The following is a 143,705-nucleotide window of genomic DNA, read 5'->3' as shown; positions in this document are numbered from 1 at the left end:
GCCCCTATTTCAATAGTTCCTTTCTCCCTATTGCAATAGTTTCTCTAATAGTCTTTTCATACGTACATCTGGATTTGTTTTCATTTGATACTTTCCTCACTTGTAAAGGAAAAAAATCTCATGACACCTCATATAGCCACAGGGTTAATGCTGGACCAAAGAGGGCAGAGAAATTTACTTGAAGTAATAGGAAATCAGTCTCTGATTCAGAACGTCTTGTGTGCACATCCAATATAAAATTAATAAAGGTGAATATTACAAGCCCAACACTTTAGAAACAACTCGGGGATCAAAGGGAAATCATAATGGATAAAAGTCAGAACTTAATGAAAATAAACTGCTGGCATTGCGCTAAGACAGCATAGCAGAAAATGCAAGTATTCTCTTGTTTATATTAGAAAAAATGAAGTTTAAATTTTCAACTGAAAGAAGGAAGGAAGGAAATAAAGCTAACAAAAATTAAGAAGAAAAGAATTAGGAAAGCCTGAAGTTGGGGATTCAAAATGAATAATAAAATTGACCACTTAGACAAGCTTGATCAAGCATAAAAGAAAGATGGCATAAATAAACAATATGAAGAATTAAAATGTCATATGCATTGATTTTAAAATAAAACTTTTTGCCAATATTTGAAAATTTTGATCAAAAGGATATAGGTATTTCTAGAAATAGCAAATAGGATCAAGAATAGAATATAGCTGAAACCAGTTTGGCTCAGTGGATAGAGCGTCGGTCTGCGGACTGAAAGGTCCCAGGTTCGATTCCGGTCAAGGGCATGTACTTTGGTTGTGGGCACATCCCCAGGGGGGTGGGGGGGGGTGTGCAGGAGGCAGCTGGTCGCTGTTTCTCATGGATGTTTCTGGCTCTCTATCCCTCTCCCTTCCTTTCTGTTAAAAATCAATAAAATATATTAAAAAAAAGAAAGAAAATAATATATATAAATCATGATCCTTCTTTAACCTTTAAAGAAATTCAATCAATAGTGAAAATTCTTCCCAAATAAAGTGCCAAGCCTAGATCAGTTTAGTAGTTTTACTGAATTTTCAGAAAAAAATCCAATTTTACACAAAATTGATAAAACTCATCAAAATCTGACATTGCAAAAATTAAGATTACAAATTAGGTGCATAGATTTAACATAATTTTAAATTTCCAAATAGGATTTTTATGGAAATTGGCAAGTTGTTTCTAAAATTTATACAGAAATACTAAGTTTCAATAGAAACCAAGATACTCCTGAGGGAAGAATGATAGAGCTTGCCTTTAATAGTAATTATGATAGCACATATCAGTGCAGGAATAAACAAATAGTCTAGTAGAAGAGAACAGAAATCATAGTGATATAAAAACCTGATTTGTGACAGTTGCTGTTGCAAATCATTGAGGATGGAATAGAATAGAATCGGTGCTGGGACATTGGTTATATGCGTGCCATTATTAAAGTTAATGCCTGTGGGGTTTCTGTTGGGGGTGAGGAAAATGTTCTGGAATTAGATAGGGGTGAACAACTGTGAATATACTGAAACACTGAATTGTGTGCTTTAAAAGGATGAATTTTATGGTATGTGAATTGTATCTCAATAAAGCCATTACACACACACACACAAAATCCATGCCAGGTAGATTAAAAATACATGTTAAGGGCAAATGTCAAAAAAAAAAAATTTTTTTAAGACAGGAAAACATGACTTTGGGGTAGGAAAAGATTTTTTAATTTTTAATTTTATTTTTGTATTTTAAAAATCTATTGGGGTGACACTTGTTAAAATTATACAGGTTTCAGATGCACAATCTACAACATATCATCTGTACACTGTATTGAGTGTTCACTATTCCAAGTCAAGTCTCTGTCCATTAAATAGATGCAAAAAGTTCATATCATAAAGGAAAATACGTTGCAATAAACAATATTTGTGAGACATGGTTTCAAAATTTTACACATACTAATTTAGAAAAAGTTAATAGGCTCAACTGTATTACAATTTAGCCCTGGCTGGTTTAGCTCAGTGGATAGAGCGGCAGCCTGCAGTGCAGACTGAAGGGTTCTGAGTTTGATTCTGATCAAGGGCACATGCTCAGGTTTCGGGCTTGATCCCCTGTAGGGGGTGTGCAGGAGGCCACAATCAATGATTACCTCTTATCATTGAAGTTTCTCTCCGTACCTCTCTGACATCAATAAAAATATATATTTAATTTTTTTTTTAATGTAGATCTCTGTTCATCAAAGTACTCCAAAGAGTGGAAATGCAAGCTCCACCTGGGAGCAGGTATTTGCAATACTTGTAATTGGACAAAGGGCTACTATCTGGAAATGTAAAACCCTCCGATGAATCAAAAGGAAAAAAAATAATCCATTAGAAAAATCATATGAGGAGGGTGTTGAGTGGCTGGGAGAGGGCAGAGGGATTGAGGAAGAAAAGAAGAAAAACACTCATGGACATGGACAACAGTGAAGTGATTGTGGTGGAGAAGGAGCAGGTGGGTGGAGGTGAAGGGGATAGTGGGAATAAATGGTAATGATGGGACTTGACTGGGGTGGTGAACACACAACACAGTGTACAATGTTTGGGATTGTGCACTTGAAAACTAACTTTTTAACCAGTGGCACCTTGATAAACTCAATAAAAAAGAAAAACAAGCCAGGACCTGTTTGGCTCAGTGGATAGAGCATCGGCCTGCGGACTGAAAGGTCCCAGGTTCTATTCCGGTCAAGGGCATGTACCTTGGTTGCGGGCACATCCCCAATAGGGGGTGTGCCAGAGGCAGCTGATCAATGATTCTCATCGATGTTTATAACTCTCTATCTCTCTTCCTCTCTGTGAAAAACCAATAAAAATATATTTTTAAAAAATACCAAAAAAAAAAAAAACAATTATGAAATTTAAAAAGAAAAGAAAAATCACAAAATAATTATTCCATGGGAGAGGAATTGCCAGTAAAGATGCAAAAATGCTCAACCTCTTTGGAAATCAGGAATATTTGACTGGCCTTCCACATCTTCAGGAAGGATCACTCTTTAAGACAGGAGGACAAAGCATACTTTTTAAAAAAACATTAACATACTAGCCTGATAGATACATTTTATACATTTGGCTATGTGGTCTCTGGGCTTCCTTATATTCTTGACCAGGGCTGCATGTGTTTAGGGCAGGCCTATAAATACATGTTTATATAACATGTATTTATATAAACAGGGATATTTCAAATACAACTTTCAGGGTAGTTATTTCCTCTGGAGGGGAGAAAGGGATGCCATCAGGGAAGAGCAATGCGGGCCTTTTAAGGTAGAATAATAATATTTTTCTTAAACTGCGAGGAGGCATTTAATAAAACTTAATATTTAATGCAAACTATATTTAAAATCATGGTTCCTATAAGGCAGCACATTTTTAAGCAGCATAATATAATGTTTTTTAAAATATATTTTTTATTGATTTTTTGCAGAGAGGAAGGGAGAACGATAGAGAGCTAGAAACATCAATGAGAGAGAAACATCGATCAGCTGCCTCCTGCATGCCCCCTACTGGGGATGTGCCCACAACCAAGGTACACGCCCTTGACCAGAATCGAACCTGGGACCCTTCAGTCCACAGGCCGATGCTCTATCCACTGAGACACACAGGTCAGGGCAGCATAATATAATGTTTTATCTGTTTGAATTCAGCAGAACTGGCTTGCTAGTACCCATTGTAGATATTGCTGGAAGATCTTCCTCCACAGGACTGACCCACGCACTCTGTCTCTTGTAGTCCTTCTGAACAGTTCAACAGTAACTAGAACTTCAAAAGATGACCTGCTTGCTCCTGTGTCCCTGCTTCTCCTCCTTGCCCCTGCCTACTTAGAGTTATATTTCCCCCGCTCTGGTTGCCCAAGAAAGGCCTCAGATAGTGGTGGGAAAACTCCCTTAAGGTACTGATGCTGCAGGTTGTGGCTTCGGAGTACAAACAGATATCAGTGTTTTACCACAAGAGGGCAGTTTGACCCTGAACTTTGGTTCTATTTAAGAAGTGGTTGGGTTCTCGCTTAGGCAGCACATATACTAAAATTGGAATGACACCGAGAAGATTAGCATGGCCCCTGCGTAAGGATGACACGCAAATTTGTGAAGCGTTCCATATTTTTTTTTTTAAAGAAGTGGTTGGATAGGGTGTTTTGTGACTCCAAAGGTACCTGGGGATTAGCTAGCTTGGTAGCAGCAGCCGAGAGTTAAGATTCCCCTGGAGTTCACTTAAAGCTAGTATTATGATTCTGATTTGAACTATAGTATCGTCCTGGGGCCAATAACTCAAATGTGATGATCAAATGTTTATTTGCGTCTGAAAACAGAAGCACAGTGACGCAACCCCATTGGTAGAAGATGTTTAGGTTCATCATAGGGAAGCTAAGTACTGGGTAAGCCACAAGGAAGTGAGTGAGTTCTTTCTCTGGATGGTAAGTTATCTTTTATGTGCACATTCATACACATCGTCGGTGTGTGTGAGCAGGATGGGCCACACAACAGAACTCCACTCCTTCCTAGCTGGAGGGCAGCCTTGTATGACAGGCAGTATAGTTAGTGATGAATAGTGTAGGCTCCTGTGCTACCCTGCCTGAGGACTACCCCTTATTAATTGTGTGGATATTTAGATTGCTGTAAATATTTATCCAACAAAAATGAAACTGCTGGGAACATTTATATACAAGGGTTTATATGAACATAGACTTTTATTTCTCTCTTTTTTAAAAAAATATATTTTATTGATTTTTTACAGAGAGAAAGGGGGAGAGGGATAGAGAGCTAGAAACATCGACCAGCTGCCTCTTGCACACCCCCTTCTGGGGATGTGCCCGCAACCAAGGTACATGCCCTTGACCGGAATCGAACCTGGGACCTTTCAGTCTGCAGACCAACGCTCTATCTACTGAGCCAAACCGGTTTCGGCGATTTTTATTTTTCTTGAGTAACTATCTAGGGAGTAGAATGGCTGGGTCTTATGATAGGTGTATATTTAACTTTTTAAAATCTGCAAAGCTGTTCTCTAAGAAATTGTGTGGAAATAAGACACAAAATAAAACAAACACATTTGTCATTTCAAGGGAAAGGGAACACTTAACAATGACTGAGAAAATATGTATCTATTGGGTCGGCAAGTAAGTAATTGCGGATTTTTAAAAGAAAATCAAAGACAATTTTTTCATGGAACTAAATAACTTTATTCTGTAATGTATTGCCCATTTTGATCAATGACCTTTTGCCATCTTTCAGGCAGCATCATAATCCCACGTTCAAAAAACTTCTGATTTTTATTAGCAAAAAACTGCATCAGGTACGATTTGACATCATCATCATTATTGAAATTTTTACCATTCAAGGAGTTTTGTAAAGATCGAAACAAAAAGTAATCAGATGGTGCAAGGTCAGGACTATATGGTGGATGTGGCAAAACATCCCAACCAAGCTCCATTAATTTTTGCCGAGTGACCAAAGATGTGTGTGGCCTTGCATTGTCATGATGGAATACAACACCTTTTCGATTTGTCAATTCGGGCCGCTTTTCTTCAACTGCATTGTTTAATTTCGTTAGTTGTTCAATGTAGACATCAGAATTGATCGTTCGGTTGGGTGGTAAGAGTTCAAAGTAGACAATTCCTTTGTAATCCCACCAAACTGATAACAAAACCTTCTTTTGATGAATATCAGCTTTTGATGTTGTTTGAGTTGGTTCACCTGGCCTGCTCCACGATCTTTTCCGCTTGATATTGTTGTAAACAACCCATTTTTCATCGCCAGTTATCAGTCGTTTTAAAAATGGATCATTTTCATTACGTTTCTTTAGCAAATCGCAGCTGCTAATGCGTTGCGTTAACTGTGATTCTTTCAGTTCGTGAGGAACCCATGTATCGAGTTTTTGAACATAGCCAAGTTGTTTTAAGTGATTTTCAATGCATGTATGTGATACATGAAGCTTCTCTGCAATCTCACATGTTGTACTGTGACAGTCTGAATTGATTATTGCTTTGATTAGGGCGTCATCAACTTCAACTGGACGACCAGAGTGTTTTTCATCTTTGAGTGAAAAATCACCAGAACGAAATTTGGCAAACCAATTTTGACACTGCCGTTCTTTTAAGGCTTCGTCACCATAAACAGCACATAACTTTTTATGAGCTTGCGATGCGTTTTCCCTTTGCGGAAATAAAAAAGCAAAATATGATGAAAATGTTCCTTTTGATTTTCCATTTTTCAACGAACGCCAAACGAAAACTACAAAACAGATCAAAAAACTTTTTTTACTGATTAACAGCTGAATAGCCAACTATCAAATAACAAAATGTGTTTTACATTTTACTACGTCTGCAAACCTAAAAATTCAACTGAAGCCATATATGTGTGAAACCCGCAATTACTTAGCTGCCGACCCAATATTTTGAAAGAAACACCTTTAATGTAAGGCATTTTGACAATAGATGTTTGGAAATACTAGTATTTCTATCCTTACAGGATTTTGTTGCCAAAAATTATGTATGTCAGCTTTAAAAGTCTTCCATCAAAACACTTATTATATTTCTAAAAACTATCTGTTCTATTTTTAAATCTTCTGAAAAGTTACTTTTGAACTCATTTGTTTAAAAGATGAAAATGCAAGAACAATTGTTGACATTTGGGGAAATGGACATTTGCTTCTTTACATTTAAAGATTTTTTAATAATTGGTGGATGTACTGAAAAATTAGTACTCTGATTTTGTATGCTGCTAACTCTTCAGTTAAATCCATACTTCTTTCACTTTTGAAAAGCACTGTGAGCATTTGATGAACTTCCTTCCATGTGACTTCAAGCTACCAGGACACAAGCCTGGGAGTGTCCCACGTCCTACATGGTTCAGGGTTCAGGGTCAGGGTTCAGGTTCAAGCACTGGAGGAGGCCGAGTGCAAATGAAAGAGACAAGACAAGAAATAATAATTTTAAAATTGGGGGCCAGGTGTAAGCCCAAGGAAGGACTCCCTTTTGCTCTGGCCTTGCCATCTCTTTTATTCAGGTTTGGGATATACCCATAGCCCTTATGCAGGCAATTCAAGTAAGAGCTCGGTGATAGCCTATCAGCAAGGATTTACATGAGACTAAAAGGTGGAAGTGGCTACAGCTCCCTTTGTCTCAACCAGACAGTGGGTGTATGGCTCTGACTCTTGCCAGAGCCTCAAAGTTGACCAGCCTTCTGGACTCCTGTCCACATCTCTCTGATAGTGAAGGCAATGGGCAGCTCCAACACAGGCTCCCCAATAGCCTTAATCTTCTCCTCAGCGCTCCTGCTGCAGAATTGGCCTTCCTGAAGCAGGCTGCTTTGGGAGTTCTTTGCAGTAGCCCCATTGCACCATGTCAATGATAGGAGCAGCACCAGTCTGGTTTTTGGGTTCTGGTTTTGGCAGCATTTACCTGTGTCTGCTCACTGACTAAGGTCCACAGTGAAGCTCTGGTTCCTCTTGAAGAGATAATCCTCATACCAGCATTCCCAAAGAAACATGGGTGAGATTTGTCGAAGTTAATTCTGTGATGATGTGTATGTGCCACCAGCATTGCCTCCGCCTCCCAGTGCCCCCTGTGCTGCTGATGCGGCTGTGGCTGTGGCTCAGGGGCCGCAAAGTTTCCGGGTCTTCCTCAGTCTGGATGGCACGTTGGCGGCCAAGACAAAAGAGCTAATTTTTTGCAGGATTTTCTTTTTTAGATGTGAGAACCATTAATACCAAATATTGAAATAAACTAAACTTGTAACCAGAACTTCATAACACTTGACTCCATGGTACCAAAACAAATTTTATAAAAACAAACACACTCAATTACATTTCTGTCACTAACATTTTTTTTTTCCTGTGAAGACAGAGAAATGTTTAATTGATAGTAAAATTAAATATTATATTAAGAATATTGTTTAATTTCTATCTCATCTTTTCAAAATTCCTGTCTTTGTAGGCATGACTTGTAGTGTGTCAAATATATAGCACTACGTATGTAGTTTTCAATCCTGATCTGAGAAATGAGGCTATTTTTTCCATTGAATTTTTTAGAGAGAATACAAAGGGGGAGGAGGAGAGGGAGAGAGAGACAGAGAGGAAAAAAAGAGAAACATCAATTGGTTGCCTTCCACACTCACCCTGACCCAGACAGGACAGGGACCAAACCTGCAACCCAGGTACATGTCCTTGGTTGGAATTAAGCACATGACCTTCGGTGCGCAGTCTGATGCTCTAACCACTGAGCAAGCATGTGGCCCAGGGCTCATATTTTATCTTGGCAAGAAAAATTTTGACGACATACATGACCCATATAAGTCACATAACCCTGCTGACGGTTAAAGTGAAGCATGTTCTTATAGTTATCCAGACTATTTACAATTATATTTATTTTACAATGATCATTCAATTATCCAGACTATTTACAATGATCATATTTATTTTACAATGACATACAATTATCCAGACTATTTACAATGATCATATTTATTTTTCAGACTCAGGATTGGCTAATATTGGAAGATTTTTTTTTCTTCTTAAATTACAAATATTTTTCTGCCAGAGTTTAAACTTTCAGAACATCCTGGTCATATTTATGATCTTGACATTATTGTTCTCAACTCACATTAAGGAAATAAAAACAAGTCTTTTCCGAAGGGAAAAATCCAATAAAGATTGAATATGGACTGTAATATTAAAAGGGTTAAGTTCCATCCTGGCATACCATGTGCTCTCTCGGACAGTGGACAGCAGCTCATTCTAAATGCTTCAGCAAAGAACACAAAACAGTACAGTAAATCCCCATCCTGTAAGCTCGGAGAGGTGCTGGAAGAGATTTCTCCCTCACCCTGGCTGAGGTTCTCTTTATTTACCAGAGGGATTAAACTTAATTCCCTTCATCTGTACTAATTCTTTCTAACAATGGTTGATGTGTAGGAATTCACAAAGGCTTTGCCATTTTTGAGATGCAAATTCAATGTCAGCCTTTTTTCTTTTTTTTCAGTTTGGTTAAATGAAAACAAAGGAATAGTTGCCAACTAAAGCATGCTAGGCAGAATCCAGGACTTATATGGTGACTCAGGATTGAATGTGACTCCCATGATTTTGCTGGAAATTAGATGCAGCCACTGAGGATACCAGGAGCATTGGGTTTAGGCTCAGGAGGCACAAGCTGAGCTTAGGAAAGGCAGACACTTAGTATATAGTCTCCTGATTATAGCCACAGGACTCATTATGTAGTCTCCTGAATATCGCTGTAAGAACTTCTTGGTTGAAAGAGTATTGATGCATCAGCTTTGAACAACTCTCTACTATTTGAAGGACATGACAAAATGGTTTAGACTTTAGAGCACAGGCTCTGGATTTGAATCCTGGCTATCCCCCTTACAAGCCATGTGACTAAGTCACATCACCACTCCATCGCTCAGATACTGTATTTGTAAGATAATAATAATGCCCTACTGATAGGATTATGTGGTTGATAGGAATAATAAATGTAAAGTATTTAGTCTGATATAAAATGGCCAATAAATGTTATCTAATTGGTTTCCTTTTTCTCCTTGGGCCTCACAACATCCCTGTGATTATTGTGGGGATAGATATCGCTAACTCTGAGGGTAAACTGAGACTCAGAAGTTAATTGTTCACCCTATTTGATTCAATAGGCCCTTTGATTCCAAACTCAGGGCATTCCCCCATACTCCATCCTAATATATACATTGTATTCATTTTTTACAAGCATAGGAATCATACTTACATTGTCTTAGGCCTCATTTAATAAGATCAAAGGATTTATAGAGTTCAGATAAGTAAATAAACTTGAACTTTGAACTGTGAACAAAGCTTATATTATTTAATTATTGGGTTTATTCAATTTTCTGTTGAGTGTATTTTATTTCCTTGACATGATATTAAAATATATTTTTCTTCAGTAGATATCACATTTATGGACCACATTTTTTTTACACTTAGGAACATTGGCTCACACTTGACATGGTAGTTTCTCAAAGTTTTAGAGGGCAGAGACTAGCTTTACATTGCAGAGAATCTAGCATAGTGGCCTGAAGAACTGAGCATACTATAGGAGTTCATTTATTTATTTATTCACCCAGCAAATATTTATTGCACCCCCACTGTAGGCACTTACTTCCATGGGATACAGCAATGGATACGCCAGACCAGGTCTTTGCTCTTATAGAGATTACATTATGGAAAAGGAGATGAGCAATTGACAAATAAATACATTAAAAACGTAATTTAGATAGCATAAGTGAGAACTGAGAAGACAATACAGACTGATGGGGAGAGACAGTGAGGAGAGGTGGGAAATCTCAGGTAAGTTGTCTGGGAAGACCTGTCTGTGGTATTTGAGCTGAGACTTTGATCATTGGAGAGAACCAGCTGAGCCAAGAGCCAAGGCTCAGGCAGTGGAAACAGAAAGTTCAAAAAATTCAAGGGGGGAACAAGCTTGGCATGTTATAGGAATAAAAAGGACTCGTTATAAGTAATGAAACCCAAAATTCTCATAAGGTCCTTTTTGTCCATTTAAGAAAAATACAAGCTTTGGCTCACCAATTGCATTAGTCACCTTTATTTACCTTTTAGAAATAAGGATAGGAGTGGCTGAGGTACACCTTTCCTTTGAAGTACTTTGAAGGAAAAAACTGGTTTCAGCTTGTTGACCCTTTTTGCAGTGCTAAAATATGCATAATCTTTCTGCAGCAGATATTTAAGAACCAAAACTTGTTTACTTAGGAGCATTAGTTCATCTGTGAAATATTAGTTTCTTGTAAACTTCACCTAGAACCTATACTAATTCTGTGTCCTTATTTGTAAATCTGATCTTTAAGCACACATGATTGTCAATTACCAAGAAAATATAAAATCCCATCCTCTCTCTACTTTTAATTTCTTCCCATTTTCTCTAACTCAATGAATTATTCACAACTTGCTCTTTTCCTTCTTTTCCTTTCTTACATACACACACACACACACACACACACACACACACACACAATACCACACTCAGATTGAGAGCATTTTTTCAAACATTTATATGAAGTGTCCAACATAGGCAAATCTATAGAAACAGAAAGTAGATTAGTGGTTGCCCAGGGCTGGGATATGAGGGATTAGAGGGTGATGGCTAAAGGGTGTGGGTTTTCTTTTTCAGGAAATGACTCCACACTCTTTTCTACAGTGGCTGCACCAGCCTGCATTCCCAGCAGCAATGTACTGGTGCTCCTTTTTCTTCACATCCTCACCAGCACTAGTTTGTTGATTTATTGGCAGGTGTGAGGTGGTACCTCATTGTCGTTTTAATTTGCATCTCTCTGATGATTAGTGATATCAGCCTATAATTTTCTTTGTAGTGTCTTTATCTGGTTTTGGAATTAGGATAATGCTCGCCTTGTAAAATATCTTCTTAGAAGTGTTCTTTCCTATTGGAGTTTTTTGAAATAGCTTGAGGAGGATAAGTGTTAGTTCTTTGAATGTTTGGTTAAACTCCCCTGTGAAGCCAACAGACCAGGCCTTTTGTTTGCTGGGGGGTATTTTGATTACTGCTTCAATTTCATCAGTTGTTATTGGCCTATTCAGATTTTCTGATTCAGTTTTGGAAAATTATATATTTCCAGGAAAATATCCATTTCATCCAGGTTGTCCAGTTTGTTGGCATATAGTTGTTCTTGGAAATCCTAGCACTTCAATAATTACATTAAATTGGGCTAAAGACTCTCTTTGAAAAGTATATAAGGAAAGGCAAAGGGCCAAGAATAAAGAAGGAAATCACGGAGAGGAAAAAACTGGACTAATTTAAATGATCATATGTCAGAACTGAACTTGAAAGCTACAATAACTAAGACAGTGTAAATATTAGTGCAAGAATAGAAAAATAGGATGCTGATCTATGTATATAAAGTCACATGATTTACAAAGAGATCACTGCAGTTCAACAGGAAAAAAGGATGCTTGTTTCAATAAATGGTGTCAAGTCCAATGAGTTCCCATATGAAAAAAATTAACCCTCATCCCTACCTAATTAATTCATTTGAGATTATCAAAGACCTGAATCTTTGGTCAAATAAGATTACTCAAGAAAACAGAAAAATACTCACTAACTTTAATGGAGTATTGGCAGAGTGGCATGAGGAAAGTTTCTGGGATGCTGGAAATGCTATATAATAAAAGACTACTATGCAAATTGAGGAACAACCAGCTGAACGACCAGTCAATATGACGTGTACTGACCACCAGGGAGCAGACGCTCAACACAGGAGCTGCCCACAGCCCGCAGGCCCCAGGCCAGCAAAGGTGGGTGCCAGTGGGGGCCTCCTGATCACCCCACTGGTCGTTCTGCTGATTGTCCCACAGAGAGAGGTAACTTGTGGGGAGGACTGGCAGGCGGGGTGGGGGGTGGGGGAGGGACGGGACTGGCGAGTGGGCGGTGTTAAGCTGGCCAAGGCATATGCCAGAGGGGGCCCCCAATCGCCTAGTTTGGAAAAGGTGCCTCATTGGGTGGTGACCCACTTCGGAGGAAGGGTCTGGGACCTGATGCTGTTGAGGGAAACTGCAAGGACTGGGGAAACTGCCAACGGGGACCTGCTGTTCCGGTGTAGAAATGTTAAACGGCTGTCACTGGCAAGAACTACAGCGGAACCGAAGCTCAGAAGTAGCCAGTCCCTGTTTGCATGCATCTGAGCATAACTAATGGACACAGACAGTAGCAGGGTGAGGGTATGTGCTGGGGCTGGGGGCGGCTGGAGAGAGGTCAATGGGGGAAAAGGAGACTCATGTAATATGTTAAACAATAAACAATATAGATAGATAGATAGATAGATAGATAGATAGATAGATAGATAGATAGATAGATAGATAAAGTAGCCAGTCCCTTCTTCCTCCTCCAGCCAGCCCTTCAGCCTCTCTCTAGCGCCCCCTATTGTCACAGTTTAACAAGAAGTCCACACAGCCTGCTTTCCAGTGGTTCTGTAGACCCTCACTAACCCGTCTGCCGGCCTGGTCGCCCCACGCCGCCTGTTTGTTCAGCTGAACAAAGCTGCCTCCTGCATGCTTCTCACTGGGGATGGAGTCTGCAACTCAGGCATGTGTCCTTGGCTGGAATCGAACCCGGGACCCTTCAGTCCGCAGGTTAACGCTCTATCCACTGAGCCAAAGCAGCTTGGGCATCGGCATGCCTTTTTAATGATCAGCTCCAAAAATGTAGGGCTTATGTCTGCTTATGCTCTCCATAGCATCCCCAGAACCTAACCCACTGACTGGAACATAGTGAGCACTCAAAGTATTGGTTGAATAAATAAATAGTGAATGAAAAATTTTACGTGGAAGTAATTAGAATAGATTCATAGGAGTAGGGAGGGAGCAGTAGAAAGAAATTTGGAGTTAACTTTTTAGGTACTATGAAAGAATAGCTTTAACATCTTTCTTGTAGATTTAGCAGCAGGAGAGAAAATACCAATAAGTTAAAGGAAAACGGCATATAAGAGAGAATAGAAAATCTCAACTTCCCAGAAATATCTCATAAATTCTTTATATAGATATGAAGAGTTTAATACTCTATTCTGAGCTCAATTAGTGTTTTTCTAAAATATCATTGTCTTTTTATTTTTAAGAAAATATGTTTTATTAATTTTCTACAGCGAGGAAGGGAGAGGGATAGGGAATTAGAAAACATTGATCAGCTGCCTCCTGCACACCCACTACTGGGGATGTGCCCGCAACCAAGGTACATGCCCTTGACCGGAATTGAACCTGGGACCTTTCAATCTGTAGGCCAACATTCTATCCACTGAGCCAAACCGGTTAGGGCTCATTGTCTTTTTAAATGGCATTAAAGGGCTGTCTGATTTCTTAAATAAATATTTTCCTAACTTAGTATCACTGGTTAAGAAACTGTCTTTGTTTTGTAACAAGAAAGCCTCATTGAACCTTTCAGTAAATAGAGAAATTTGATTATAGGAAAAAGAGGCCTTGCCTTAATTTTTCTTTTTTCTTTTTAAAAACCTCTTTGTAGTTTTCTGGGCTTTCTCTACTGATTCTGGGTTGGTAGATTTTCTAAGTAACATTTTTGACATCTTTTATGTCTTTTACTCAATACTAAATGAAAAAAAAAATGTATACTCTTTCCCCCTGCCATCTTATAGCTTTTGGGGGAAATGCTGGAAGATTTTTTTCACTGAGTAAAACTGGGAATGGGATAAGTCTTACTCAATATTTTTGAAATTAAAGAAACCTTGAAGTTTTTAGATCAGGAACAGAATGCCAGGCATCCATTATTTTGTTAGGAGCAACAATGCAAAGCTTTATCTAAAGAAATCTGTATCACCAACTCTTCAAATCTTCCATGAATTTATAATGAAGCATTCCAAAACATAAATATTATGCAGAATTTGATTTTTTTTCCTGCTTCCTTTCACCATATTACTGTGAAATAAATATAATTTACTTAATAAAAGAGATGTGCTCTCTTAAATGCCCCAAAAGTTTGCTATCTGGGCTTTAAAATAATTTATTCTAAGAAATCCTATTCTAATACAGATCTCATAAAGAAATGACAGTATAATACCACTTGTTTCCATCAAAGTTAGTGAATATGAAGATTAATTAAAAAATAGCTTATCCTACAAACTAAATTGAAACAGACTCATAGATACAGAGAACAAACTGAGGTTGCTAGAGGGAAGGGGAGTTTGAAGAATTGGGTGAAAAAGGTGAAGGGATTAAGAAATACAGATTGGTAGTTACAAAATAGTCTTGTAAGTACAGCATAGGGAATATAGTTATTAATCTATACATATAAAAGCCTAAGCAACCGTCCAACCATCTGACTGTCTAACCGGTAGCTATGATGTACAATGACCACCAGGGGGCAGACATCCAATGCAGGAGCTGCCGAGCTGCGGTGACTTGTAGGAGATGTTGGAAAGCCGGTTTCAGCCTGATCCCCACAGGCCAGGCCGAGGGACCCCACCAGGGCATGAATCCATGCACCCGGCCTTTGGTATTGTAATAACTAGGTGTGGTGCCAGGTGGATACTGGTAATATCAGGAGGGACACTTCATAAAGTATATGATAGTGTAACCACTATATGAACACCTGAAACTAATACAAAATGATATTGAATGTAAATTGCAATCGGAGGAGAGGGGTTGGGGGGACCAGTCTACCTTAAAAGCAACCTTAAAACAGGCAACTAAAATCAGCAAAAGACCTGGCTCCCTGTGACAGGAAACAAGTTTAGGAGCAACTAAAGAGCTTCAAGAACAGAACTCTTTGGAAGTCTCTGGGATTGCATGGAAGGCAAAGTTAGCAAAAAAATGGTTCTGAGAAAGAACAAAGTCCCCTTCTGATCCTCACCGAGGCTGCTCTTCTGTGGGGAAGTTTGCTATAGCTTTTTTTTTTTTTTTTTTACCTGTTTTATTTATAGGGCCTAGAGTTCTCAATGCTGTTTAAAATTATCAGCACAAAATGTAAAGTATAAAGTTAATAAAGCCAGACCATGGTGAATCAAGAGAAAGAGGAATTTAACCAGGCAATGGAATAGGTGAGGGAGCACAAACAAAATAAATGACCAACAGGAGTAAAGCATCTCATAGTTTACATATCATATCATATTCCAAGTTATATCATATTGTATCATATTTTAGAGCTCGTTCAGACCACTGATACTAAATCAGAGGCAACTACAGGAACATTACATTTGCCAAACTGAACACATTATTTTGCTATATTTCATTGGAAGTTTTGTTTAGGGGGAAGACTTGGTTTCCACAACACCCAATCACATTCCCTTTGGATCACTCAGGAGGATGGTTCTAGAACTTCACTTTGCCGCTGAGCATACCGAGGGGGGTTTGACTCTCCATTGCACACTGAGAAGGAGCCAGAAAGGGGTTCCTCTCCCACAGAAACTTATCTCCACTGGCAATTTCTCTCTATTCTATTGTAGCTTAGAGCTGTCCTCACTGACCATACAGTTCAGCAAGCTTAATGTAAAGAACCAAGTGATGACAGTCTCAGCTGAGAAACCTCTAAATTAGGGGTGTCGAACTCAATCAGAGAAGGGGCCAAAATCTAAAATCCAGCCTAAATCGCGGGCCGAATGGTTTACTGAACAGTCATAAACTGACAATGTCATAAACTGACAGCGGAGTGCAGTGATGACAGCGCGGTGCGGGCCACATTGCAAGGCCTGGCGGGCTGGATTTGGCCCGCGGGCCTTGTGTTCGACACATGTGCTCTAAATGATCAGATTTAATGATCAATGTAACATACATGGGTGGCGTAGTTTCACTTCTGCCCGCCCAAAGGCATAGTTTGATTACATGGTAAACATGACTATGAGACAAGCTTGGATAACCTGTGAAGGTGTCATTGCTTCGTGTCACTATTTGGGGATTGTCTCTTTAACACTAAGACAGTTGAAGCAGCATATTCTGACCATTGACCTAGATTTATTCCACAAGTAGTCTCAAAAACTGACAGAAAACCCATTGTGAGAACTGGCAAACTGGAACCCACACATGGGAAGAAGTCATGAAGGGCTTCAAACAGATATTTTCAAAGATGCTTTTATTGCTGTTACTTTGTAAAATGAAAAAAAGTAAATTTATCGTTCCACTCATTCATTCATTCAATCAATTATTCAGCCAACATTTTATTAAGTGGTACTAGGTACCAGCAACAGACAGATGTAAGGCAGATCCCAGCCCTGTGGCTTTTGGGGAAAGCAGATGCTATCAGAGGCATGCCCTTCCTTTTGTGGTCAACTTTGCCAAGCTGATCTATCTTGGGTTTTTTCAGTGATCAACTGAACCAAGCTTGGGTTTTTCTTCCTGTTAGCTGGTCATAGGAAACTACCATGAGGTCATAGGTGTGAACTGAGGAAAATATGCCAGTCAGTGTAATAGCAGGAAGATCCCAGGGTCTTGAGTCATCTTTCCTGCAGCTCCTTTTTGCCTTCTGCACCTGCTCAAGCACATGCTCCAGTGTGCTTACAGTAGATTCTCTCTTACAGTAGATTGTTGCTGGGCCCACCTATCCTTATCACTTGGGGATCTGAGAGCATTCAGCTCTTGCTGAGCAGTTTTGGACACAGGATCACATGATGTCCGTGATGAAGTACTTAGGCTATATCAGGGCCTGCCAGGAGCTGGATTTGCAACGAAGTATAGTTTTCTGCAGCAGTTGTCACAGCCTTGTTTTAGGTCTGCATTGCAATCCTCCCTTTGGGACTTGCCAAAGAACCCACATGGCATCTTTTCTTCTGCAGGTACCCCTGCTACAATGGGATCTACTGGGTTGTAGGACCCGAGCAACAAGGCTGCTTTTAGATGTTGCTAAAATTCAATAAATTATGAAAAAGGTAATAAATACTAAAAATGATTGTTTTTTAATTATTTTACTATATTTTGTTGTTATCTATATATCTTGAGATTATGTGTGTCTGCTGTATCTGTATGGTGGAAATACCGTATAACAATGTGCATATAGAAGAGTGCATTTCTTCCCAACTCTGTATTCAGTGGCGTCACATTAGTATCTTGAAACTGCTATAGGAATATTTCCACCAAAGATATCAGCAATGATACAAATCAGGACTTAACTTTTTGTTTCATTAATTGTCTAGACTTAAGAAAATTATGTGCCCAACTAGGGTGGTTCCATGGTTGAGTGTTGACCTATGAACCAGGAGATCATGGTTTGATTCCTGGCCTGGATCTCCAGTGGGGAGGCATGCAGGAGGCAGCCAATCAATAATTCTCTCTCATCATTGATGTTTCTCTCTCTCTCTCTCTCTCTCTGTCTCTCTCTCTCTCTCTCTCCCTTTCTTTCTGAAAGAAAAAAAGATATATATTTGGAGAAAAATAATGGTAAAAATGTTAATATTTGTTAAACCTAAAAGTTTATCATTGTGAATATAACAACAACAAAAAAAATGAGGAAATGCTCTTCCAGTATTTAAAATCACTATCCAGTTCAATATACTTTGAGTGGCCAGATTATTATGATCTTTGAATGCATAATAATCTGGCCACTCAGTGTATATCCTATATAATAAAAGGTTAACATGCAAATTGTCCCCTTGACCAGGAGTTCAACCAGCAGGCAGGCTGGCCAACCACCCATGTCCCCTTCCCCTGGCCAGACTGGCCGGACCCCACCCATGCACGAATTCATGCACTGGGCCTCTAATATATATACTGATTGGTCAGATTATTATGTGTTCAGAGATCATAATAATCTGGCCACTCAATGTAGAAGTTACTCACATTGTTGATGAACCAGTGAAGCTCCTCAATATATCTTCAGTGTTTTATTTTCATCTTACTTGTCAATAAACAGTCCTGGAACTACAATTTGGGGAGCTGATCCTTGAACTTTGACCAGCACACCACAGTACACACACACACACACACACACACACACACACACACACACACACAGTTCAGATATCATCAATATCACCAGTAGAGCTTTCTCAATTTTTTTTAGGTTTGCCGTGTATGTACTTTACTGATGGATATTTAAACAGCAGTCTTTTGCTGCTACAAAACAATGCTACAATGAGTCACCTATGAATCATGTGTAAATGTATTTGTAATTTCAATAGTTATTGCCTAATTGCTGCCTAAGAAAAGTTCCACCAATTGATACTCCTACTAGCAATATGTAAAAATGTCTGTTTTCTCACACCCTTAGCAGTATAGTGTTATCAAATGCTTTGTTTTGACATACCATCATTGTTAATGACTGTTAAGATCTTTAAATGCAATTTTAGCCAATAGAATGTATTATTACATTTAATAATAATTATTATAATTTATTTTAAATGATAACCTCTAAGTGACTGTTTTGAGCAACAGTTACAGTTATTCTTGGAGATACAATGTAGGAAGCCACCTTTCTCAGGAGCAGACTGATCATGCCAGGAGCATAAAAACTAGCAACTGAAAAGAAATATTTGTAGATAGCCTACCATGGAAGCAGGAGGTCACAGAATTGTTTATAAGATTTCTGCTGAGAATGGAATTAGATAGGTAACTAATTTTGGCTCTTCCACTTCCAAAGCAATATGGGCGTATTTTTTCCAATAGATACTGGAAAAAGTGAAAGAGAAATGTTGGTTTACAAAAGCTTTGTCCATGTAAATTCAGTGATTGTGCCACAGTGCTTGACAATCGTGAACTAGAGTCCCCTGGGCTCCATGCTACAGAGCTCCCTGGGAAGGTGGAGAGACTCAGGTAATGGTCAAATGGTCTGCTAAGGTGCAGTCAGACCTGCTGTGAAGGCCTTAAGGGATTTTGAACACAGCCTCCACTTATCCACACATGGGTATACTAGTAAGCTGAAATTTGAGCAGGAAACTGTGTATTCTTGCAATTTAACTTCTTTGGCATTCCTCCCTTCTCCATTCCTCAGTCCTTAAGACTGGGCTAGAAGAAAGTGCAAGAAGATTAAGACTGAACTGCTCACATTTCCTTATCCACATTGCTTATGGGTTGTCATCATTCCCTTCATGAACAGGTACCAGTAACTGACATTAAAAATATCCTACGTGCTCTAAATTCACAAGCGTCACACTTAGTCTTTGATTTCTTGCTCGCTGCTCACTAACTCTGTGACATTAGGAAGTTACTTGACCTTTTTGAACTTCAGTTCCTCATCTATAAAATGGAGATAATAATAGTTCTAACCTCATAGGGTGATTTTAGGGAAATCACATAATTCATATAAGTTATACAACCAGCGTTTGGCATATACATGCTTAATGTATGTTGTCCATTATTTTTTTATAGAAATACATATTGTAAATTGTATGCACCCTTATTGAGCAGTGGCCATTCAGTTATTTATAATAGATTTTCTGTTGCCTTTAGGGAATCTGAGCCAAAGAACACCACTATATATTCCAGATGAGACAGCATTGGTGAAGTAGATCTTGACTGAATAGAGCAGGTGAAAGAAGAAAAACAGTGCTCTTCACAGCCATTATAATGAGCCTTATTTCTGTCTGGGTTGGCAACATGATACATTTGAGTTGATCCAGGCTTAGTTTTAAGTAACCTTTTTTTGCCCCTGAACAAAATTAGAGCTCATAGGTATTTATTATAACATATAACCAGGCCTTATTTAATCTCCTAGGAGAATAAATTTACTAAATGACCCACTGGTGTCCTAGAAGAGCTTACTCAACTTAATTCAGTAGGTTCGTTACTTGCATAGAGTAGAATTGGCATTTTGGTTCTTTCTGGTGATTCTGCATTGAAATCTAGCTGACCTGAGAGTTGACTGTGCATATAAAACATGGGACACTTATCTTTTGACCACAGTTTAATTATATAGAAGAGTGGAAGTTTTGCCTTGAAAGCCTATTATGGCCTAAAATACATTAAATACATGGCAGAGATTCTCTCTCTCTCTCTCTCTCTCTCTCTCTCTCTCTCTCTCTCTCTCTCTCAACTGAACCTGATTATCAGACCATCTTTGAAAAACAGATTTAGTTTAAATGGAGAACTATTTATTGAGAATGTAATTATCTGCAAGGCACTATGCTGGATGGTGTGAATAATGAGGCAAAGAATGTTCTGTCACTGCTCTTTGGAACTCATCATCTAAGGGAACAGACGATCAGTAATAAAATGTGGTAACTTCTATAGTATTATAGTATACCAACTATCAATATGTTATAGAAATTCTTAGGAAGCCACTAATTCTCCCAGGGTGGCAGGGATGAAGGTGCTAAGAAAGACTTTGCAGAAGAGACTCCCTCCCCACCCCCCCACCCCAGAAGTGAGATTTGAATTAGATTTTAAAGGATCTCCAAGATTTTTAGAGGCAGAGAGTAGAGAAATAAAGAAATAGCATGCATAGAGGAAGAGAAGCTCAGTGTGGGGAGATGAAGCTGAAAAGATTTGGGAGCTCCAGGGTATGAAAGGTTAACAGTCTTCCTAGAATGTGAAAGCAGCAGTGAAAATGATTCTTAGTTGGGGCTGTGACCTGAACACATTTGGTTTTGAGACGGCCATTGCAGAAGCAGTGACTGAGAGTGAGGAGCTAGGGGATGAGCTTGCCAAGGAGGGCTGTGGCCTGGAGGAAGCTAGAACGAGAGTTCTGGAGAACACCTAAGGGTTAGGTGTGGAAGAGAAACAAGTGGAGGAGGCTGGTAAGAAGTGATCCTCAGAATTAAGAGAATCATGAGACAAGTATAAGGAAGCCCAGAAAGAGTGGGGAAAGGATGAGGCATTCATCAGCAGTGTCAACCGCTGCACACAGTTCCAGTGGGAAGGAAATGAAAAAGAACCCATTGGATTGGGCAACTAGACTATTTTTAGTGACTCTTTGAGGCCAGTTTCAATAGAATAAGCAGAGTGAGAGCCAGAGACTGTGTCAGACATGGAGAAATGTTTATAATGTATAGGAAATTTAAAGATAGACAGGAGTTGATGTTGCCTCCCTCAAGGAGGGTAGTTTTTAAGAGCAGCTGCTGGAAACTGTGAGAATTAGGAGATAAAAAAAATGTAATGCCAAAAACCAGACAGATGAGAAACATTTGCAGAATGATGTCATCCTGCCTTCTTGGATGATATCACTTTGTTCCTCAGATGTTTTACCCAGACTGCATGAGTCAACATCTATATTTGGGCATAAGGAGAATTACCTTTTGTGGTATGTGCCAATTCAGAAGTCTGTCTTTGCTAGTCTGGTTTAGCTCTGCCAAATTATTTTAGGCTTATGACCTCACCCCCAGCCCATGGTAGTTAATGTGTTTAATATCTCACCGCTTGAATTTCAGCACACTCACTTTAATGCAATGTAATCTTAATTGGGTTTCCCCCTTTCACATTGGGAAAACATTAGGCTTATATATTTATAAGGACATGCACAGACGATATAAAAAAGCCCAAAGTGGAAATGTCAAAAGCAACCATAAATAGATCCAAGAGATTATGTAGATTCCTGAGCATGACTAAATTAATGGTAACAACTTCTATGAATCAAGTGCCTAGTGTTTTCCAATTTTCAAATATTATTTATATTTCTCACTGTAGCCCAAAAATGTAGCTATGGTGTCTATATGGAAAAAAAAAGAAAGTAATTTGCTTATGTTCACTCAGGCAGCAAATGGAAGAGTAGGGACTCAAAAACCACACTTGCCCTCAAAGCCTGTGGTCTTTAACCACATTATGCTGTCATCTCCAAAATATCTGGGGCCATAATTGTAAAAGAAAGGTGAACCAAGTCATATTAGGTATATTCACAAGGCATGGCCTAGACTTTCATTTCTAGAAGCTCTTAAAGATAGATATAAATGACTCATCTAATTTATATTTAGAGTTACATATTAAACATTGCATGTGGTCGACTAAACTTAATAGTAAGTGATTCTTTACCTTTTATGGGTGCTCATAGGAAAAGGTCAAAAAGGAAAGAAGAAAGGAGCATTACATAGCAGGAACAATGTCTGAAGGGAAATTGAAACTTAAAAGAAGAGCTTGAGGTAGGTTCTTATAAGATATTGAGAAAGCATAACTTTTCTGAAATTTTGAACTGTAATGATTATTTCTTTTTAATATATATATATATATATATATATATATATATATATATATATATTATTGATTTTTCACAGAGAGGAAGGAAGAGGGATAGAGAGCTAGCAACATCGATGAGAGAGAAACATTGACCAGCTGCCTCTTGCACACCCGCTACCGGGGATGTGCTCACAACCAAGGTATATGCCCTTGACCGGAATTGAACCCAGGACCATTCAGTCCGCAGGCCGACGCTCTATCCACTGAGCCAAGCCGGTTTCGGCTGATTGTTTTTTTGGCTAAATTATAATGAGAGCACTTATCAGAATTCTATATCTTTTATACTAAATTCATTTGATCAGCAAGCAAATATGCAATACTTATTTAGGAAAGAAAAGGTAGATATTCAGTAACTGTGAATTAGTGAATGTTTTGCTGTGTGTTTTTGTGTAGTGGTATAGGATTTAAACAGAAGTTAAGGAGAGGGACAGTGAGACACTGACTTGGTTTTTTCATGCTGGAATGCCAAATAACCAATTGTCTGATATTTGATATTATTATGGGGCTATTTCCAAATGAAGTACACCAATCAAATAAATTATTTGGGAAGGTCATAGGGATATCAGTACCTTGTAGAATTGTTGTGTCTAAAGATTCCATGGAACAGGGAAAGGAAAAGTGATGGAGAGGGCGCAAGGAGAATGCTGCTCCTGAATGCCAGTACCTAGCACAGTGGCATGTGGAAGGCAATCCACAAACATTTGTTGCACTATCAATCACTCTATACTCAGTGTAAGCCATGTGTCTTCAACTCAACTCTCTGGAATCGCATTTTACTTTATATCCAAATAATACCCTTCAAATTCTCATCCTCCTTGATGACAAGGAAATTCTCAAGAGCAGGAGCCAGTCTCCTTTTGCTCAGCATTTTATCCCCAACACTAACAAGGTACTTGGCATATGACAGGTGTTCGATGAATGTTGTCAGGTGAGTGAATGAACCCTGCAGCATTAAAGATTCTGTCTCCAGGCATTTCTGAGGACACCCAGGTAGTCCTGGTTTTCACTGTCATCTCAAATCAAGACTGGTGATCAATCTTTGCTGGGTAGCCATTGCTTCTCTCAGCTGCTATGATCTCCTCTTTAGTTCCTGGATGGCAGCAACTTGCTGGGGTATATTTCCTCCCACTGATGAGAGTTCCAGTTGACTCTGTCTTTTATGGGTTGACTAGTACCCTCTCCAAAATTTATGTGTACCCAGACATTTTTTGGAATAGGGTTTTTACAGATGCAATCAAGTTAAGATGAGGTCATATTTGATTAGGGTAGGTCCTAAATCCAATGACAAGTGTCTTCATAAAAACGAGGGAAATTTGGACACAGAGACAGAGGAAATACAGGGGAGAAGACATACGAAGACTGAGACAGGGATTCAAGTTATGTCGCCACAAGTCCAGGCACACCCACAATCACTGGCAACCCCCAAAGCTATGAAGTGGCAAAGAAGAATCCTTCTCTAGTACAGAGGGAACGTGACCCTGCCAGCACCTTAATTTTGAACATTTAGCCTCTAGAACTGTGAGAGAATAAGTTTCTGTTTCAAGCCACCCAGTTTGAGATAATTTGCTATGGCGTCTGCCTGCTTCCTAATATCCGGGGTACTGATATCTCTCTTGGCTCCAATCAAAAGGAATGGGGGGAAACATCAGTTCACATCCAAAGGATCTATCTCAGCCAGAACCGGTTTGGCTCAATGGATAGAGCGTCGGCTTGGGGACTGAAGGGTCCCGGGTTCGATTCCGGTCAAGGACATGTACCTTGGTTGCGGGCACATCCCCGGTAGGAGGTGTGCAGGAGGCAGATGATCGATGACTCTCTCTCATCGATGTTTCTAACTCTCTATCTCTCTCCCTTCCTCTCTGTACAAAATCAATAAAATATATATTTAAAAACAAAACAAAACAAAAAACAAAGGATCTATCTCAGATTATTTCCCATCCCTCCTCCCATCGAAGAAGGCTTTAGCATATTACATAGAAACGTCCTACTTGTTTTCTCAACCCCTCCTTGTCAGACCAGTAGAGGAGTGGCATCAAGACTACAGTATCCCCCAGGCATTCTTTAGGATATTACAGGGTTATATATTCTTCATAGCAATACCTGAAATTACCTTGTTCACTCATTTTTTTATTCACTGAATCATTCCTTCTTTAAAAATTTAAGGTCCATGAGAGCTTGCCTTGTTTCTTTGGTTCATGGCTAGTAAATCTGAAGTTCCCAGGACAATGTCTGAAACATAGCAAGTGTTCAAAATTTTTAATTGACTAAATGAATGAATAACATTGTCAAAACAGCATAGTAATGTCAGTTTCCAGTATAGAGAGGAGATCTTCACTCTGGAAAGAAACTCTACAGACATCTCTCCTAGAAAGGGAACACAGTACTGGTAGTGGGGAGTATTTGTTTAATAGGCTATGAAACGAGGACTCAGAAAGATGTCTTTCTACCAACACATGGTGAATAAAGTTGATTTAAAAAATATATATATTTTATTGATTTTTTTACAGAGAGGAAGGGTGAAAGATAGTTAGAAACATCAATGAGAGAAACATTGATCAGCTGCCTCCTGCACATCCCCTACTGGGGATGTGCCTGCAACCAAGGTACATGCCCTTGACCGGAATTGAACCCGGGAACTTTCAGTCCACAGGCAGACACTCTATCCACCGAGCTAAACCGGTTTTTAAGGATCTCCTTCCTTCCACCTGGCTAGTGGCTCAGATAATTCATAGTTTTAATTTAAACAAGATAATACTCAGGACAGGTGTAAGTTTGGTGCAATGTAAATTGTTAGAGCCCTTCTGTATCAGAACCTTTAAAATTACAATTCTTTAAAGTAACAATTCTAAGAATTAAGCTAGTGAAATAATTACAAAACTTCACAAACATTTAGGTACAATATTCTATTGAATCTTGGAGAAACAATCAAAATATCTACATATATGAAATCATACACCTATGATGAGGACTGTGGCGGGGTGGGGAGGGAATAAGGGCAGAGGATGGGGTGGGAACTGGGTAGAGGGGAGCTATGGGGGGGAAAAAGAGGAACAACTGTAATAATCTGAATAACGATTTATTAAATTAAAAAATATCTACTAATGTAGACTCATTAATAAGTTATGGTAAATCTATATGCCATAGCCAATGAACTCATATTTTTCAACAATATTTAATAACTTGTAATAATGTTTATGATATAATAGAAATTCAGGCTGTGTTTTTTCAGTGTGATCTGAATTTTGTAAAAAGGAAGCACACACACACATTAATATGGTATATATTTAAAATTTTCTGGAAATAAAATACATTTAATAATACAGTAAGATTCTATTGTTATATCTAGGTAGTTATATTATGGGTCATTTGTATTTTCTTGTTCAGTTTTCTGTATTCCTAAATTTTCTTACAATGACATGCATGAATTTTAATAGTAAAAAAAATGTTAATAATAAAAACGATACTGTATCTGGTGTCTCATTTGTAAATTCTGATGACTATAGGCCCAAACTTATTGAAATCTGACTTATTATCACTCAAACAATAGTCTTTGAAGCCTTTTAAAGATCCTCAAAGATCTGAGAGGCTATAGTGTCATTCTGTGATTAATGCTTTCCTTGAGAGCAATTCAAGCCATACTCCAAACTTGATTTCAATCCTGGTCTCTGTCCAAGCATTTGGCAAACAGCCTTTATAGGGGCCAACTTTAGGAAATTTAGATTGTCCTGATTAAAAATGGTAAGGCATTGGTATTTCAATTAGTTATATATACCATGGTCAATTAAAATGAAATCATTATTACATATGTTTGCAGTTACCTCAAAACCAAAGATAAATCAGGTGTGGCGGTAACTTATTATTGAAAACTAGGGGCCTGGTGCACAAAATTCATGCATGGGTAGGGTCCCTAGGCCTTGCCAGTGATCAGGGCCGATTGGGGCCTTCCGGATGCCAACCCGGGCCTTCCTTTGTTCAATGCCGCACCCTAGTGGTCCATGCACATCATAGCAAGTGGTCAAACTTCTGGTCGGTCGAACTCCTGAGGGGACAATTTGCATATTACCCTTTTATTAGTATTATATAGGATGCTGACATTTTTTACTTCTATGGTGCTCATGAGGCTGGATATCTGTGAAAAATGGCGTGAATTTCCTTAGAATCACAGCCACTCCCTATGTCTGATTATTTTCCTTAATCCTTTAAATTTGGGTAGACATTTTTTACTTAGAATTTTATTTCATTTAGAAATATAAAGTGAGAAACTATGTGTTATATATATATATATATATATATGGATAAGCATGTGTTTCTTGTTTATGAGCCACATTATCCAAGACAAAGCAAGGGAACAACTTTACTGGAGCCCTGTACATACAAGGCACTGTGCCAGGTGCTGAACCAAGGTGCCATTCCTTGGCCCCCAAGGTCTGGGATCCCATCTCACCTGGTGGAAGTGTCAGCCTACAACCTGGAAAGAAGTCTGGTCAGACAAACAGAGATTGCTTTAATTCAACACACCTTTTAATAGTCTGGAATCAGGTCCTGATCTTCTACAAGCCTGGTCCTCCATGGGTTGTGTTGGAAATGACAGTCATCCCCAGCTTGAGGCCACTTTGCAGCATTTTTCTCACAGACTATCCTACCCTTGATGATACTCAGGAACGTTCAACACCTCCCGATTCTAGATCTCTCTCAGGTCTTTGTCCGTTAGCTGCTATGCTTGCCACTTTACCCTGTTCGTATTAGTTTCCTGTTGCAACTGTAACAAACTGCCATAAACTTGACCATTTCAAAACAATCCAGATTTATTCTCTTATCATTCTGGAGGCCTGAAGCAAGGTGTCAGCAGGACTGCTTTTTTTCTGGAAACTGTAGGGAAAAATCTTGCCTGGAGCTTCTAGGGATGTATTTTTTAGCTCACAAACCTTTCTTCAAACTTCAATCTCTACTTCCATCTTTACATTATCTTCTCTGTTATAAGAATCCTTGTGATTGTATCGGGCCCAGAGGGCTAATCCAAGACCATCTTCCAATCTTAATATCCCCAATGAAGTCACATCTGCAAAATCCCTTTTGCCATCAAATGTAACAGTCACAGGTTCCAGAGATGAGGATGCGGACATCCTAATGTCCACTAGAGTGGGGCAGAGGCGGGCCATGTAGCCAACCATTCCTCTTTATGTTCGCCAGCTGCTACTGCCCTAAAGTTCCCTAAGTCAACATGCCGGTGCTTCTCAAGCCTGCTTTGTAATAGACTCCATATTTGAGGTGGAATTTTTATCCTACAGTAATAGAGCATGAGAGCTGGAAGCAGACCACTTAGCAGGCTCTAGAGTCAGACTGACTTGATTTCAATCCTGGTCTCTGTCCTTTAACCACAAATCATATGACCCTGGGGAAGTTACTTGATCTTTCTAAATCTAGATTCCTCTGCAAAATGACATCTGTCACCCTAGAGTTCTTGTGACAGCTAAATGAGACAATGCTTGTGAAGTGATGAGTACAGGGCCTGGCATGTAGAAAAAGAATAAGTATTAGCAGTCTACTTCCTTACTGTACAGATAAAAACAAGAGGCTTAGAAATGTTAAGTAAATTATCTTTGCCCCTCATCCTTGACATCAGAATCTATTGATGGGGGAACAAGTGAGACACTGGAGCTATTTAAGTCTTGTTAAGAAACCTCCTTACCCTCCCTGCCCAAATGCTGTCACTGACACTTGGCTAGTATAGTCCTCCACACCAGTCCAGAAGGGCCTCTGAGACTTCAGTCCTCTTCTTTGGCAAAGTGGCTCCTATCTTCTTTGGCTACTCAAATGTCTCGGGAAGTGCTTGCTGCAGTCACAGTTAATGTACCACTACAAATTCTCATTGTTTCTGCACAATGGATTTGGATGTCTAATTTGTATTTCAAAATCAACATGTCCAAGACCAAACTTTTCATATACCCACCCCCACCCCAACAGCTCCTTGCTGAGTGACACTTATCTCAGTGAATGGTGACACCATTCTCCCAAGTTGTTCAAACAACTTTAGTGATTCCTCTTTTTCTAGCACCTGTGTTCAACCTGACAATAAGACTTACAATTTATTCCTTCAAATCCAGCTTCTTCTCACTGCATCTACTGACACTGTCTAAGGCTCCCGTAGCTCACATCTGGAGTATTGCCTCCAAGAATCTCTCCTAGCTTCTTTCTTACCCTCACGATCCTTCTACAGATGATTCAGATAATGCCACTTTCCTCCTCAGTGACTTATAAGTAATCTAAACAAAACCATCACCTGCAAGACTCTGTGATCTGGCCCCTGCCTACTTCTGTGATTTCATTTCCTACCATATCCCCTTACACCTCTCGAGCCACACTCGCCTTCTTGCTTTCTTGTGAACACCCCAGTGTGACTCTGCCTCTATACCGTTGTATATGCTATTTCCTTCGCCTAGAATACTCTTCCCACTAGATAACCTGTGATTTGTGTCCTCACCCCTTGCAGATCTTTGTCAAGTATCAGTTCCTCATAGAGGCCTTTCCTTCCCACCCCACATAAAAAAGGCATTCTCGTCACTTTATTTTCTTTGGAGTGCTTATTTTTGCATACCATTGTATTGTATGCTGTGTTGTTTACTGGCTTATTATCTCTTATTCCACTGGGATAGAAGTTCCATGTTCACCATTGTACTTTAAACACCTAAAACAGCATTTGGTTCATAGTTGGCACTTGATACATGCTTTTTAATTTAAAAATAAAAAGCTTGGGGGGGGGGCAATGGTAAGATATGTACTCATATAATACCTTAATTTAAAAAATGGAGAAAAAATAAAAATAATAAAAAAATAAAAATAAAAAGCTTCTTATGTTTTTCCCATTAGTTTAAAAGTGCACATATACACAGAGTCTTCCTTTCTCCCTACCATCCTCCGTATTTTGGTTGTGTATTGGGTTTGGCTCCAGAGACATTGTAGAGTGTAAGACTTCTCAGCTTGGTTAGGATGCTCTGGCAACAAAGGAAGAAGCCCTGAAAAGTCAGCAACCACAACAGAACGTTAATGTAGGGGGCACGGAAGTCAGGAGGTCGGAACAAGGTGGCTGCTGTGCTGGCCTGTGGTGGGCATGTGGCAGGCAGGCTCCCTGTCTCTAAGATGGCTGTCCTGGGGTTTTGGTTAAGTCGTGTTCTACTTGGTTTATAAGTATTAATTATCTTTTTTTTTAAATATATATATATATATATATATATATATATATATATATATATATTTTATTGATTTTTTACAGAGAGGAACAGAGAGGGATAGAGAGTTAGAAACATCAATGAGAGAGAAACATCGATCAGCTGCCTCTTGCACACCCCCCCACTGGGAATGTGCCCACAACCAAGGTACATGCCCTTGACCGGAATCGAACCTGGGGCCCTTCAGTTCGCAGGCCGATGCTCTATCCACTGAGCCAAACCGGTGTCGGCTAAGTATTAATTATCTTAATCTTCCTAATAGTCTTATGAGATAGATACTATTATTATCTTTTCTTAGAGATAAGGGAACAGCTTCCCTCCTAACAGCATGAACTGGAAGCTTCCATCGTTACACAATCACCTTCTCTGTAAGTATACAGAACAATGTACAGCAGGTCCTTGTGAAAGATCTGTCTGGTCTCAGCCTAAGAATGCTTTCCTAGGGGGAGATATTTAGGAGATTGTGAACTCTGCTACTTCTATGCTTATAAGTTTCCCCCAATAAACTGTATTTTGCATTTGTGTTGTGTAGCCCTAAGGGGCATGTGTTCATACTTCCTTTGTACAATAATTAGATTTTTCTGTATTGAGTTAGCTTTGTCATTCAAAGAGAAATTTTGTCCCTTACCCAACAGAGTATCATGAGGGTAATTACTGTATCGATGAAGTTCTCAAAATGTATTTCAACCCACTGGTACTTTGTCTCTCTTCTCTATGCCAGAGCCTCTAACCAGCATTATTTTTCCTGGAAGAGTAACTGGTAACAGAGCCCAGAGCTTGACTCTAAGACCACCTGTCTCACTGAGTGGACCTTGCTGGAAGTTCTAACTGCTTTGCTTCCCATCTGGGGGCCAGGGAACACTAACTTTACCAGAAGAAGATGCTATGAGGAAAAGTCAAAATCCCATCCTTTCTAAGAGACCAATACATCTGAATGAGGTACTGATATTCTTGTCCTTTCCATGTATGTTAGAGTTTCCCCTTCTGGAAATTTCTTCTGCTAGTTTCATGCCATTTTTTTGGTTTTTCCCCTCCCATCTTAGAATTTTACTTGAAATCCTTTATTCCTATTTGATGTAAAAATATGGGGCAAAGAATTCCACATTCCAGATATGCTCCGGTCATTTGTTTGCTTCATGGGCCAGTGTATTCTTTTTTTTAGATGCCAAGTCTTTTTAGAGGTGATGATGTCATTCCTTGGTTTTTCAGTAGACAGCTTACGTTCTTTGGTATTTTTTAGAATCACTTACCATATCCTGATGGGTGGGACTTAGTCCTGTTGGAATTCTATTTATAGTCTTTTTCCCATTAGTTTAAAAATACACATATACACAGAGAGTCTTTCTTTCTCTCTACCATCCACCCTCTTGCGGTTGTATATTAGTGTTGGTTCAAGAGACCCGAGTGTAAGACCTCTCAGCTTGGCTAGGATGCACAGGCAATAGAGAAAAAAGCTCTAAAAGATCAGCAACCACAACAGAACTTTATTGTACGGGGCATGGAAGTCAGGACATCAGAACAAGGTGGCTGCTGTGCTGGCTTGTGGTGGGCATGTGGTGGGCAGGTTCCCTGTCTCTAAGATGGCTGTCCTGGGGTTCTGGTTTGTCACAGCTGCCGCAGGCAGGTAGGAGAGTGGAAGTCAGAAGGGGAGGTGGGAGCAGTGACTTGGAAGTGGGGCAATTAGCAACCCAAATCCAGTCCTGACACAAATGGTAATTGGATGTTTTACTTTTCTTCTTTTCCTTTCTCTATTCCTCACTTTTCCTCTACCTGAAACTCACTCTGCTTCAGTAGCTTTCTTCTTTGGTGTTGAGCAGTGTTTCCCAAAGTGTGGAAGGGTACCCCCAGGGTTATGGGAAGAGTTTAATGGGGATACACACTGCACTGGAATTTGGTGGGGATATGCACTGCACCGTGCTTAGCTGCACCTAATTCTATGTTCTCATGAGTACGAGGGGTTCTCAGCATTACAAAAATTATAGAAGGGGTACACATATGTCAAAAGTTTGGGAAACACTTGTGTAGAGGACAATGCTAGCATGAAAATAGACTACTCAAAGAGTAAGATTAATAATTGCAGCAGAATATCTGGTGTTGGTCAAGGGTAAAAGTGCCAGCATGGCAGAGCTGTCCCCTTGAGCTTGCTCTTCAAGGAAGGTCATGACCCTGCTCTGCTTCCCTTCTCCCCTATGCGAGTTCTGACCGTTGTAAGAAAATAAGAAGTAGAGGGTGAGAAATACTGTTGGGATACAAGCAAGGTTAGTCACAGGACCAATCTCTGCTTTCTCAAGCCTCTTCCATGGGGAGGCCCTGCTTCTTTCTTTCTTCGTACCATGTGTCTACTATATCCCAAGTAGAGTCCTAGGGATAAGGTGGTAGTCAATATAAAAGCAGTCCTTTGTACCAGCAAGCAAAATATGTCATTGAAGTAATTGCAAGTATGATAAGTATTAACCCCAAAGCATATGAAGGACACCATGGAAACACACAATGAGGGAGCCAAGCTGATTCCCTTTACCTACAGGCTTAGCCCTGCTTAGGATATAATCACTTTCCCATCAGTTATGAATCCTTAGAATTAGACTTGCTAAGAATGCATGGATTCCTGAGGTACTCATGCAGATCTATGAGATTACAGCCTTCCCCAGTCATCGACCATGTTAGTATAGTAAGTTTGGGCTTTACTCTTAGTTGCATTGTCATGCATTCTAGTTCTTTGCTGGTATTTGGACCTTTTCACCCTGATTAGTTTTTCCCCAGTCCCTCCCCTATAAGACCAAATCCTTTCTCTTGTTAGCTTCAGTCATTGACTGAATTCTGCTAGGACTGGACTGCTCTCTATCCACCTAACTTTAAGTCTAGCCTGCCGCGGGGACTCCCACTGTCATGCCCCACCCTTCAGATTAGACCAATCCACATTGGGCCTGGACCATGGATAGTTTCCAGAGCTAAGTAGGTTATCCCCTCTGTCCTTATTCTCCTGATTCCTGTTTTCTCCCAGTCTCTCTTTTATTTTGCTGTGATCAAGTAGACTGTGTGACTAAGTCCGAGTTGTGACATTATTAACCAAACTGCCCTGGAATTATTGACAATTGAATACTTATTGATTTCTTCTTTCTCCTTTGCACACAGTTTAAGTACTGACAATTTAGTCAACAAAAAATTTCTGAAAGCTCGCATGTGCCAGCCACTATTCTGAGCACCGAGGAAATACCAGGTGACAAAGCAAGATCCCCGTCATAAACAATTCCATGCTGTGTGTGCTCCCTGCAAATATGAATCTTTAAAATCAAACTCACTCTGATATGCGATCAATTGGGTCCTCCACTCAAGACACAATGAACTTCCAAACACCCAGATCTCCCCAGATGAAGGAGCTCAGGTATTGCTTTAATTCTATGCCTTTCACTCTCTCCACTGAGCATGAATCCCCATATGGCTGGATCGTTTCCAAGCCACCCTGCTGGAAGCATGACATCAGTTTCACAAATTGCATCACCAAGTTTATAAACTACAACTGATAAATGAGTTTGAGGCTTGGAAATCAAATAATTGCTCTTTGAGGCTTGCAGGCTAGACAACACAAGTTGCTCATTGTTGACACAAAGATTCCAAGCTAATGTTTCTCACTTCAGAGACTTTAACCATACTATTTATGGCAACACAAATTTGACTTTTGCTCTGATTAAAACCTATTGTAATAATAACATGAATCACTGTTGGATGAATAGTCCCTTATGTCTCCTCCTAATAGAAATAAAAGCTTGGTGGTAAACCCACATACACACACCACCACCACCACCACCACCACCACACATTTTATGTGGGGTGGCTATAGCCATGAACTATGTATAATTGTTATGCAGTTTCACTCTTTTCTTCTGTGTTTTGCCTTTCTTTTCAGTTTCAGAGTTCTCCTATTGACTATCATAATTATGGAGCAAAGAGAACTATTACCTATCTATCAAGAGCAATTACAATTGAGCCGAATTTTGAAATTATGCCCTAGGACTAATTACTTTCTTTTTTCTTTTTTTAAAAAATATTCTATTAACGGACAGAAAACTCTGGGGAGGGAGTGCATATATGGGGGGGGGCAATGGTATATGTACAAAGATAATAATTTAATAAAAAATTAAAAATAAAATTATATATATATATATATATATATATATATATATATATATATATATTATTGATTTTTTACAGAGAGGAAGAGAGAGGGATAGAGAGTTGGAAACATCGATGAGAAAGAATCATCGGTCAGCTGCCTCTTGCACACCCGCTACTGGGGATGTGCCCGCAACCAAGGTACATGCCCTTGACCAGAATCAAACCTGGGACCTTTTAGTCCGCAGGCCAACGCTCTATCCACTGAGCCAAACCGGTTTCAGCACTGATTACTTTTTTAAGACAAATATCACCACACACTGTAGCTGAGGAGCAGACAAGCTAGTCAAAATCGTTTCCCTGGCTCTTCCAGCAAGCACAGGATGTGCCAATGATATGAGACAGAGTCCAGCAGACATCAGCTGGGTGGAGTGGGTAACTGGCCTTGTGGAGTAACGTGAGAGATTCCCAAAAAAGGTTCTGGATTGAGAAAGCCCTTCCTCTTTGCTACAGACAGGGGTTGTTTTTATTGGAATTACTGTTAGATAAGCCTCACCACTCTGACTCTCCCTCCATCTGCCAACATCTCATCTCAACAAAGGTTAAGGGAAGTTTACTTGGCCAAACTGACAGAATTGAGTGTCTGCATTAAGCAAATGCATATTTAGGTCGAGCTCAGCAGAGAAATCTGGGCTTTTTCTGTAGATCTAGGAGACCTCCACCATGGCATGATAATTAGAAGTGTGGAAGTGGATGAGACAACTGATGGAGAATATTGGAGAGCTGATGACAGCAGTGTTTAAGAGACAAATACAGACACTGAGGGGAAGTAGCCAGAAAGAAAGAGAAAACCTAAAAGAATTAGATATCATGGAAGCTCAAGGGTGAAACTAATCTGCAGAGTCAAATGTTGCTGAGAAGGCAAGATCCAATTGCCTGGCATGGACTTCAAAGAACCAATAGTTGAAGCCATGCTTCTGCATCTGTATAGATTTACATTATTCTTTTTAAGGGCTGTATAGTATTTCATGGATGCTGTCCCACATGTATGCAACCACTCACTACCTGGGGACACTGTCTCCTATTTTTCCAAAATTATGAACAAGTGTGAATACATCCTTTCAAATTTGTGTAGTATCTCCTTGAAGTAAAGTTCTACAAATAGAATTGTTGCCACAAAGAGTATGTACATCTTATGTCTTAGTAGTTCTTGTCAGATCACCCTCTGGAAAAGTTGCATTATTTTACAGTGCCCTCAGGAAGAACACAAAGTAGACAGTTCTCCCAAACTTGTCAATGTGTGAGTTTGAGCAATTTAAAAAAATCTTTGCCAATCTGATAGGTGAAAATCATCTGATTGTTTTAGTTTGCCTCTTTTAATATTAGTGTAGTTGAACATTGTTTTTTTCATGTATTTATTGACCATTTACCTCTTAAATACTTGTCACTTTTGCCCATTTTCTATTGGAGTTTTAATTTTTCTTAATTTGTACCAACTCTATTAATATTATATTACTGTTGTTAATATTTTCTTCAGTTTGTCTTTGTCTTTCAATCTTATATGTGATTATTTTTCTGCCACACAGAAGTCTTCAATTGTTTTTACTCATATTTATTTATTTATTTTTCCTTTTTCTTTTACTTTTATGTGTGAAAGTATTCGCATTTAAGTCTTTGGCCTGCCTACATTTACTTAGATGAAGTGAATCAAGGATATAATATTTTCCCTCTAGTTGCTAGTCAATTTTAACAACATTTTTTGATCCAATCTGTTCTTTTCTCCAGTGATTTGTATGCCACTTTTTGTCACATACACAACTAATACCAGGTTCATTTCCATTTTCCTGCCATCTGCAAACCTGGAGCTCCATTGTGGTGTCAGAGTGTGAGACCCCACCCAAATGCTACCCAGCCACGGGAATTGGTGAGCAGTGCCTCAGATGGAGTCCAGGAAGCAGGGGGAGAGGGTTTCAGCAGCTCTTGGGGAATAAGAATCTGACTCATACAGTGACTGGAACATTATGGGCGGCTCCTTGGAAGCACAAAAATAAACGGGGATCTGACAGCACAGTGGCAGGCTGCCTGGGCCTCCATTCCCTGGACTGCAGCCCTGGGATGATGGTTTCCTATTCTGGCCACTGCTGTAGGCGCTGGCATGATGCCCACTCACAGGAGAACTGTACCTGATCTCAGGGTTCGGGGTGATCAGCACCTCCAGGATAAATGCCGATCTCAACGGGTATGAGAAAGCACACCCAGATTCTGTTGTCCCCGCCCCAGATGCTGACCCCCACCAGTTTCCCTCTCTGTAGTCCTGCTTTAAGGTTCCATTGCTTTTGGGGGGCCCTCACCCCAAATGTACGGATTCCTCCCTCTTTTTGAGCCAAGGTGGATATGGCTTCTTTTCTAAGAGTGGCTACCCTATGAGTTTGAATACAATCTTATAAAAATGGCATTCCTATGTCCTCATGTTATTTTTTTTCTTCTTCTTCTTTTTTCATCCTCACCCAAGGATATTTTTCCATTGGTTTTTAGAGAAAGTAGAAGAGAGAGGGAAAGAGAGAGAGAAATATTGATTTCTGCACATGTCCAGACCAGGTCCAGACCATTAACCGGAACAGAACCCAGGACCCTTCTGTCTGCAGGCCAATGCTTTATCCACTGAATCACACCAGCTGGGGTGGAACAACCCTGCTTTTAACTGGGGGAGACAAGCATGGATCCTCATCACTCTGGCTTCTTGAATCGTTCCAGGAGCCTCAGAAGCTGGGTCTGCTTCTGCTGTTGCTCAGCCCTGGGGTTTGCCTTTAGTCTTTCTACTCCCAGAGATGCCCCCAAGGTTCCGATCCCTGCAGAGTGGGTTGAGTCTTTTCAATTCAGCCATTGTTGTTTCCATTCCTGCTATTGTCTTCTGTCATGAAGCCCATTCTATTATCCAAGTCTCACTTTCACTGATGTTGGAAGTTCTTGCTTTTGGAGAAGGGATAGCCTGCCTACTGGTAGATACCTGTGCAGTTGGGACCCTGTCTGGCTGAGATGTAAATTTGGGCTGAAATTCAAAGCTCACCGCAGGAGTCCTGGCATGGTGCTAGGGAAGTGGCCGGGTGCTGGTCTGCCTTGAGGAAGGCTTGCCTTTCTAAGTTGCACAAAGGCATTGTAGGGGCTGGCTGAAGCCTTGGCTGTGACAGGAATTGGGGAAACCATGAGTTAGCTCAGAGTATGGCCTTTTGCATTAGGAAAAGAGAGAGACTCCTCACAATATTTACCGGAATGGTCCATTACAGGTGCTTCTTGTCAGTTACTCTCAACGTGCTCCAATGGGAAGCCGATTGTCACGGACTATACTTCAAACGGATGTGAACATTTCACCTCTTCTTTCTTTTAGCTGAGGGGCACCTTTGCTACTTTGATGAAAGTCTGTTCTCTGGGGTGAAGGGTGTGGCTGTTCATTAGCCTTTTCTTTTTCCGTCTTTTTTTCTTTTCTTTTTTTTTCCCTTATCCTTACCCAAGGATATTTTTCCATTGATTTTTAGAGAGGGTGGGAGTCTCCCACCCTCTTTCTAGAAGCTTAGACATTTGTTGGTAAGTAGGACAGCCCATGGTCCTCAAAGGAGCAAAGAACATCTGTGGAATTGTCAACCCATTACCCTTCCAACTCCCTTATCCTAGGAACTGTCTCTCCTCCATCCTCCCCCTTTCTTTCCCTCCCTCTCTATCACCATGGCTATATCAGGAGTGCCATTTTCTTATATGACACATTCCCATTAGGCTTGATCCATCCTAGGCCCAAAGTCTGTCCCTGGAATTTTTTAAATTAAAATTGAGAGTGATTGCTTCTCTCTAGGAATAAAGCTGTAAGATTTTAAAAAATAAAATGAAGGACTTGTATATGGTTAGGTATCCTCCTGGTAGAGACGGTTGAGCCATACCCAACAAGGGTGGCATGTAGAGAAACAGAGATTCCAAATGCAGAAGAAGAAAGTTCTGGCAGCTTTCCAGCCCCTGGTTCCCATTGTTTTAGAGGCTCAGCTGCATTCCAACTTTCCCTTCATTTGGTTATACACATCCTTCATCGGTTTTGTGACCCAGACATCCCTGCCCCATCCCCTTCTTTGGGCTAATTCAAGCTGTTTCTATTACCTTGCAACCAAGAGCTTTATGTATACAAAGGCAAATAAAGTATTTTAGGAATGCTTTGCTTTTCCAGTTAAACTTCCCTGGGCCTGGACTATAAATATTATTTCACATAGATGAAAACCAGAGGTCTATTGAATCATCTGTTTCTTGGATGGCTAAATGGGATTCATTTCCCACTGAAGGGTAACAGTGAAGTGCATAGTTAAAGAAACAAAGTCTAGAAGGGGTTTCCGTTCACAATAATGCTAATTTCCTGAGAAAATTGCTTGACCCCAGATAAGGCATTTATGAGAATGGCTTTGTTTTAAATGACAGAGCTCTATTGTATAGTGGACATTCCTGAGATGACTTACTTTCTATAACATATATGAGCAAATTAAACAGGGATATAAACAGAATAAAGAGGATTTAGAATGCGTATGCGTGAAACACAGTTTGAAGAATCTCTGCCAGGGTTTCATAAGATCAATGTTATTGTAAACTTATTTCTCACATTTGTATTAATGACATTCATTCATTCACACCTGCTTTGGGAAAACTTTGTGGAGGCTACAGGGTTGGACAAAAGAGGTTCTTACTACAGGATTCATAATCTTGATCTGGAAGTACACTCATGAAAGTGAATTAATGCAAGGCCAATTGACATGGATGCATTAACTGAAACAATGAAGTATTCTGGAAGCATTGAGGAAGGAGAGACGAACTCCAGCATTGGTGAACACAAATGGCAGATTTATATTCTCCAAGCTCACAAAAAATTATCTCTAAGTCTAAAATGTCAGCTTACTACTTTTCAATGATAACTATTGATCTTAAGTTTGCAGACACTTCTTGGGTTGTATATGAGTTTACTACACCTGATCCTTTACTGACACCTGATACTTCCCAAACTGAGATTCTATTTTATGATGACTATTTCTCAAAATATTCACAATTCCAATATTTGCAAATTTTATAAGGTGAGAGGCAAAGCAATGAGTGGTTTAATGGATTACGTCCAAGGAGAAAATCTCTTTTCCTACTCAAAATGAGCAAGGGTTGGCAAGCCTTTTTTGTAAAGGGCCAGATAATAAACATTTTCTGCTTCGCAGGCTATGAGAACTCTGTTGCAACTACTCAACACTGCCATTTTAGAGAGAGAGATAGAGCAGCTATAGGCAATATATATAACCGACCAACATGACCGCGTCCCAGTAAAACTTTACTTCCAAAAACATTTGAACTTTTCAGGCAAGGCCACCATGATGGATTAGCTGAAAGGAATGATGAAGAGAATAGTAGTATGCATACCACATATTTGCCAGCCCTGCTGTAGACCAAGAGGCCCTATCCTGAGTTGTGTGTGTAGAATGGGGTGGGGGCAAGATGCTGCAGGAGGGCCTCAAGGAGCAACAGTAGCATACCCCGCGGGTCTCAGAACCTTCATGTGAATCATGGGTACCTCGCCCAGTACCATAAGAGCCTTTCCCGTTTGAGAGCCTGTTGTCAGTTGAGATCATTTTGAAATATAGTTTAGCAAGATCGATTCAAATAACAAAGATTGATCTTCCCCTCTTAGCAGTTTTATTCCAAGTGGGCCTAAATGCATTTTGTAGCCTAGCATAACCAGAAAGAAAAGATTCTGTATTGATTTTCTCTCAATATCACCTACTTCTCATAAGTTTTCTGGCACCAAATAACCTGAAATCTCAAATATTAAAGCAAAGGAGTGCAATGTGAGACAAGTTTCATCATTGGGTGAGGCCATAATCCATAGGAGGCAGGAGAGCTCTGAATTCTCTAGGCAGGATTCCCTGCTGTGTTGAGTGTTAAATTCTTTGGTTAATCTCTTCCCGCTCCCCGCTACCTCCCCCCCCGCCCCCCCCGCCCCCCCCGGCCCCCCCCTTGCCCCCCCCGCCCCCCCCCCCCCACCAACACACACCTCACCCTCAACCCTTCCCTCTGAAATACGTCAGTCTGCTGCATGGATCTATTTTGTTCATTAGATTCCATATAAGTAAGATCACGTGATACTTGTCTTTCTCTGACTGGCTTATTTCATTTAGCATAATAATCTCTGGGTTCCTTCATGCTACCTCAGGGGGTAAGAAATCATTTTTTTTTTTAAATTTTTTTTTTTACAGCTGCATAGTATTGTATTACATTGTGTAAATGTACCACGACTTTTTTATCCACTCATCTATGGATGGGCACTTGGGCTGTTTCCAGGTCTTAGCTATTGAAAATTATACTGCTATGAACATAGGGATGCATATATTCTCCCTGATTGGTGTTTCAGGCTTCTTAGAATATATTCTTAGATGTGTGATCACCAGGTCAAAGGGCAATTCCAGTTTAAATTTTTTGAGGAAACTACACTTTTTTTTTTTTTTGCAGGGTTTTCTCTTCTCCACACCCTCACCAGCATTTGTAGTTTGTTGATTTATTAGTGATAGCCATTCTGGCAAGTGTGAATTCATTGTGGTTTTAATTTGCATATCTCTGATAATTAGTGATGTTGGACATTTTTCATATGTCTCTTGGCCATTTGTACATTCCCTTTGGAGAAGAGTCTATTCAGGTTCTCTGCCCAATATTTTTTTTTTTTTTCTAAAATCATACCCGATATTCTGAGTCTGTAGGTTGCTTCTTTAAATGTCCCTGATTTTACCGAAACCTGTTTGGCTCAGTGGTAGAGCGTCGGTCTGCGGACTGAAGGGTCCCTGGTTCGATTCCGGTCAAGGGCATGTACCTTGGTTGCGGGCACATCCCCGGTAGGGGGTGTGCAAGAGGCAGCTGGTCGATGTTTCTCTCTCATCGACATTTCTAGCTCTCTATCTCTCTCCGTTCCTCTCTGTAAAAAATCAATAAAATATATTAAAAAAAAATAAATGTCCCTGATTTTATTTTAATTATTTGATTTTTTTTAGAGACATAGGAAGGGAGAGAGAGAGATAGAAGAATCTATTAGAGAGAAATATCGATTAGCTACTGCTTCACATAGTTGCCTAAAGATCCTCCAGAGAGTGATTACTTTACTTTCTCTTGCACCATCCACAGCTCACTCCAAAGCCTTTTATGGACAGACACTACCCTGGAACTATTTGGGGAAGAGCATTCTGGAAAATATAAATCTTGGTTTCTCCTCTCCATTACAGAAGTGCAATGCAATGATATTGACACTAGACAACCCTAAGTTGGTCACTAAGCTTTTTTGTTTTATTTTTTTAATTATATATATTTAATTATATCTCCTATGTTTTAATGCCTATGTATCAAAACTGGGCCATGCATACATTGTTGTTGGCAACAATAGTCTAGCCACACTGAAAAACTGTCAGTTCTTTGAAAAATGAAATATGCAACTACCATATCACCCAGTACTTCTGAGCATTTACCCCAGAGAAATAAAAATATATATTAATAGAAAACCCACGCACAAATATTCATAATAGCTTTATGTATTTTTAATAAACTGTGGTATATCTATACAATGAAATACTAGTAAGCTGTAAAAAAGAAAGAAATATTGCTCTGGCCAGTGTGATCCAGTTGTTAGTGTGTTAGCCTGCTCACTGAAGAGTTGCAAGTTTGATTCCCGGTTAATGGCATATACCTGGGTTGCAGGTTCAATCCCTGGCTCCAATCTGGCACATGCAAAAGGCAACCAATAGATCTCCCCCTCCCCACTTCTCTCTTCTCTCCCTTCCACTGTCTTAAAAAAAAAAAAAAAATCAATGGAAAAAATATTCTTGGGTGAGGATTAACAAAAACAAACAAACAAACAAAAAAGATACATGCAATAATTTGGATGGATCTTCAAGAATTATATTGAGTAGAAAAGGCCAACCTTAAAAGGTTACATACTGTACAATTCCATTTAAATACCACTAGAGGCCCGGTGCACCTTTTAACTGAAAGATCTGATTTGAAACAGATTTTTGTGATGGAGGCTTCTATTGATCTGCCTAAATCAAATAAGACCCTCTGTCTATTTGTCTACCATGACCCTAAAGCTGTAGAAATATTTCTTTATATTCCATCTAGATCTTTTCTGTTGCACTTTATGCCTATACTAGAGGCCCGGTGCATGAAATTCATGCACTTGAGGCGGGGGTTGTCCCTCAGCCCAGCCCTGGTATCTGGGATATATTTACCTTCTACAATTGAAACTTTGTAGCCTGGAGCGAAGTCAAGCCTCCTGCTCACTCCTGCTGGCGCCATTTCTTTCTTTCTTTCTTTCTTTCTTTCTTTCTTTCTTTCTTTCTTCCTTCCTTCCTTCCTTCCTTCCTTCCTTCCTTCCTTCCTTCCTTTCTTTCTTTCTTTTTAAAAAAAATATATTTTATTGATTTTTTACAGAGAGGAAGGGAGAGAGATAGAGAGCTAGAAACTTCGATGAGAGAGAAACATTGACCAGCTGCCTCTTGCACACCCCCTACCGGGGATGTGCCGCAACCAATGTACATGCCCCTAACCGGAATCGAAACCTGGGACCTTTCAGTCCGCAGACCGACGCTCTACCGCTGAGCCAAACCGGTTTCGGCCCGGCTGGCACCATTTCTGTTTGGATTTGTTTATCTTCTATAATTGAAACTTTGTAGCCTTGAGTGGAAGCTTAGGCCAGCTAGGGCAGGCAGAAAACTTGACTTCCTCCTGCTCTCTGTGGCTGTAGCCATCTTGGTTGGGTTTGTTTGCATCCTCACTCTGATTGGCTGGTGGGCATGGCTTGCGGAGTGGAGTGGTGTTAATTTCCATATTACTCTTTTATTAGGTAGGATTATTAAAAGATAAAAAATATGGAGAGAACAGATTAGTGGTTACTAGGAATTAGGGCAGAGTTAAGAAAGGTTAGGTAGGGTTAGACATGAAGGTGTGTGAGGCCATAATAGAGATGCATGGGGGATCCTTGTGATGGAACTGCTCTGTATTTTAACTGTAGTGGTGGTTACACATCTATCCATGTGATAAAATTGCAAATAACATACACACACAAGTAAATGTAAAACTGGTGATATCTGAATAAGGTCAATGGATTGTATCAATATCAATTTTCTGGCTGTGATATTGTGCTGTAATTATGCAAGATATTACTATTGGGGGAAACTAAATGAAGACTATATGGAATCACTCTATATTATTTCTTACAACTGTAGGTGAATGTTCAATGACATAAAAAAATTTAAGTAACTCTAGGACATAGAACCCTGAGTACTGGATTTGAAATAAAGATCTAACACTGAGCAGAATGTGGGGTTAAATAAATGCCAAGGTTTCTTCCAACTCTTAAGATTCTTGTTTTTCTTTTAGTCTCTCCTCTTTTTTCTTTCTTCCTCCCTCACATTTCCTCCTACTTTTTACATATCAAGATAAGCCTCAGACTTCCCATTGGAATCTATTGCCATTACTTTATTGATAAAAACCAAAAGCTCCTCAGTTTGGCGCCAAGACACTCTAAAAATCTAATCTCTGCCCACTTCTCTGGTCTGGAAGTCCAACAATTCTCCTTCTCAGTCCAGAAAAGCAAACTCTGGCTACTATGCTGTCTTCTACTTTCAAACCCCATCCCCAGGGCTCTTTTTGATTTGCCTTTCTCCAGAAGACTCCATACTGGTCCTTGGTTTTACTTGTCCCACTTTCAACTATCCACTCTCAGTGTTGAATTAGCCAGCCAGCTACACAAGTATGAGTGTGAGTAGCATACAGCATACCTGAAAAAAGTTAGGAATTTGGTGCTGGTAAACCTAGATTTTTAAAGGCATCTTTTCATAGAAGTAAAAAAATTGAAATTAGTCCAAATCTTACTTGAGTGCATGTAATAAATCTATTAGTTTGAATTAGAAATGTAGGAGGAAATTTTATTTATTATTAATGCTCTTTCACTGACTTCTAAGGTAAATGGATCCGAATTAACTAGTAGATGAGTCTAACTGGAAGACAGGAAGTAGTAACAAAGGGTTGTTGTGCAAGTTTGGAACAGAGGCTGGGGCAGAGCTAAAGTGTTTGGCCTAAGAGAACTTGGGAGGCAGGCAGGGAGAGATCCAAGAAGGCAGGGGTGATTATTAGGAAGGCTTAACGGTGGAGGGAGAAAGGGCGGTTTTAAGGCCAAACACGGAGATTTGAAAAAAGAGATATAATGAACTTGCCGTTTCTTCCTCCCTCCCTCCCTCCCTCCCTCCCTCCCTCCCTCTCTTTCTTTCTTCTTTCCTCCCTCCCTCCCTCCCTACCTCCCTTCCTTTCTTCTTCCCTCCCTCCCTCCTTCCCTCACTTCCTTCCTTTCTTTTTTTCTCCCTCCCTCTCTCCCTCTCTCCCTCCCTTCCTTCCTTTCTTCCTCCTTCCCTCCCTTCCTTTCTTCCTTCCTTTTTTCCTCCCTCCCTCTCTCCCTTCCTCCCTCCTTTCCTTCCTTTCATCCCTTCCTTCCTTCCTTCCTTCCTTCCTTCCTTCCTTCCTTCCTTCCTTCCTTCCTTCCTTCCTTCCTTCGTGTGTGTGTGTGTGTGTGTGTGTGTGTGTGTGTGTGAAAGCTGTGTACTATTACCCAGTGGGACTTTCAGGAAAAAATGCATGTGAATCACTAACATTATTGTTAAATAGAGTTTTGTTTTCGGGAAACTTAAGAGCATGAGTATACACCTGGCAAAAGGTTTAGGACATGAAGAAAAAAAGCATGTGATTTCAATGGGTTCAATTCCTAGTCAGGGCACATACCTGGGTAGCAGGTTCAATTCCCAGTTGGGACCAGTTCCAGAGGTAACCCATCTCTCTCTCTCTCTCTCTCTCTCTCTCCCCTCTCTCCCTCTCTCTTTCTCTCCCCTCTTTCTAAAAAGCTATAAAACATATCCTCAGGTGAGGATTTTTTAAAATCTTAAAAAAAAAGAAATAGATTAAAAAATATTGAGTTGTCTATTATAACATGTATTGGGGATTGGTAAATGGTGAAACAGTAACTGCTGTTTTTTATTTTAAACCTTTTTTCACTATTTGATTGATTTAACCACCTGTGTATTGTTTTGATGAAGATTTAAATTAATGTATTAAACAATATATATTTTTTTTAAGTCAGGTATTGCCCATACCACCTCTTTCACACCTTTCATCTATTTTGAATAAGTTTTAACTATCATATGCTGGTTTGTTCCCCTTGACATAGACAATATATGATATTGGCAGGTATCTTGACCATGCACCCCAGGGCCAGGATCAGAGATGGAGCCTGTAACCTAGGTACATCTTGCCAGTTGCAGATGTTTAACTGCTGGAAATCTGGTAGGGGATATTTTAAGACCTGTCTGGGGGAGCTGTGTAGCCGAGCAGCCCATCTGTCAGCAGCTAATTTTCATTTCTGCTACTACCTGAGGACTCGTGCTCTTCTGTTCTGACTCTGGCCCTTCAGCATGGGTATGTCTCTTAGCTCCGAAGTCCAGTATCTTTTCAGTTCTGGGGAGTTTGGCTTGACAAAGTCTATATCCTTTCATCTATATGAAAGTCTATATCCTTTCTTGCTCAGTCCAAGCTACGTTTGCTTTCTCATCTTTCCGGAACCCTGTTCTCCTTTCCAAATTTTCTTTCAAACTGTACTTTTTCTTTGTTCTTTTTAAACATGCTTTATTAATTTGGCCGACAGCATTTATGAAGCCATTATGCTTGTTCAAATCCTAACCCACAACATTCTAGGAGACATAGAAGAATACCTGCTTCCACCTTGCAGAGGAAACAAACTTTCTCAAGTTCCAGTTTGGATTGCTGTGAGAGGATTCGGGTGCCAGCAGCCCTCTTCTCTTCCAGGAACACATACGAAAAGATTACTAGGCAAGGGAAAATGATACGTACCACTCCCTTAACCCATCCTCCCTAACACAAGGCTGTGATAAACTGAAATGTTAGAGACTGAATTTTGAGTCTGTCTGTACTGGAGTTTCCTACTTTGTACAATGGTTAGTAAATCTTGGTACATATATATTCAGGCAGGCTGATGTGAAGTTATAGGTGGGACCTTCCAAACAGACCCTGCAATTGCTTATCCAAATAGTAGACAAAAGGCCGGATCATAAGCATTTATTTATTTATTTATTTATCCTCATCTAAGGATGTTTTTCCATTGATTTGTAGAGCGAGTGGAAGGGAGGGGAGAAATAGAGAGACAGAGAAACATCTCTGTGAGAGAGATTCATCGATTAGTTGCCTCCTTGCATGCACCCCAGGGCCAGGGTCAGGGATTGAGCCTTCAACCTAGGTATATTCCCTTGACCAGAATTGAACCCGGGATCCTTTAGTCTGCTGAGCCAAACCAGCTGGGGCCACAAGCCCCTTTTTAAAACGTGGACTTCAGCCCTAGTTGATTTGGCTCAGAGGATAGAGAAAAAGTTTGTGGACTGAAGGGCCCCGGGTTTGATTCTGGTCAAGGGCACATATTAAGGTTGCAGGCTCCTCCTCCCTGGCTCGGGCCCTGCTCAGGGTGTGTGCAGGAGGCAACCAATTTCTTTCACATTGATATTTGTCTCTGTCTTTCCCTCTCTCTTCCACTCTCTCTCAAAAAAAAAAAAAAAAAAAAAAGGGGGGGGGGAAATATCCTCAGGTGAAGATTTAAAAACACACAAACAAACAAACAAACAAAAACAAACAAAAAAACGTGGACTACAGGCACTGTCCACATGTGCTTGTCACTCCAATAGGAATTGATAGTCTGTTGGACCGGGGCTCAGAAGTGAATGAGAGAACAAGACCATCATGAATACTGGCTTTTAGCCTCAACAGAGATCTAGCTCACCAATGAAACTGGTCCAACAGACTTCCCAAACTCTGCCCAGGCATCTCAGTCATTCCAATGAGGAGGAACAAAGAAAGGAGTGAAGCTAGAGAGGACAGAAGTGCAGTTCTTCTTGGGGCTACGGCAAACAAATGAGAAAAAGTGAAAATAAGTCCCTTCCTCTTCAACAGCATTCCTTACCCATGTGTCTTCTTTTCTTAAAAATAATTAGAAGCACAAAGATACAAGAGTAGTTCAATGTTCAACTAGATCATAATTAAACACATTTCTTGTTGTTCATTAACATGCAAAAATACTAATGAAACTTATTTGTTACCTATAAATATGGCCACCTATAAAATGTAAACATCAGGAAGAACTGACCTCAGGAGATTTTGGGGCACATTATTCTGGGTCCCATAGTCACATCACATAAAATCATTGAGTTGTTTCATGGATGAATGAGTTTAAATATGGACAGTATATGGAACAGTACCTGGCATGCAGACAGCCTTGGTGCTGGTGGTTGTTATTATTACTATTACATTTATATTTATGTATCACATTACAATAATTATCTCATTTGATTTTCACAACATCTTGTGAAGAAAGTAAGGCAAGTCATATTTTTAAAACTACCTTTACAGATGAAGTTATCTATATATTTAAAAGCCTAAACAACCATTAAGATGGCACGACAAGAATGACCAAAGCCAAAACCGGTTTGGCTCAGTGGATAAAGCATTGGCCTGTGGACTGAAAGGTCCCGGGTTCGATTCCAGTCAAGGGCATGTACCTTGGTTGTGGGCACATTCCCAGTAGGGGGTGTGCAGGAGGCAGCTGATTGATGACTCTCTCTCATCGATGTTTCTAACTCTCTATCCCTCTACCTTCCTGTCTGTAAAAAAATCAATTATATATATATATATTATTGATTTTGAATGACCAGAATGACCGGTCACTATGATGCACACTGACCACCAGGAAGCAGACGCTCAATGCAGGAGCTGCCCCCTGGTGGTCAGTGAGCTCGCACAGTAGGAGCACTGCTCAGCCAGAAGCCGGGCTCATAGCTGGCGAGTGCAGCAGCCATGGCAGGAGCCTCTCCTACCTCCGTGGCAGCACTAAGGAGTGAGTGGTTAGGAGCACCGAGCACAGAGCCTGGCTTGGACTCCTCCTTGGACATCTGCCGCTCTGCACAGATGCTATATCCTTTGGGGGATGTTGGACTGCCGGTCTAAGCCTGAACCCCGAAACTGACAGTCCGACATCCCCCCAGCGGTTCAGATTGCGAGAGAGTGCAGTCCAGGCTGAGGGACCCCAGCCAGTGCATGAATCCATGCACTGGGCCTCTAGTTTAGTATATTAGGTCTATAATCCAGATTTTCTGGTTGTTAGTTAATATCCTGTGTCCCATAATGGAAGGGTCTCAAGGAACAGAAATGTCACCTTAAGTAGAGAGCACCCTGTAGTGCATCTTTCCGGGCATCAAGCTGCCTCTTCTGTCGAGTACCGGTAATTAAAAAAGAAATTGGGGAAGTATGTGCCAAGTATGACAGTGGTTGAGAGTAGACCCAGGAACCAGGAGGTCATGGTTTGATTCTTTCAGGGCCATGCCCAGATTTCGGACTCAGTCCCCCAATAGGGGTAGCGCAGGAGGCAGCTGATCAATAATTTCTTCATCATTGATGTTTCTATCTTTTTCTCCCTCTCCCTTCCTCTCTGAAATCAACAAAAATATATTTAAAATAAGGAAATGAGGTAAGCTTGAAGGTAAAATGATGGACTCAGGTAGAAATAAGTGAACATTGAATGCTGCATTTGTCCTCCATTCTAATTTTGTACTTCTCTAAAAGTCCCTGACATAATTATGGTTTTCCCATTGGGCTTATAAAGATTTGGCTTATTGATATTTTTGGTTGATAAACTGGGAAGATACAAGATCTCTTTCCTGAGATCAGGTAATGCAGAGGTTCTTGGACGATGCAAAGTCTCATTAAAAAAGAAAGCTCTCCGGGGAAATCTAAAACAAGTGGAGTAAGCAATTTAAGAGGCATAGGTTTGCTCATTTAGGATGTTTATTGCTCTCTGTTTTGCTGAAGTAGTTTCCTCTAATCTGAATATTTCTAATGCTATCAAGAAAAATGCCCTGTCTCTTGTAGCAGGAAATATATTTTGCTTTCTCCATATATGTTCAAGGGTAATTATGAATATTAGAAAAGGTACCATGAGTTTCTCCCTGTGCAGATATCTGGGCCTGTGCTTTGAGCATTGATCTGGTTGGTTGATTAATTCTGAAAAAAACAAAAAAACAAAAACACAACTTACTGGTGTGCATACAAATAAGGCCTCAAAATATGGAAATGTGACATAATGGAAAACACTTTGGGGTCTTAGCTAATCTTAGGGAACTGGTGAATAATTTATTCTCTTAATTAGTTTTCTTAAAGTCTAACCAAAGACTGCTTTTACCAGTAATTAGGATCTCTATTTCAGCTCCTTTCGGAGAGAGAAATAACATGATGAGTTTAAGCTGGTAGTGCGGAATGAAAAGCTTTTCAATAATGTTTTTAAATTTAACAATATACTGTATATTTACTGTAGAAAATAGGGAAAAGTACCAGAATGATTAAAATTACTTCTAATTTTGCCAATTAAAGTAATCAACATTAAATATTTTTTCAATCTTTCATAACACTGATACATTATTTTATACAGATGAAGTGTGTCGATGCATAAAAATGTATATAAATTGGAACCATGCTTTGCACACTGTTGTTGTGCTCAACAACATACCGTGAACATTTTTTCAAGTCATTAAGTTTTCTTCTACAACACACTCAGACTGCATGGTATCCCATTGAATGCGTGTATCATAATTTATTTAATTAATCCTTCTTATTCAACATTTCAATTTCTTATGGTTTTGCATTATCTCTCTCTATATATAAAAGCCAAGCGACCAATGACTGGTCACTATGACACACCCTGCAGTGGCCAACTGGCCTGATCGGGCCCTGATCGCCCCTCCCCCCTAATTAGCCCAACCCCCAACTGGTCCCCCTAACCCTGATCAGGGGCAGAGCCCCCTTGGCCAACTTCCTACATCCTCTTCCCCCCACTGGCCCAGCCCCGATCGGCCAACCCTGATCAGCCCTTTTGGGGCGGGCCAGCCAGACCCCACCTGTGCATGAATTTGTGCACCAGGCCTAAAGTAATAAATAATTCTGTGGTGAAGAACCTTGTAACTCTCAATACCCCTGATAGTTTCCTAAAGGTAAATACATAGAAAAGGGTAAACATTGAATATAAATATCCCTTATTTTTGCCTGCCCAAAATTCCTTTCCTTTATCAGATGGCAGAACTGATCTCTGATGTCACATATCCATTCCCTTTCAGGAATTACTTCTCCCCCATCTGGTGGAACTTTTTGTCACATGGCTGGGACTAATCGGGATTAAAGCAGTGACTGGTCCAGGAGGGGGCATGTGATCCACTCAGGGCCAATAAGAGGGAATTTTTCTAAGTCTGAAATAGTACTTGGAATAAAACATCTCTTTACCTCTGAAATGCTAGGTGCCAAGGACCATTTAAAATTGAAACTGACAGAGCCATCTTTGCTACAGTGGTGCCAACACAGAAGAAAGTAGAGTTGAGAGATTGAGAGAGGAGGGGGATTTCTGATGACACCATTTGAGTTCCTGGTTTCAGCTGTGTCAGAAGCAAGAAGTTCCCCTAGACTTTTCCAATTACTCGATCTAATAAATTCCCCTGTTTGCTTAAAATAATTAAAAAAAAAACATATTTCATTGATTTTTTTTATAGAGAGGAGGGAGAGAGATAGAGAGTTAGAAACATCAATGAAAGAGAAACATCAATCAGCAGCCTCCTGCACACCCCCGACTGGGGATGTGCCTGCAACCAAGGTACATGCCCTTGACCGGAATCGAACCCAGGATTCTTCAGTCCACAGGCCGATGCTCTATCCACTGAGCCAAACTGGTTTCGGCTGCTTAAAATAATTTGAGTTAGTTTTCTGCCTTTAGGCAACTGAAACTCTTAACTAACATTTATATATATATTGATTTCAGAGAGGAAAGAAGAGGGAGTCAGAAACATCAATTATAAGAGAGAATCATAGACTGGTTGCCTCCTGCACACCCCCTACTGGGGATTGAGCCCACAACCCAGGCATGTGCCCTTGACCAGAATGGAACTTGGGACTCTTCACTCCGCAGGCCAACACTATCCACTAAGCCAAACCAGCTAGGGCAACATTGATATTTTTAAGATTTTGATGCATATTTCCAGATTACCTCCCAAGACAAATATATTGCCGAATTTATTTGTGAAAATTTAAATTTAATTATAGTTGACATTGTTGTACTTAGTCAGTGTAGAATTATAGTATTAATCAATCTTTCCTCTTCTTTCCATATCCCCTCCCCCTCCTGACTAAAGGAGAGAATCACAGTCAAATCATCCCACTCTGTGTGTGTAAGGGTGAAGGTTGTGATGAATATAGATCAAGCTAGGGTTATAGTATGCCTATATGTCAGGGTGAGTAAAAGCCCTTGTTACAAGGAAGGGAAAATAGGTGAATGTGCTCCTTAGCCAATTGTATTGTGAGTCTGTAAGACAGTGGTCGGCAAACTATGGCTTACGAGCCACATGCGACTCTTTGGCTCCTTGAGTTTTTAGCAAAGGCTAGCTTAGGAGTACCCTAATTAAGTTAATAACAATGTATACTACCTATATAGTTTAAGTTTAAAAATTTTGGCTCTGAAAATAAATTTCAATCTTTGTACTGATGATATTTGGCTCTGTTGACTAATGAGTTTGCCCACCACTGCTTTAAGACTTTTACTTCCTTCCCACTCTCAAAAGTGAAAGTTAAGAGAAGTCTTAAGAGAAGACAGTTCCAAGAAAGGACTTAAATTATTCAGGAGTAATTTGTCAACTTCAAGTCAGTGAACCAAGGAAGAATATTTTGGAAAGAAACTATGGGACTGGACTAGGAGGAACAAAGTTTTGGAGTCAGAAGAAAGAGGCAGGCCAGTGGGCAGCTGTGGGAGGAGGTGGATGGGGTGGGGTGATTTTAAAAGGATGCTAAAAGAACACTGGCAGAAACAAGTCCACGCTAACATTTCACTGGGATGAATTGGCACGCAGTGTCCTTTAACTGTGGTTTTTCTGTCGACTCCTTATGTAGCTAAGGAAATGAAAATGGGTTCCAGTCTCACTGAGGTAGACACCGCCCTCAAAAGGAAAGACAAACAATACTCATTATTAGCAGCAGCCCACCTACTTTGTACACTAGTGATCAGCTGAAACTCCTGAGTCAATGAATGTGTGGCCTTGGCTGGTTTCTCGAGAGCAAGTGGTTTGTTTTACTCATCCTTTCGTACACCTCTGGTTCATAAAATTACAAACAAACAAAGCTGAATAGAGAAGAGAGTTTTAGGAAATGGGAACCAATCATTAATTTTCTTTTAAAGAAGATTTCTTGTCCTTTGCTAGTGGAAGCGAATTAGTAAGTAAATCTGTTTCTTAATACACATTTTATTGATTTAAAAATAATTTATCCATATAACAGAAATCCTTATTCATTGCTGATGGGAATGCAAAATGTTACAGCCCATTTGAAAGACATTTTGGCTGTTTCTTATAACACTGAAAGTATTCTTACCATATTATGCTTCTCTCAAAGTGAAACCTAAAAGCCTAAATAAACGTACATCTATACAGTGGAATACTCTGCTGCAGTAAAAAAGGAGTTCTTACCATTTGCAACAGCATGGCTGGAACTGGAGAGCATTATGCTAAGTGAAATAAGCCAGTCAGAGCAAAGTAAATATCTCATGATCTCATTCATTTATGGAATATAATGAACATAAAGGATGAACAAAAATAAATCCAGAGAAAGAGAAACATCAATCAGACCATTAAACCTCAGAGGGAAGGTAGGGAAGGGTAGAGGCAAGGAGGAGAGATCAACCGAAGGACTTGTATGCATGCATATAAGCCTAACCAATGGACACAGACAACAGGGGATTGAGGGCATAAGGGGGAAGGGGTAGAGGGTGTAATGGGGAAATAAAGACACATATGTAACACTGTAATCAATAAAGAAAATTTTAAAAATAAAAAACATTAAAAAGCCATAAGCACCTAAAAAACCCAACTTACTTTAAATGGCCACATTTCAGATTATATCAACTCCTCAAAGAGATTGTCTATGGGTCAGAAAATTCTCATCTTGAAAAGGGGCAAGTCCTAACTCATACAGATGTTCTTTCCACTCAAATGCAGACACTGTTTTTGTGGAAATAGTAGAAGAGTTGAGCCAGCCAGAGGCCCAGGAGACTGAGGAGACTGAAAGGTCTCCCAATGCAACCACTCCCAAAGGCGCGTCCAATTTCTATGAGCTGTTTCCTGCCTGAGCAAACAGTCCCTCCCAAGCCTTTGATGCTGAACTGGTTCAGAGACTACCCTTTGGGATCAGGTCCACTAAAGCAGCCAGGGAGCCTCAGACAAAAATAAGTGTGAAGAACATGGTCCCTGGGATTTGACACTATGGCAGCCCCAGAAACAACATGGGTTCTCAGTCTGGTCATTAATAAGGTGAGTCTGTGCCAAACTTGGAACTCATGCCTTGGTCTGTCTGGCTTATGTCAATGTGACAGACAGGACTGGAAACTGGAGCCAAGACTCTATGGGTGGAAGTTTGGTTCTTGACCAAATTGGGAGGCTGTTTGTCTTGGAGTTCTCCTAGTTAGTTCCCTTTTTAATATCCTCTCACCTCCTTTTTTGAAGCTTTTCACTCTCCTAGCAAATTGGCACCTCTCCTCATCTCAGCTGCCTTCTGTGATGCCTCTGCACTTAGCCAAGGATCAAGGTCAAAAGGATTTGATTAATTCAAACAAATTTGGAGCAAATGAGAATTTAAGATGTCATTCCTCTCAAATGAATTGTTACTTCGTAGGAGACTCTGAAAGATTGTAGTCTTCTATAAAATCTCTAATAATGGAATTTCATATCTACAGGGGACAGAGATTTGGATGAAGCACTTTTCAATGCCTTCATATCATACCATGTTTGATAATACAAGGAAGTACTCATTTAATGCCAGCCAGGGGCAAACACTCTTTTACCTACATTAACCAATGCCAACTCAGTCACTCCTTACAGCCATATGAGGTAGATGCTTTTATTATCCCCAACTTTATAGGGAAGAAAACTGAAGAACAGAGAGGTTAAATAACTCTCCCAAAGGTTGTGTAATTAATAAAGGACAAATTTGGAATTCACATTCATTCAGTCTGCTTCTAGAAGCCATGCTCATAACCACTGTGCTGTTTCGCTTACTCTGTTTAACACTTACCCCAATCCCATTCTAAAAGTTGAAAGTCCATAAAATTACTTATATTTTTATGTTGAGTTAAAATTTTTCCACAGGGAGTCCCATGATGTGCTAGGATTACATTTATTTTCTCGTGCCACCTATTTTCCCTGTGGTTACAGATTGCCTTTCAATTTTTTTTTTCTTTCATTCTTTGCCTCAATCCTTAATATTTTCCATTCTTCCAACCCCATCTTCTAGCACACAAAGCCTTCCTGTTACTCCATTGCCCTACTCTCTTCATTCTCTCTGTCAAAGCCCTCCAATGACTTGTCTTTTCAGTGAACACTAAAGCCCTCGTGATCTGGCTCCTGCATGTTTCTCTGACATCATCTCCTACCACTCTTGGCTCACTCCCACTCTTCCAACCCACAAAGCTCATGTCTACCTCTGGGCCCTTGTACCGCTCCTTCTTCTTCCTGAAACACTCTTCCCCTGGAGTTTCATAAGACCCATTTCCTCTTTTCATTCGAGCTTCACCTCAAGTTCACCCCTTGGAGAGTCTTCCTGTCAACCCTGCCTGAACCAACACACCTCTCCTATCCCTGCTATATTTTCCTTCATAGCATTTATCAGTTCCTACAGTTAGTTAGTGTACATATTTATTACTTCTTTTCTATCTCCCTCATTGGAATGTAGCCATTATTATGACTTTCTTATTTATGGCTGAATCCCTAGAAGAGTACCTAGCACACACACATCAAAAGTATAAATCTTGGAAGATAAAGCAAGGAAATTTGGCAAATCAGAGGATAAAAAGACATTAAGGTAAAAATAAACAAACAAAAAACTAGGAGGGCCCTGCTGGTGAGCCCCAGTTGAATGAGCATCATCCCATGTATTAGGAGATTGTTGGTTTGATTTCCAGTCAGAGAACAGGCCCCGGTTGTGGGCTTGATCCCTCGTAGGGGGTGTGCAGAAGGCAGCCAACTGATGTTTCTATCTTATAGATATTTCTACCTTTCTCTTCCTCTCCCTTCCTCTCTCTGAAAGCAATAAAAACATTTTTTTTTAAAAAAAAACCTAGGAAGGAAACTTAAGAAATAAGGAATTATTCCATAAAGTCCAAACTGGCTAAAAAGCATTTGAGAAAGAACAGCAACATGATTGAAAAACTAAATGGAGAAATATACTATCTCCATAGTGCAAAAACCACTGATTGCAAAACAGGATGTGTGTATGTGTGTGTGTGTGTGGCGGGGGTGGGAATCCAGGAACATCAATGGAATGTATAAAGATAAAATCCTAAAATCTTCTAGAAAGAAAATTCACATATACAACATATACACAATAGGTGCACAATAAATATTTGCAGAATAAATGAAGGAGTTTCTCTCTTAAACCTGCTAAGTAGATGCCATCTTGTACTGTTTTCCTCATTCTCCTTCAATGGGCTTATTGATTTCTTTATCTATTTTGCTGGAAACTATATTCAAGTAACTTCCTAATAAAGAACACACTGGGAGTAAAATTTCCAAACTTACATATCTGAAAATGTCTGTGTTTTGCTTTCAACCTAATTGACTGGACATAGAATTCTAGGTTGAAACTCATTTTCTCTCGAGATTTTTACAGCACTACCCCTGTGATAAGTCTGAAGCATGCCTGCCTTTCATTCCTTTGTTCATGACCTGTGTATGTGTGTGTGTGTGTGTGTGTGTGTATATAATTATAGCTATTCATAATGGTTGTTTCATTCATTTTGGTGACCTTTAACCTCATCTTTACATATAAAATATAAATATTTTAAAAATCTATTACAGTACTAATTTATGGTGGGATGATGAATGACATAACTGTAGGAAGCCATTCGTTTACTTCTTGCTTCTATTTTTGCCAAAGTCTGTTTTTCCTCATACCATCTCTGAGAGGAGTATGGATGTGATTCTTGACATTTTACATTTCTCCTAGTGAACCTTCCTATTATGAAGCTTCAAGCCCCTAGAACTTTAATGACTCTGTTTCTCAGTGTTATACATTTTAAGATTGGTCTCACAAAAGGTTAGGAACCACATGTAATTCTGTTCTGTTTTGTTTTGTTTTGTTTTGTTTTCCACTATTTACATATTCACATCTTCAAAACAAAGTCAAGTTAAAATATTTGGTGGGGAATGCAAAAGTGTCACTCTTTTTTTTTTTTTTAATATATTTTATTGATTTTTGTACAGAGATGAAGGGAGAGAGATAGAGAGTTAGAAACATCGATGAGAGAGAGTCATCGATCAGCTGCCTCTTGCAGCACACCCCCTACTGGGGATATGCCCGCAACCAAAGTACATGCCCTTGACCAGAATCGAACCCAGGTCCCTTCAGTCCCCAAGCTGACACTCTATCCATTGAGCCAAACCGGTTTCGACCAAAAGTGTCACTCTTATTACAGAGCAAAGTGAGAACTTAAGTGGACAAGCCCACAGGCCAGTCTACAATTTATTGATTAACTAGCAAGACTTTAATATTGAGTTTTCATTCATTTACCTTGAAAGAAAAGTTGGAAGGTATACTTAGAATGACCAATTGTTCTGGTTTTCTACTATTGAGGGAGTTTCCAGGACACAGGATTTTTAGTGCCCAAACTAAGAAATTCCTGGTCAAACTGGGATGAGTTTTATGCCTTGAGTGTGTGTGTGTGTGTGTGTGTGTGTGTGTGTGTGTGTTTGTGTGTGTGTGAAGGGGCATAGGTCTATGTGGTAGACATTATTTTCTATATCCCATATTACTTAAATAGATGTAGTATATATGCAAATATCTATCCATCTATTATTTTTCTCCTTTTAATTTTAACTTAAGTATACACTGAGTGGCCAGATTATTATGATCTCTGAACACATAATAATCTGGCCACTCAGTGTATGTATATCCTATATAATAAAACGCTAATATGCAAATTGTCCCCTCAATCAGGAGTTCAACCAGCAGGCAAGCCATCCAACCGTCCATGTCTCTCTCCTTCCGCCCCACGCCAGGCTGGCTGGACCCCACATATGCACGAATTCATGCACCAGGCCTCTAATATATATATACTCAGTGGCCAGGTTATTATGCTTTCAGAGATTATAATAATCTGGCCACTCAGTGTATGTAGTATATATGTGTGTGTATATATGCATATATCTACCTCTCATTTATCTATCTCCTTTTACTTTTTCTTTAGTTGAGTCATCTTTAAAATGAGAAGGATAGTATGCACTGTGCTGACAGTAGTGTTCAATTGCTTAATTAATGCCTATAAATTGTTTTGGGTTCCTTTGATGAAAGCACTTAGTAACTGTAAATGTTTATAATAATATTATTATTTTATTCAGAGGAACTCAGCAGGATTCAAATACTGCTTGAACATAAAGGGATTACTTTACTATTATTTAGATATATAATTCCCATGGAGGCTCACTAACTGTATTTACATAATTTGGAACTAGTTCCCAACAAGTTGTTCTTTATAAACCATCAAAGGAAAGATAAATGATACAGGGCCTTTGGACCTAAAGAACAAAATACACAGTCAGGAAGGAGGTGGTTGCACAAATCTGAAATAAAATGAAGCCATTTTGAAATGGCTTTTGTAAAAAATTATACGAAGGGGCTCCTATAAAGAAAAAAAAAGGCTCTATTCTCTTTGTATGCATTCTAGGTAAACATATTTCTGTGAGATGTAATTAGTCCTAGTTACTGAAAATGTCATGTTCTCTAGTGACAGATATGCTAGTTTTCCTGGAGCTAATTTGGGAATATTTGAGATAAAAATAAGTGGTACTATTCAAATGGAACATTTTATCACTTTATGCTTACATATTCCTGTGGGTATTTCTTAGGAACAAGGATATTCTATTACATAACCACAGGATAATGATCAACATTGGAAAATGTACATTAATATTTTCTAATTTACAGATCTTAATCATATTTTTTGCCAATTATCTTTGTAATGCTTTTTATGGCAAATTGTAATTTAACAATTGTGGTTTATACTCTGGTGTCTCTTCAGATGGCATAATTTTTTTGCCTTTTAAAAATTGTGGTTAAAGATCTAATTGGGGACTAAATGTTGCATTTAGCTGTTTATCTTTTTAACCTTATGAAATCTGAAATAATTTCTCAGCCTATTTTTCATGACATTTACATTTTAGAGTATAGACCAGTTATTTTTTTCTTTATTTTTTTTGTTGCCACTATTACAGATGCTCCCATTCCACACCCCTCCCCCCCCCCCCCGTCCACCCTCCCCCTAGGTCCTTTTCCCCCTTCCCTCTAGCCATCTCCACACTGTTGTTTGTGCCCATGAGTTATACATATATGTTATTTTAAAAAATATACTTTTATTGATTTCAGAGAGGAAGGGAGAGAGACATACAATAGAAATATTCTATATAATAAAAGCGTAATATGCAAATTGACCAAATGGTGGAAGGATAGGTCACTATGACACACACTGCCCACCAGGGGGCAGACGTTCTACACAGGAGCTGCCCCCTGGTGGTCAGTGCACTCCCACAGGGGGAGCTTTGCTCAGCCAGAAGCCGGGCTGATGGCTGGTGAGCATAGTGGCAGTGGCAGGAGCGTCTCCCACGTCCGTGGCAGTCAGACATCTCCTGAGGGCTCCAGGATTGTGAAAGAGCTAGGCTAGGTTGAGGGATCCCCCCCCCCCCCCCAACCCTCCCACCCCCGCCCTGAGTGTACGAATATCATGCACAATCCGGCATGTGCCCCAATTGGGAATGGAACCGCAACCTCCTGATTCATAACTCAACACTCAACCACTAAGCCATGCTGGTCAGGCACATATATGTTCTTTGGGTAATCCCTTCACCTCCTTTCATTCAATCCTTGACTCCCCCTTCCCTTATAGGCCAGTTTTTTTTATATAATATCCCTCACTTTTTGTTTGTCTGATGTTTCTTCATGTTTAGATTGAGGGCAAGTGGGGTAATATAGAAGTGATGTGATCTAAGTATATCATATCAAGAGGCAGTACAGACATTTTTAAAGAGCAATGTTTAGTGGTACATGAATATAACAAACATAGGCTGTGGACAAAGCCTTCAGTGGGCTGGTAGCAGATGCTATGGGACACCATCCAAGTTCACTTCTGGAAGCACTGGATTCTGACAACCCACAGCTGAGTCCCTCTCCAGTTATTCCCTCAGCCTAATGAACTGTCTCTCCCCTTTTCAACAGTTTGTTGAAGTTGGGGTGCAAAGGCCTGGTTTCTTACCTCAGATGGGACAACTCTGAAGGGTCATCCCAACTCCAGAGCTCCCTGCAGGATAGGCTGAGGCCTCTTTAGACCTACATCTGAGCTCAACATCTCCCTCTGCCTAATCCTGCTGCCTTTTCTCCCTCACCTGAGTTGTTCCAGAGATCACGCCACAATAAATCTTCTGCTCATTATTATGAGAGCTTTGAAATCTTTTCCCCAGGAAATCTGAACTACAACTGGGCCATTTTACATATGTGAGTGAGTCTTTAATAATTATTTCAAGTATTAAAATAGGTCTATTTAAAACATATCGACAGTATTAAAGTAGTATGCAAATTAATCCTCTTACACAAATTTTACTGTAGCATAATTCTACCATAAGAACTGTGTAGACCGAGACCAATAATACAAAGATACCAATAAGAGACTGTCTAGATTGCTTAGGATAGTCAGAGCTTGATCTTAGCTTTGCATGTCCAGAAATTTAACTTTGTCAGGGGTGATCAAACTCAGAGAAACTAATATAGGGTGAGGGTAATCTAACTCAGAAAAGAAGATGTCTCCATTTATAGTGAGGAATGTAATTGTCAAACAAAAAATGTTTATTGGCTCATTGACATACTCTTACGCCATAAGAAAATCTACATGGGAAGCCAAATCAGAAATTTACTTGATGCATACAATGATTTATACAATTTTAATTTCTCTGATTTATCACGATCTGATCATCGTTGCAATATTTAGCCCTACTGAGACATACTTACAAGTAGATCTGATATTCATTTCTGCTTACCAAGGTACTCTAGCCCTAGACAGTTTACAATACACAAGTTAATACTTAAAAATATAACACAGCCTCTTTAAGGTCCACTGATATCCATTCTGATTCCCCACACCAGTTCTCCACATTACTAGTAGAGGTAGATTATTTTTTAAATGTCACCCCTCTGTCTAAAACCCTTCTATAGCTTCTTATTGCTACTAAATGAACATAAATTTTCTTCACCTTTTGCACAAGGCCACATGTGGCCTAATCAGGAAAAAAAAAAAAAATCAATTCTTTGAAAGCCCTGTGTGGGTTACTTCCTCCAGGAAAGCGAGTCAGCATAAAATGCATTAGGCCAACCCTATAAAAACAACCTGACTCACAGCGAGGTTGGGAAGGGTAGCAGATGAGAGGCAGATTCAGCCATTTCATCCCCACAGTCCTTATCTCTAGATTTATGAAACCATCCAGCAAAAAGAAAATTGCCTTGCTTGTCCCGGAGGCTACCCGAATTCTCTATGTTCAAATAAGCCACAGGTTCTGTGACTTACTTCCCTACAGAGTCTTGACCTGAACCTTAGCCCCAAAGCTGAAAGGCAGAAGAGGAACTTAGATTGTGTGCCTATGAAGCAGCTGTCACTTTACAGACCTTCTCGAACTTAGTTTTTACAGCTCTATCAGAGGCAGGGAGAGGGTCCTCCTTATCCTGTATTCATTCCCTGAGTCCCCATTATTATAAGATTATTCAAGGAGGTAAAAGTCATCAAAACATGAATATAATTACTAACCAATTGATCTATTACAAAATGAGTCCCTATACAAACTTCCCTTTCTGCTTAACGCTAGGGTTTATCTGTAATATCATGCCTGAGGTCCCAGTCTCTATTTGGCAAGATTAAAAACATAAGGCCTAGTCTAAAGGAGCATGTATGGAAATGGGAATTTTCTTGTATGGCTTGCTTGTAACTGCGGAGATTAGTGAACCTCTGGATGGTAGTTTGGCAATAGGTTTGGAAATGTAAAATATGCATTCCCTTTGACCCACTTCTAGGAATTTGCCCTAAAGTTGACATTGTCTAGTAGGAAGCAGTAACTGAGAAGGAAGTTCAGTTGTTTTAACTATGTTAACATCGTGAAAACTGTTGCAAACAATGGTTTGACATAGAAAATATAAACATGAAAGTATTTTAGAAAACATTTTTTCAAGAGCAATACTCTATATGGCTATGACGTGATGTCATACATAAACTGAGGGATGTGAGTCCAAATCATCTAAATGTGTCAGAAAAATTAGGCTAAAAAAAAAAATCTCTAATGTGATTTAGCCTTTGCCCAGACTAAGTACTGCATGGCAGCAATTGTAACCTAAATATTTTTTTCAGTTTTTAAAAGTTATGGTAAAATACAGGTCTCATTATTTTTTCCTACACTTGGTATAAAATACTGACCCTCCTTCAGATATTTTTTTTTTCTTTCTGGTAAAAATTATCCTCTGATAATGAGGACTTGCTAAATTTCCTCCATGTGGATGAGTAAATTGAGGTTTAGAGAGTTTAACAAATGTGGCCCAAGACAAAGGATTCAGTCCTTAGTCCAAATGAAGATCTGCTAGGTTCCCCTACATCTTACTTCCCCTTTAATAAGCATGGTGAGAACATCTAGTAGTACTTGGGGCTGCTATGCAGGTTAGAGACATTCCTCGCCTGGCCTATTCCTCCAGTCCCAGGAATTTCACTGAAAAATAAAAGAAAAATAAAGAAATTGATAATTGAAGGAGCAGAGCCGGCACATAGAATCACTGAATAGGATGGCCATAAGAAAAGGAAAGAAATTCCCTCCCACCGAGTTGGAAGGGGTAAAGTAAATCCCCTCTAAACTTTTTTAGTTTACAGAGTTTCTAAAACCTGCAACCATCTGTAAAGAACTAATTCTAACAACTCAAATAGACTCTAAAGTAAAGTCATAATCATATAAGGAAATCAACTTGTTTTTACATGTCCTATATTAAATTAAATAATAAATTGTAGAAGGAGAACCAAATAAGGTACAGGAGCTCTCGTTCAGATCCAAAAGAATAACTACACGCACACATACACACACACACACACACACACACACACACACACACACGCCTTGGAGTTAAAAATAGGAGTGTATCATTAAAATTCCTTTTAAAACTGGAAAGTAATTGTTTTTCAAAGGTATAATAATTTTAAGTGTTAGAATCACAAGATATGAATAGATACTCTACCACAAAACAACTATAATAATATCCTAGAATGTATCAAAACTATTTTTAACGTTTCTTGGGCTGCCTGCACTAAATATCAGAGATATTTTTGTAGTTGAATTCCACTATTGTGATGAAAACAGTATTTTGGGGTCTGCTTTCGCTTACTTGAGAAAACGAGAGAAAGGCAGTGAGATTTAAGGAAAAAGCACTTTTTAGCTTCAAAGAGGAAAAGTCTTTTTTTTTAAAACTTGAGTGTAATGTTAGTGAATTTTTAATGTCAAAGAACATCATTTTGGGAAGACTGAAGATACCAAAAAGACATTTTTTAAGATTTGATATTTAAAAATTTACATCAATATCATATATCAGCACAAAATATTTCAGTGTTTTGCATTTTTCTTTTGTAAAGAGTTTAACTACCAGAAACCAAGATGGTGGCATAGGTAAACACCTGAACTTGCCACCTCGGACAACCACTTCAAAACTACAACTAAAAGACAAAACAGACATCATCCATAACCACAGGAAGGCTGGTTAAGTGGAAATTCTGCAACTACCATGTTTCCCCGAAAATAAAACATCCTCCGAAAATAAGACCTAGTACATGGAAAGATAAGACATCCCCTGAAAATAAGACCTAGCGCAACTTTGGGAGAAAAAATTAATATAAGACACTGTCTTATTTTCGGAGTAACAGGGTAGAAGGGAAGAGAAAAGCACACTGAGACTCAGAGAAGCTGCAGAAGTAAAGTGCGGAGATACGAAGACATGCATGTGGAGAGGGCTGGCAACTGAGAATGCGGCTGGTTTTTTCAAGCCAGACGGAGACACTAGCTCCTGACTGCTCTGAACTCCAGTTCCAGGTGAGACTCTGGAGACCCAGACTCATATGGGAGAAACTGGACTGTCTGGCAGCGGGCAGAACTTGAGGGTGGCTTTCTCTCAGAGGTGCTTGCAGTGACTATCAAGGGACCCTGAGACCTGAGGGCCTCTTAGGGCAGGGCTGACGGGAAGCCATTACTGTTTGCTCCACCCTGAGACTCTGTCCCATCCAAGTTGTGTGCAGAGGCCATATGAATGGCCTGGTCCTTTGAATTCTAAACTTACCTATCAAACTGTAGCAGAATCAGAAAGACCCAGAACATACAAAAAGAAGGCCCAAGGTCCCAAAGCAGGTTGCATTGCTTCACAGCTGGGCTTCATCTGAGCACCTCCAAAACATAAACAAAGAAGAGGAATCTGCAGATCTCTCCATAGCTCCTACTGGGTGGCCTCAGGCAGAAGCTAAATTAGCACCTCCTTGGAGATCCAAGAGCCAGTACCCACGTGCCAGAGTAGGTCCATCCAGATTATAACTCCTCAGATCCATAAGTGACACTCTCAGGGGGGCAGATTCAGTGAGCACCAAAGCCCTACTGAAGCAAGTCTTGCCTCATAAGGGTGTCTCCAGCACAGAAGGTCTCCCATCATAGACACAGCTAATCCTCATAGCCAATTGGTCTGGAGGTCAATTACTCTCGGTGATACCAACAACAATCAAGGCTTAACAACAACAAGACTGTGCACACAGCCCACAAAGGGATGCACCAAGAGTGTCCACCTCAGGTAAATGGGGAGGCTGAACCACTGGGCTCTATAGGACACCTAACACACAAAGCCACTCTATCAACACAGGGAAGCAACCAAAATTCGGAGACAAAGAGAGCATAAATGACATAAATGGAGGAAAGCAAACTACTGGATATAGAGTTCAAAACCACGGTTATAAGGTTTTTCAAGAATTTTCTAGGAAAGGCCAATAAATTTAGTGAGACCCTCAAGGATATGAAAAAGGACCAACTAGAAATTAAGCATACACTAACTGAAATAAAGAATAATATACAGAGATTCAACAGCACACTACAGGATCACAAGAATCAAGTCAAAGATTTGAAATACAAAAAAAAATAATAATAAAATAAAAATAAAATGCCTAACTAGAAAAGCAAAAATAAAAAAGAATCCAAAAATATGAAGATAATCTAAGGAGCCTCTGGGATAACTTCAAGCATACCAACATCCAAATTATTGGGGTGCCAGAAGAAGAGAGAGAGCAAGATATTGAAAACCTATTTGAAGAAATAATGACAGAAAACTTCCCCCACCTGGTGAAAGAAATAGACTTATAAGTCCAGGAAACACAGAGAACCCCAAACAAAAGGAATCCAAAGAGGACCACACCAAGACACATCATAATTAAAATGCCAAGAGCAAAAGACAAAGAGAGAATATTAAAAGCAGCAAGAGAAAAACAGTTAGTTACCTACAAGAGAGCACCTGTATGATTGTCAGCTGATTTCTCAAGAGAAACTATGCAGGCCAGATGGAAGTGGCAAGAAATATTCAAAGTGATGAACAGCAAGAACTTACAACCAAGATTACTCTACCCAGCAAAGCTACCATTCAGAATTGAAGGGCAGATAAAGAGCTTCACAGATAACAAAAAGCTAAAGGAGTTCATCACCACCAAACCAGTATTACATGAAATGCTGAAAGATACCCTTTAAGAAGAGGAAAAAGAAGAAAAAGCTAAAGATAAAAATTATGAACAACAAATACATATCTATCAACAAGTGAATCTAAAAGACAAGTGAATTAAAAATCTGAGGAACAGAATAAACTGGTGAATATAATGGAATCAGGGGCATAGAATGGTAGTGGATTGATAATTATCAGGGAGAAAGGGATGTGGGGGGTGCAGGAAGAGACTGAACAAAAATCATACACCTATGGATGAGGACAGTGGGGGGGGGGGGTGGTAAGGGCAGAGGATAGGGTGGGAACCGGGTATAGGGGAGCTATTGGGGGGGGGGAGCTATGGGGGTTGGTATCACCGAGAGTAATTGACCTCCAGACCAATTGACTATGAGGATTAGCTGTGTCTATGATGGGAGACCTTCTGTGCTGGAGACACTCTTATGAGGCAAGACTTGCTTCAGTACGGCTTTGGTGCTCACTGAATCTGCCCCCCTGAGTGTGTCACTTATGGATCTGAGGAGTTATAATCTGGATGGACCTACTCTGGCACGTGGGTAATATATTTTATATTATATATAAAATATAATATATTTTATATTATATATAAAATATAATATATTTTATATTATATATAAAATATAATATATTTTGTATTATATATAAAATATAATATATTTTATATTATATTTAAAATACAATATATATATATATTTTTAAAATATATTTTATTGATTTTGTACAGAGAGGAAGGGAGAGAGATAGAGAGCCAGAAACATCGATGAGAGAGAGTCATCGATCAGCTGCCTCTTGCACACCCCCCACTGGGGATATGCCCACAACCAAGGTACATGCCCTTGACTGGAATCGAACACGGGTCCCTTCAGTCCCCAAGCCGACGCTCTATCCATTGAGCCAAACCAGTTTGGCCAAAATATATATATTTTAATAAATGCAGTTATATATATCTTCATTAAAAAAAATTGTGTATATATACACACACACACACACACACACACACACACATATATATATATATATATATATATATATATATATATATACACTAAATAAGGGTCTCTGGAAAATGTACCCCACTGGGAAGACTGAGTGTCAGGAATGCTAGGCAATGCTCTTTTATCCACGGTACCTAAGAAGCTAAAGCAGAATTCTTTGAAATCTTAGTGGACACTTAAATTGGCTCAATTCTACAGAATAATAAAGCAAGATTTAAAACTTAAAAAAATAGAGTTTAATTACCAATTTTTCTTTAACAGGTGGAGAAAGGGAATAGTAATATCTAGCATTTGGAAAGTGTTTTTCATGTGAACAATATGTAGCCATCATTAGTACTATTGCCAAATAGTTATGGTTTTCTCTCCTTCCTGGGATGGCAGAAAATGGTATTCCCTGATTCCCTTTCATTTGTATGAGGCCATGCAAACACTTCTGGCAAACGGATTGTGAGCAAAAGTTTCTACCTGTGACCCTTGAATCTTGTCTTTTCCTCCAGGTATGAAGATTGGCAATGTTCACGATGAGGGATGCCTGGAACTATGAGTGATTCTAAGAACAAAGCCTTTGCTGACCTGCAAAGGCCATAAAGCACAAGCAAGTAAATCCTCACTAATTTAAGCTACTAAAATTCAGTGATTATCTGTTACTGTAGCATCACTTAGTCTCATCTTACTTATGCACTATATTTCCTATTTCACAGATGGAATTACATTCTGTCTACTACTATATCTGTTAGTATCAGCAATTTGTAAAAATGAATAGAGAGTAGATAAGAATCAAAACAAGAAAAATCTGACAGGGACTTTTTCTCTCTTCATGAATGTGAATTTCACACACACAAAAAAATGTTCCTTAGATGCAGAGAAGGCATTCAATTTGTAGTTGACAAAAAAAAAAAGGGGGGGGGGGTTGCATTCAGAAACATATTTTTGTCATATTACTAATTACTAGTATTAGTGGTAAAAAATAATAGCTACCTTGAATTTAGTGTGAATATATTCTGAGTACCCTATTAGGTGCTTATTTTATATTACCTCATTTTATTTCACTTAATCCTCTTAGTGATCCTAAGAGGTAGCTATTATTTAAACAGCGCTATCTTCAAACCAGCATTTTCCCCATTACTACAATGGTGTTTTATGATTTGCAAAGTACAAAATCATATTCATCTTTGCAGCAACTATTGGGTTAATATTCTTCCATTTTACAGAAGAGAAAATAGGTCTTCAGAGAAGTTTTTAAAATCTGTATAAGGTTATACAGGTGGTAATAGAACCAGGTCCTTGGAAAACAAATCTCATGTGGTTCTGTGTTACACTTGGCAGAGTAGTAAACATAATGCAAAGAGATAGACATATTTTTCACTTTCCTTAATGTTTTTCTTCAGGCTTCTGATTTACATAGGCGATTTTTCACTTTTGGAGAGAAATAGCCTAAATCTTGGAATGCTTTAACTCTAGGTGATGAACAGTTAGCAGTTTGGTCAAGCCAGTTAAAAATTAAAGCAGGGATCAATTAGAAGTCATTGTTTCCAGGTTTATAAATTGCTTTGCAAAGGCAGTCTGGTGAGAGTTCTGAATGGATTGTCATGTGTTCAATTAAGTGGTCTAATGAAAGGCCCCTGAAGCTTGCCGAACAGAGCTTTATTTTCAAACAAACAAACTCAATTGCATTTAGCCTGGTTGGACTAGATCCCATTTGAAAATCATGGCTATGAAGAGAGGAGCCAGGAGTCAAGCACCCTTAGTGACAATCGGAAAAGGCCCATTAATTGTTGTTGTTTTTTTTTTTAATTCCATCAACATTCTATTTTTTCCATAGTGAAAAAAAAAAATGAGTGGAATTATGTTTTGAGAGTCTCCAAGGAAAACTGAAAATTCATATTCTCTCTCTCTTTCTTTCTTCTTCTTCTTCTTCAAAATCTATTGGCATAACAATGTACATCATAATCTTTTTGTTTTCATAATCACATTAGAGAAAACTTTTATTTTAGTGTTTTACTTTTCATTCTTCAAATATACATACAAACATGTATGCCATATTATGAATATATATATTGGGTCGGCAACTAAGTAATTGCGGGTTTCACACATATATGGCTTCAGTTGAATTTTTAGGTTTGCAGACGTAGTACAAATATAAAACACATTTTGTATTTGATAGTTGGCTATTCAGCTGTTAATCAGTAAAAAAAGTTTTTTGATCTGTTTTGTAGTTTTTGTTTGGCGTTCATTGAAAAATGGAAAATCAAAAGGAACATTTTCGTCATATTTTGCTTTTTTATTTCCGCAAGGGAAAAACGCATCACAATCTCATAAAAAGTTATGTGCTGTTTATGGTGATGAAGCCTTAAAAGAACGGCAGTGTCAAAATTGGTTTGCCAAATTTTGTTCTGGTGATTTTTCACTCAAAGATGAAAGACGCTCTGGTCGTCCAGTTGAAGTTGATGACGCCCTAATCAAAGCAATAATCAATTCGGACTGTCACAGTACAACACGTGAGATTGCAGAGAAGCTTCATGTATCACATACATGCATTGAAAATCACTTAAAACAACTTGGCTATGTTCAAAAACTCGATACATGGGTTCCTCACGAACTGAAAGAATCACAGTTAACGCAACACATTAGCAGCTGCGATTTGCTAAAGAAACGTAATGAAAATGATCCATTTTTAAAACGACTGATAACTGGCGATGAAAAATGCGTTGTTTACAACAATATCAAGCGGAAAAGATCGTGGAGCAGGCCAGGTGAACCAACTCAAACAACATCAAAAGCTGATATTCATCAAAAGAAGGTTTTGTTATCAGTTTGGTGGGATTACAAAGGAATTGTCTACTTTGAACTCTTACCACCCAACCGAACGATCAATTCTGATGTCTACATTGAACAACTAACGAAATTAAACAATGCAGTTGAAGAAAAGCGGCCCGAATTGACAAATCGAAAAGGTGTTGTATTCCATCATGACAATGCAAGGCCACACACATCTTTGGTCACTCGGCAAAAATTAACGGAGCTTGGTTGGGATGTTTTGCCACATCCACCATATAGTCCTGACCTTGCACCATCTGATTACTTTTTGTTTCGATCTTTACAAAACTCCTTGAATGGTAAAAATTTCAATAATGATGATGATGTCAAATCGTACCTGATTCAGTTTTTTGCTAATAAAAAACAGAAGTTTTTTGAACGTGGGATTATGATGCTGCCTGAAAGATGGCAAAAGGTCATTGATCAAAATGGGCAATACATTAAAGAATAAAGTTATTTAGTTCCATGAAAAAATTGTCTTTGATTTTCTTTAAAAAATCCGCAATTACTTAGCTGCCGACCCAATATATATATATACACACACACACACACACACACATACTATTTTGAAGTAATTTTTATACAAAGCATCTTACACTGTTAGTAACCTGCTTTACAAGAACTCCCAAAACTAACAGTATATTCTGAACATCTGCCCATGTCATTAACCATTTATTTACATATGATTTTCAACATATTACATTGTATGGATTCATGATTTATTATATTAATCCCTCTGTTTATACATCTAGATTAATAAGACAACTTTTAAAAAGTGTATTTTTATTGATTTCAGAGAGGAAGGGAAAGACAGACAGAAACATCAATGATGAGGAAGAACCATTTATCAGCTGCCTCCAGTCCCCCACCTCCTACTGGGGACTGAACCCACAACCCAGGCATGAGCCCTGACCAGGAATTGAACTGTAACCTTCTGGTCACTCAATCACTGAGCCATGCCAGCTAGGCAAGTCTCTAATTTTAACCATAATTTTTTAAGCTTTAAAAATCTCCAAAAGGACACATGGCTCTAAATTTGTTTCAATTCAGGCACCTTCAACAATCTCCTGGAGGAATGTTTAGAATGGCCTCAATTTAGAAACTGGAGGTCAAAGTCTTAGCCTATCTCATGTTATCCTAATCTGATACCCTGGAGTAGTCCATATTACTCTAGCTAAGTATGACACATTTGAAAACAAATTTTTTGTAGAACATTCCATAAACTGTTCTCAATCCTACCCACTGTATTAGTATACACACACACACACACACACACACACACACACGGAGGGAGGTGTACAAGTCTCTGTCAAGCATGTTTGATCACTATTAAGCCTCCTTATGGTTAAATAAGGCAATTGCCATTTGAGCCTCCAAATGATCAGATGATATAGGTGGAACTGATTTCCCCAAGAATACAATACAAAAAACATGAAGTATAGCTACCTAGCTATGTATGCATGTAAAAAAGAGAGAGAAAAATGATTCTTCACTATGTCTTTTTTAAAAACATATATTTTATTGACTTTTTACAGAGAGGAAGAGAGAAGGATAGATAGAAACATCAATGAGAGAGAAACATCTATTAGCTGACTCCTGCACACTTCCTACTGGGGATGTGTCCACAATCAAGGTACATGTTCTTGACTGGAATCGAACCTGAGACCCTTCAGTCTGCAGGCCAATGCTCTACCCACTGAGCCAAATCAGTTAGGGCTTCACTAAGTCTTTTGCAGGGTCACCTGCTCTTGGTGAAATTAAAGATAATGGTTGGCATCTCTTAATTATATTTTTTTGCAAACACAGTATCAGCTTTTTATATTATCTTAGTAGTCTAAAAGCTAAGGTCTTTTATAAAATCTCCACTATTCAGATTAAGACAAATGTGTCAACAATAATTTGGAACTATTCTCTTGTTTTTTCCAAGAAGTTTTCTCCTAAAATTCCAATGCCTCATCTTCCCAAAGCCATCACTTCTACACCATACTACAGGAAGGTGGTTTTTCTCTAGTTCTCTGATCCTAATAATAATAATAATAATAATAATAATAGCCGAAACCGGTTTGGCTCAGTGGATAGAGCATCAGCCTGTGGACTAAAAGGTCCCGGGTGTGATTCCGGTCAAGGGCATGTACCTTGGTTGCGAGCACATCCCCAGTGGGGGGCGTGCAAGAGGCAGCTGATCGATGACTCTCTCTCTCATTGAGGTTTCTAACTCTCTCTCCATTCCTCTCTGTAAAAAATCAATAAAATATGTTAAAAAAATAATAAAAATAGGTCAGCATTGTCAGTTATTTTAGACTTTCCAAGATAATGCAGGCAAAATTTTCATGTTTGCTATCAAATATTTTGTGGCTTTTCCAAATCTCAAGCCCCTCTCAGGTCTCTGGAGTTGAGCGATGATGAAATAGAAGGGTCAGGGAACCTCGGTGGATCCCATAGCTACTGACTGAAAACGACTTGACCAGCCAATCCTTATTGGTTGATCCTATTTTCTTAATCTGAGAAATGTACGGATTTGTGAAGATATATCCCTCAGCCCCTATTTCTTTCTTTCTTTCTTCCCTTTTTCCAGCCCCTATTTCTAACACTCTTTGCATTTCATTGTGCAAATGCATTATGAAGTCTTGGGGGGGAAAAAACTCTGACTACATCCAGGACATGTAACTGATGTGACCACACACTAGGCCCCTCTCAAGAGAGGCCTGAGCCAGCTCTGGGTAGAGAAGAGGGAAATGGAAGTGAGGTTGACGAGGGAGGCAAGTGCTGACTCTCTAGCCAACCCCTCCGGGGCCAATCAGAAATCCACCCGGAGCCAGACGGGCGGGGCTGGAGGCCATCGCTGACGACAGAAGGCTACTTCCGGCTGTGGTGCGTGTGACGTCAGGGCCGAGTGGCGACAGCCTCGCCACCTAGACGCCGAGGAGGGAGACGTCGCGAGAGTTCCGGGAGGCCGCTTCGAGATTTCGGCGCGCGGCCGCCGGGCCCACCTCCCGGGGGCGGGGCGAGGGCGGGGCTGGCCGGAGGGAGCGGACGGGCGGGCGCGGGGCCGGCGGAGGTCCGTGCGGAGGCTGAGCCGGCAGACAGGTGAGTGCGCGGATGCCGGGGCGCCCGGGGGGCCGGGCCGCCGCCCCTGCCCTCAGGCTGCGCGCCGAAGGGAGAGACCCGGTGCGTCTTAGGGTGTCCGGGGGAAGCCGGGTTCTTGTCGGGGCTGCTCATGCCTCCGGTGAAGCGCTAGCGACGGCCTCGGCCCTCTGGATCCCCGGGGTGATGCCGGCCCCGGGTGTCCGGAGGGGCAGCCTGGAGCCTGGGAAGGCATCTTTGTCCTTCCCGGCTCCTCTCACCCCGCCGCTCCTCAGCCCTCCCGCGGGCGCCCGCCCGGCTCCCGGTCCTGCCCGGGCTTCGTAAACAATAACAATCCCGGCGGCGGCTCCTCGCCGGCTACCTGCCCCCCGGGGGCTCGCCCGGCCCGTGCCCTCTGGCCGGTGCCCCCGAGGGGAGGGGGTGCCAGGCGCGGCGCCTGCCTCGTGGGGGGCTGTTTGGGTACCATCCCCAAAAACTGATGCGTCAGATTGCCAAAGTCGCCGGGCTCCCGGGAGCACGGGGTGCGCGCGGCCGGGCGTCCCCCACCGCTGGCCCCACAGACCCTCCTTTTCCTCATCCCTTTCTCCCCTTTTTTGCCCCTTTCCCGTCGCGGACAGACGAGGGGTGGTTTGGTATGCCAATCAAAAAAAAAGGTTGTTCCCGATCGGGTAGGAGACGTTTCACCTTTAGAAAGTTGTCAGCCAAAGAGCAAACTTTTATCTCTCTCCCCCACCCCCCACCCCCAACCAGGAGCCTCCTCCCGGTTTACTGCGGCTACTTTTGTGGGTCGCTTTTCGGGGTGTAGTTTAGGGGAGAGAGGTAAAAAGAACTGGGGCGCGGGTGGCGGGTCGGGGGGTGTGGAGCTGGTGGTGCTGCTGAAAGTCGAGGCGGCTTGTCCAAAAGTGTGATTCTGTTCTTCACGAGGTAAAATGCAGAACCAACCAACAATCTTGTCTGTTTCACGTAACTTTTGTTAAGTTTTGGGAGAAGGCAATTCATTGCTCAGGAAAGTCCTGAGTATTAGCTTTCCGACGGCTGAAATCCGAGGGAACAGCGTGGTTTGAATGGATGACTCCTGGTTGTGGGATGGGGATTGGCCGGGGAGACCTTGTCCTCCGGTGGTTGGGGTGGAGTGGAGGCTTAACCTTGCCAGGTCTCCCTACCTTCAAGGCAGGGTCTCTGATTTAAAGCCATTTTATTATGTATCCAGTGAAGGGTCTTTGAAAGTTCATTGTCTCGATCGTATATGTATGTGTACGTAAGACCCTGGAGACCTCTTTGTGTTTGATTTGCTTTTCTTTATATATACCTCAGGATACGTAAAACAATTAAGTTTATTTTACTCTCTACCCAGTAGCTGAGAGGTATTGTACCGTACGTGAATTAGCCAGTCTTGGACTATTGGAGGGAAGGGAAGTTAGTTTAAAATGTTACTAAGTTGTGATGACATTTGTTATTGTATAGGTTCAGAGTACTTTCATGTGCAAAGTTCTGATCTGAAAAGGAGTACAATGAATAAAAAGTGTTTGGTTTGATCTGTCTTAGCTTTGCACTTTTCCATTCTTCTTATTAAGATGGCCGGTAATGTTTCCCCTTGGTCGGGATGTGTTTAGAATAAGAAGCAAATAGGGTGAACTGTTGGTACTCCTTTGAAAAGCACTGCCACTGCGGAATGAAAAAATTAGAAAAACTATGTTAAATGGGTGCAGTTATTCTTTAGCCTTTTGTTTTTGCATTTGTTTTCAAGTTGAGGATCAGATTAAAAGAATCAAGACTTGGAATATGTGTGCAGGTAAATAGGTGTCCTCAACAGTTTTTATGCTGAAAAATTAATTTCAAAAGGAAAAATGGTACTTTTTTGAAATTGGTAACAAAGCACTGGGTTCAGTTCTGCCATTTGTTTTCAGAAAAGTTCTCTTCTCTCTAAGTAAGCGCAACACGCCATTGTGTTACCAAAGTGGGATACTTTAGAAGGTGCTTTCTTAGGTAATCCTAGATAAATGGAAGGCGTGCGTGTGTGTGTGTGTGTGTGTGTGTGTGTGTGTAAATGGCACATTGTTAAGAGGGAAAAGGGAGCAGAAATCAAAGCCAGAGAGATGTACATCTTGATGTCAAGTTTAAATTATTTTATTTTACATAAATAGTGTAGGGTGAATCAAGCAAGCTTATTGTCATTCAGCATCCCATGATTACATGCAAATCAGCAGATGGGCAAGTTATGATTAGGTTAGACATGACATATGCAGAAATGGTGCTTCTGTATTTTTATATTAAAAGCATCATGGGCTTTTTGAATGAGATAATGAAAGTAAGGTTTTAAAGCATAAGGAAATTTTAAAAATAAATAAACTTTAAAAGATATTCTTGCCGAAACCGGTTTGGCTCAGTGTATAGAGCGTTGGCCTGTGGACTGAAAGGTCCCAGGTTTGATTCCCTTCAAGGGCATGTACCTTGGTTGTGGGCACATCCCCAGTAGGAGGTGTGCAGGAGGCAGCTGATCGATGTTCCTCTCTCATTGATGTTTTTAACTCTCTACCCCTCTCCCTTCCTCTCTGTAAAAAATCAATAAAATATACTTTTTAAAAAAGATATTCTTGACCAGTATAAAAATATTAAGTTAATCCTTCTTGCCTCGTTTACCCCTCCTCCCAAGTTTTTGTTTAAGTCTTAAGAGAATATTTATCAAAGTATGATTAATATTTAAGTTCACTGGTTATGTAAAGCTCCAAGTAAAGTTTTGCTGATTAGTATGGTATTATTATTCAGAACCTTTAGAGAGAGAATTGAAGGGCAACAATGAGCAGTATTTGCTGCCCATTGTACTCAGATGTGGTCTCTCTCTTCAAAGAGATATAATCTAATTGGAGGGAATTTTACTCAAACAACTATGAAACACAATACATATTGTAGAGAAGTCAAAGAGGGAGGTATTAAATTCCACTAGTCCAGTTCAAGAAGGCTCTGAGTAGTACAAGGCATTTGTGTAGATGATTTGGATGATTGAGTCATATGATAGTCATAATAAGCAAGCACTTTAGGTAATGCTACTTGCTAATAAACCCTTACATGAAGTAATTTACCTGGGTTTAAGCCATACAACAACAATATGGAGTAGATATTTGTATTATTCCCATTTTGCAGATGGGGTAACGAGGTACTAAGGTCAGATAACTAGAAAATGGTAGAACAAGGATTGCAACCCAGGCATTCTAGCTTATACCTGACTAGAGGCCCAGTGCACGAAATTTGTACATGGTTAGGGTCCCTAGGCCTGATCCCTGACTTCTTCACCCCCTGTTGCTGGCTGCCAGATGCTGGCTGTAGCCTTCCTTTGTTCCGCACCACCCCCTGGTGGTCAACGTGTGTTATAGCGAGCATTTGAACTCCCTGGAGTTTGGTCTGTTGAACTCCGGAGGAGACAACTTGCATATCAGCCTTTGATTATATAGGATCTATGTCCTTATTCACTTTCCTTATTTTCTCTCCCATTCTTGATGATCTTTCTTAGGTCTCTAGTTACAAATAATTGATTTGGGAAAATATATTTTTCTGACAACTAAATTTAGGGATCCATTTCTTAGAGCTCCAAAATAATGTAAACCCAGTAAATAAATTGTTTTTGGCATGTTAGATATTTAATCAATTTTTGGAAGTTGCTCTTTGTGCAATTTATAATATTTTATTTTATTGATTTTTTTTACTGAGAGGAGGGGAGAGAGATAGTTAGAAACGTCGATGAGAGAGAAACATCGACCAGCTGCCTCTTGCACACCTCCTACCAGGGATGTGCCCTCAGCCAACGTACATGCCCCTGACCAGGATCGAATCTGGGACCCTTCAGTCCGCAGACCAACGCTCTACCACTAAGCCAAACTGGTTTCGGCTCTTAGTGCAATTTAAAAGTAACCACTGAGTGGGACTTCTGATAAATTTGACTTTGTACCTAGTAACATACCTATAAGGATTTAGAAATAAGAAGTTATAACTATATTAAAATCCTTTGCCTAATGGGATTTCTGAATCATATAATTTGTCTTGTAATTTTTAAAAATGACTTGGCACTGGGTATTTTTTGGATTAAGTTGTAATGTTGGAATTTAATGATCGAATGCCAGTCTAACCCTTTTAATTTTTATTTCCACGAACAGCTAAATTTATAATGCCTGAATCAGTATTTTGAATAGAGTGTTTTATATATATATATAAAATGAGAGACATTCAATCACTGATACTTTATTTTAAGGCAACTTTGAAAGCTTTTTTGGGATTGTGAAACAAAAAAAGCAATAGAAATACACTGCCTAGCATAGGCCTACTCAGTAAATACTGCTTTGTTGAATGAATAGTCCAATTGATTTTACTTACGAAATTTCAGGAATAGTTCACATTTGTTATTGGTTATCTAAATATTGGCATCACAATTAACTCAAGTGGATTTAAAGATTAGGAAATAAAATATATCTGGGCAGTGGTAGGGGTACTGCCTGTCCTTCCCTATCCAGCAAGAAGCAAACCCTTCTACTCTTTGACAGTGCCCTGAGTGACTCAGTTTTAAGTAGAACTCCAGAGGCACAGTCTCTGTGAACGAATATAATAACTGTTCTCTCTTGTCTGAATGGGGTAGTTCTAGTAAACTTCCACAGCAGGATAGTTTATGGTTGATGAGCTCAAAACCTACTGGGAAAAGTAGCAGAACTAAAGTCAAGATATAAAGCCCATATATACTTACGTTACTGTTATAAGGTAGAAGTGGAAAAATAAAAACTTTTAAAATATTTTTTATTTAAACAATTTAAATTAATAGGTGATAGTATATTATTTTCATTTAATAACCCCTGATTGGCAAAATTATCAGTATCTAAGCTGATAATTTCATGGAGATGTTTATAAGTCAGTTAACTGTAGTTTGTTATAACAAAGTTATGTTCCTGTAAGTACAGGTTTGGTTTTGAACAGTTATTCTTAGTAAAATGCAAACAAATACATCAGACATACTCTCACCTTTTCACTGATAGAAATTTTGGGGGCATCCTTTCCCATAATAGACTAGTTTTGTCTACACTGAAAACCCATTGAGACAGGTAGCCCCCCTCGTAGATAGTCTCTGCACAAGTCTTAGGGAAGACCTTAGCGGTTACATGTCATGTAGTGAACCTGACCATTCACACTGGTGTTGTGTAAATTCAAAAGGGCCTCAAACTTTGGCAATTTGTCTATAGTTTATGATAGTAGCACCGGTATTAAATTCTTTTAAATGCTCAGCTTTTAAATTCTTAAATAAGTTCCTTGCTATCCCCTGAATTATCTTTGACCAGTTGACAACCCGAAATGATGTTGATTCTCTGGCCACACATGCAGAAGGTTTCCTGTTTTCCTTGTATTTTGCTGAATCTTATTGATTCCACCTGTATGGATTTTTCGTGTTACAGTATATAAGACTCTGATCTCATATGCACAGGCAGTATCCACTGCTTTCTTACCTTTTACAATTATTTGTTCTCTCTACCTCTGATTCAGGAAAGGATTCTAGTCTTCCTAATTTTGGAACACTTTTACTGCTTTTGCAGTTACTTAATATGATGGAATGAATAATGTTTAATACCTCAAAAATCAACCTCAAATACAACAGTGTGCCCAGAATAAATGGCAAGAAGGCAGAAACTTAAGTGGCTGTGCGTGATAGTTAATACCATCTATTTTTTTTGCAATCAAGTTGTTGTGCCTTTGCTGCGGGGCCTCACTTTCATTCTGTGAAAATTTAGAAAAATTGGAAAGTATGGAAACAAAGAAGCTTCTGTATACATCAATAAGCACATTTTAAAGTTTTTATTTTGATTTTTTGATTCTGTTCTCCTTCCATACAGTCATTGCTATTTGCTTTTATGACTTGGAGATACTGGCTTCGGTTCTCTAGATTCTTCAGCAATCCTGGAGACACAGTAAGTTATTTGCACATTTATATGAAAATGCGTTGTGTAACCTATGTTTCTCAAACTTTGTCTCCCTACAGTAATATATATATATATATATATATATATATATATATATATATATATATATTTAGATCTCTGTATATCAGCTTCCATTCTGACATGTTCCTAGCTCCTTTTCTTCTTGAATACCATCAGTTAGAGTATGGGTATAACATTATTTTAATCAATAACAGTAACCATTAACTTATCACTTACTATTGTAGCATACATAGTGCTAAGTACTTTATATAAATATAAATATTACCTAATTTAATCCCCACTTACAAATGAGGAAATTGGAGTCTAGTGAGGTGAAGTGACCAGGGTCACATAGGTAGGTAGTAAGTTGAAGAGTTAGAAATTGATCCCTAAGACCCAGGTTTGCTTTCTCTTTTACACCACCCACCCCCCCCTTTCCTACTTCTTCCTCCCTTTTTTAGGAGTTATTTACAGTTTTGCATGTCAAACATAAGTTCTCTTGGAAAAAATATACGTAAGTAATTCAGCTCTATTCAGATTTCCTATAGGGGGGATTTGCTCTTAGAGAGAGTTTATGGTAATAATAATACTAGTAACACCTTACATTTGTATTATGCTATATAGTTTTATAAAGCATTTTTATATATCTTACTTAATTCTAATAGCAAACTTAAACTCAGGTCTGTAGATTAAAAGTTGTTACAGGCAGCTTGCTAAGGAATCTATAAAATGAGTGTGTGAGACACAGTTTTTGCCCTCAGCAATTTTAATGCTGAAATAAATGATATAATCAGATGTTCTGATTTCATTCAAGCCAATTAGGAGCAGATAAATATCATTATGACATAGCATTTTCTTAAAAGGTGTTTTTAATTTTGAGCTTTGAGCTTTGTTTTTGGCCAAAATTGAGAAGTAGAAATTATAGTGTTACATTTTAAATCATGAAATGTTAGAAGTCTTTAATTCAGTGAATGATAGTTCAGTGAATGATAGTTGAGTTGCTATCTACCTCATTCTGCACACAATTGTTGCATTTAACTAAAACAATTATGGTGAAAGAATGGGGTGGAGGTAGGAAAGACATAATTTCAAAAGTGAAATTAAAGAATTGGGGATCCTAATAAGGAGAGGTAGCTTATGGTAGCACTGTTGCAGGAAATTGGGTGTAGACTTTAAAGAATGGATAAAAGCTTTAAGTATTCCCCTCTGAAAAGTTTTGTTATTTGAGAGATAAAAGAGCTTATTTAACGATCCACTTTTGAAGTATTTTCTTCTCTCAGTGTCTGATTTTTACTAAGCTGTGGGCATTTTTACTTAGGTAAGCATTTGGCCATTGACTTTGTCCCCGTTATGGAAATGCCACACCATGTTTGCCCTTCATAATTTTTCTGTATTTGTCACTGAGGCTGGCTGTCTGGCTTGTAGAACTAGGGAGTTGCCTTTTGTTGTGTTTTTATAATAGAGGTCCATTTTGTTTGGACACATCTTTCAAATCTGGTTGAGGATATTCCCCATATGTCCACTATTATCTAGCCAAACAGAATAGACTTTTTTCTATTTTAGTGGCTAGAATGGAAAAATTTTAGTCTTGAATTGCATATATTTGGCCTATTGATATTCTTATTAGTAGCAAATCCTAAAGGAATCACAAACTCATAATGTTTTAGTGAGGTTAGCTATCATAATTCAACATTTATCAGCTTTTGCATGGCACTGTATTAGGTGCCATGGCAAAATAGAGACATGCAAAGTATATTTCCCTTTCATTTAGAAAGGTTTCATCAAGTAAGAGACACAATGTATGGGTATAAACTCAAATAGAAGTGATAAGGGTACTGTAGGAGCAGAGGAAGGAGAGATTGCTTCTGGCTGGAGATATTAGGAAGGCTTCTTATATAAAATGAAATATTGATTGACCATCTAAACTAAAGTAAAGGACAAGCCAGGTCAAGGAATTAGCATGAGTTGGATATTTTCTATAACACCTGATAAATTATTTACTTATTTACTTAATTATTTATTTCTCTCTGTGTCCTATTGGATTTGAGCCCATTGAGCTTAGAGAACAGGTGTTTTTCAGCTCTTCATTCTCTGCATCATCAACTGCTCAACCTGGTACATTTAATTAAAGTTGTAATTTGGTAAGATTACAGTGGCAGGAATGAATGTGGAATGGATTTCAGGGAAGAAGGCTCAGAAATTGGAAGACCATTGAAGAGACTGATTTAAATAATCTAGGAGAGTCTGGCCGGTGGCTCAGTTGGTTGGAGCATTGTTGTGTAAACCAGAGGGTTACGGATTCCATCCCCAGTCAGGGCACATACTGGGTGGAACCGGTCAATGTTTCTCACATTGATGTTTCTTCTCTTCCTTCCTCTCTCTAAAATGAATAATAGCATATCCTTGGGGGGGGGGGGGAAAGAAATTATTAAAAAATAATAATATAGGAAATAGATTATGAAGTTCTCAATTAGGTTGGATTGGAAGAAAAAGACTCGGATGGATGTGTGTTGAGACCTATGGGATGACCAATGAGGTACGTCCTGTGTACCAGGACATGCAGTGATGGAAAGACGCGGTGCTCCCACAGAGCTGCACTCGCAGGGATAGAAGTAATTGCACTGGCACACCGCTGCTGTAGTGAAGGAGCAGTGTGCGGAGCGCCTAAGGGAAAGGAGCAAGGGTTTGAGAGGATCAGAGAAGCTTTGTCTGGAGGTGATGGTGTTAGAGCTTATTCTTAAAGGCTGAGTTGGGAGTTTTTTCAGGCCAACAAGCAGCAGGAGGACATTATAGCATAGAGATGTAAAGACTGTTTAGGCAGCCATGAGAACCTGGATTATTTTAGGATTGGGACATGTGGCTGGATAGTATAGATAGACCTGCTTTATAAAATAACTTTTTATTTGCCATTTTTAAAATCCTTATTTTATCCAGCTTTAGCACTCTTGAGTTTTTGTATTTCTGTTTCTTGCATCCTAGCATAAGCACCTGTGCTGTGTTTCCCACCCCCCCTATACCTCACCCCCGCCCCAGCCTGCAAGTATATTTCCAGAGATAAATTGTCTCTTGCTTTCTTTCTGTGAAATTAAGCAGAGAAGGTAAGGATACCATTAGCCAGAGAGATACAGAGAGAAAGAAATCCACAAAAGACCCTTTTTTCTGATGGATGTGTAGAGCAACTAGGGTTGTGTAAGGAGAATGCAGTATCAAAGCATAGCGCCAAGAGCGCTTGACTGAGGGAGGGGATTATGGTAAGAACATAATTATGTGCCTTTCCCATAAAGTTTTATGGAACCCTTAAAAATTTCCCAGGACTGTAATATCTTGTGGTAAAGTTCTTTAATTTTGAGTCTAGCCTTGATTTCTTTCTGTCTTCTCTACTTAACCCTTCCTGTATTTTAACAGCTTAGCATGACTCCAACTTCAAATGGTGTCAGACATTGTCTCTAGTTTGCCCCCGTCCCACCTTTTTATTGTCCTTCAGAAACTTGCACCTGCAAATCATGATTCTGAACTTTGTATGTATAATCTGTATTAGTCTGTTGGAGCTGAAAAGCATACTATAGGTTTACTTTCTACAGCCATTTATTTATTTTTTTCTGTCTTGTGGATTGGGCCACTGAATCAGAATATGGTTAAGTTGTTTTCTAAGGACAACCAAAAAGTTAACTCCAATTAGAATTAGATCCATTGTATTATTTTTAGGCTTTTTTTTTTTTTTAATAAATTTTTCTTTTTATTCAAATATATTTTATTGATTTTAACAGAGAGATAGAGAGCTAGAAACGTCGATGAGAGGGAAACATTGGCCAGCTGCCTCTTGCACAGCACACCCCCTACCGGGGATGTGCCCACAACCAACGTACATGCCCTTGACCGGAATCGAACCTGGGACCTTTCAGTCCGCAGACCAACGCTCTACCACTGAGCCAAACCGGCTTCGGCTATTTTTAGGGTTGTTGGCAGCTGTGTTAGCTTTAGTGCCATTAGTGGTAATAATAAAAGTTTATGGGCATTACAGGAAGAGAAATGAAAGACAAGAACAGGAAAAGAAAAAGAAGGCTTGCAGACTGGCGGGAGAGGCATAGGGTGGGGGCAGGAGAAGTGCATATGGTTAAAAGATGTTAAATTCCTCTAACACCTGTTCCAGGTGCCACTGGTGGGACCAGTGCCATATTTTAAGATTAAATAAAAATGCCAGTAATCTTTTCTAAAAATACACTGGGTGTATTGTTATGCAAAAATTGACAGTTTGTCTTAATAAAATATTTTTGGGTTTAATAAAAAATGTGTATGTATACCCGTGTTTCCCTGTTTTTAAACTTGAGCAGAAAGGGAAACAGAAACCAATACACTGTAAATATTCGTGAAAATTATAGGTACATTTCTGAAATGTTGTAAAACCTTTAAGACTTAAACCATAAATTTTGGATAGTCCTAATTAGGCAGAAAGTGGCAGAAAGGGAAGGGAAAAGTAAGTGGGAACGTGTTTGGATAAAATTGCATTCTCATACCAACCATATAATGAAATATGTGTTATATAAGAACTCTGTTTTAAATGATATTTGGTGTCCATTTCACCCTGTATTTAGGAAAGGTCAGAATATAAAAGATCAGGTATGTAAGAAGCCCTCTGAAGACTCCAGAGAACTTCACATACAAAAATATTTCTCATCAGCTGGCAGTTACTATCACTTAAACAATAACAGCATGGCACCTCTTGAGTTAAACTGAGGCTCAGTGAGATTTGGTGACTTGTGAATAAGCAGGACTCTCTATTCAGGTCATTTGTTTTATTATGCAGTTCTCTGTGACATTCATTCCAATCAAAGCACTCTTTCAAAAGACCTAGTGTCTGTTCTCCTGAAGGTTGGAAGGTGTTCATACTTAGAGAACAGCAAGTATTATTCCCTAGAACTTTGGGAATAATATGGGGCATACCCTGCTGTCATCACTACAGAATTATACCTAAAAGGACTTCATGAGAATGTGCTTAAGAGTCTCCTATGATATCCTTTAGGATGGTGCTCGACCTGCCTAAACCATTACATGCATGTTAAAGAGAGGCTGGGACTGAAGTTGATAATTTCTTGCTGAATCAGTTATCCAATATTGAGTTCTGCACCTTGCTAAATATTGTGGGGGACAGAATAAGGTATGGCTCTTGTCCTCAAGAAGTACGGAATTTAATAGATGACTAACATATATAACAGTAAATCCACTTATACGAGTATGGAAATAAATGCCTAATTGTGAGATTCGTAATAAGTGCTAGACAAATTCTGAAAAGTGATACAAATGAAATTGGATTAATCAGGAAAAGCTAAATAGAAGAGGAAAATTCATTAAGTTCTTTAAATATGAATACAGGGGAAAGGAAGGACTTTTCTTTTTAAATTCATATATTCCAAGGCTTGGTGGTAAGATTGATTATGGCATGTCTGTTGGTTGATGAGGGAGGAGATTGGTATATAACAGAAAATCAAGTTAAGTAGTTAGGATGGATCCAAATTATAGGGTTTAATAAAAGCCAGGTATAAATTGCAGTGGTAGAAAGGGGAAGGCTTTAGTACTTTTTGAGCCAATGGGTGACATCTTCCAAGTTCTGCAAAAGGAGATGTGGCTTAGAGATGAGAACACATGGCATCAGGAAGACCTATGCGAATGCTGGTGCAGTAACGTCACTCACAGTGCTATCAGGGCCTGGACTGACAGAGTGGTGGAAGTAAGAAGAAAGAGTAAGGTGTACTGGGAGAGAAATTTTGACACCATTTATTAATGAACTGGAAATGGGAAAAGGAGAGATGAATTTAGGCTGTTTTCCAAGCTTACTGAATGGGAGAAAGGTTATTACCACGGACAGTAATGTGGTTGCTAGAAGGTTTGCAATAGGGAAAAGTTAATGCATTTATTTTTGGACATAATTAAATATGAGTTATGTGAGTAAGGCATCCAGTTGGAATATTCAGCAGACAGCTAGAAATAAGAGACTAGGTTGGATGAAAACAAAAGGTGTGTTACTCGGTTGTATTGCTCATTCTTGTAGAACAGTGTTTCCCAAAGTGTGGTACGCGTACCCCCAGGGCTACGGGAAGAGTTTGGTGGGGGTACGCACTGCACCGGAGTTTGGTGGGGATATGCACTGCACCGTGCTTAGTTGCGCCTAATTCTATGTTCTCATGAGTAGAAGGGGTACTCAGGGTTACAAAAATTATAGAAGGGGTACACATATGTCAAAAGTTTGGGAAACACTGTTAGGGTATCCCTTAAAGCAGCTGTCGGCAACCGGTGGTCCATGGAACAGTGGGAGTCCGTGAAGTCCAAAAGGTTGGCGACTGCTGGTTTAAGGAAACCTTTGGAGCAGCTGTTGGCAATCGGTGGTCCATGGACCACTGGTGGTATGTGATGACCGAAGGGTTGAGGACCGCTGTCTTAAAGGCCTAGGAAAAGATAAGCTGTATCTCAGAATTCAAAGGCAGAGGTTCAAGGACTGGTATTGCTGAATAGCTTCTAATACATATGTCTGAAGAGTTCCTGGTATTGTATTGATTGGAATTACTTTGATAGGTTTATTCCCCCCTTTGTCATAAAAGACTTTTGGAGTTCCCCAGTCCCCTCAGCCCCCAAGCCGCCCAGAGCCGGCCTGAGGTGCAGGCAAGCCTTGGATGGCGGCCGTCCAGCTGCCCAGGGCCACCCGAGGCTCAGCTAACCTGGGCCAGCCGAGGCTTGCACTGTGGGCAGTGGCAGCAACAGAGGTGTGGTGGGGGTGTTGCCTTCCCCTGATAGCCAGGTCGCCTCCCGCCCCTGAGGGCTCCCGTGAGATGGGGCAGGCTGGGCTGAGAGACCCCCATCCCTGGCATGAATTTTCATGCACCAGGCCTCTAGTTAATAATAATAATAAAGAAATAGAACTTTACCAATGTCCCAGCAGCTCCTGTGTGCCCTTCTTCCTCCCAGTGGTAATGACTGTCTTTAATTTTATAGTAAGCATTCTCTTGTTTTACTTATACTAGTTTTATCACCTAAGAATATATCCCATTGATTCAATGTGATTTTCTAGGTTTGCTTGTTTTGAACTTTATTTCTTTTTAAAAATTTTATTTATTTTTATTGAATTTATTGCGGTTACATTGGTTAAAGGGAATCATAGAGTATGTATTATATACTAGGACTTGCTTTTTTTTGGCTTTGTTTCTGAGTTTATTCATGTTGCAAATGTGCTATTTTGTGGTTATTTTTTCTTCTATGATTATATTGTGTTTTTTGCTTTAGTATTTTAATATGTGTAGATTAGGTTTTATATAAAAGCTTGAAAACATAGTAATAACTATGGCATATTCATTTTGCATATGTTACATTTAATAGCATATAACTTTTCAATCTTTATTATTTCTTGTTTTGGCTGCTGCTGTTTTGTTTTGCTTTTTTGAATCCCAGGAAAAATGAACCTATTTAATCCCCTGTTCAAATTAGTTTTATTTTCTGTGTTGTAGCCTAGTTGCAGATGCACCTGTCTCTCCAAATGTATTGTGATTATTTTTAGCTTAATGATTTCCAGAGTTTAATACTCATAACTTAGGGACTGAAATCGGCAACAGTTGCTCATAAGAGATTCAAATGAATCCTAAACTGCTATTATAGTTGAATCCTTATGATGTTAAATTACATACTTAAGTTCATTACAATGTGTAATTTGGTGACCAAACTATCAAAGTATCATTTTCTTTAACTTAGGAGTAGTGCAGAGATCTAACTAACTTTTGACAGATTTTTCCACATTCTGGAGGAATGTTAGAGGGACAAGCTAACAGTATAATTTTCAAATTAACAACAGCGTTGATAACAATGATAATAATAATTGTTTCTTTAAATTGACCACTTATTGTGTGTCAGGTGCTGTTCTAAATTTTTATTAACCATTAAAAATCCTTTTGATTGATGAGAATATCAAGGCTTAGACAGATTAATTAACTTCTCTAAGATCACACAGTTAGCAAGAGTGGAATGAGGAATTCAAATGTAGGCAGTACAGTTCAGAGTCTTAGAAGTAGATTCATTATCAACTTGGTATCCAAAGAAGTATACATTCATTTTTAGCTTCTGGAGAAGAGTTCACCTAAAACTCTGTTTTTGTTTGTTTTTAATGTGATGGGGAAAGAATGGGAAACACATTTTCAATGCGGTAGGTGGGATCAAGTACTTTTAAGGTAGGAAAAGCTTAGAGCTGGAGTTACCTAGTGTATCAAGCTAACATTTTTTTTTTTATAATAAATTTCCTTTATTTTCATTTAACAATAAATGTGTACCATATTCTTCTTCATGGAAAAATAAGACATCCCCTGAAAATAAGGCCTAGCGCATCTTTGGGAGCAAAAATTAATATAAGACACTGTCTTATTTTCGGGGAAACAGGGTATGAACCAGGAGGTCATCAGTTCAATTCCCAGTCAGGGCACATTCCTGGGTTGTGGGCTTGATCCCCAATAGGGGGTGTGCAGGAGGCAGCCAATCGCTGTTTCTCTCTCATCATTGATGTTTCTTTCTTTTCTTTTTTTTTCTTGTATTGTCAAGCTAACATTTTGAATAGCTTTGGATCTCTGAGAATGGATCATGGCCTATGAAAGATTTCAGGAAATTCATCACTTTTTCCATTCAGTATCCCATATGCCATATACAAATATTTGGTTAGTAGTCAGTGGAAATGGTCTTTAAAATACCACATAGGAAGGTTCCAACTGATTTTCAAGCTGGATAGTTACTATTCAGTTGAGATAGACCCTTCCTAAAAGACTGTGGTATACAACTCTTATACAAGTAGCTGATAAATAGCTAAACATATTTGAAAAATGTCCACATATTAACTTTAGTTTCAAAGAATTTTCCTCCTAATAATCTTAATTTTGGATTTAGAACATTCTCATTGATTCATGAAACAATTTTCTTTAGGTTGCCTCAGTGCTTTGGCTATTTTCAGGTATAATTTTTGCTCAGCTGTGGTTTCTTTATTCATTTATCCATAGATTTAAATACCTAAGTGAATTAAGGGCAATGCATTCACTCTAAAAATTATAACATTAAATGACTAAAGGGAAAGAATGAAACAAGTTATAACTTCTTAACCACACTGAGTAGAATTAGCACAGAGTTAGAACAATCATGTATTGGAAGGATAGTTAGTGTTGAGGTGATACACTTGTAGAGTATTATGCTGATGACTCAACTAGGGTGTGTATCTTACTGGAAACGTTTGAAAGCTTTGCTATGGGATTTAAATGATATGTTTTTTCCCCCTGTTGCTTCCCCCTTAAGGAGGGATTAACGAAGTAGCTCTTTTCCCTCCCATGTATGGTCATAATGAAGGATTACAAATTAATTTGCTGCATTCAAGGCATCACACAGATTGAATTCCATATTTGTCTTGGAGGGAAGTCCAGTCTTCTGTTTGGAGTGATTGAAGCTGGGCTTTGTGAGACTGGGTGCAACTTCCTTGTATTCAAGGGCAGGATCATCTTGTCAGCCGCCAAATGCCTTAGAAGAAATGAGTCCCCCAAATGTGGTTTGTTTTTAATGTTTCTCTCTACTCTCTTTCACCCCTCTCCACTGCCCGGGCACACACACAGTATAATGCACCTGCTTGCTATTTGGCAGTAGAGTCTGTGAGGATTAATTGTAGACATTGTTTTCTCTATGGGTTGGGGACACAAAATTGCTCTTTAACCTTTACCCAAGTCTCAGATAAGTACTGAAAACTTTGGCAGTGAATGTGGACTCTAAAAGAAACACATAAATATTGGGAAAACAAAAGCACACATCAGAAATTTGAAAAGCATTATTTTCTAAATTAGCTCCTTTTATGACTTTAGTTAAAGGTGGCCTTGATGTGTCAAAAAAGAAACTTTATTAGCTCTTTTTTTAGAACCTTATGACCTTTATGCTATGTTGACAAAACCATTTGGTGTTTGATTTTTTAAAAACAAGGGTGGGTCTTTATACTTTGCTAATTCCTGTGGAGTGTTTATGATTTGTTTCATTGAATAGGTCCAGTATCGGAGGTAGAGTGGTAGAGGCCCTGAACTAGGAGCCTGATTCTGGCTCTATTTCTAAGTATGTGACCTTATGCAAGTGTTATCAATTTTCTGAGCCTCGGATTTTTAAAGTAGAGATAATAAATACCTGCCCACATACCTCATATGGTTTAGGAGAGGCAATACCAGTCTTGTTTCAGCTATATTATTTTGTAGCACATCCTTGGTGTTATATTATTTCATCCAGAAATATTTTAGTATGCTTGGGATATAATTTTGATCTTTTAAAAGGGGTCTCTCTGGTATTTTGGGTAGTCATGATGTTTCAAACAAAATAATGAAGTCTGATAAAAGGCCTGGCTGCCTCTTCCACTGGGCACTGGTCTTCTGTCCAGTGCTCTCCCCTCCCTCTGCAAGCTGCTCCCCAGAACCCCGCTTCACTGAGCCCACCTCACTGAGCTTCTTTTGTCCATATGCTCCAGAGAGAGTTGTGCTTTTTTATTTCAGTTCTGTTAGATGGAAGTGTAAGGGGCGGGGGGGGGGGGGGGGGGGGGGGAATGGTGATTATATTAGTAAGGAAAATAGATAGTTGTTAGTAGAAAGCGAGATACTCTATGTATAAAGTTAAGTAGCCTTAACAAAACTATAAGAAACCTTTAAAAGACAGATTCCTCGGATCTTTGTAGTAATTTTATGTTCTTAAGATTGTATTATAAAACTTATTGTTGCAGATTTTATTATGATTTATTACAAATATACAGAGAGTTAAAGAGAAAAGTATAATGAACATTTATGTGTCTGATGCACAAATGTTAATATTATACAGTATTTGTCTCAGATTTTATTTAAGTCACAAAACATTACAGATAGAGTTTGAGAAGCCTTTCTAGTTCTTCCTTTCCCGCCCTCCCCAGAAATAACCATTATCCTGGATTTAGGGTTTTTATTGTTTCAGTGCATGTATAACCTTATGTTGAACAGTGTGTTGTCTTTTATAAAGCAATTTTACCTCTTCCATTTGACCTTCATAACTCTTGAAGTGTGTGGGGAACTACATAGAGTTTTTGTTTCACTTCCAAAAATGATTAGCCCACCAAATTATCCCACTTTCACTTACTAAAAGTTGTCTGGTGTGGAGTACGTTTAAGATTTACAGTGTATCTCATTACAAATAGAGTTCTGAGGCTTGTGTGTGAAAACTATTCAACCCTGCTGTGCTCTCTGCTTAATTTAAAGTATTAATAGTTACCTTTAAAAGTACAAACAGTATAATAAAACTGGCAGGGTTCTCAGAAGGTTAAATAGTTTTAACTTCCTGATTTTAGTGAAGATGCCTTAAAACCAACTACCAGGTAAGCTTTCTGCTCATTTCCAGAGAAGATACCCTCCCTGAGTAACGCTTCCTGGCATGACAGATTGGTAAAGAAGTCACTAAATGTCTTGCTTTGCATTCTCTAATAAAGCTTTAAAAATTAAACAACTGTAGAGTTTGCATATGATATAAATTTTTTTTTTAAAGTTTTTACCCTGTTTCGTACCAATCAGTATTCCCAGCTGTGTTTAGCATTAGTTTTTGCTCCTTGTAAGGAGAAAGAGTACTCATCCTGTTTATTCAATGATGACCAAAAAAAGGCCCCCCCCCCCCCCCCCCCCCGCTTTCTTTTTAAATAAAAAAACAAATCTAGTGCTGTTAAAAATGTTTGACTCAGTTATTTTGGAAAGAACTATCTCTTTCCACAAATAGATGAGCCCACATACTAGGTTTTCTGAGTGAGCTAGTACATTTCCATGATATCAGGAAGCTGGGTGGAGTTTTTGTGGATGCAAGTCCAATGGAATAGGAACTTTTTAGGCCAAGAATAGGGGGAGTCAGATCAGATTCTGATTTTGAATAGCCCCTCAAGTCACAAAGCATTTAGAGATTTCTCATTGGTGTAATCCAGTGCTAATCACAGTTGATGTACACTGAGTGGCCAAATTATTATGATCTCTGAACATATAATAATCTGGCCACTTTGTGTGTGTGTGTGTGTGTGTATACACTAGAGGCCTGGTGCACAAAATTTGTGCACAGGGGTGGGGTTGTGTGACCTTCAGTCTAGCCTGTACCCTCTCCAATCTCGGACCCTCGAGGGATATCCAACTGCCCGTTTATGCCCGATCCTACTGGGCAGTTGGACATCCCTCTCACAATCCAGGACTACTGGCTCCCAACTGCTTGCCTGCCTGCCTTCCTGATTGCCCCTAACCACTTCTGCCTGCCAGCATTATCACCCCATAACCACTCCCCTGCCAGCCTGGTTGATGTCTAACTGCTCCCTGCCAGCCTGATTGCCCCTAACTGCCCTCCCCTGCAGGCCTGGTCCCTCCCAATTCCCCTCCCCTGCAGGCCTGGTCACCCCTAATTGCCCTCCCCTGTAGGCCTGGTCCCTCCCAACTGACCTCCCCTGCTGGCCATCTTGTGTCTACATGGGGGCAGTCATCTTGTGTGTTGGAGTGATGGTCAATTTGCATATTACTCTTTTATTAGATAGGATATGAGGCCTGATGCATGAATTCGTGCATGGGTGGGGTCTGGCCAGCCTGGCCAGGGGGAGGGGACATGGGAGGTTGGCTGGCTTGCCTGCTGGTCAAACTCCTGGTCGAGGGGACAATTTGCATATTAGCCTTTTATTAAATAGGATATATGCTGAGTGGCCAGATTATTATGCATTTAGAGATCATAATAATCTGGCCACTCAGTGTATACCATCTGTAGTAGCTGCTGCAAGAACAATGAGAGATGCTTGCTTATAGGATCGCTGACCTTTGATTAAAGTGCTGTAAATGTGACTCAGTCTTGATTTATAATCCAAGTTGAAATCATCACTGTTTTTTTTCTTATGGGCTTCTCAATGGCTGTCATTAAATTTTGATGACTGCCAGGCATTCAGTTAAGTTAAAGCTGACCTACCCAATTTATTAGTTTTAATTGAGTACTGCACTCCAGTCCACATGGATCTTTCCCTATTCTGAAGCCCTGCTTATGAAAGAAAGACCCACCCAGGTTTTTTTTTTTTTTCTTCCCATTGATTCCAGAGAAAGAGAAAGAAAGAGGGGGAAAGAGAGAAACATCAATTGGTTGCCTCTTGCACACTCCCCAACCAGGGGTTGAACCTGCAACTTGGGTATGTTCCCTGACCAGGAATCGACCCAAGACCTGGCAGTGAACAGGACGATGCTCTCACCGCTGAGCCACAGCAGCTAGGCCCATCCAGGGTTACTTGTCACATGTATTGATTATTTTTGTATGCTACTTTTGCTTTTTTCAAGAGTATTATAGCATAGTAGAGTGCTCATGTCATCTCTCTTACTACTTGGGTTTCTTCCTACTAGTATACTGTCCAGTGTATGTCAGTATACTAATGATGCCAATTATTTGATCAGCCTTACCTAGAACTAGTGAAATGATTAGCCTAGCTAGTATCTTCCTTCTATTTTTCTATCTTTTGCTGGACTGAAGCCCCAACTGTCTTGCAGACATCTCCTGATAGAGTTATTGAATGTCTTACTTAATACAGGCATTATAATTTTGGATGTAGCTTTTTTAAGGGGATTTTTAAAAACCTTAACCTTGAATTTGGATACTTGTTCCCAAGGTGGAAAAGCATAATATGCTAATTAGATTGGACATTCTTCTGAGCGTCCTTCCAGACAACCTTCTGGACAAAGCCGCGGTGGCAAGGGCCAAGCCCCTTGCATGAATTTCCTGCATCCATACTCTAGTATTCATATAAAACATTGTGTAAGAATCTGTGGGGGAAATACAAAGGAAAAAGAGAAATTTGCCCCACCAGATGCCAAAATATATTTTACAGCTCTAAAGATATAATAGTTTGGCCTAGATGTGAGAATAGATAGATATATAGATGGATGATGTTAGGTGGAAAGAACAGAGAATTTATTTAGTGCAAAAGTGCTATAGTTGCTAATCAAGCTCCTAAATCTTGTACATATTTTTTCATAGTTTAAATTTTTTTTTGCTATATTCGTAAGTATGACACTCTTTAGTTTTGTAAACCCTTAGAGTTGCTATATTTTCACAAATGTTATAATGGGAAGAGATGAGAAAAGTAAAATCTATATAAAACCCTAATATGCAAATAGACTGAACAATCGGTTGCTATGACTTGCGCTGACCACCAGGGGGTGCACACGGAACCTGGCAGGTGTTGGCAACAGGCAGCAGAGTATGAAACATGGTGGGTATTGGCCAACGGAGGATGGTGGAGCAGGTGAGTGGAGGCATCAGACCAAGGTGAGGCGCTAGTTGCTGTCATTGGTGTGAGCCTCTGCTGGTTACTGAAAGTTCTGTGCTCCCACATGCCACAGTACCACCAGGTGCTTGCATCTGCTGCTGGCCCCTGCACCTGCTACTGGCACCAGCCCCACTCGCACCCTCTGCCAGCACCTGGTGCCAGCCCTGATTGCTTGGTGCTGTCAGGGGGTGCAAGCAGTGGTGCCAGCCCCGATCACTTGGTGGTCAGTGAGTGCAAGCAGTGGCTGCTGGCTCCGATCACCCTCAGGGATTCTCCACCCCTCCCTGCTTCGAGGAGTGATTAGAGCTGGCAGCTGCCGTTCGCACCTATTGTCAGTGATTGCCCTGCTCACACCTGCAGCCGGCACTGGAGCCGCCGTTTGCACCTGCTGCTTCTGCCACTTGCAACCACTGTTTCTGATTGTTTGGCGAGGGTGAGCAGGACTGGCACAGTCAGTGGGTGCGAGCAGTGGCTGCCAGCCCTGATTGCCCATGAGGGCTTTTCTACCTCCCCTTGCTCCTGTGGGGCGATCAGGGCAGCAGCAGCCTCTCTCACCTGCTGATGGCATGGGCCCTGCTCACACTCGCTGCGTGCGCCAGCCCCAATTGTTGCACACCATTAGTGGGTGCCAGTGGGGCTGGTGCCATCAGTGTGTGGGAATGTTGCGGGGGGCGGGGGGGACTGCCAGCAGATGGGATCAGGGGCTGCGACAGGAGAGGCCGGGCGGAGGTGCAGAGGATGAGCCAAGATCCTACCCTGTGCTCACCACAGCCTTGTGGCCCACAGTTCCTTTCAAGGTGCACAAATTTTGTGCACTGGGCCCCTAGTCTATACTAATAAAAGGGTAATATGCTAATTAGACCGGGAGACCTTCCTGGAGACCTTCCAGATGTCCTTCTGGACAAAGCCATGGTGGCGGGACCAAGGCAGAGGCGGTTAGGGGGTGATCAGGCCAGGAGCGGAGGGCAGTTGGGTGTGAGCAGGCTGGCAAGAGGGGCATTTAGGGGTAAGGAGGCTGACAGGGGGCCAATAGGGTGCGAGAAGGCCAGTAGGAAGAGTGGTTAGGGGCTATCAGACAGGCAGGCAGGTGAGTGGTTAGGAGCCAGCAGTTCTAGATTGTAAGAGGGATTGTCCCACTGCCAGTTTAGGCCCGGTTCCACAGGGGTCCCAGATTGGAGAGGGTGCAGGCCATGCTGAGGGACATCTCATCTCCCCCTATGCACAAATTTCATGATCCAGGCCACTAGTCCTATATAATAAAATCCTAATATGCTAAATGTCCAGTCATCCAGTGACCAGTCAACTGCTTAACCAATCAAAGCATAATATGCTAATGATATGCTAAGGCCACTCAACTGCTTGTTATGATGTGTTCTGACCACCAGGGGGCAGACAGTCGACTAGTCAACCAGTTGCTATGATGTGCACTGACCACCAGGGGGCAGAAGCTCCAACCGGTAGGTTAGCTTGCTGCTGGGGTCCAGCTGATCAGGACTGAGACAGATTGGACATGCCCTGGAGCCCTCCAGCAGTCCTCCCCAGCTGGCCAACCTCTTGCGTCCCTCCCCAGCCCCGATTGTGCACTGGTGGAGTCCCTTGGCCTGGCCTGCACCCTCTCCCAATCTGGGTACTCCGGGGGATATTAAAGAGCCAGATCCCACAGGCCACTCCTCTCGGGAGGGCGCCACATGTAGAGCTCACGACTGGCTGAGGTGGTGCGAGCTTCTCCTGATCAAGACTATTTGGGTGCAAGCCTGTGGCAGGCTCAGTGGGGCCAGGATGAGCGGGAGAGGCAGGTAGGAACTGCAGGAGACATTGGATATGGGTTTTGGCCCAATCCCCACAGGCCAGCCAGAGGGACCCCACCCGTGCATGAATTTGTGCACCAGGCATCTAGTTTGTTATAAAGAACTTGTTGCTTTGAGGAACAAAGTCCTCTATGAAGGAAGGCTTACACACTTAAAAATAAAGGTCAGATGAGAGATGATGTAGCTGAATGGGTTATAAGTTAGGCTGTGGTATAAAGCAGGCTAGGTTGCATTTACTTGTATGTCTTTGGGATGGCAACTAAGGTTCAGTTTCTTTTGTCAGTGTGAGAAACATATTCTATAGAACTTTGAAAATCGAAGCATGTCATGTATGCTAAACATTTAGCACTGTACCTGACACAGAAGAGGTGTTTGATAAGAGTTACCTGTGACATTATTATTTAGTATATTTTTAAAATCCTCACCTGAGGATATTTTTCCATTGATTTCTAGAGTGAGTGGAAGAGAGAGGGAAAGACAGAGAGAAACATGGATGTGAGAGAAACACATGGATTGGTTGCCTCCTACACGTGCCCCAACCAGGGCCCAGGCCAGGGAGAATCCTACAACCAAGGTACATGCCCTTGACTGGAAACCTGGCACCCTCTGGTTCACAGTCTGACGCTCTATCCACTGAATAAACCTGCTAGGGCTGGTTTTATTGTTTTATTGTTTTTTTTTTTTTTTTCATTTTATTGATTTTTTACAGAGAGGAAGAGAGAGGGATAGAGAGTTAAAAACATCAATGAGAGAGAATCATCGATCAGCTGCCTCTTGCACACCGCCTATTGGGGATGTGCCCACAACCAAGGTACATGCCCTTGACCGGAATCCAATCCAGGACCTTTCAGTCCGCAGGCCGATGCTCTATCCACTGAGTCAAACTGGTTTCGGCTGGTTTTATTGTTAATAGACCTTTAAACGCAGTATGAAGGGTTTTGTTTTTTAAACTCTCAATAGTTACAAGTCCTGAAGTTCAGAAAAGCAACTTTATTTTCAAATCAGTTTCAGAGTTTTCTTGGAAGACAAGCAATTCTCTTTGCAGAATGGACTGACTATATGTAATTTTTTTCAGTGAAGAGAATTAAAGATTATTAGTACCTTTTTCTTATTTCTGTCAGCATTTGAGCATGTTAATTGCTACAGTGAAATTCTTCATTTTTATGGAGAATATGAGAAAAAGAAGTGTGTTTCAATTTCAGTGAAAGAGATATAGGTTAGATGTAAGAACTTTCTTTCTTTTTTTCTTTTTTTTGAAATATATTTTATTGATTTTGTACAGAGAGGAAGGGAGAGAGATAGTTAGAAACATCGATGAGAGTCATCGATCAGCTGCCTCTTGCACACCCCCTACTGGGGATGTGCCCACAACCAAGGTACATGCCCTTGACCTTTCAGTCCCCAAGCCGACGCTCTATCCATTGAGCCAAACTGGTTTCGGCAGATGTAAGAACTTTCTGATAGTAAGGCTGCCAGGCAGATAAGAGGGACTCCTTTGTGGCCTGAGGTTATTTCAGGGCTCCTGAGAACCCATCTAGATGCACATTAAACATGGACTTCAAACCTAATGGAGCATCTTTCCCTGAATTCTGGCTGCCACCCAGTGTTGGTTAATTCTCCCACACATACAGTAAAGCATTCTGATACTTTTGATCTATTTACAAATAACAGGACAGCATAGATAGAAAGTACATATTTTAACTAATCTGAAATAATTGCTAAATTTCTAACAGATTATAAAACTCTTCCAGCAGTTATAGAGCTGTTTTCGGCAAGAGGACAGGTTAAGTGGGAAGAAAGTTAACGCAGCCTTGTTTCTGATAGAAGAATGGGTGAGTTATGTATTTAAAACCAGAAGTTATACAATAATTTAAGATTTATCAAGAATAAGTAAGGTGATCATATAAAAAAAAGACCAGTAATTTTCTTGATTTGCCTTTAGGAAGGCACAGATTTATTTTTGGCTTTAGCTTTGTTAAAGTAATTGAGTCTGGTCCGTAAACAGTAGGCATGATGTTAGAACATTAGAACAAGAGTCCTGTACACATGGTTTAGATCCCAGCTCTGCCACTTTCTAGCTGGCCTCTGGCAAATAAATTAACTTTTCTGAGCCTCAGTTTCTCATTTGTAAAATGGGGAAATAGTACCTTCTCATATGGTTGTTATGATGATTGAGATAATGCACACAGCACTGTTTGGCACAGAGAAAGTACTTAATAAATGGTAGCCATGATGATGACAAAGATGATTATGACAAGAACAAGGACATTGATTAGTTGCTTTAAAAAAGGAAATTATAGCCTGGCTGGTGAGACTCAGTGGTTGAATGTCAACCCAGGAACCAAGAATTCACCAATTTGATTCCCCATTAGGGCACATGCCCATGTTGTGGGCTTAATCCCCAGTAGGGAGTATGCAGGAGGCAACGGATCAATGATGTTTCTTTCTCATTGGTATTTCTATCTCTCTATCTCTCTTGTTTACTCTCTAAAAAGCAGTAAACACATATTTAAAAAAATTAAATATGCTAGTCCAAATAGGGTCCAAACTATACTAGTAGGCTCTTAATGCCACATCTGAATAACAGAAAATTTTAGTTTTGGAAACCTATGTTTTTACTTATACCCTGTTTCCCTGAAAATAAGACAGTGTCTTATATTAATTTTTGCTCCCAAAGATGCGCTAGGCCTTATTTTCAGGGGATGTCTTATTTTTCCATAAAGAAGAATAGGGTACACATTTATTGTTAAATAAAAATAAAGGAAATTTATTACCTGTATACAGTATGGTAGTACTGTAGTTGTCAACACAAACCAGACAAACTGTGAATCCTACAGTATCAAGAATTTACTCATTTATTCAATGACAATCATGTCATCGTCTTCTGGAACATCATCATAACAATCCAATTCCTGAATTTCTTGTGACTCCATTTCTTTCAGAATCAGTGGACCAAATCTCTCATGTTTAGCAATAGCACTGTCTTTAAATGAATACTTCTTGTCAAGGTAGCCTGCTCGCAGTGCATTTGCAATACAATTGTCAGTGATTTTCTCCCATGAATTCTTCACCCAAGTCACAACTTCTTGCAGTTTAGGTTTCACAAAGTTTCCACGCTGATTTCTCTCCATTCTATTTTCAGTGTAGTCATTAATTTCTATGCGCAAATTGTCTTTGAATGGCTTGTTTATTGCAATATCAAGAGTCTGGAGATAGGCCGTCATTCCTGTGGGAATCATTATCTGATCTATTTTTCTTTCATGAAGAAATGTCTTCATGTCTTTAGCGCGGTGAGTGCTGGCTGCATCCAAGACTAGCAGACCTCTTTGGCTCCCTCGCATAACAAGTGGTAGCATTAAATCGACCCACTTCCTTATAACTGCTTGTGTGGCCCAGGCTTTTGCAGTTTCAAGAATAAAAACACCCAAAACACGTTCAATCTTTCCCTTCTTGCCCTTAGAAATGATTAAAGGTGGGATTTTAGTGCCATCCAGACGAATTGCCAAAATACAGGAAACGTGCACTTTTGTAAGCAGTGGAGGGAATGTACACTAAGGAGGCACCCTGCTGTTCAATTGTTGTTTGAGATGATTGGCTCATAAACACTGCAGTTTCATCCATAGCAATCATGTTGGAAAGATTGTATTTAGAGAAGTCAGCATCATCAATAAAGGACTTGAATGCAAGTGCTCGCTTAATAACTTGAGTATCTTCCAACCTAAACAACGTTGTAGATCTTCTTAAAGACAGTTCACTTTGCTGAAGGAAATTATCCAGCCAGTGTTGTGATGCTTTGAAGTCTTTGGGGGCTATGTCAAACTGTGGTGCCATTGCAAGGGCAAATTCTTGAATCTGAGCCCTATTCACGACCAAAGCCTTTGTTCTCCTGTCAACAACCCATTCACAGATCAGGTCTTCCAGCTCGGAAAATAATGGTTGCCGACCTGATCCACACTTGCGCTTTTTAGCATTTCCCTTGTCCACTTGTTCAGTGAGGTTACCATACTCTGCTCGCCATTTTGGAACCAATCGGATACTCAACATCTTCTCTTTGCAGAAAGCAGTAAGATTTTGGCCCCAAGAGTCTTCCACGATTCCTTTCTTGTACTCCACAGAGTAGCTTTTTCATTTCTAGGGTAAAAAAAAGGAATTGGGGTATCAATGTGGGGGGAGGAGGATCACTTAAAATGACACAGGGGGGATCAGAGTGGGGAATCAAAATGGCATAGGAGAATCAGAGGGGGGATTACCATTTTAGTAATCCCTTTTGATCCTCCTGTGTCATTTTGATTGCCCCCTCTGATCCTCCTGTGTCATTTTAAGTGATCCCCCTCCCCCTACCCCTCTGCCACTGAACACCTTCACCAGACATCCCCCCTACCCCTTTATCAGACATTTATCCCCTGGGGCCTGCCTGGGGACTGTCACTGGGCTTGCTGGGGCCTGGATCTGGGCTGGAGCAGGGTCTGCCACTGACTGAGAACCTTCAGCCATCATGAGGGCCATCACGAGCATCAGGTAGTGTCACCAGAGACAGACCAGCACTCACCACCTTGGCTGCGTCCCGTCCGCTCTAATCCTCCTGTTCTTCTACATGCATCTGCGAAAGTCTCCTCCTCTCTCCTGCCCCGTGCTCACCACTCACTCCGACCGCTGCTCCGCCTCCACACAGCAGTGACGTCAGGACTCCGAGTAACGTCACTGGTTGCTAGACGCCAGTCGGGGCGGCCCTAGCGACCAGTTTATGGTAAATTAATTTTCATTCTGAGGCAGAGCCTAGGGAGAGCCTTATTTTTGGGGGGATGCCTTATATTTCACTCAGAAGGAAACCTGTAAGTAGGTCTTACTTTCGGAGGATGTTTTATTTTCGGGGAAACGCAGTACTATTAATCTTTGAGTTGTGTGACAATTTTTATTTTATCCTGCTGATTTATGGGAAAGTACCCTTCTTCTAATATAATTACAGTTCCTGCAAGAACTAAATGATATTCTGACTTTTTTCTTAAGTTGAATGAATTGAAATTATTTAAATATTGGCATATGGTATGATTTCAGCTATTTAAAATACTACCTCAGAATGGGCTGTGATATTGTTTAAATATAGACTGAATGGTTTAAAGAATTTCTTCAATACAAAAGACTTAAATCAGGCAGCTTATAAAAGAAGAAATAGTACTTTAACTCTTTGCACTCCGAACCATTCTGGACATTGGCTACCAGCTACTTGATGCTACTTTGCGGCGGAAACTCAATTCCTTGTAATCACTAATAAACTGCAATCTCCCCTGAGAGGGGACATCCAAGTGATATGCTACAATTCTGATGTCCCCTGAGAGGGGACAGCGGAGTGCAAGGGGTTAAAATATATTTAACTCATTTTAGTCAAAGAAATGCATAAGCAAAATGAAGACATCTCAGGTCCTTTTTAATCCGGCTTTTGAAGATGAAAAAGATGGACAGTTCCTTGTGTTGGCTCTTAATGACTTGATGGTCAGTTGTGACTGATACAAGCAGTCTGGCAGCGTGTATCAGAATTTTAAATGTGAATATTCTCTGACCCAGCAATTGCATGTCTGGAAGTATATAATAAGGAAATAAGAGAAAGAGTGTACAATACATGACCTAATTACCTTCACTGTGGAATTGCTAAAAATACCCCGCAGTGGAACCCATCTTAACATCTATTAGTGGGCATTGGTTTAAAATGGCAGCACTGTAGAAGATGGAGTGTGCCATGTTTGCTTAGTTTCAGAGGAACCTAAGTTCAAATACTGCCTCTACCACATTTAGCTGTATGATTTTAGGCAGGTTACTTAATCCAGTTGAATTTCACTTACCTCCTCTCTAAATGGGAATAATAATGGCACATGTGTTTTAGAATTGGTATAAGAATTAAGTGAGATGATACCCATAAAGCACTGTGTCTAGCCAAAAACAGTTCATGTTAGGAAATATTACTCTGTGTTCCTTAAAAAGGATAAAAAGGACCTGTTTGTATTAATATTAAAGGATGACTGCAAGATAGTAAGGGCAAAGCAAGATTCAGAACACTTCATATAAGCCCGTTTATATTAAAACTGTGTATGTGCCCTTTTGGCTGGAACTGCCATCTTCCAGTAATTCACCAAAATGACTAACACAAAGGAAAAGAGGAGAGGCACTTGTTATATATTCTCTAGGCCTTTTAGAAAACATGGAGCTGTTCCTTTGGCCATATACATGAGAATCTACAAAAAAAGGTGATAGCCGGGACCGGTTTGGCTCAGTGGATAGAGCGTCGGCCTGCGGAATGAAAGGTCCCGGGTTTGATTCCGGGCAAGGGCATGTACCTTGGTTGCGGGCACATCCCCCGTAGGGGGTGTGCAAGAGGCAGCTGATCGATGATTCTCTCTCATTGATGTTTCTAACTCTCTATCCCTCTCTCTTCCTCTCTGTAAGAAATCAATAAAATATATTTAAAAAAAAAAAAAAAGGTGATATTGGGGATGTGAAGGGAATGGGCACTGCTCAAAAAGGAATGCCCCACAAATGTTACCATGGCAAAACTGGGAGACTACAGTGTCACCGAGCATGCGATGGGCATTATTGTGAACAATCAAGTTAAGGACAAGATTCTTGCCAAGAGAATGGATGTACATATCGAGCATATTAAGCACTCTAAGAGCCGAGATAGCTTCCTGAAATGTGTCAAGAAAAATGATCAGAAAAAGGAGGCCCAAGAGAAAGATACCTGGGTTCAACTGAAGCGTCAGCCTGCTCCACCCAGAGAAGCACACTTTGTGAGAACCAATGGGAAGGAGCCTGAGCTGCTGGGACCTATTCCCTATGAATTGATGGCATGATAAGTGGGGAAAATAAAAAAGACTTCTGTGCTGATAAAAATGTATCTCTTAATTAGGTAGAAGTGTGGCATCCCTTCCCCCTAAAGAATAATTAAAGGAAACTTTGTATCACCCTTAAAATAACAACAACAACAAACATACGTGTGTGTTTGTGTTTATATATGCACTAAAGTTTTGGAATGATGCAACAACAGTTAACATTTAATGAGCACTCTACTAAGACTCAGGTACTGTTTCAAGTGCTTTAATATATATCAATTAATCAGTTTCTTAAAATTAGTTAATATATTTTAAGTGCTTGGAACAATAGCTATACCTTATAAAGAGACTTAATAAAACCCTAGTTACTAATCTTCACATGCTGTCATTATCTTTACCTTATAGATAAAGACACTGACACACTACAGCTTGTAAGCAGCAGAGCAAGAATTTAAACCTAGGCAGTCTAACTCCAGTCTGTCGCTCAGCAGTTAAAACTGAATATTATGGCCCTGACTGGTTTGGCTCAGTGTATAGAGCACCGGCCTGTGGACTTAAGAGTCCCAGGTTTGATTCTGGTCAAGGGTATGTATATACCTTGGTTGCGGGCACATCCCCAGTGGGGGGTGTGCAGGAAGAGCTGGTCGATGTTTCTTTCTTATCGATGTTTCTAGCTCTCTGTCCCTCTCCCTTCCTCTCTGTAGAAAATCAGTAAAATAAAATAAAATAAAACAAAACACTTAATATTATGGGAGGCAGGATTGGGAGGTCATTTTTATTTTGCATTTTAATCTACTTCTGGATATTTTCACATTTATACATGAAACACTTCACTTTCGTAAATACAAAAAAAAGGATATTTCCAGTTTGGAAAGAAAAACGTGTATTTTTTTATTTTAGAAAATTTATTTTATCTGCTATAAAATACCAATAGCAAATTCCAGACATTTGAATATACACTTAGGTTTGACCTCATGCATGGTTGTCAGGAACAAGGAGTGCCCCGTGACCCCGTGCAATGTATAAGATTTTGAGAACCTCACTTTGGGGCACATTTTTTAAGGAAATAATTATAGACAGAGGTATGAGCCCAAGCTAAATCTACATCACTTAATGGTGTCTAGCTTCTGTAATTAAAATCCTAATAGCTTTCAAGAAGCTTTTAGTCATAGCATTTTGGTTTCTACTAAGTAGTATAGAGTAAAATGTCATTCTTCAGCCTTCTGAGAAAAGCAGGTAGAAGCCAGTTATCTGATCCATAGATCTACAAGCATAAGAGAAAGCAATGATTTAGTGTCAGACATGGATGTTGTGGCTGGAACTAATAGATACCATATCATCCACAACTCAGCCGTGGCTGTCAGTGTTCTGATAGTTTCTCTGCAGGGTGCTCTCTCCAGCTAGATTGGGAGCTCCTCATGAGGGTTGAGTGTTCTAGTCTAAGCATTTCCACCAGATAATCCCTGGTCAGGGCACGTACGAGAATCAAACGATGAATGCATAAAAAATAAATGGAACAGCAAATCGATATTTCTCTCTCTTTCTCTCCCTCTCTTCTTCCCTCCCTGCTCCCCCCCCCCTCCCCTTTACCTTCTCTGTAAAAGTCAAGAAGAAAAAAAAAAAGCTGGCCATAATTAAACTCATAAGCTGATTTATAGAAGGGCTTACCAGTATACTCACTTGAATTACAGGATATCCTTGATAACAACCAACTATACAATGTACCTTTTGTTTCATTTTAGGTATTTTTTCTCTACTATACTTTTTACAAATAAAACCAGAATTGTGTTCTAAGATCATAAGACAATAAAATGGTATGGCCCTGTTTGATGTGATCTTAGATAACAAGCTGTTCAGGTAATACAAAGATCACTAGCACTAAGAAATGTTTTTTCTGCCTTTTTGTACTATGGTGTTTTAATGAGGTGGATGCCTCCTGGACTTTCTCAGTTACATTAGTCATGAAGTGTGTGTGTTTAACACAATTTCTGAATTTGATGAGTCACATGGTATGTCTGATTTTTGCTGGGAACACAGTTCTTTGGTCACTTGTGATGGTCAAAAAGGCTCTTGGGAATGTTGACTCAAAATACCTAAAAGTAACTCACAGCTACTTATATCTTAAAATTATAAACTTGATGATATCATGTTCTAATTTTAGTCTAATCTAATTTTTGCCCTCAAAAAGGACTACTGCTTCTGGCTTTTAAGTTGTTAAATTAGTGTGGTCTCTTTCAGCAAGTGGTTTTTATTTTAAGAGGAACCATAAACAAAATAACACAGTAATTTTTAAGTTAAAATTAAGAAATATAAAAGAAATTTGTACAATGGCGGGCTCCACATAGGTCTTTCCTGAAGCTATGATGAAGAAGCTTTGAATATTTTGAATGAATGGGAAATTAAAATAGCAGTTTATATTTTCAATTAAAGTCATGTTTTAGAAATTTGCATTTTACGTTCTTCTTTAAACTCATCTATTTTCAAGTTTAATTTTGTGTGAATGTCGGTCTGTTTCTCTCTCTCTCTCTCTCATTTCTATTAGAAGCTCAGTTTTAAGATGAGCACATTTGTTATAGTTGGACTGCTGAGTGATTTATGTGTTCAGGCTGCTTCCCAAAGCTTGCTCCTCCCCTTTCCTTAACCAGCATGTCACACCACCTCTCACCACTCATGGTTTTCCTGCCCTGTCCATTTATTGGTTGTTCCCGGTCACACCATGTCTTCATCTTTTAGCACAAAATAGGCATTCTTGGCTATACTGGCATTTTGAATCAGGCACTATCTCCTTTAGAACAGACTAAGTAGGAGTAAAGGAAAGGGGGGATATTCTTTAAAGCTAGAGAATTTATTTAGTCTCTTCTTATGATTTTGGAGTAGTTTTTTGTTTTGTTTTGTTTTTTGTTTGTTTTCTTGTTTTGTTTTTTTACCTTGAGTAGGACTTGAAGTTAACTTAAGTAAGATTTATGCTGCCTGCTTTTTTATTTTGACAAGGGCCTTTGAGTTACCAGTAGAAAAGCTAATTAGAGAAGAGAGTGACAGTTTGTGAATACCAAAAAAACTCTCCCTGAAAAGAGGTGTAAGAGATGACTGAAAAAAAGTAATAATTCCCATTTGTCTCATGATTTGTCTTTAGTTTTAATCCATGACTTCAAATTCTTTTTGCTGTTCTTTATAACCCTGCACAAAACCAGAACTAAGAATTTGGCTCATAGGAAAAAAAATCCAAGTTCAATGGTACCTAGAAAAACAAATAATTGGCTGGGTGGCTCAGTTAGTTGAGCATTGTCTCGTGCACGAAATGGTCCCACAATTTCTGGTTAGGACACATACCTGGCTTGGGGATTCTATCCCTGGTTGGGGTGCATATGGAAGGCAGCCAATGTTTCCCTTTCCCTCCTTTTCCCTCCTTCTCTCCCTCCCTTCTTCCTTCTCTCATTCTCATTCCCTCTCCCTTTCCCCGTCCTTCTTTCTCACCTTCTCCCTCTTCCTTCCTATTTCTCTGAAGTCCATAAAAACAAATCCTAGAGTAAGAATTTAAAAAACAACACTTTGCTAAAAAGTACAAATTGATTCTCTTTTATTGTTCCTATGTCTACTCACACACAACTACTCTTAAATACTTTTTTCTTGTTATAAAAATGATTGTTCCCATCATGGAAAATTTTTTAAAAAATGATAAAGGACAAAATTGAAATAGTCTATAATTTACCCCCGTTTTTCATATAGTACAGTGCATATTTCACGTAAAGATAGAACTTTGTATCTTGTTTATATAGCATTATTTCTCAGTCTGTTAAAGGTTTTTGAGGGAATTTTTTTCACTATTATTTCTATGTCATTTCTTGCTGTCATCATCATTTCATCAATCATTTTACCTCGTTTTAAACATTTGTTCTGCTTGTTATTTTAAACAGTGCATTGATTAAAAAAATTATAAATCTTTGCTGCAATTTTGATTATAGTACATGTTAGGATAGATTCCTAAAGGTGGAATTATTATGTCAAAAGATAAAGAAATCTTTAAGTTTCTTGATAGAAATTGCCATAATCCCTAACTAGAAAGGATATGTCTCTGCCAGTTAACATAAGCACAGGGAGTGATACTATCAAGATGGTGATATAGGTCATTCCCAACTTTAATCCCTATCACAGAAGATGAACTAGATACAGGGGTCCTCAAACTTTTTAAAGTGGGGGCCAGATCACGGTCCCTCAGAGAGCTGGAGGGCCGGACTATATGAACTACTAATTCCTACTGTAACACCTCGGTTGCGCTCACTGCCCAAAAAACCTGGCGGGCCGGATCAGACTCCTCTCCGGGCCGCATGTGGCCCGCGGGCCGTAGTTTGAAGACCCCTGAAAGTCCTGCTTGCCCACAGGCACTGCCTATACCCCAAGCTGAGCTGTCAGGTGAAGGTCTTTCTCTGCCAACAAAACCTGTAAAGTTTGGAGAAGGAGACCACTTACCTAAATGTGTAGATACTAACACAGGGAATAAAAAAATACAAAAAATCAGGTAAACATGATACCATTAAAGGAGACTAATAAAACTCCAGTAACTGACCCCAAAGAAAGGGAGATCCATAAAGAAGTCCAGCGAACTTCAAGAAGGTAGAGAACTAAATAAAATAAGGAAAGCAATGTGTAAACAAAATGAAAACTTCAACAAATTGATAGAAACTATAAAAAAAATCAAACAGAAATCTTACACCTGAAGAATATCATGAAACTGAATTCAGTTAAGAGCTCAACAGCAGACTTTACCAAGCAGAAAAAAGAATCAGTGAACTAGAAGATATGTCATTTTAAATTATCCAGTCAAAAAGAAAAGGAATGAAACAAGAAAAAAAAAGTAGAGAAAGCCTTTGGACTTATGAGATAGGATTAAGAAATATAAGTATGCATTATAGGAATCCCCGAGAAGAGAAAGAGAAAGCAATATTTAAAGCAATAATGTATGGGTGGTAAATATACAATGCAATATACAGATCGTGTATCATAGAAATGTACACTTGAAACCTGTGGATCTTACTAACCAATGTCTACTATTCCACCCCAATAAATTCAACTAAGTAAATAAAATAAAGCAATAATGACTGAAAACTCCCTAAACTTGGGGAGAGAAATGGATATCCGATACAAGAGACCCCATAAACTTCAAATTGGTTGAAGCTAAAAGGGGTAATATTTATGTGTGGAATCTTAAAAACAAACAAACAAAAAAACAAACTTTAAAGTTCAGAAGAATTTTTAGTTATTATTCGGATCAACATACCCAAGTCGTCTGACATTAATAGCATTACTCTGGCCAAATAAGCTTTTGGAAACTCATCCATTAAAGTATATTTTGTGTTCATGAAAAATATATCTCTTTCTAAAACAATACTGAAAATAAAGAGATAATGTTAACTTCTGCACCATTACACCATCACCACCAGGCTTATGACTTCACACAAAAACAAAAAAGAAAGTATCTATGAATTCACTCTTCTGGACTAGTGAATAGGGTACACACCAAATGTAGTCACATTAACTAATTGAAAACAAAACAAAAGCTTTTGATACTAAATGCAATCACTAGATTATAAATTGGATGTCTGTTGCCTCATAAGAATTTCAGCATCTTGTGAGAAAAGTGGTTAGTTCTTCTCAGGAACACTTTTTTCCTACCCTATTTATACCCCCAAATCAATATTAACTTCTAATACAACTTCTACAAATACCTCTGTTTTTTACTTCAGGTCTTTCAGTTTAAGAAACTGCTGTGCACTTTTTGATACATTTCTCTTCTCCCTCCATTAAAAGCAATCTAATTTGTCAAATCAAGTAGGTATAAGAGTAGGAGAAATAGGGAATATACATAGAGACCACATTTATAAACTAACTTAGGATAGCAGCTCAAGGCAAAAGGGGTGACCCAGGAAGACTGGGCAGGGAAGGAAAGAAAATTAATCATTTTTGCCATTAAACATGAGTCAAGAGATGTTTTAAAATACTTTTTCACATAATTTATTGATTTATCAAAAACCTCACATTTTTCTGTCCAGGCACTAAGTCCTTTACAAGTATTAACTTTCCTAATTCTTAAAAATCTTGTATTAGCATAATCAGCATGTGCACAGTTGACCATTGTTATCTTTATAGTTGTCTGCAGAAAAGTGAAGCATGGAACTTTTAAGTAATTTGCTTAAAGTCACACAACTAATGAGTATCTGGGCCAAAAGTCAGATCCAGGCAATCTGGCCCTGCATCATTGTGCTCTGCTGCCATCAAAGCATCACATCAAGGCCGTATAGTTGGCATGCATGATCTCCATTTTATTTTATTATCTTTTTAGAAATTGTTGTTGTTAAAATATACTTTTATTAATTTCAGAGGGGAAAGGAGAGGGAGAGAGAGATAGAAACATCAGTGATGAGAGAGAATCATTGATCGGCTGCCTCCTGCATGCCCCCCCACCGGGGTCCAGCCCACAACCTGGGCATGTGCCCTTGACTGGAATCGAACCCGGGACCCTTCAGTCTGCAGGTCAACGCTCTATCCACTGAGCCAAACCAGCTAGGGCCATTATTTCCATTTTAGAGATGAGAATCCTGAGCCTAGTTAAATAACTCAGACAAGATTAGCCTTAAACTTACTCTTCCCCACCAGTTTAGCTGTTCTGATACTACCTATCCTTACCAAGAAATGATAGGACCACTTACCCAGTCGTTCAAATCTGAATCCCAGAGATAATTTTACATTTCACTCTTTCCAGCTGAGACCTTCTTTTAGTCTCTTCTGCTACTATCTTAAAAGGGTCACAGTCTCAGTGTTTACAGGAAGCAGATAATAAAACTTACAGGTAATAATATGAGTGAAGGAAGGTGGGCATGAGGGGGTAGAAAGTTGGTGGACTGTGGCTGGATGTGGTATTGCTAGGAGGCTGATGCTTCTCTGTTCAAGCTATTTCCAGGCAAGAATGTGGGCTCATATTTGATAGATGTAATTGTTTAAGAGGAACCAGAAACCTGAATTTTTATATGAAATCTTTCAATTTTTAAATCATAATGCAAGCCAAACAAAATATGGCTTCAGGCTATCGGTTTGTAACCTATGACTATTTATTATTGAGTCCCCCTAAGAAAGCTAGCAGGGTCACCTAAGACCATAAAAAAAACCCACCCAGATATTTACGTTATGATTCATAACAGCAGCAAAATTACAGTTATGAAGTAGCAACAAAATAATTTTATGGTTGGTGGTCACCACAACATGAGGAACTGTATTAAAGGGTTGAGGCATCAGAAAGGTTGAGAACTACTGCCTAACCTCATTTACATTCCTCTCTAGCCTAATCTACTCCCTGGTTGGCACCCGCCCTCTAATAGCAGAATCTATACAAGTGATAATCAGATAGGATTTTAGGGTTGGTTAGGAGAATTAAATGCATTAAAATGTGTAAAAGAGATCTTGATACTTGGGTAAGCACTCAGTAAATGTTTTAATGAAAAGCCTTATCTGACTCTTATTTATGCTCAAGGTAAATTTTGTAACATGGCAAAAAAAAAAGGGGGAAGCGAGGAGGGTATTTTACCATGATTCCGTCTCATCATCTTCTGCTGTTTCACTAAATGTACAATACTTAAGCCATTCTCTGTATTCAAGTGTGTCAGTTTACTTCATGCCCTTACACCTCTCCTCCTCTAGAGCACTGATTTCTATATACTTTCATTGTGTTCCCATAAGATTATGAACCTCCTTAAGAGAAAAGGAGGTACATATATATATTACAGTCTTCCTGTTCTCAGTACTTTGTGTGTATGTACAATAAATGTTGGAGGAGAGTCATGCAACTAGTGAAAGTTAGGACTGGGACTGGAACTTTCATTTGGCTATGAATTTCTTCCTTTTTGCTTTTTAATTTGATTTATTGGTTTTAGAGAAAGAAGAAGAAAGAGAGAAAAAAAAGCACATCAATTTGTTGTTCCACTTATTTATGCATTCATTGGTTGACTCCTAATATATGCCCTGACCAGGGATATAACCACAACCTTGGTGAATCAGGATGATGCTGTAACCCAGTGGTCGGCAAACTCATTAGTCAACAGAGCCGCAAACCGTGGCTCGTGAACCGCAGTTTGCCGACCACTGCTCTAACCAACCCTAGCTCCCTTACCAGAGCTTCTTTTTTGGGTTGCACCTCAGAGAGGAAAGAAGTTGTGGCTGTTCTAGCATTAGGGACCAGCATATACAGTATTTAACTTAAAGACCTGTTATAGCCTACAACATAATGGTTACAACTAATGATGAATTTAGGAAATTTTTTTATAATCCAAGGTAGTACAGTAGCATTAAAGATACCCTTTCATCTGAAATGTAATATGTGAAAACTAAGGTGAACCACGAGTTTAATAGTGTGTTTTATCAGTCAGGTAAAGCAGTTCTGTTTTCCCATTTTAGAAGTTTGATGGTAAAGGTTAGAGATACCACCTCTATTTATAGATGGCCTGAGTGCCAGATTTTTTATCGCCTTTCCCCAGGCTTGGTAAACGAAAGAATGTTGGACTTAACTATTATTGGTAGTGTCTCCATTAATGAATAGGGGAGTCTGGAGAAAACACGTGAACAGGAAATTCAAGGGCACCTGGTGTTGTTTTTATCAGTCCAGGAATTCTAGACTTGCAAATTGTATCCTGTTCTTTTTCTGGCTAAAGAAAGGGCTTTAATAAAAGACAAAGAACAGTATTAAATCCACTAGAGGAATAAATTTGCAATATAATAAGTGCCAGTCATCTAGATCATTCTTTGAAATAATTTGGTCACTTTTGTTCTTAGTTTTGTTAAATTAGAATTTTTATAAAGCCTATTTGTGTCTGGTAACAAGAAAATGTTTTTCCTTAATTTTAAAGCTCATCTCTAAAAGATGGTATTTATTCAAGAAGAATTTTTGGCCTTTTCTGTAATTGTATCATTCAAGTAGGGTTTGTTTCTGAAGTTTAACATAATACTAAATGATTTTCTAGTTTATAATCCAAAGGAAATTATTATATGTGAAACATTATTGAAAATCCATTAAATTTAAGTTCAGTTACTCACCATCACTTATTTATAAAATGCCTACTGTGGGTTCAGTACTTTACCAGATGCTGTAATACTTTCATTACAAAGATAAATACACAACAGATTTGCTATGATTTGGTTTTTAAACAAGGCATACACACTTGCATGTATGTGTAGCAAGAACTGAAAAAACATACTGATATGGTTAAATTATAGAATGTCTAGAAGTTGTTTCATCACTTGATATCCACTTCTGAATTTTGGAGTTGAACTCATTACATCTTTCCTATGATGGGAGAAACCTGATCTTCTGTTTCTCCCTCTTTTGTAAAGACCTCAGGTTCCTAAATTTTTATCTAAAATAATTCATATTTATTTCTGTATTATTAATGCAAACAATTCCTAGTTGTTTGGAATTATTTTGAATTCCCTAACATTTTTTTATGTTTCATAAAATTTTCCCCAAATTTTTGCTCGGTAATATTTCTGCCTACCTCTAGTTTCCCAATATTGTTTCATCCCATTCAGCAGCAGAGGTTAATATTGGCCATCTCCAGATACTTTAAAGTGGGCAAAATTGCCTGGGCTAGACAGTGTGTAGTCTATTTAAAAATTTATTTTAAAGATTTTGCCTTATCCTGATGCCATGAAACATTTAAATTGAATAACAATTCTATTTTTTCTGATGCCTGCTCACTGAGCAATTTTCTGACCCTCATTATGGCTTTGCATCCAGCTTGTCTACAAAGACAGAATGCATTTGTGAGATGAAAGGATCTGTTCCTTGTTACTCAATTTCTTATTGTGTAAATCAGTCAATTGACATTGTTTCTTGTGTATCAGTGTCTCCTGAACTCTCTTAGGAAAAAGTAGCTTCCAGAATTCGATTGCCCTAGGACACAGGCATCTGAAGGCCAGACCTTGCCCCTTGGCATACTGAGCAGAGCAGCCTTTTCTAAAAGGCTACTGCCAGTCAACTGCCTTCCAAGACTGCACCCGGAGTTCATTATATAGCTTTCTTTTTGACTTCTGAAATATTTACTTGTGGGCTATTTCTTTGTGTGTTTTTCTCAAAAGGCATTATAAAATGTTTTGTTTGCTTTTTCATCATAAACTTTTTTAAAGGAAAATATAGTCCTTGGACAATTAGAGTTGGGTCTTGACTTTTTTTCCTCCTCATAACTGGCAAACCAATTTGAAAATTCCTTATCAGCTACAGAACTGGACAAGTTAGAAATCACTCTAAAATCCCTAGGCATTGCTCTTTATTAGAACTTTTATGCCCCCACCCACCCCAATGTTTGTTAAAAAATAAAGTAAAAGGCAATTTTTTTTACTAGTGTTTAAAGAGAATTATGTATGAACTCAAATTTTATATGCCTAAAGAAGACTCGCTAGAATACTAGTGCAAATTGTATACCTTACCACCTTTTTGAGGATTTAGAGTAGACATCCTCTGAAAGTAAGACCTAGCGCATGGAAAGGTAAGACATCCCCTGAAAATAAGGAGAAAAAATTAGTAGAAAAAATTAATATAAGACACTATCTTATTTTCGGGGAAACAGGGTTTACATATTAAAGATCCTGGGAAGTCTTGCAACAAGAAACTTGTTTAATTTTGTATTATCGGGATTTTCTCAAATTATTTGAATTCCTCAACTTCTAATCTATCCTCCCCAGCTTCCTTCCCTGCACCCCTAACCCCCAAATCCCAATTAACAAATGGGATTTAGGATGTCTGCTAAAAACCATCCCTGTTCTATTTTCCTTCTTTGACTTTTCTGTATCTGATCCTTTTACATATTATACAATAGAACATGAACCCAGTGATTCTGATATTTCAAAAAATGGGTTGATGGTGTTACCATAATTTACAAGTTTATCAATATTAATAAGGGAAAAAGAGCAAAGAGGGAATCAGGCATTGTAAGCATGGTCACCTGGGCAGCTTCCCCAGGAAGCTACAGCTTCAGATTCCCCAGTGAACCACTGGTCCATTTCCTGCAGATCACTGGGGGAAGGGATGGAACAAAGAGGGGAGGTGGGCACATGCATAGTGAAGTCAGGGTAACATAGGGAAGGTGCTTGCTTGTCAGTCTAGCTGGGGAACAATGGATCAGCTAGGGGTGGACCACATCAGAAACACTCAAAATCTTTAATAGTTTAAATCCCTAGACAAAAGTTCCCTCTTTCTTGCTCAAGCTTGGTCTCTTGTTCTCTCTTCTATGTGCACTCGCCCATGGGCTCACCTGTTCTCTCTCCAAAGCCATGTGTCTTTAAGCAACCACATGTGTGAACACCACAGCTGGGAACACAAGCTAAGCTAGCCAGATGCTGGACTATACTATACTTTGATATGGAGCAGAAATTCTGGACAGTGGCCTTCATTCTGGCCCTGCTGAAGACAAGGTTAGACTTCTTCCATGGCAAGACTGACAGAGATGGGATCTCGGAGGGAACCCCATTAATTTTACATCATCAATAAAGCCTTCCATGAAACTCCATTCTCCCGTGGGGGCTTCAGGAAATTCTTTTCCTCTGAGGCGCCCCAAGAACTCCGCTATCACCGATCCTGAAACATAGAATATGAACCCAGTGATTCTGATATTTCCAAAAATGGTTTGATAGCATTGCCTTAGATAGCATTCCAAGAAGAATAGCTTAGCAATTAAAAAACATTTGGCTGTGATAATTCTTGGGTTTCATTTATTTTTATCATTTATTGTTTTTAAAAATAATACTATTAATTTTAAAGCATTTAGCACATTTAAAATATTAAACTAAGTGCTTAAAATAATGTCTTACATTTATATAAGCCATTATGGTTTTGTTGTGTATTGTCTCAGATGGCCTGTGAACTCAGCAGAACAAATACGTAATGCCTCTTTGGGAAAAAGTGACCAGTTCAGAGCTTTCTGGTGATTTGAACAAGAGCATATGATCACTTAGCAGCAGGGCCTAAGTGATTAAATCTCTGAATTTCTGGCTTCTAGGTTCAGTAATTTATTTTTCCACAGTTGCTTATTAATCAGTCTTGATTACTTTTAGCTAATTCTTTCAGCTCTTTCCCCTCCCCCATTTGATAGGTTGAGTCATTCATTCATTAATGCCTGCTATGTGTCAGATACAGTGCTTTTGTAGTAAATACTTAAAAAATGAATCAGGAAAAGTTTTTGCCCAGAGATGCTCCTAGTTTAGTGGGATAGAGAAGTGGAGTGATAAGCACCAGTACCTGAGATACATTGGTGCAAATGCTAGAGAACACATCTGAAAAAAAAGAGACCTAATACAAATATTAGGTCTCTTCTGGTAGGGCATGTTAGAGAAGTCTTCACAGTAAGGCTGTGCCTTAAAGAATCAGGGATCCTGTGAAGGGAGTACAGGATAGGCCCTGGCCAAGTAGAAGGTTGTCCCCCATACGCCAAGGTTTCGATTTCAATCCCCAGTTAAGGCACATACAAGAATCAGCCAATGAATGCATAAATAAGTGAAACAACAGATCGTTATTTCTCTCTCCTCTTTCTTTCTCTCTGGAAGGAAGGAAGGAAAAGAGGGAGGAGGAGAGGGAGGGAAAGAAGGAGGGGGGAAGGCGGAAAGGAGTAGTTCAGGACATAACTGATTCAGGGATGGATCATATGAGGCCTTGGAGGCATGAAAGAGCCAAGCATGTTGGGAGAAGAGTAGGCCATGAGCAAGTGGAGCAGCTAAGGCTGGAATGGCAAGTTAGAGATAGCATTTGGAGTTGGAGTTCTAACTCCATAGCTCACTAGCTATGGGATTTTTCTAAGCTTTAGTTCCTTACTTTACAAGGCTATTGTGAGGATGAAATGTAGTCATGCATAAGAAGGTGCCACTATCTTAAATCCCCAGGAGGAAAGAGGGAAATTCAGTAATAAAGTATCATAAAATTTCTGATATCTACCAGCATTCAATGTATGTGAGTTATCCTTATCTAATTTGATTTGCTATAGGCAGTGAGGAAACTGGAGCAATTTTAAACAAATAATGTGATCAGCTTCTTGTTATAAAAAAAACCTTAGAGTAGTTAGCAGAGGAACAAATTTATGATGGTAAAATAATAGATTGATCATGTATGGATTTGCAGGTCCTGCAGTACTTTGAGGTATAAACTCAATAAGATGACTGTGGAACTGGAGATTGTTTATTTTTAATCTGTATTTGACATTGAAGCACAGAAAAGACTTTTGGTTCATTCAATTATCCCTGGATTCTAGTACAGTTCAGGCCCATATTCAGGTTGGTATCTTTGTAGTTAAGGAGAAGTGGGTGTTGGGGAGTAGGTGGCAAGTTTGGGGGAGTATGTTTTTGCTAAAAATGAAATGTTGGATGCTCACTCTTTGCAATCTGGATCTTCGCTAGGTTGTTTTGTTATGATTCCCATGCAAATAAGCAAAAATCTCTTTAACATATGGGAATATTCTTGTTTTTTTTGGTCCAGATGTAGACTGTGGTAGGCAAATCTCTTAGGGTCAGTGTCCAGCAAACAGCCACCCAGAGTTCAGCAGCCTTTCTATTACATTCCTTATCTTGTCCAACTGTACAGATTATCTTCTTCAAACTAGTATTTTGGCTGTCCCAGTGGTTTTTCAAAGTTGGCACTTAAATGGTGTTAATTAGATATACACAAAACTTCCTCATTATCACCTGGCTTAATTCACACATTTGTGTTTCCTGCATAGTTCCTACAGGCATTTGAGTATCTTTTGAAAATGAATCGGACCTCCTAGTTTGGAGAAGTATACTACACCTTGTTATAGTACTATCTGAAATGACAGAATTCAGAATGAAATGGGACAACTGTGGCCTCTGTCTAAGGAGCTTCTTTCTAAACGTATTTTCCCCTAATAAGAATTGCTTTAGACTGATGTTTGTGTGCTTATTGATGCAACACTTCATGTTTCATAACATTTATATGGAAGAAGCTATTTCTTACTATTTAATTAAACTACATTAACTCTTAAGAGACTTACATTTATTGAGAACATAAGTATTATCAAAATCTTGTGGATTTTACTTAGTAACCAATAAAACAACAACAAAATAGATTGACCCTTTCTTGTTATGAATGCTTGTTGAGTACAACGTTTTGTGTGTGTGTATTTATATTTTCATAGGCTCTCACTGGTGCTTCTTTACTGTTATTCAGCCCTGGTTTTGCGAGTACAAAATTAATTTCTATTGCTTTGGGAATGGATCATCTTGCTTTCTTTTCTAACATTGTGTTGTTAATAATGTGAAAGATTTGGATATATTAATTTTTAGAGTCAAATTTTGCTTAATAGAAATCAAACTATTTCTAGAGTCTGTTATAAGGGATAAAAACTTTTTTCTACTGAATAATTTGTGTTTATATGTTATTTCAGTTTCTGTTACTATGGCAATGACGGCAGGGAGTACCACCACCTTTCCTATGAGCAACCATACCCGGGAAAGAGTGACTGTGGCCAAGCTCACGTTGGAGAATTTTTACAGCAACCTCATCTTACAGCATGAAGAGAGAGAAACCAGGTATAGTAACAACTAGTCAAAGTTTTCTGTTTAAATAAGCTGCTATGCTGCAAGTGAAATGTAAACATGTTGCCCATTAATAACATAAATTTTGGAGATCCATCCTTGTGTGTTGTTTTTAACTTTCTTTCCTGATAGTGGACCTAATTATTTGTTCTATTTTTGCAGAATAGTTTCTTGTCCTGTGAACCCACATACTTATTTCAAATGAGATGTTTTAAACAAAATATTTTCAACCATGAAATTATGACATAGCTTTTTACTTTCTTTTAGAGGGATGCATTATGAATAATTGACTTTAATCCAAAAACATTTATAGTGTTGAGTATATATAAGTGGGTATAGAAGAATAAAAAGTGAAAGACATGTTGTTTTGCTTTCAGGAAACTTGGAGTAAGGGAGCTAATGCACATAGATACTAGATGAAAGAGTGAAAAGTATCATTAAGAGAAGGGCCAAGAGGAGAGATTGCTTTTGCCTAAGGCAACTGGGATAGCACCATAAATGGTGATGGTGTTTAAACAGGGCTCTAAAGAAAGAGCCCTATTTATACACACATAAAAGGGAGAATAAATAAATAAAAGAGCAAGAGGAAGGGCATTAGAAATAGAAGAAACCACCTTCAGTGCTAACTCAAGTACCGTTCAGTTAAGCTCAAGCTAAAGGTCAACATTTCCTGGTAGTCTTGAGTGCTTTGTTAGTGTAGCTTCTCATGGTGGTAGAGGGCCTCCCTGAGTTTTGAACAGAAGAATCAAATGATTGCAGGTGTTTCTCTGGAAGAGTACTTTAATTGTGATGCATAGAATGGACTGTGGGAGGAGGGATTAGGAACAGGAAAGGCTAGTGATGTAGTCCAGGCAATAGAAAGGAGTCTTGAATTACGATTGTGACAGCAACAAAGAGAAGAATTGACGGGTGAGAAAGATAAAAAAAAAAAAACATGGAAACTAGCCAAATATGAAATGTGAGAGAAACAAGTCAATACTGGCTCTGAAATATGCCTGGGCAAACGGGTTGATGCAACTTCATTGAAACAGGACTCAAGAAGAAGAATTAGGATTAGAACTTAACTTTGGACAAGTCTCACTGCAGATGAGGCATAGCTGAGGCGAGAATTGGGACTAGAAGATAAAACAGTTATTCAGAGACAGAGTAAGAAAATATGAGAGATAAGAAACATAGAGACTAGTGAGAAAAGCTAATGTACCTTTAATCAAAGTTCTCAAAGGAAGAGGAAAGAGAATGGAGCTGAGGCAAGATAAACTAAGGGTTCATCATCAGAAAAAATTCCAAAAGATTCAATTTAAGCAGAAGGAAAGTGACCACAAACAGAAGGTTTAAATGTAAATAAGTGGCCAAAACCGGTTTGGCTCAATGGATAAAGTGTCGGCTTGGGGACTGAAAGATCCCGGGTTCGATTCCGGTCAAGAGCATGTACCTTGGTTGCGGGCATATCCCCAGTAGGGCGTGTGCAAGAGGCAGCTGATCGATGACTCTCTCATCGATGTTTCTAACTCTCTATCTCTCTCCCTTCCTCTCTGTACAAAATCAATAAAATATATATTTTTAAAAATGTAAATAAGTGGATAAATCCCAACAAAATTTGACTGTATAAAAACAATAATAATGACAATGTCTTGGGCATTAAAAAAAATTAAAATGAGGGGGAGGGGCAATGGTATATGTACACAGATAATGATTTAATAAAAAAATAAAAAAAATTAAAATGTTTTTTAACAGTGCACTCTCAGTCAGGAAGAGAGTGGAATGAAATGTTCTTAGATATCTTGGTATTTTTAAGAATAGGAATACCATGTTGTCAGGATAAAGATTAATTTCAGACTTTGACAAATTAACTGTACATATTATTTCTAGGGTAGCCACTAAAAGACCAAAAATGAAGTTTGTAACTTCCAAACCTATAGAAGGAATGAGGGGGAAATCGGTTCAAAAGAAGGCCAAGAGGAAACAAAAACCTGAAATACCAAATAGCAGGCATAAATAGAAACCATAGAATAAGTTAGAAATAAATCCAAATATAGTAGTTACACTAATTATAAACGTAATGAAAGCCTCTGGGAGTGTTCACATCATCAAGGGAGAGGGAATAACGCAGAAGAGAACAAAGGAAAGAAAGACCTATATTTTCTCAGGAGGCCGGCATGAGTTATTTGTCAGAATTTTAAAGGTTCGTTGTCTTTTTTTGCTGAAACCTTAAAGTCTTTCATTCAATTTTCCCCTAAACTAAGGAGAGTAAGAATAAAAGCATCTGCTGTTATTAAAAAACACAAATCAAAACAGTCTCAGTGTGGTGTTATCATGAAAGTCATATTAAACAGTATATACTACACTTTGTAAAATATATAATTGTCCAACCATTATGCTGAACACCTGACACTAATACAAAATAATATTGAATGTAAACTGTAATTGAAAAAAATTATTGCATTATTAAAATAATAAAAATAAATAGTAAAAACAGTTTATACTTTAAGAAAACATGTGATGAATTTTTAAGGTTTAACTAATTGGATAAATACATAACCTAAATAAAGTACCAAGCAAAGAACAAAATGCCAGAGCATTTGAGGAGAAAAGCTATTTTTTTTTAAAGCTACAAGAGAAGACATAGGTGTTCCGTGTAGGCATGGTGCAAATGAATGAAAATTAGTGCCTCTTGCTCCTGAATGAGATATGATTCCAAGAGATATTAGTCTTGGCAAGGAAAGGGTACAGTAGAGGTCTGAGAAGAATAGAGTTGCTTGTATGTGGCTATCCCTCCCAGATTAATGGTCCTCTTACTCTTTGGATTCTTTCAGCAGAGGAGAAAACTCAAAATCATTCAGCAAGCAGCTCTGCAGGCCCAGAGGTACACGATGGCAGGCACAGAATCCGATGTTAGGCGCTTGTTCCATTCTAAGGTTGGGCTTAGGGGAATAATATGTAAGCAAAAGATAAAAATCAGTATGGTAAGCATTAAGGTACCCATTGTAACTGCTGAGGAAGTAGGTGAAGAGTATGTTATTAGATCTCATTTCCATTTGGGTGCTCATTTAAGATGTTTTTGCTTGGAATTTTCCTTAAGAAAGAAAAAAAAGTGATCTTGATGGATTAGGAAAGAGCTTACTTTGGGGCATCCTGTATAATAAAAGAATAATATGTAAATTGACCCTAATGGCAGAACAACCAGTCCCTATGATGTACACTGACCACCAGCGGGCAGATGCTCAATGCAGGAGCTGCCCCCTGGTGGACAGTGTGCTCACACAGGGAGAGCTCTGCTCAGCCACAAGCCGGGCTGACAGCTGCGAGCGGCAGTGGCAGGAGCCTCTCCCGCCTCCTCAGTAGCGCTAAGGATGTCCGACTGCAGCTTAGGCCTGCTCCCTGCTCCCTGCCATCAGTCGGAAATCCCCTAAGGGCTCCCAGGCTGCTGATTAAGCCTCATCCCTCAGGGAGTGGGCCTAAGCTGGCAGGTGGACATCCCCCAAGGGGTCCCAGACTGCGAGGGGGTGCAGGCCGGACTGAGGGTCCTCCCCTGTTCCAAGTGCATGAATTTTCATGTACTGGGCCTCTAGTACTGTTATAAATAACAAATACTAAACAATGTAAATGGTGGTTTCAATCCTCAACCCCTATACCCATGTGGATAAAGCCTGGGAAGTTCATCTTCTAGCATACTCAAAGCTAACTAGGAAAAGCTCTCTCTCGGGTTTATCTTTAAGAAAAGCCTATACAATAGAAATATTTGTTACAAAACATTTGTTATATTTTGAGAAAGAAAACTGTACTTAATGATTATTTTAATTCAACTTGAAAGATTTTTTTAGCATACCATATTGAACAAATAAATGTACATTTAAAAAATGGGAGTAGTTAGAAATGTATTTAAAATGTAAATTATTTTTCTTTTGTTAAGGCAGAAGAAATTAGAAGTGGCTATGGAAGAAGAAGGATTAGCAGATGAAGAGGTAATATTAGCTGTGATTGTTGTGACTATAGTTAACAGTACTGTATTATGTGCTTGACAGATACTAAGAGAATGGATCATAAATGTTCTCACTCAAAAAAAATAAAAAGTAGTTATGTGAGGTGATGGATACTTTAATCTTATTGTAATCATTTTGCAATATATATGGATCAAATCATTACATTATATACCTAAAATTTACACAATGTTATATGCCACTTCTTTTTAATATTTTTTTTATTAATTTCAGAGAGGAAGGGAGAGAGAGAGAGAGAGAGAAACATCATGATGAGAATCATTGATCCATTGCCTCCTGCATGCCCATTCCCACTGGGGATGGAGCCTGCAACTAGGCATGTGTCCTGACTGGGAATCAAACTGTAACCTCCTAGTTCATAGGTCAACGCTCAACCACTGAGCCACACTGGACACTAAGAATTAAAACTAATATCATGGAATAGATTTTTTTTTTTAAAGTAATTTAACAACATTATAGGTGATGTCCCATTTCTGTAAGATTATATATTCCATACACTTGGGATTCTCCTTTTTTGCTATTAGCTGTCTCCAACACATAAACATTGTTAACTTGCTGTACTATACAACCTATAAAATATTAATAAACATTATTTCTTTAGCTGCTTCTCCCTTGTCTATCAATTTTGAGCATGATTTATGAAACTGTTTAATAAGGTTATATTTTTCATTCAGATTACACAAGTTTCTGAAGCTAAATCCAACTGCACTCTGTTTATTCTATAACTCATAATGTTAGAAATATAGAATGTCTTAAAATTCTTATATTCATTTATGTAATTAAAAGCAACAGTGCCTTTACTGCTTTGAAAGACAGTACTACAGTGCCACCATGTGGCCTTTTTTATTTACTCTTAAAAATCTAAAACTGCTTTTTGATCTTTTTGTTTTATTAGTAATTCAGTTTTTTAAACTGTTATTTAAATGGCATTTTTGATTCAAAAAATAGTCTTCACTGTTTTCACTATTGATGTGCTGAGTATATAACTTCACTTAGCTGTCTAAAGGTTTTACATTGAAGACATCATTCTTTAGAGAGAGAGAGGGAAGGAGAGGGACAAAGAGATAGAAACCTTGATGAGAGAGCATCGATTGGCTGCCTCCACCATCCTCCTGGGAATCAAACTGGTGATATCTCGGTTCATGGGTTGACACACAACCACAGAGCCACACCAGCCATGTTGAAGACATAATTCTTAATTTGATCCTCTTAGATTAACTTTGTTAGAATTATCAGAATTCCATTGCATTGGTGATACACATTTACATATTTCTAATTAATAGTTTACCTAATCCTCTTGAAGGCATAAACAGAAGGGTAGGGAAGGACTATTTAGTAGTTATACCAAGAGCTGCATGTCAGAGCGATGTTTCTGAGCTGTTATGGTCATTTTGACTTGTCTCCTCCTCAGAACTGGATATTGGGTTCAGTTGAAGATGAACAGGGGTTTAATTTTTTTTTCTTTTCTTTCATTTTTTTTTTTATTAAGGTATGATATGTGTATATATCTTACCAATTCCTTCCCGCCACTCCCATACATGCCCTCCCTCTCCAGAGTTTTGCATCCATTGGTTATGCTTATATGCATGCATACAAGTCCTTTCGTTGATCTCTTATCTCCCCCATATTTCCCTACCCTCCCCACTGTAATTTGACAGTCTGTTTGTTGCTTTACTGACTCTGTATCTATCTTTTTGTTCATCGGTTTATAATGTTCCTTATTATCCATAAATGAGTGAGATCATGTGGTGTTTTTCTTTCATTGACTGGCTTATTTCACTCAGCATAATGTTCTCCAGTTCCACCCAGGTTGCTGCAAATGATAAGAATTCCTTCTTTTCATTGATTATTCTCATTTCCCACTTTATGTTACATCTACTAGGAGCTATGTCAAAAACAGAATTTTGTTTGGTGAAGAGAAAGATGAAATATAGAATAATGAAACAAATGCCCATTCCAAATGTAACCTTCAGATATTTCATAATGTTTCATATTAATGCTAGTTATTTTTTGTGATTGATGGAGAATGAAGTATGGAATTCCTGACTTGAATATTTTAATGAATTCTTCATGTAATTATCTTTGTTGCAGTTTAATTTTTTCAGGAATTTGTGTGCCAAGTCTCAAGCAGTTTATTAAAATATTTCCAAGAATAAATTCTACCATAAGTACATCTCTATGGAAACACTCTTGTTTTGTTATTTTGGTGTCAAAGTCTCAGTAGTTATGACAAGAGCAACCTTGGGATTTAAGGAATTGAAGCAAAGTAGATTTCTTGACAGAGTCTAAATCAACATCAGAATACTATTAGCATTGCCTAAAGTTTAACTTTTATTTTTGAATTAAGTTAGCTTAGATGAAAGAATATCATGATATAGTTAAGATGAAATATTTAACGGGGTATACTTCAATAGTAAAGATTTTTCAAATTGTTTAAAAAAAAAAAGTCTTTTAAAGTTTTCTTTAGATTTTATTTATGCACCGGTAGGGTCCCTTGGTGTGGCCTGCAGGGATCCGCTGAAACTGGCAATCCAACAGCTGCAGAGGGATGTAGTAGTGCGTGAAGCGGCAGCCGGCTGGGGAGGAGCCCAAGCCTGGGCTGGGCACCGTGCGCTCTTCCTGTTTATCCCGGCCGCTGGCTGGCTGCTCGGTAGGCTCGCTGCTACTCTGCTGCGGGCACAGCCGCAGCAACTCTGCTCGCCAGCCGTGAACTTGGTGTCTGGCGCCCATTGGTCATCTGTGTGGCACTCCTGCTGTGGAAGCACACTGACCACCAGGGTAGCTCCTGCATTGAGCATCTGCCCCCTGGTGGCCAATGAGTGTCTATTGGTCAACAGTCGGCGGTTCACTTAGGCTTTTATACGTGTGTGTGTGTGTGTGTGTGTGTGTGTGTGTGTAGATAGATAGATAGATAGATAGATAGATAGATAGATAGATAGATATAGATACTTTACCTCACTTTTTAAAAATATATATATTTTATTGATTTTTTACAGAGAGGAAGGGAGAGAGAGAGCGAGCTAGAAACGTCTATGAGAGGAAAACATCGACCAGCTGCCTCTTGCACACCCCCTACCAGGGATGTGCCCGCAACCAACGTATATGCCCTGACTGGAATCGAACCTGGGACCTTTCAGTCCGCAGACCAACGCTCTACCACTGAGCCAAACCGGTTTTGGCTTTACCTTACTTTTTGTTGTTGTTAATCTTACCCAAGGATATTTTTTCCATTGAGGGTTTTTTTTCTTTCTTTTTTTTTTTTTCTTTTCTTTAGAGAAAGAGTGGAAGGGAGAGAGAGAAACATGGATGTGAGAGAGACATATCTATTGGTTGCCTCCCGCACGCTCCCTGATTGGGGCCCGGGATCAAACCTGCAACCCAGATATGTGCCTGTGATTGTAATCAAACCCAAGACCCTTTGATGTGCAGGCCAACACTCTAACCAATTTGCCACACTGGCCAGGGTTTCACCCCCATTTTTATATATCTTGTTTTTAATACTGTAGGTTTCCTTTGAAAAATCTGATTTTAAAGTCTTTTAAACTGTCTTTTTTTTTTTTTAATAGAAAAAGTTACGTCGATCACAGCATGCTCGCAAGGAAACAGAGTTTTTACGGCTCAAGAGGACCAGACTTGGCTTGGATGACTTTGAGTCTCTGAAAGTTATAGGAAGAGGAGCATTTGGAGAGGTGTGGCTCTTTTTAAAAATCACTGTTACTGAATATATATCTTATAGATTTAAAATAGATATGTATTAAAATAGTTTAATTTGAATAGAATTCCTAAAATACCATGAGTGGCAAATTGCAATGCTGTTTTTTTGTTTTGTTTGTTTTTTAAAGGAACCTACCATTTATTCTAAATAAAGAGTAGTGACTATTTAACATCTATAGTGTGGTCAATTCTCACATTCTAGGTGCGGCTGGTCCAGAAGAAAGATACAGGCCATATCTATGCAATGAAGATATTGAGAAAAGCTGATATGCTTGAAAAAGAGCAGGTATGTTCTTTAATACATGCAACCAAAGAAACATATGCTGGCTGATGTTGGAATTTTTAAAAAGAAATCTATGTATCTTACTATATAATCCAGTAATTTTTGATAGCCTGTGCCATTGCTTCTCAATTCTTATAGTTAACATTTCTTCTGAATTTATAATCTAAGTATGTATTAGTCTGTTCAGGCTGCCATTACGAAATACCACAAACTTGGTGACTTAAACAACAGAAATTTATTTTCTTACAGTTCTGGAGGGTGGAAGTCTAAAATCAAGGTTCTGGCAGGCTTTGGTTTCTGGTGTGGGCTCTCTTCATGCTTGCAGGCAGCTGCCATTCCATTAAGGCCCCACATAGCTTTTCCTTGGTGTGTGCACACAGAGTGTGAGCTATCTGGTGTCTCTTCTTATATGGATACCAACCCCACCAACCCCACCAAACCCCAATGACTTCACTTAATCTTAAATACCTCCTTAGAGGCCCTTTCATCAAATCCAGTTATCCTAGGGCTGTGGTTGGCAAACTGTGGCTCGAGAGCCACGTGTGGCTCTTTGGCCCCTTGAGTGTGGCTCTTCCACAAAATACCACGGCCTGGGTGAGTCTGTTTTGAAGAAGTGGCATTAGAAGAAGTTTAAGTTTAAAAAATTTGGCTCTCAAAAGAAATTTCAATCGTTGTCCTGTTGATATTTGGCTCTGTTGACTAATGAGTTTGCCGACCACTGTCCTAGGGGGTTGGGCATTATCATAGGAATTTGAGGAAAAACATTCAGTCCATTACAAAACATCCTCTTTTCTTACTTCAGTGAAAATAAAGGTTAGTTCTCAGTACCCTCAATCCCTGTCATATATCACAAAAGCAAGAACAGTCTCCTGAGAATTTGCTTATTTTATGTATTTACAAAATCTGTAACCACTCCAATTTCATACTTCTGGGCTGTCTTCCTGCTTTCTGTGACTTAATACAGTTTCAGTGGTAGCCATAAACCTGAAAACAGTACTAGTATTATTTTATGTATTCACCTGCGTTTCCATTCTGGGTAGACACTCATGTGCTACATAAACCAGTGAAGGCCTCTACAATGGAGTAGAAGGGGAGGTGGCACCTCTCTGTACCCAATGCTTTACTTCAGTCTTTCAGTGCCCACCTGAAGCTTACTTTGTTATTATAGCAATATAATATTATTTTTCTTTAATTTTTTAACTTGACTTTTTACTGCATTCTTCCACTTTATTTCTATTTCATTCATTCAGCAAATATTCACATGTTATAGGTTCTGGGAATACAGTGGTTAACCGGATACACCTGATCCTTGTTTTATAGTAGTGGGGAAAATAGGCAGACCGCTATTCCAAACAGTCATGATTGAGCAGTCCTATGAAGAAATTAGTTTTATTTTTTATAAATATATCTTTATTGATTTCAGAGAAGAAAGGAGAAGGAGAGAAAGATAGAAACCTCAATGATGAGAGAAAATCACTGACAGGCTGCCTCCTGCACTCCCCATACTGGGGATTGAGCCCACAACCCAGGCATGTGCCCTGACTGGATATTGAACCGTGACCTTCTGGTTCATAGGTTGATGCTCAACCACTGAGCAACACCGGCCAGGCAAGGCTTTTTTTTTTTTTTTTTTTTTTTTTTTTACCATTTTGAATGCATTGTAAAAAACAATAGTTAAGAATTTTGAAACAGAAACATAGAGATTATAAAGTTCTCTAATGCCAAAAAAAATTCCTTAATTATCAATTTTTATTATTTGCTTTGATCTCAGAGCATTTAGCATACTAGATAATAATACAGTAACATGAAATATGATATTTTAAGCAGGTCATATTTTATTATCATAAAAAGGTTTATAAAATATATGTTCAGGCTTTCGGCCAGAATTCATAGTGATGCACAATGAAAATAGCAAAAGCATAAAATCAAATCTTATTCGTAGTCTTTCAAGAAAGAATGCAAAAACATCTGAAAATTGATTATATAAATTCCACAAATTACTCAGTTTATAAAATATTCCAGCTTATAAAATGGATCCCTAGTAATTGTCTATCTGACAAAAATCAGTAGCAAAACCCCACAAAATTACATTAATTTGCTATAGATTATGTTTATAGATGTTAGAGAGGTTTTATGTTATAACAAAAGAATATAAAGTTATTATAAATGTTTCTGCTTCTTAAAAAAAGCAAACCAAATGCTTAAAGACCAAGTCAAGTCCTTTGACTACTAACGGTTAAAAAATGGTTTGCTAAAGACCCTGAGTTAGTCGAACCGATTTATAGAGCATCGCTTACTTCTTTTAACATTTAAAAGTCAGACATGGGTTCTAAATTTATAAGACAAAGCCAGGATCTTTGCCTAGGTGGAGAATCTGGTCAGATAGGTTTGAGACTAGTCATTTTTCTATCTTGAAGGCCTCAGCTTCCCCTAATATGCCTATGAATCCCACCTTTTTAGGCCTAAGGATATAAGCTAAAATAAACTATTTCCTGAGGTTCTCTGTATTTGATGAGAATATGAACATGCATATATGTTTTAAATTTTTTCTAAAACTCCAGCTTTCCTTCATGACTTCTTAGGAACTGGATGGATAATTGTAAGAGGTAAGCTTGAAAATGTGTAATATGTTACAATTATTTTTTCAAAATACATTCATCTAGGTGGCTCATATTCGAGCAGAAAGAGATATTTTGGTAGAAGCAGATGGTGCCTGGGTGGTGAAGATGTTTTACAGTTTTCAAGATAAGAGGAACCTTTATCTAATCATGGAATTTCTCCCTGGAGGTAAAAGCAAATGTAACAGCAATGACAGGCTGAACACAAGCAAATCACTATATGTAATTACAATTTTATTGATTAGGTTTACTTTGGTATTCCTAGCTCTGAGGTTTATATAGTCAGTCATGGTTTTCCAATAGTTCCTCCCATAATAATGTTAATTTTGACAAATCAGATTATTTTGAAGAAAGGAAAACAAATCACTAAAGAAAAACAACCTAATGGGCAAATGATAGCACACTGAAGAACTCTGGCTAGTCTGGAAAAATATAGGAAAATGTTCAACTTCACCTGTATTCAGGGGAATGCAAATTAAAACAAGAATGAGATACCATTTCACACTCATCTGATTAGTAAAAACATTAAGTCAAATGAGGCTGCGGGGAAACTGGCCTCTCATATATGTACAATAAATTAACCTGTAATCCTAATGGGAGAACAATTTATACATAGCAATAAAGTGGAAAATGCAGGTGTCCTACAATCCCACATTTCCGCAACCAACTGTATTCCCTAGAGATACTCCCCCACGCCCATGTACAAGAGACCTATAAAAGGATGCTCATTGCAGCATTGTTATAATAGTGAAAACCTAAATGCAAGATAAATGTCCATCCATAGAAAGATGGACAAATAAAATGTGGCATAATTATGAGATGAAATATTTTACAGTAGTTAAAAGTCAAAGCTATATCTGTTTCAACAGTAATATCTCAAACAGTGGCATAATAAAGCAAGCTGTGCAATTATATGTACAATTAGTATTATTTGTCTAATTTTTAAAAAAAATCTGCAAAAGTATAAATCTATAGATTAACATATAAGTATATGAAAACATATTTTAAAAAGAAGCTGGAATGATACACATCAAACTAAATGCATGATAATGGTTACTCAGCAAAATGAGTAAGAGGAATAGAATGGGAATGGAGGACAAAGAATACTTCTACTTTATTATTATTATTTTTAATCTGAAGCATCATGAAAATATATTTTGTCTATTTTGAATGGTAAGTTCATCAGTGTTTGTTCTTTGCCTCCCTTTAAAGAAAAAAAAAATCCCTTGAAAATAAAAGAATGTCTGGCCCTAGCTGGTTTGGCTCAGTGGATAGAGCATCAGCCTGAGGACCAAAGGGTCCGGGTTTGATTCTGGTCAAGGGCACGTACCTTGGTTGCAGGCTCCTCCCTGGCCCGAGCCTTGGTTGGGGCACGTGCAGGAGGCAACCAATCGATGTGTTTCTCTCACATCGATGTTTCTCTCAGTTTTCCCCCTTCTCCCCCACTCTCCCTAAAAATGGAGAAATATCCTCAAGTGAGGATTAACAAACAAACAAACAAAAAAAGAATGTCTGGAGGTAAGTCTTTTAATGAAATGATGTCCTATTTTTGCTAGTCCAAAGAGCTCTGAGTGTTTTTGAAACTTGAATTTGAAAGAACATTTCAAATTCCAGGTGTGCTTATTGATTCATTATCCAGTGTGGTAGGTTTTTCTCAGCAACTTATTCTGAATGTTGAGTGATGGATATTCATTATTAGCTCTGCTTTGATTTGATTTCATGTACTTTCTATCTTAAACCCATTAAATGTCATAAAACTTTTGCCTATGCAATGACACTTTTTTTTTATTTGGTCCTAGAAAAAGTTGGAGGTATACTGGGTGGATCATAAAATTTAAAAATCAGGCATACATTATGTAGAAAGCATTTACAAGGTATTTCCCTTTTGAGGCATTTCAATAATGATACTTTCCTTTATTTTTCCTTTATAGGGGATATGATGACATTGCTAATGAAGAAAGACACCTTGACAGAAGAGGAAACACAGTTCTATATTTCAGAGACTGTTTTAGCAATAGATGCGATCCACCAGTTGGGTTTTATCCATCGGGACATTAAGCCAGACAACCTTTTGTTAGATGCCAAGGTATGCGAGTAAACTGGTGAATTATTAGGTTGCTAGTTATTTTATGGAGTAATAGAGCTAATTTTGTGATTGGAAGTGGGCGGCTGCAATTTATATTATTGCTAATCTACATTATTTTATAGAATGATGCAATCACATCAAACATTTATACTATTACATTTCATTTGTATGGAGTCTAAGCTAAGAATTTTTATAATAGTTGAAAAGTTTATAATAAAGCTTTTGTTTCAAAGTTAATATAATCCACTGATTTTACTAGTTTGTGTGTGTGTGTTTTGTTTTTTAGGGTCATGTAAAATTATCTGATTTTGGCTTATGTACGGGATTAAAGAAAGCTCACAGGACTGAATTCTACAGAAACCTTACACACAACCCACCAAGTGACTTCTGTAAGTTTGATGTGTTTTCGGTTAAAGTGGTACAGATGATTTAATTCAGTACTATTGAAAACTAAAGGGTCTCTCTCTTCCTCTCCTTACTCCTTAAACCAGTGCATTTCAAATGTGTATGTGTGTATTTGTTTTGGGGTGAGAGTTTTTCTCATGGTAACAATTCTATCTTGTTGAAAATAGCATTTCAAAACATGAACTCAAAGAGGAAAGCAGAAACATGGAAGAAGAATAGGAGACAACTGGTGAGTTAGCCATGTTTTTAAGAACAGTTTGGTGCCTTCGTTCTAAAATCTCCTTTGATTTTTTTGCTTGATTATTTTGTATCTTTCACAATGATTAGTATTGTACTTACCTCATAGCAATGATAAAGCTTGTTCTGGGATCACACAATTTTCTTAGTTTCTCTGAAGTGTTTCCTTACCTGTAAAGTGAACTGCTGATTTTTACTTTATGATTTAACTTTAAAGTAGCTTATAAAACATATCTATAATTAAATAATTGTCTGTTTACTAGTGATTAGCACTATATATAAAACTCACTGTAGTAAGTGTAATATAGTGACTGCCTGATGATTTCCATTTTTTTTCGTTTTCCTGTCCTGATAAAACAAATACCAATCAGCACATGTAAGATGGTTGTGTATTTTTAAGAACTTTTTTATTGACAAAATAAACAGGAAGCTTAGGTTGTTAACAGTCTTACAATGAATAGAATTAGAAAGCAGACTTTACCACAGATAAATTACTCCTTTAATCTACAATAAAATAACACTCTTTTAAAATATTTTTTTATTGATTTTAATGAAAATTGTGTGATCCCAGAACAATTTAGAGAGAAAAAGGGAGAGGCAGAAAGAGATAGAAGCATCAATGATGAAAGAGAATCATTGATTGGCTGCCTCCTGCATGCCCCCTACTGGGGATTGAGTCTGAAACCTTGGGCATGTACCTTGACTGGGAATCAAACCAGCAGCCTTTTGGTATATGGGTTGATGCTTAACTCCTGAGCCTCTCCAGCTGGGCAACACTATTTTTTAACCCTTTCTCCTCTGTTACTAAGCAAATATAAGAATCTTTTGCCCCTTTTACTCTTTTCCTTTATCCTGTAAACTAGGTTTTTGAACACCCTCCAGGTTAAGAATGTGCCTTTTGACTTTGTTTTCCTAACTTCTTACATAATACTCACATATGGACACTCTGTAAATATGTTAAATTCAACAAAGTGATGAAAATGAAATTAATTTCCTCAAGAAGGTAAATAGACTGAAAGATAATAGCCCGATACCCTCCCAAACCAAATAAAGTGACCTTGACATTATTGAGTTCATTCTCTCATTAGCCCAAGTAATTGCAAGCTTCCTGAGCTTGTAAAACATGTCAGTGTTTTTAAAAGTTTAAAAAATATATTGAGCTATGCATTAACAAGAAAAACTTTCTTCTACTTTTAAGTCAAGATTTTAGATCAGATTTTACAATGGAGAAAAGATTTGCAGTATTTTCTACTTTAAAGGGGAAAAATGAACATTGCTTAAAAATATGGTGGTGATTCTATGTGCATGTTTTACTATTCTTCTGGCCATCATCATAACTTGTATAGTGTTTCCCAAGAGAGAAGTAGAGGGGACTCTGTGTATTCTAGACAGGAAATCCTTCAGAACCTGTATCCCCTGTCTACTAAATGCCAATCATGTTCACCCCCAGGTCACTGAGATGACAAAATCTGCTGTCACACATTTCACATGGTCCCTAGAGTACTACTACCCTTAGTTGAGAACTACCTCTTTAAGTTATTTTTGGTAAGACTTTATATGAATTAAGAATGAAAAACTGCATTGCTTCCTAATGGTTGAGCAGTTGCCTGGAATTAGGTTTATATTGAAAATACCTGATGATTATATATACTGTAGGCTAGTGGTTTTACAAAGCACATTTCTTCTCTTGTTTCCATCCTCATATCAATGGTGCAGGCAGGTATTATTACTTCAGTTTTATGTAAGCAGAGGCTGAGGCTCAGAGAGGGTGATGAACCTGCTTAAGACACATTTCTTGTGAGTGGGAGAGCCAGGCCTACTGGCTCAACCTTTTTTTCTTTTTGAAATGGATTTAGAGCTAAATATATAAATAACTCAATTGTGCTTCTTACAAGGCAGAAATCATATCTTAAATAACATATTATTTGACTCGGTACCTATCACTTAAGTCTTATACATGATAAACATACAAAACAAGTATTAAAAAATGAAAAAATTCCAAGACCAGTTTGGTTCAGTGGATAGAGTGTTGGCCTGCGGACTGAAAGGTCCCAGGTTCAATTCCAGTCAAGGGCATGTACCTTGGTTGTGGGCACATCCCCAGTAGGGATTTGTGCAAGAGGCAGCTGATTGATGTTTCTCCCTCATCGATGTTTCTTACTCTCCATCCCGCTCTCTGCTTCTCTGTAAAAAATTCAATAATATATATATATATATATTTTTTTTTTTTAATAAAAAAGTAACTTCTGTATACATTGCTTTTTACAGTAGTGAGCTATATTCCCATGTTTCAAAAATATATTAAGAATGTTGGTATGACAAGCTGTTCCTTTGCAGGCATATTCCACAGTTGGGACGCCAGATTACATTGCGCCAGAGGTATTCATGCAGACTGGTTACAACAAATTGTGTGACTGGTGGTCTTTGGGAGTGATTATGTATGAAATGCTAATAGGTATGTTTTATCATTTATTTATGTACATACCATATACATTTCCTTGAGTTTACTGATTAAACATATGCAGATGCCACGGGCTAACATATCAAAACTCTTAAACCAATTTCTGACACCTGCCCCCCAATGTCAAATACACAGTGGTAGATAGCAATGAGCTCTCTAGGGATCTGGTTTCAAGAAGGAGGTATTTAATTGAACTTCCATGTTTCAAAATTGTATCTGCATGGCCTTTTAGGAAAAAGGGGGAGAAGAATGCTTTAAATCTTTCATTTTATTGACTTCATTAGGAATTTAATTATAAATTGATAACTGGTGGCATTTTTTATTGTTATGTAGAGCACTAGGAGCTACTTTGTTTCTTGTGACACTTATGTAATAGGTTTCGCATATTTGTTTATATGATCTGATAAAACTTTTTTTCTCTGATACATAGGATATCCACCTTTCTGCTCTGAAACACCTCAAGAAACATATAGAAAAGTAATGAACTGGAAAGAAACGCTGATATTTCCTCCAGAGGTGCCTATATCTGAGAAAGCCAAGGATTTAATTCTTAGGTTAGTGGTTAAATCCCTAGAGGAGGTTGTCATATCTTAAAACTTGACAGGTACCCAAAAGAGTAAATTGGCCATTTCACTTTTGTGGGAGGGAAAGGACTACCACTGATAATTATAATCAAGAAAAATAAAGAAAATGTGTTGTTGTTTTTAAAGCAAACTCTAAAAAGGAAGTATACAGGAAAACAACAACTAAGAGTTAAGAAGACGGAAGAGGTCTTGTATTGTTTCAAAGGTCACTCCTGTTAGAATGCAATGATCCTATCCCATTAAAGGGGAAGGGAAAAATAAATTGTTAGGGGCAGTTCCTATCACAAAAGTCTTTATATGAAATCTTATCTAAACAAAGGATTCCATTCTCTTTCACAATTAAGATGAAATGTTTTGATTCTGTTGTGAATGGCTGGAAGGAATATAAATTGGGACAACCTATGTCAGCGTTTTTCAACCGCTGTTCCGCGGCACGATGTTGCCTGGTGTGCTGTAGGTGCAGACAAGACAAGAATTTTATAATTTTTCACTATTTTGTTTACTTAATATTTCATAATAAAGTAATTATAAAATACTTTCTTTGTGTTTATTTGATTCCTATTCAAGAGAATTACTTTATATATAGTCAATATAGGCACAGAGTTAAATTTTTTAACATTTTCTAATGGTGGTGTGCCTTGTGATTTTTTTCATGAAACAAGTGTGCCTTTGCCCAAAAAAGGTTGAAAAACACTGACCTATGGGAACAACCATTGGTAGCATACTATGAAAAGTCTTTATACTGTATATGATCTTTGACCAAGCAATTCTACGAGGAATTTTGTTTATGCAGATAATCAGATGTATAAAGATTTAGGTATGGTACGTTTATTGTGATACTGTTATTAATGAAAAATTGAAAAAAATCTAAATGTTTAACAGTGGTGGCTAAATAAATTTGCATATACAAATCTTAGAAAATAAAGTTATAGAAAAAATGTTAATGATTTTGGGAAATTTTCTCAATCAGTTAAGTAGAAAAAAGTCCTAAAATAGTAACTGTTGGATCAACATAATGTTTTTTAAATTACAGAAATGGCTTCAACCTGTTTATAGTAGTTATCTTTGAATGATGCAATTATAGATGATTTATATTTTCTCTCACATTTCCCACAATAAAGAGTTAACATCAATAGGCAAAAAAGTGAATGAAATGTTTGGAATAGAGTACTTTAGATGTAATTTGCATATAATTTCTCTGTTTACTTTCTAGATTTTGTATTGATTCTGAAAATAGAATTGGAAATAGTGGAGTAGAAGAAATAAAAAGTCATCCTTTTTTTGAAGGTGTAGACTGGGGGCACATCAGGTATGTTCATAGGCTTTGAATGAGAAAGGTCAGAGTAAAAAATGATTTGGTGATTAATTTGTCTCTGATTCTGCTAGATTAAATACAAGAAGTAACACTGTTATAATGTTTTCCGGATTATATAAGTGAGTGAGACTCTAGTTAGACTATCGCTAAATGGCTGGTTTTAACTGATGTACATTGTAGGGGACAAATCATATATTGTACACCTGTTTGGATTTTGTATCCAGATTTATATGATGAACAGTTTTAGCACAACCAAGATGTACTTACATTTCACTCTATAACTTTTCATTTTTACTATATTTTGTCTCATTTTTACCATATTTAATGTATAAGATATAGTCCCTTTTTAAAACATTGTGGGAGAAGTTAAATAATGTGACCTATAAGAATTTGCTTATAGTTGTTAATTGTGAGCATTAGCTTTTACTCAGTTTATCGCCAAACTACCTTCAATAGGCCTCCACATAGCAACAGTTTAGAAACAAATCTGATCATGACATTTTCTTCCTTCCCTTTGCACTTAGAATAAAATTAAGGATTTTTAACTGCATTTCAGGATTGAGGCTGTTACCTCATCACTGCAGGTTGCATCTTGTGTGATCTTCCCCACTCTTCCTACCTCACCGCCCTGTCAGTTGCTATTCATTCTGACTGAAATGCTCTCCTCCTCCTTGCTCTCGTTCCTGCCCCTGCACCTGCCAATCCAGCTCCTTTTCATCTTTTAAGACAGCTTCTGTGTAACTTTCCTAGGCTTCTCTAATATCTGTAGAACAGCATAAAGAATTCTCAAGTAGAATTATTTTTTGGAAAATTAAGAGTTCAAGAAAATCATGGTTACTCAATACTTTTGTAGGGAAAGGCCAGCAGCAATCCCTATAGGAATCAAAAGCATTGATGATACTTCAAATTTTGATGACTTTCCCGAATCTGATATTTTACAACCAGGTAAGACAATCGACAACACAACTAATACTATTAAAAATCTATAAAGTGATGACATTTTCACTAATGAAATTCTTTTGATCTTGGTTAATCTTTCTGTCTTTCTAGTGCCAAACACCACAGAACCAGATTACAAATCCAAAGACTGGGTTTTCCTCAATTATACATATAAAAGGTTTGAAGGGTTGACTCAGCGTGGCTCTATCCCCACCTACATGAAAGCTGGGAAATTATAAATGAAGATTATGCTCCCCCAAAACCAAGAGAACTCAGGTAGCTGCATCACAGGCTTGCTCTGCGTAGGTAACAATACACGGAAATTCTCCCGAAGACGGTGGTGCTTATGACTACAGAGGAAATTCTACAGGATTAGGATTTCTGAGACTACTATAGGAATTGGTTGGCAGTGCCAGCTGGCATTTTTGGGGTTTTTAAAAATATTTTATTATTTTTGTTAACTTTATTATACGAAGGTACTGGAATAAAAGAAACGTACATCCCTTTATAACTGCACTGCCTACATGCGTATTAAGGTCCATTCTGCCTGTGTATGCTGTGGCTTCATACTGTAACACCTTTAATCGATTCAGGAGAAACACATATCATTTAAAGCAACATAGACTAACCTGTAGGTAACACTACAGTATTGCTATTTTACTGCAAATCTTATGGGTCTAGATAATCAATAAAAGCCATCTTGCATAGTTGATGTTAGAACACTTGCCGTATTGGTTTGGACATCTATAGAAAAATACATATGAAGACAATTTCTATAATGCTTTTAAGAAATTTTAAAAACGAAATACACTGGTTATTTAAAAAATAGAACTTATCATCATATTATGACACAAACTCCACAGTAGGGAGTGACAAGTTTATAACAAGGAGGAAGTTTAACACCTTCACTCAAGCGCTCCACTAATATATTTAATTTGCATTTAGAAATACTGATGACCTTTATATACGTAGTCTGTGTACTCACAGGGGAGATGTACTATATTATATAAAATATAAAGTTGCTTTTATTGTGACAAGAGTACTTCTTTTTTAACAAGAGGACATGGCATTATTTTAATTTGATTATAGTGAGTTGAATATGAGAAATGACCAAGAAGGCTGCTTGTAGAACTAGTTTATTTTTATTAAACTATTTTTTTAAATGTCAAACTTCTGATCATGTAAATGGACTTGTAAAGTACAAAGAGTTATTTACTTTGGTTTTCAGAAAGTTGTTACATATCATGGCTGGTTCACTTTTTTTTTTTTTTTTTTAATGAAAAAATTTCCTTTGGTAGTACTTGTATTATTGCCATTAATTTCTTATACTCCAGATGTACCAAAGATCCTGAACAGAATGGATGTTCACAACTAAGTAGAATTTTACTTTCCTGTGTGAATGCTGTATTCAGACATGAGAGATCTTTGATATAAATCAGCTTATTGAAGGGCAATATTATTCATGTTTAACTACATCACTGTGGATACTGTAAATGGGATTAAGGAGGTAAATGCAGGCCGGAAGGGTTGTGATTAGAGAATAAGGGAGACAGTGTCAGCATCACATTCTTTGGGTATTTCCCTAAGAATCAAGTTATCTTTCTAACTCAACATTTTAATTCTAAAACAACTCTCTGTGGTTTTGATTTCTTAAATACTAAAGAATAAGTCTTTATTAAAAAATGGCCTAATGTTCCTCTTAACTGTTGTTGATACAAATTTTTAAAGATATAACAATTATAACCATTACAAATGATATGTGATCAAAATCCAAAATGATGATTTATTTTTAGGAGTATTCTTCTTAATTGGGAAGAATTGCATAGGATTATTATGCAAATCTACAAATGTTTTTATAAATATTGCTGCTAGGTAGTTCCATAATGTTTCAAAAAGGCCATACTAGGAGTTCTCCCCCACTACCCTCCCACCCCCCCAATTCTTTTCCCTCCTTCCTTCCTCCCTTAAATTATTTCATTCTAGTATTTGTATGATACTTGTTATGGGTTCCTCTAATAGTGTATATCTATTTTCTTATTTGAGTTATATGTGCTGAGTAGAAGAGAGAATTATTAAAATTCTGGGGTTATCTCAGTTATACTAACTTGGTTTTTCTTATTATAACCACCTTTAACTTCTGCTCACATTTATGAATTTTCCCTCACTCTTACTCACCCTCCTCCTTCCTTGTTAAAGGACCGTTTAGCTGGTGTGGTAGTGAATGGGCAGTATATGAGGAAACTGCAACATTCTCTAGTTCTAATATGGTAACTATTCTAGTACAGAAAAATATCATTAATTCAAGTTGACAGAGAGTAAAATAAAGCAGCTGAATTATCTACGTTTATTTCTTAATTGACTAAGAATAGAGCATTTTAGTTTCCTCCTTCTTCATTCCTGTTAACTGGCAGAACTTGGAAACAGTTGTGATTTCCTGGTCATGAAAGGCAGTTCTGGGAGTTCACCTTTGTTTAATTTCTTATTTTTCCCTGGAGTCAGTAGAGTGATTCACAATCTTTGGGGTTTCCTCTTCGTCAAAAGCATTTCTTAAGTGCCTATCTAAAAGCAATTAAAGACTGTGTCTGCCCTTTGGAAACAAGAATTTGATTCCTGATGCAGGTTAGCTAGATAATTTGTGAAGTATCTTTGAGACTGAATTTTCTCTATTGTACATTTCCCACATTTCAGGTGAACGATTTAATTTAAATGACAAAACCCTATCTACCCAACTGGGCATAATGATATTTTCTTTAAATTAGACTCTATTTTGAATTAAAGAGTTTTATTATAAAGTGTGTGTTTTTGGTTTTTCTAAATATATAGAACGCTTGTATAATTCAGATTTATTGATTTCCTGATTTAATGTAGACCAACTTTTTTATTAAAAAAACCTTTGTATTAAAGCAAGTTATGTTATTTTTCTTTTATGCTTTTCTTACTAACATAGCTTTAAATCTTTAAATGTATCGAAGCATAGTTAGTGCTATCTGAATATAAGGAATTTCTTATAAATCAATCTTTTCTGAATTACATAGCTGATTTAATAAGCTATTAGTTGAATGGAAAATAACAAATGTGGAATATTCAAAATTTTCTTTGGTTGCTAAGGCTTAAGAATTGTGTTTTATTTTTATCTATAAAAGCATACTTTTTTTGTTTTGTAAACACCTGTATATCTCTGTGTAAATTTGTAAATTTTAAAATATTTTAAGTACATTTATTTTTGGTGTTTCATTGTAGAAAACCCTTAGACAACCAATCAATCAGTATATACTGGGAGGAGATACAGCTATTCTTCTTTTGATCATCTACAAATGAATGAATTGAATTGAAATTTTCATCAAGTAGAGAGGTCCCTGGCTACTAAACACATTTTCTCTTTGAATTGCTAAGATTCAAAATATTCAAAATAACTGTTTTGCTACAACTGTGATAATTTCCTCTTGTCTTTAAATTTTATTTTCTCTTTAGAAGTGCACTTATTTCTGAGAAATTTTAATGAAACAAACACTTAGAACAAATGTAAATAAGACACTTGGGACTACTAGAGATATTTTAGATTTTTATGAAAAAAAAATGTGAGGGGATATTGCTACTTTAAAAAGAAATTAAGTAAAATAGATCTTAGTTATTTTTTAAAAAGCAATATAAATTATTTAGCAGTTGTCTAGAAAATTAATCATCAAGCCCTTGAGTTCTGTATTCATTCAGTTTCAAAAAACGTTTTGGTGGCATGAGGCCTTTTTCAATGAAGGTAAGAAAAGAATAAAAACTATGTTTGTAATACTTATGTTGATGAGGTTTTTTGTTGTTGTTATTTCATTTTTGAGTTTTGAGATAGGAGTTACCGAAAACTCAAGAAAGACTGATCTGCAAATGTATTCAATTTTTACACTTAAATATCACATCAAGAACAAAATAAAATTTTGACGCTTCACTTGTGTTATGTTTAAATAATCAAGATAGTTGTACAGGTTTATATACAATGATCCCACTAAGCCAAAACCAATTAGCAAGCAGAATTGGAATTGAAAATATTTCAAAATTAAATTGAAAATGCCTCAAAATAGCATGGAAACTAATAATATAAGTGGCCCAAGTACCACTACATTCTGTCCCATGAAAGACAGTGATAATCATGATACTCTTTCTGCAGAGTTCAGAAGGAGCCAATCAGAAAACCTACTTGTTCCCTAGCTTACATCATTTCAATAATGTGATGGTGAAGGCAAAACTGAAAACACAATGTCAAAATTTGAGCATTGGCACAAACTTGGAGATTAAATTCATCTTCTTTTGAAAGCATCTTGTGATAGATAAACTTACATTTGTATACAAAATGCTTTCACTTACATTATTCATTTTAGTTTTTACTACTCTGTGAAATAAACATAATTGCCATCATTTTACAGATGATGAACATGAGGCTGAGTATGACTTATCCAAAGTCCAGGGCTCCTTCTGTTTCCCCAAATCATATCATGCTTTATTGATAAATTACCTCACATGCTTCTAAACCTCAGAAAATGTGTGGGGAGCTAGTGACAGTTGTCACTGGGTACTTTTGAAGGCAAATGTCAGAAGACAGAAGTAAAAATACGTTCAACAATAAGGAAAATGTCTTATGTAACATTAAGACAAGATAGAGACCATCTAGGGTTGTCAATTTAGTATATCAAAAACATCAAGGAGCCGGGACCGGTTTGGCTCAGTGGATAGAGCGTCAGCCTGCGGATTGAAAGGTCCCTGGTTCGATTCCGGGCAAGGGCATGTACCTTGGTTGCGGGCATGTCCCCAGTGGGGACTGTGCAAGAGGCAGCTGATCGATGATTCCCTCTCATCGATGTTTCTAACTCTATCCCTCTCTCTTCCTCTCTGTGAAAAATCAATAAAATATATATTAAAAAAACAAAACAAAAACAAAGAAACTTTAAAAAAAAAAAATCATGGATGCAAGTTTTTTCCATTTTTCTATTATTCTGTCTATTTTTCTACTTTGTAATCCTTGGTCTTGTTTTCTCAGATGCTAGATGGCTACAGGGACTAAGCACCAAATCCTCATGCAGCATGTAGGTCCTTAAAAAGAGAACTATTGCTGTGTGTCCCCTTTTTAAAGAACAAATAAACTCTTTCCCAGAAGCATTCTAAGGAAATTAACCTCCAGGTTTTATCGGCCATGATTATGTCATCCCTTCATTCCTACAACAGTACCTGGCCTGGTTATGGACTTAAAACTAATCAGGATTCACATTCCTGGTACTTGAGTAAGGCTGACCCAAATCACATGGCCACCTGCTACCAGAATAAAACTGGCTTGTAATGATGGCTTTTACTTGAAGCCACTGCACCTAGATTTTGTTGCTAGTTCTGCCGTTATCTGTGAAGAACTGAAGGGCTGGTTCACCTACTCTTCCCTGGCCTATCTAAAACAGGAATGCGGCATGCCACTGTGCTAGACCAGTGCTCGGCTGTTGGAATCCTGGGTTGCTTGTCTTTCTGAGAACCAGGAGTAGGAGTGGGTCTGTGGACGACATCATACAGGATGGAAATTGGTCTTTTGCCATCCCTCCCAGCTCCTATTCATCTCTTCATTGGTCCATCTCCCCCCACAGCTGTTCTATTGCTGTAAAGGACCCTCATCAACTGACTTCCCACCAAGACCCAGACAGGGTGGGGTGGCCAATTACTACTGACTGACCTGCTTTGTCTAACTCAGTGTTTCCCAAACTTCTCTCATGATGAGAATCACCTGGTGGAGTTGTTAAAACACAGATTCCTGAATCCCAACTAAGAAGTGCTAAACTAGAATTTTTGGGAACATATAGGTAAAATTGTATACTTAACTAGTGCTCTAAGACAGATTTTTATATACAGAGCACTAAGTTAGGTATGCAATTTTACCTATATGTTCTCAAAAATTCTAGTTTAGCACTTCTTAGTTGGGATACAGGAATCTGTGTTTTAACAACTCCACCAGGTGATTCTCATCATGAGAGAAGTTTGGGAAACACTGGTCTAACTGAACAAAAGGGACTCTAACGGATAGAAATCGAAAAGGGTGAGTTTGTGCTAATTCCACAAAGTTATCTCTAAATTTCATTACTGTTCATATTAAAGGATTAGTTATCAAAATCTAAACAGGATGACTTGTAAGTCTCTTCCACAGGGAGAAACCCATAAAAGGAAAGGGAAACTGTCTTTTGACTTTCTAGTCCTCTTGGGTAACATAATTAAAGAAAACTAAAAGAACTACTGTGGGCAGAGGGGGACTAAAGGGGTGGGGAAGGGAGACATCTCTAATACTGTCAACAGTAAATAAATGAAATATATATATATGTTACTTGAAGAACTCTCCTGTAGAATGCTAATCAAGTCAGGACGGACTGAAGAGGACCCGGAACACCGTACTTGCTTTAAAAGTGTCCAAAACCTGCAAAAGTAAAAATTAGTTCAGCTTTTGACATATAAACACACACAAAAAAAACATAATTTCCACGGGAAAAATAACCTTAAGCAATAATTCCATATATAAGAGATGTCAGCACATCTTGTCCTAATGTATATTGTTCCTCCATGTATTTTTCTTGGATTTTACTCCTGTCCTTTAGCTAATAAAAAAAAAAAATCTTACACACACATACGTGACTTACTCCCTGCAATAACCCAGGCTTAACAAAACTCATTTTTAACAAGTTGAAGCAATATTTTCTAAAATAGAGCACTCAGAGCAACTGTTTCAAAATCAACTAGGGTGCTTATACTATAAAATAAAAGGCTAATATGCAAATTGACCAAACTGCAGAATGACTGGTTGGTATGACAAGCACTGACCACCAGGGGGCAGACACTTAACACAGGAACTGCCCCTGTGGATCAGTGCAATACCATAAAGGAAGCATTGCTCAGCCAGAAGCCCTGAGCTGGGTTCACAGCTAGCAAATGCAGTGATGGTCGTGGGAGCCTCACCCACCTCCCTGGCAGCCCTAAGGACATCTGACTGCCAGCTTACGGGGGCGGGCCTAAGCTGTAACTCTGACATCCCCTGAGGGCTCCTGGACTGCAAGAGGGCACAGGCTGGGCTAAAGGACACCGCCCCCTCCCCCACCCAGCCAGTGCAAGAAATTCGTGCACCGGGCCTCTAGTTTGAAATAAGGATTTAGCATGCCTCTCCCAGTCCTACTAAATCAGAGTCTCTGGAGCTGGGGCTGAAATTCTGCACATTCTCATGCACATGGGAGTTGGAGAATCACTGAACTAAGGGGGGCAAAGGGCACTGGTTGGACTTTTCAAAACAAAATAGCACTGCCTCATCAATTGTGAGAACATCTGTAAGAAGTAAGGGGTTTACAGTGGGTGAAGTACAAAAGTCAGTGCTTACAGTAGTGCCTGGCACATGGTAGGCGCACCATAAATATTTGTGAACAAATTAATGAAGTAATTGCATTTTGTGGATGGCCCTACTTTCCATCTAAGGTCAATCTCAAAATGTTTTCACTTTTAATAAAAACAAAACTAAATTCTAAAGACATTGAGAAGGAATGTAGCTTTTGCCAAGGCTGCTAGTTTCTAGAAAAATAATGTAAGAGGTGTTGCATTACACAATGAAGTTCCCTAAATACCCTTTCAAAAGATCTCTCAATTCCCATTCCCTCTGGCAGCTGCCACCACAACCTTTCATCTTTCTTATGAGTATACCCTCCTAACAATTCTCTGCTTCTCCCCTTCATAGGCCTAGCTCAAGCTGATCCTTCTGAACACATTAGGTCTCCCTATTTCTCCCAATTGCACTCCCACTCGTCAACCTGCTCAGCAAATCCCAGAATCCTCCCCAGAATTCACCCTTCATAGAATGCTTGGGGTGGGCTGGGAGCAGTGGGAAAAAGGGTAGTTTAACTTTAATAATTTAGTTACTTTCCTCAGGCACTTAGGAGCTCATTAATGGACAGTTGTTACTGATTTTTATTTGTATGCATCATTGGAAATACATAGAGTTTTCCTTCAATTTAACTACAATCTGAAGCAGGTGGATTTTTTTTTTCTTGCCCTGGACCAACTAAAATATCTAAATGGCCTAAAGGAACCCCCAAACTAAATAACAACCCCAGTAGGAGATTGAGGAGTGTAAGAATGTGTAGTTTGCAATACAGTGATTTCTAATTCCAGTATTGTTCTTATCTGATCATTTACTTGGCAGTGAAGCAAAATTAGTGAACAAACTAAGTTCACTCTAGGATTGGCAATGATTCCTAAAGAGCAAAGCTGTCCCTGGGCTTTTGACAAGGAAAGCACATTGACCAGAAGCAGTATATATGTATATGTATGTGTGTATGTGTATGTATATGTGTATGTATATGTATGTGTATATGTACATGCATTTTGCTTATGTTTCAAAACACGCTTTTCCTAATGTCCAAGGATATGCTTACTGATTTGAGAGGGAGGAAGGGGGTCAGAGTGCGACAGAGAGGAAGAGGGAGAGAGGGAGAGAGAGAAAGAAAACATGGATTGGTTGCCTTCTAGACACAACCAACAACCTTTTAGGATATGGGATGACACTCCAATCAACTGAGCCACACTGGTCCATTTGTTGCATTCGCCCACGAAGAAAATAGGAGGAAATCGCTAGTTGCAAACGAGAGATCCACCTGTGAAGATATTGCGTGGCTTTCTGTTTTTTCCTATGCGGCACAACAAACTACTCTTTTAAAATAAAAAATCGTGTAGACTTGAATAGTTAGGGGAACCCTGTGAGAGTGAGTGCCCTGCCAAGCCGGGTTAGTCTCTTCTTGGGCACGCTTCCTATTATCATATTTAAGTTCTGGATTCCTTCTCTCTGGCTTTTAGGCTGTTTGGTGCAAGTGAATCGTTTCTTTGAAACAAGGATTGCGATGATTCACGGTAAGCTTTTGGACACCATAGAATGAACTCCTAAGAAGGAGATGCGGCTTTTACCGCCTGGCTTCTACCAGATACTGACTGATCCTGGCGAACATACTCATCACCTCTGAACCTCTGTTTGCCTACTAATCAGGCGAGAATTACAAGTGATCTAACACCTCACAAAGGTCATTTGTCAGCAAACAAGGAAGTCTTACAAAGTCTGTGCTGTGTATTTTAACCAGGGTCCTAGCAACTCCGCTTCACCATTAAGGTACCCTGTGACGCATGCCCAGGTCTAAAAGTATTCTCCCACCCCACCCCACCCCCCACGTTGGAAAAAGTGTCTCAAAACAGAGTACTTGTCTAGAAAGCTAGGGTTGAACGCGTGCAGGGGACCCTAGACCAGATTTTAAGAATATCTGCCAGGCTCTCTGGAATCTTTCCTTCTGAGTTGCCGGCAGAAGCTAGTATTGGTGAATTCCAAGTAAAGTCCCAAGTCAAAGCTAGGATGGAGATGTTTCCAGAGTGGTTTTGATGAGCATGTGTCGGTGCGTTTTATGAAAGGCAGCACAGTTTTTAGCACCTCCACCTCCAGCAGCATATAATCCCGGTCCCCACTTAAGGCTGTGACCGCCCTGCCTGCTTCTGGGGGGAGCAGGCTTCCAGCCCCTTCCCCGGGGCCAGCCCCTAAGGAGCTCTGAGGACCCTGCCATCAGCAGCCGGTTAAGACTAGAATGAAGAGTCCGGTGAGGTGATTAATAGGTTTAGGCTGGTTGGAGCCAAGCTTTATAGTGTTTCCTCTACGGTTCCTTCCCTCCACCACCTCTACTAGACTAACTGCAACCAAGAAGCAGGTGCAGGCGCCCGTGAGGGGGTAGGCGAGCCCGG

The 143,705-nt window shown here is 38.8% G+C and overlaps 1 protein-coding gene and 1 long non-coding RNA gene across 3 annotated transcripts; both read left to right on the top strand.

Moving 5' to 3' along the window:
• The first annotated feature begins 63,130 nt into the window (after positions 1-63,130).
• On the top strand, positions 63,131-68,526 carry LOC311619183. The gene is made up of 3 exons (XR_014794453.1): positions 63,131-63,249; positions 66,414-66,515; positions 68,133-68,526. It is a non-coding gene; the product is annotated as an uncharacterized lncRNA (long non-coding RNA).
• A 3,219-nt stretch (positions 68,527-71,745) lies between these two features.
• STK38L (serine/threonine kinase 38 like) lies at positions 71,746-136,836 on the top strand. Of its 2 annotated transcripts, XM_084879647.1 has the most exons (15): positions 71,746-71,820; positions 77,682-77,756; positions 115,147-115,291; positions 119,208-119,259; positions 122,862-122,984; positions 123,212-123,295; positions 125,956-126,079; positions 127,842-127,996; positions 128,283-128,385; positions 128,569-128,630; positions 130,976-131,093; positions 131,530-131,653; positions 132,897-132,992; positions 133,852-133,943; positions 134,049-136,836. In XM_084879647.1, the coding sequence occupies exons 3-15, from the start codon at positions 115,158-115,160 to the stop codon at positions 134,174-134,176; spliced, it is 1,395 nt and encodes a 464-aa protein (XP_084735773.1). In that variant the 5' UTR covers positions 71,746-71,820; positions 77,682-77,756; positions 115,147-115,157; the 3' UTR covers positions 134,177-136,836. The 2 variants fall into 2 exon arrangements, with proteins under 2 accessions (XP_084735773.1, XP_084735774.1); XM_084879648.1 differs by lacking the exons at positions 71,746-71,820; positions 77,682-77,756; positions 115,147-115,291 and adding an exon at positions 118,105-118,160.
• The last annotated feature ends 6,869 nt before the right edge of the window (positions 136,837-143,705 follow it).

This window comes from Pipistrellus hanaki (assembly GCF_964339955.1).
Source record: "Pipistrellus hanaki genome assembly, chromosome: 3".
In the NCBI taxonomy this organism is placed as follows: Eukaryota; Metazoa; Chordata; class Mammalia; order Chiroptera; family Vespertilionidae; genus Pipistrellus; species Pipistrellus hanaki.
This window is presented reverse-complemented; position numbering and strand designations above follow the sequence as displayed.

Bases quoted from the DNA above. Each gene is read 5' to 3' on its own strand.
- STK38L (XM_084879647.1), top strand. From the start codon at position 115,158: ATGGCAATGACGGCAGGGAGTACCACCACCTTTCCTATGAGCAACCAT. The intron at 127,997-128,282 runs GTATGCGAGTAA...TTTGTTTTTTAG, and splicing joins ACCTTTTGTTAGATGCCAAG to GGTCATGTAAAATTATCTGA. The intron at 131,654-132,896 runs GTTAGTGGTTAA...TTTACTTTCTAG, and splicing joins GCCAAGGATTTAATTCTTAG to ATTTTGTATTGATTCTGAAA.